The sequence below is a fragment of the Bufo gargarizans genome, chromosome 2, assembly GCF_014858855.1.
Source record: "Bufo gargarizans isolate SCDJY-AF-19 chromosome 2, ASM1485885v1, whole genome shotgun sequence".
NCBI classification, from domain to species: domain Eukaryota; kingdom Metazoa; phylum Chordata; class Amphibia; order Anura; family Bufonidae; genus Bufo; species Bufo gargarizans.
In genome coordinates this window covers 249,883,509-250,027,687 of record NC_058081.1, presented here as the reverse complement: position 1 = coordinate 250,027,687, position 144,179 = coordinate 249,883,509, and the positions used below count along the sequence as shown (strand labels likewise).

Genomic DNA, 144,179 nt, shown 5'->3' with positions numbered 1-144,179 from the left:
CCCACAAGTTTGCTATGGGAATGAGGTCTGGGGATAGGGCTGACCACTCCATTACCTCAATCCTGTTTTCTGTAACCAAGAAGTTCCCTTACTGGTGTGTTTTATGTCATTGTCATCTTGAAACTGTTGAAACTGATTTAAACTGATGATAAATAGGCCCAACACCGTGGTAGGAGAAACATCCCCATAACATGATTTTTGGTGTACTGCGGCTTGAATTCAGTGCTTGTGGGGGGTGGGGGTCATCTGACATACTATACTATTTGCAGCCACTAGAACAAAAAAATAACAATTTTGCTTTCCTCTGTCCACAAAATGTTTTTAAACTATTCAGGACATGTCTTTTTTCAGCAACGGAACTTCTTGTTAGGAACTTCATTCACTTAATCATCCTCTGATTGTAGCAGTACTCACTGGTAACTTCAGATCTTTGATCTTTCTGGAGGTGATGATTGGCTGAGCCTTTGCCATTTTGGCAATTTGGCATTCAAACAGTAGTTCCCAGCTTCCTTCCGCATCTTTCAGATTTTGGTTGCAACTTCGAGGTATTTAAGATCATTTTAGCTGAGGAGCTTATAATTTGCTGCACTTCTCTGGATGTTTTCCATCGCTAATCAACTTTGTAATCAAAGTGCATTCTTCATCAGAACAATGTCTAGAACATCCTATTTTTCCCAGTATTTCAGAAGGAAATGCACTATAACCAACATGTGCAATATTTCCCACCTCCTACCTTAAATTAAGGCCAAAATAACGCCTGTTATTCTGCAGAATAAATGACTTTAATTTACCTTCTCACAGCATGTCCTAATTGTTGGGTCTGTTTTTTTCTATTACTCTACTACATTTACAAGTAATTTATTTTCTATGTAGAAATATCACTTCTGCCAAAAACGGTGATTTATTAGGTTAATGATCTTGGACTGCTATTTTTTGAACATTACCATTGATAGATTTATAGAGAGATTAGATAGATAGATAGATATGAGATAGATAGATATTATAGAGATAGATGACTGATGATAGACAGACATAGATAGAATTCCAGAGAGTGGGGGTTACGTGGGAGAAATCCAGGAGAGCTTAAGACTTCATTCCCACACCGCAGTTTATCAGATACTAATTAGAAAACTTGCATTAGCATAAGTGCACGACTGCAGAATCTGCAAGAAAACTGAGTGAACATCTACATCCTTACAATTATTCTACGCCACCATGTCAAATGTAAAATTGATATAGTCAAAATGTACATGTAATACAATGGAAATGAAAGAGTTTTCCAACCTGGGAATATTGATGATCTGTTCTCAGGATAAGTCATCTTTATCAGATCGGCACCTGGTACCCCAACCGATCAGCTGTTTTTGGCTGAGGATAGGTCATCAATATCTCCAGGTTGGAAAACCCCTTAAAAAGGAGCAGAACTGTAGGGAAGACATTAGTGTTTTATCAAGAACATTTGAGGCACACAGAAGAAATATAATACTGTAAGGTCCAATCTGTCACTATGGAGTGATGTTACCAGTTTCTTGGATTAATGCGTTCTGAACTGCTGCCACCAAAATACAGCACCCCCGTGACATGTAGCAGTACCCTTAGGCTGCTTGTACATGGTCAGGTTTTGATCTGGTTTTCAGGTGCATTTTTGAAACTAAAACTAGGTGAGGATTCACAGAAGAGAAGAAGTAGAATCTGCCTTGTATACATACTATCCTTTTATAAACCACACCTGGTTTTGGCTTAAAAACGACATCAGAAAACATGACCAAAAACCTGAAAGTGCACAGGCAGCCTAAAAGCATTCATACAATCATAGATATTTGGTAATGAAACAGAATCTTTTAATCAGCAATAAAAAAAAAGGTTGTTTGTTCCTTTCCTTAGAATACACTCCCTCCGGGCTCACAGACAAAGGATTCCTTATGTGGACACCTGGCAGAATCAGTCCTGCAGCTGCACAGATCACTGGTGCATCGATGAACTAGCCACATATCTATTAATTATCATGATAATTATAATTGCACTATTGGGAGCTTGGGCAAGAAAGGATGTGTATGTGTAGAAGTCCCGGGCATGACACTGAACACCTTCATCCTACAAGGAGCGTTTCTGAAATCATCAGACTGCTTGACTTTTCTTGGGAGAAGAAGAAATCATCTTAACTTCAAAGTTTTATTTGAAAGATATTTATTACGCGGAGACAATTTTGCTGGATACAGATGAATGAATGTTTACAATGTTTTCTTTGCTTTTGTACAATGACTTGTGTGGTAAGGAATACCTGAAAATAGGATTAGCAATGAGCACATAGCAAAATAGCGAGTACTTATTTCTTGTGCTTGTGTGACATTTTCATTCCATGCTCAGTCATGAAAAGTTAGTTACAGTATTTTTTTTTCACATAGGCCAGGTTCACATGTGCATAATAGGGGCCATTTATTTGATTATACTTTGGCCGCAAGTTCCGACCTGACCAGGGGTGCACATGTGTGCCCATATTACACTTGTGTGAAGGTGTTTTATTGCTCTTTCATCAATATTAGCAATTTCTCTTATACCGACTGTCCACTCCCCAGTTCCAGTAATTCCAAGCCATTGTCTCATTTAGCCAACATGCTGATAAAAAAGGAAATCACTGCTCGTGTACCACCAGTAAGGTGTCTGGGATTTTGGCATCAGCTCATTGGTGGCAATGAAAGGCTGGGTGTTGATGAGATATTGGTTTATTTATGGCTGCCCATAATTACTCTAACAGCGTTTTCTTATTGTTAACAGGAAGAAGGCATATTATACTAGTATATCTGTATTTGAAAATCGTTGGATTGAAATGCATCAAATTTATTAAGAGTTGTGCGTATTGGACTGTCTTAGAACCAGAAAATGAAATCTATTCTGGTTATGAGAAGATGTAGATTTGTGCCGCTTTTGTGCCATTTTCTGGCTTTAAAAGTAATAAATATGTCAGACTATCTTTGGTCATGCCCTTGATAATCCCCACCTAAAGGAGTGAAAAGTTGCAAACTATAGTACAAATATAGTATGTGCCATAATTTGCACCTTTTTTTTAAATCACAAAACTGGAATAAGTCAATGCACTAAATGCAGCATTTTAAGGGGAAAGCTCAATCCAAATGGACATCTGATGGAGCATGCTGTCTTTTTTTTTTTTTTTTTTTGGTTCCAGATTTTTTATGCTCGGTCCTATGAAAATGCACTGTACCACCTTACTCAGGATCTGTTTCATATGAATCCCAAATACAGTCATGAGCATGAAGTCTAAGCCTGCACTCATGAGAAGATGTTCTTAAGACTGGAAGTCACATGATAGGAGGTTTATGTGCAAATGAGTTGAGCTGGATAGAAATATGACAATTATCACTTCCACAATTGCAGTTCCAGTGATTCAATGTAAATTATAGTTGCTAGGTTATAGTACTTATGTATAATGATCAGTTCTACAGGGCAGGTGAAATGCTCCCTCATGAATACAATGCACTTATAATAGGGCAGCATATTCATATGAAAGCAGCTGTTAAGGGGTTGTCTGATGGCTATTTTCTTAATAAGATGGCTTAAAATAGAAATAGCCATACTTACATCACTGACAGCCTGCTGCTCCCACTCTTCCTGGGTCAATGCTGGGCTTGACTCCCTCATCCCCCTCTACATATCAAATGTGACCGTTCAGCCAGTTGCTGGCCACATTGGTAACCTGCTGCAGACATGTCCATTTTAGGAGGGACCAGTAGAGACCAGCAAAAACAGAGGAATTGTTGGAATGAGAGGGGGGGTTTGGCGGCATCAGTGAAGAGGATGACTTCTTTTAACTTTTAAGCCATTCTGACCTTAATTTTAATTTTACTGGCTAAATAACTCCTTTAAGGGTTTGTTCACACAAGATTTGTTTCAGAACCTTCTGTGACTGTCCATCTGAATGGAGCTTGCAGAAATCCACCTACTTGCTGCAGAAACAACCAAATTCAGATGAATGGAACTGATTTTATTAATCTGCCTTGTGTGAACATTTCTTTATAAAGATGGGGATACATGAAGTGGAGAATTTTTCATGCCCTGCCCTGCAGAATTCTGCCTTCAAGACGTTGCAAAATAGGGCTTTGAAGTTTTTTGGGCCAAAAAATCTACATTTTTGCTCCACTCACTCCAGTGTTAAAAAGTGGGTGCATCTAGCTATGTAAATTAGCCGCACTCCAGATTTATCACTGAGACTTTTTTTTTTAAGTTGCAAAAAAAGTTACAAACACACTCTAGTAGATGGGTAGTGTAAAATAAACAGCATTTCTAAGCAAAAGTGTAAGGTTTAAAGATGAGACAAATTTCACAAACAACGTGTGCCGTTTCTGATAAATCTGGAGCAAAGTACTCCAACACAGACTCAAGCAAAACTGACTTCAAATATTGCCCACATGGTAAATTCCCCCAAGACTTTTTGTAGCACTACTAATTTATTTTAAGTATTGCGCTAGAGCTGAACCAAAGCAGTAATTTGCCCAGGATGCAGTCTTGTGCGCTCACTCAACAGTTCAAATCAAAGATGCTACAAAAAGTCTAAGTGCAACCCCAGCCTAAACCATAATGTATAGTCAAAAAAGCTTTAAAGAGGACCTTTCACCACTCCTGACATGCCTGTTTTAATAGCTACCTGCATTCTCCATGTAATTACAATTATGGAACATCTATTCTTATGTCTGTATGTTGTGCCGTTCCTTTATTATTTCTACTAGAAGTTATGAATGAATTGCTAGCAGTCTGCAGTAAGGACACAGAGGGGAGGTAACCAGTTGGGAGGTGTACCTGCACAGTATCACTCTATCCCATCACTGCTGCCATTTTCAGACTGTGCAGTTCCACCCCCCCAACTGGTTACCTCATTCATAACTTATAGTAGAAATAATATAAGAATGGCACAACATAGAGCCATAAGAATAGAGGCTCCAGAATTTTTATTGTAACAGCAGCTGCTGTGTGCCGCTGTTCCCCTGCTTACCGCCACGGTCCAGCGCGCCGTGTTCAACGGTGATCTACTTCCAGTGTTTCCTTTCAGCTCTGGCCACAGCATGCTCGCTGCTTGTTTCTTGCAGCATTTCCTTAAGGGCCAGCGCGCGTCACTTAGTAACATAGTTTATAAGGCCGAAAAAAGACATCTGTCCATCCAGTTTGGCCTGTTATCCTGCAAGCTGATCCAGAGGAAGGCAAAAAAAAAAACTGTCAGGTAGAGCCAATTTTCCCCGACTCCAATCAAGCAATCAGAATAACTCCCTGGATCAACAACCCCTCTCTAGTAGCTATAGCCTGTAATATTATTACACTCCAGAAATACATCCAGATCCCTCTTGAACTCTTTAAGTGAACTTACCATCACCACCTCCTCAGGCAGAGAGTTCCATAGTCTCACTGCTCTTACCGTAAAGAATCCTTTTCTATGTTTGTGTACAAACCTTCTTTCCTCCAGACGCAGAGGATGTCCCCTCGTCACAGTCCTGGGGATAAATAGATGGTGGGAGAGATCTTTGTACTGACCCCTGATATATTTATACATAGTAATTAGATCTCCTCTCAGTCGTCTTTTTTCTAAAGTGAATAACCCTAATTTTGATAATCTTTCAGGGTACTGTAGTCCATCCATTCCAGTTATTACTTTAGTTGCCCTCCTCTGAACCCTCTCCAGGTCTGCCATGTCTGCCTTGTTCACTGGAGCCCAGAACTGTACACAGTACTCCATGTGTGGTCTGACTAGTGATTTGTAAAGTGGTAGCACTATCTTCTCATCGCGGGCATCTATGCCCCTTTTGATGCAACCCATTATCTTATTGGCCTTGACAGCAGCTGCCTGACACTGGTTTCTACAGCTTAGCTTGCTGTTCACCAAAACTCCTAGGTCCTTTTCCATGTCAGTATTACCCAGTGTTTTACCATTTAGTATGTAGGGGTGACTTGCATTATTCCTTCCCATGTGCATAACATTTGTCAGTGTTAAACCTCATCTGCCACTTATCTGCCCAAGCCCGCCCACTTCCCACATCGCCAACCAATCCTAGCCCTCCTGCACATATATAAGTGGCTCAGCCCCCTTCCCAAATGCATCAGTGTCAAGGTCCTTGTGTCCTGCTAAGGTTCCTGATATCCGCTTGTGTTCCAGGGTTCCTGACTCTGCTACCTGTTTGATCCCTGCCTGCTTGCCTTGACTCTCCTGTTGCCGAACCGGATCGCCTGACCTGTACCTGTGCCACCTGCGCTGACCTATTACCTGTTTGACTTCGCCTCCGCCTCATCCTTCAGTCCTGCACTGTTGTTCCTGGTTACGACACAGCCTGCTGACAACGCCTGTACCTCTGGTACCTTTCTCAGGTACCTCCTGGTCCACCTGGACCAGTTGCCTTGTGTGCCTATCCTCCTCAAGAGATAGCGACCTGGTGTTCCCCTCGGGAAAGTATATCCCCAACATAAGGGGTACTGTGAAGATCGAGGGGCTCACTTAGACAACGCCCTTAGAGGAGGTAGGACACTTGGCACAGTGGTTCACACCCGCTGGTTCGTGACAGTTATTACATGGGGAATGCATGAAGCTATTAAAACAGGCATGTCAGGAGTGGTGACAGGTCCTCTTTAAGGGGTTTTTCCAGGATTTTAATTGTAATGACGTATCCTCAGAATATGCCATCAAAATCTAATCAGCGGGTGTCCAGCACGCCAGCTGTTTAGCTGTTTCAGAGTAGCTCTGTGCATTGTGCAGTAGGCAGAGCTGGTAACGGCAGTGCTGCTCCTATTGAAGTGAATAAGAGCAGTGCTGCCTTTACCATCTCTGTTTACTACACAATGGACAGAGCTGTGTAGTTCTGGCACCAACTTCCAGCATCAATGCTACTGCAGAACAGCTGATCATTGGGGGGTTGTGGGTGTTGGACCCTGCCATTAAGATATTGATGGCCTTTCCTAATGTAACAGATACATCCTGAATTGTAAAATCAAAATGGATCCATTTAATTCCGGTATTTAGATCCTCTGCTGGATCTCAATACCAGAAATAACAACGCAAGTGTGAAAGTAACCTGATCAACAAAAAATGCGGATCGGAAGCAGAGGAAAAATACGGTCATATGAATGGGGTCTTAGTCGAATAACAATAAAATAGAAAACACACTTTTCTTACACTGCTTTGAAAAAATTAACTGTGACAAAAGCGTGGATAATACAGATGTACTGTATTACAATTCTACATTTTCATTCGCTGACTATTGTATAGAGCCAGTGTTTTTAGCGGAGAAGCTTCCCTTTCAAAAATGTTACCTAATTATTCAATTACTACTTCATCTGTTTTGGATGGCTGTTAATTTTGACAATATTTGCTGAAATATGGTTTGCTGCACTGACCAGTTTATAATAAATACTTTGACCACCTAGTTTTTTGTTTGTCATCTTGTTATTCGGATGTTTTTGCTCAATGAATGCTGGGTCTGTAAGTTCTGGTGCACTTTCTTGCCATGGATTTCTGAAACTGTGGCAAAAGTTGCCACAGTTGAGAAAAAACTACATTGCTACCACAAACGAGGTGAGTAGAGCATAACTTTTTTTCACATGGGACATCATCTTTAGAAAAGTACCGTATTTTCTTATTAAGCCCAGCTAGCACAGTTCATGATACAACAATCCAACATCCACAATTGAGGTGTGTTTACATGAGACTTTTGTGACCATGCGGTTGTCACCCAAATTGCCACTGTATTGCAATGCAGTTTGCGGCCATGTGGCTTTTACAGATGGAACATGTAGAATAAAATACATTTTACCTGTAAAAACTGCATGACTAAACCATCATTTGCAGTAAAAACATATGTTTTTTTAATGTGTTTTTGACCTGGCTTATAAATTAGGGTTGTGCAAATCAAGCTTCGGATCATAGATAAAAAACGTTGTTTGTAATGCGGTGTCCATGTACAGCATTAAAATGTATGTGTTCCATGTGGGAAAAGTTGCACGAGACTTCAGTAACTGACTTCGGTATTCCTAGCTGCACATTCGAATTCCTATTTTAAAATGTTTTTGAAGTCAGCTTTGGTACTGGCTGGTACCTTGGTACCGGAGCCGACTTTGGATTCCTATTTTAAATTGTTTTTAAATACGCAGATAGGAATACCGAGGTAACGGTATTCTGTGCGGAAACAGCATTACAAAGTTTTTTAACGAATCAACCTCGGATCAGAAGGTCGGTTTACTCAACCCAACTATAAATATACTCTGAAAAAAATAATGCACCCAGATAGAAATGTCAGATTGCTGCAAAACTCGGCATGCAGTTATGTATTAGACAGATATGCAAATGATTGCAGGTGTGGTCTTACAAAACAGTGGGTCTTGCCACAAAAAGGCATACAAATGCTTCCCCAGATGCCTTATAAAAAATCTTCCAAAGGCTATTTTTAGGTAGTGTGTCTCTTGGTGAAAGATCGGTGACTGTTAGACAAGTCACTACAACACATTGAAAGGCGTTTTGCCTAGTTGACAGACTTTTAGAGGGGGAGCATCAGTGGACTGACAGAAGCTGTTCTGAGGTGTTGGGAGCAGTGGTTAGGTCCACACAGACCACTAGTAGAGAGGATCGTTTGATCTGCCAGCAAGCACAAGAGGCTCCCACTGTTTCTTTGTCCTCTATCCAGACATATGTCTCCACCCTGGACCATTTCCAGTTGCTTAGCAGAAGGAAATTTGGTGTCATCAAGCCCATCATATGTCCTGCCATTAACAGCAAGCCGACTATTGCCTTTATTTGCAGTGTTGTTGTGAATGAGAAACCTGGACTGCTAATGACTGTAACCGTATCGTCTTTAGCAATGAATCCAGGTTCTGTTTGGTATCCGACAATGGTCGGGTTCAAGTATAGAAACCTTGTGGTGAGCACTTCAATCCTGCCTTCGTTGTGGAGTGACACAACTGCAAGTGTGATGATCTGGGGAGCCATTGCATACAACAGTCGGTCACTCCTAGTAGTGATACAAAGGACACTTAAAGAGGACCTTTCATCAGAAAAAAAGTGTGTGCAATTCTTATACTACCTTATCGAGCGCGGTTATCCTCTCCTTGGCAGCGAGGGCATCCAATCGCAGCGCCCCACTCTTAGCCAGGGAGAAGGAGCTCAAGTTCTCGCGCTCGGTCCGGATGTCTACAAGCTCAAGTTCTCGCGATTCTCGCAAGAACTTGAGCTCCTTCTCCCTTGCTAAGAGCGGGGCGCTACGATTGGATGCGCTCGCTGCCAGGGAGAAGATAACCACGCCCAGCAGAACTAAAATGTCAACGCCTACTATAACCAAGTCGCCTCATTTGCATATGAGACGACTAAACAAACGGGGAGCACAGCGGGCAAATGGGGGGTCATTTTGAAAAAAAAAAACAAGTGTCCGGACATCAGTGGCAGCAGCCCGATAAGGTAGTATAAGAATTCCACACATTTTTTTTCTGATGAAAGGTCCTCTTTAATAGCTCAGTTATGTGTGCAGGACATTCTGCAGCCAAATATGTTGCCTCTCATGGTGGGCTTCCAACTGGCATTTTTCGACAGGATAAGGCTTGCCCACACACAGAAAAGGTTTCCCAGGAATGTCTCTGTTGGATTGTAACACTTTCTTGGCCTGACTTGTCACTAGACTTTTTTTGATAAACAAGCATTTATGGGACCAGCTGGGACACCAGCTTTGGCAACCTATGAGGATCTGTAGGCCCGGCTGCAATATCTGTAGGAAAATGTGACACAGGAACCATACGGAACCTGTATGTCTCCATTTCCAATTGTATCTCATCTTACATCCAGGCTAGAGGCGGCCCAACAGTTTTACAGTTTTCCCCAAGAAATGTATCTTTTCATTCTAATATCGTAATCACTTACATACAGTTCTTGTGTCGTAAGGGTATTTTACATAATTATGGACCGATTTGTTAATTCCCCTTTAATTATTATATCACCTTCCTATATATCACACACCTTAGGCATAGTTAGATAACATGTACAAACCACCGCCACCACCATTGTGCTGAGAAGGCTGCATTCCCAAGTGATCTCAGAGACATGCGTACTGCACACTGGCCATCTTTAGGTGAAGGGGCTAAAACGTATAAACCTTTGTGCACAGAGAAAAAGATCGGCTCTCCGCAAATAACTTCATCCAGGTAGGATGTTGTAGGTCACTATCTCTTTCTTCTATCACAATGGGCATCAGCCATTTGCTACAATATGGCGACGGGAGTTCCACCCATTGTGTTGCTGGTCAGTGATTGTCATTTACCTTTACTACTCTGTATGTGATTTGTTTGTTTTATATCTTTTATCACATTTAGTAAATATATTTATTCACTTAGCCTGTGTAAGGGTACTTTCACACTTGCGTTTTTCTTTTCTGGCGTAGAGTTCCGTCACAGAGGCTCTATACCAGAAAATAACTGATCAGTTATATCCCCATGCATTCTGAATGGAGAGTAATCCGTTCAGTTTGCATCAGGATGTCTTCAGTTTAGTCGTTTTGACCGATCAGGCAAAAGAGAAAACCGCAGCATGCTACGGTTTTATCTCCGGCGAAAAAAACTGAAGACTTGCCTGAATGCCGGATCCGGCATTTTTTCCCATAGGAATGTATTAGTGCCGTTTCCGGCATTCAGAATATCGGAATGCTGGATCCGTCCTTCCGTTCTGCGCAGACTGAAAAAAAGGTGAAAAAAATAAATGCCGGATCCGTTTTGCCGGATGACACCGGAAAGATAGATCCGGCATTTCAATGCATTTTTGAGACTGATCAGGCATTTTTGAGACTGATCAGGATCCTGATCAGTCTTACTAATGCTATCAGTTAGCATACATTTTGCCTGATCCGGCAGGCAGTTCCGGCGACGGAACTGCTTGCCGGATCTCTCTGCCACAAGTGTGAAAGTACCCTAAGCTTATTTATTCTCAAATATTTTTATTTAAAACAGTCCTCAACATTGAAAATGCAACACCAAGCAGAACAAGCCATAAGGTTATGCAAAATATGGAAGTAGCAGGAGTCGCTAAGATCTGTTTATCAAATTTCAAGCACCTAACTCCAGTTTGTAGAATTTAGGAGGGGTATAAAAGCCAGATTGAAAGCAAAGTTTTTTTTAGTTATATGAAACCTCAAAAATCAAGTCATGTAGGATGATTGTACAATGCCTCCTATTCATTGATGTACTACTTATCGCCACTTGTCACAGAGGGACAGAATGCTTGAACTTGGTTTATCACTTTGGCAGAATGCCACATGACTAGGCCGAGATGTCCACACTGTTCAAAATTGAATGTCCCGGTGGTCGGGAGAACAAACTGGAATGACAGCAAGTATTAGAAGAATGTCGCATAGTGATCCATTCTGTACTGCAATTTAAACTGGACGAATAAATTGACATTTTGAATATTTTGTTTCCATTTTTTTTCATTTGCATATAATTAACATGTCTATTGATCCTGTGGTTTCCATAATACCATGCCTTTTCCTTCAATCTTGAGGAACATACCATTTTTACATTCACATACATAAAGTTTTAAGTCCAAAAACTTCTTCTTGAGTGTATAAAGAAAATTACACAGCCATGAAGACAGTGATAATTCTACCTACTGAACAATAAAATGTCGGGTATTATAACCTTGAATCATCATTCACATGACACTGGTGCATATAATGTATTATAATGAAATGACCCCAGCTCACTGTACTTACAGGTGTATTATTGCACATACAAAGCTTTGCAATAATCAATGCTCTTTTGGAACCCCACGGTTGATGGAAGTGAAGTGAATAAAGAAACCATAGTGTACTGCTGAGATGTGAGACACAAGGACCGCTGGACCTGCTAATCGCATCACTCAGCTGAAGCAATGAAAAGAATTATATAGAAATCAATCACTTGTCACCCCGTCACTTTTCTTATAAGATAAATGTAGTATTAGTTCTCCTAGTTTACTAGTGAAATCACTGAATACAACATTACACACTGCAGTAAAGTTCAGGAGAGGGAGCCAATGCTATGCATTCACACATAGGGCGTCACTTTTTAAGCATTACATTTTCCTGACTAATACGAATTGTTTATATAAAAGAAAGAGACAATTTGTTAGTATGTTCAAAAAAGGATGTGTATAAAACATACCTGCTGAAGCACGTTACTGCAGGCTACCAAAATAGTGTCAAGCACCGTGCCAATACATTTCATGAAATGTTCCATGCTCTGTTGTGTTGTCAGCAAACCTAAACATACCTTTCATTTTCCATGATGCTGAGCCAGTACTACAGCAACGAATGGTTAGTCTCACACACAGATCCACTGTCCAGAAGTTCACTGTTCAAGACAGCGTGTTTTTGCAGTCAGTTTTAAAGCGTCCTTAAAATAGATTGAAGACTAGCTGGCTGATTACTGAAGTATTGAACAAGAAAGTGTTTTTATTACACGTAGCATTGATCTGAAATGATAAATTCATTTTGTAAACGATCCTTAGGTCAGTATTTATATTACTCACTTATATAGCACTGACATATTCTGAGGCACTTTACAGACAGCATCACACTGTCCCCAATGGAGCACACAATCTAAGTTCCCTATCAGTATGTATTTTGGAGTGTAGGAGGAAACTGGAGTACCTGAAGAAAATCCACGCAAACACGGGGAGAACATACAAACTCCATACAGATGCTGCCACAAGGTGTATTAGAGATAGCTGTAATGGCAGTACTTCTGCAGTGCCCCAGAGTAACACCAAAGATTTTAAGAGGTTGTCTTAGCCCAAAATCAAAATTTTGTTATGTGCTCCTAAGACCACTCATAAGCCCCTCACAATGCATGTATATGCCCCTAATACCTCTTTTTCATGTCTGTGATTTCCTTCACCGATTTAGGGCATCAGAGTATCTTGGCAGGAATGTGTCCATCCAGCATTTCCTGTTTGCCTGACTATCTTGCTTTATTTCTAAACAAGCCTAACCTGCTCTGCAGTGTAATGAACCTGTCACGACCTGGGGTCCACGTAACAGACCTCCGGATTGCCTGGCATAAAACTAAGGATAAAAACATATGAGAATATCGGAAGTATATTACAAAGTAAACAGAGCAAGGCAAATAAACAAGCTCTATGTACTGTACCAGCTCAGTGGGTGAAAACCCACTGCACCACTGACTAGCAATACTCTGGAGGGGCAACACCCAGATTTCAGTAGGGCAGCTGATGGTGGGGATAGACTTTGCCAGACGGTAGTTGCCAGGGGCGACTCTAGGGCGTAAACTAGCCAGTGACAGTAGGGACCGACGGACAAGGTACCAGCAAGGCACTGACAGTACATAGAGCTAAGCATAACAAGAACAAGGAGAAAAAGCATGGAATCACAAATAAGCAAAACATACACTAGCAACAGGAACATTTAGCCTCCGAGGAATGACAGACCCCCTTCCGGAAGAGCAAGGACATAGCAAAGCATACAGAGGTAATAGTCTAACATAGCAAAGCTAAGCATAGACATAACAAGACATACAGGGTATAGCTAGGAACAAGGAAAGGCCGGAAAACGATAATGAACAACTAGGCAGAACCAAGAACGGAGATAGACAAAGTCCCCAAGGGTCAGCAGTATGGGGAAAAGCAAGACACAGAAAACAGAGCAGGACTGAAAGGACAGACCAAACACAAGGAAAGAAGGAAAGCTGACCCAGAACTGCGGAAAACACAGGCCGAAATACTAATCCCATGAGTGCAGCAAGGAGGCCACACCCACGGAGCCAGACAGGGAAGATCAACCCCACATGAACAGACAGGGGAGTTAACCCTAACAGCACAAGAATAAAACTGCAACGAGGGAGCTGCAGTACGGGCGTTGCCAATGGCAACCAAACAAACATGGACTAAACCGAACATGAATATGAATACAAATACGAAATAAGTCAAAGGGGTACAGAGGTACACGGGCAGGTTCAAACGTGAAGCTGCAGCCAGCACGCTGCCGCTAGAACCAGCCTGCACGGAGAGGTCCGCAGCCAGTACGCCAGGGGGTGAGCAGCCAGTCTACATGACCATACGTCACAGTGAACCGCATCATGACAGAATCACGACTACACCTCCTGTAGCCATGTTAGTACTCCCAAACTTAAATCCTCATAGTCTATTTCTTATTGAGTTTATAAATCACATAACTAACAGTCCAGAGGTGTTTCCCTCGCTATCTCCAGAGTGCACTAAACAACTTGAATCGGCAGCACATCAAAACACATCTGTAAGGGTTGTTTCACACTAATGATAAAACAGATCTGGCAGTCTGTTCCGCAGTAGTTATCGTCCGGCCGCTCCTCAGCATATTTTCCATTTTACTGTTAGTGTGAAACAGGTCTAGTTCTATCATGTGCAATACAGTTTTCTGATCTTGTAACATTGCCTGATGTGTGTGATACTGCCTGCTGAGCTGTGTCTCTAATCCTATCTTATATGGTACTGTCTTGTGTGGTTTGTTTCTAAGCTGGTCATGTCGGACACTGTGTGCTGTGCCTCTGTATCTGAGTCTAACGTGTGTGATTGTCACAGTAGGTGAGGGAAGGGAAGCAAACCAAATACAACACAAGCAACAAAACACCAGGCTAGGCCCCAACAGGCATAGGTCACCACCTGACAATCCCCGAGCCTTTTCCTGACTGCTGACAACATGAGAAAATCCTTAAGGTGGAAGTGCTCATGCGCTGGAACCTAAGCCTAGCTGAAACTGAAACTGAAAAAATCCTCAGCTAGGGAGCTGGAGATAAGACAACTGTTTCCTAGCGGAAGGTGCAGGAACCAGTGTCTTCCTGAGGCCTAACCAGAATACACAACAAAAGGGAAGGAGTAGGACTTAGCTTAAGATGGATGGGGAGCAAGAGATCCACCAAACACCAGCTGAGAACTCCAGAAGCAAACATAAACCGCAAGGGCTATAGTGAGAGGAGGGTATAAATAGCACCACTAAATAGCTAATGAGCAGAACCTCTGTGGAGGTGGGATCCTGCCCAAAACCACAACAAAGAGAAACAGAACAATCTGTCAGATAGACTCACATGTAGCAAGTCTGCCAGATATTCTCAGGTCTCTCACAGGGCAGGGCATAACAGTGATACAATCTTCTGTTCCTTTATAAAAGATTCTTATGTTTAATACTGCCTGCTGAGCTGTGTATCTATCTTGTTTGATACTGTCTGCAGAGGCACAATATCTCACAAAAGTTGCAGAAAGCTGTGGAAAGAATCTGAAGTGGAAATTGACATGGGGCAAAATGTACATTTAAAATTCCATTGTGTGGCCTTACCCTAGTAGCAAAGCAGAAAATGATTTTAATAGTAACAAACATATTCCGATTGGTTTGCACTGAGATGTACAAACCGGATTCCCAAAAAGTTGGGACACTAAACAAATTGTGAATAAAAACTGAATGCAATGATGTGGAGATGGCAAATGTCAATATTTTATTTGTAATACAACGTAGATGACAGATCAAACGTTTAATCCGAGTAAATGTATCATTTTAAAGGAAAAATACGTTGATTCAAATTTTCACAGTGTCAACAAATCCCAAAAAAGTTGGGACAAGTAGCAATAAGAGGCTGGAAAAAGTAAATTTGAGCATAACGAAGAGCTGGAAGACCAATTAACACTAATTAGGTCAATTGGCAACATGATTGGGTATAAAAAGAGCTTCTCAGAGTGGCAGTGTCTCTCAGAAGCCAAAATGGGTAGAGGATCACCAATTCCCACAATGTTGCGCAGAAAGATAGTGGAGCAATATCAGAAAGGTGTTACCCAGCGAAAAATTGCAAAGACTTTGCATCTATCATCATCAACTGTGCATAACATCATCCAAAGTTTCAGAGAATCTGGAACAATCTCTGTACGTAAGGGTCAAGGCCGTAAAACCATACTGGATGCCCGTGATCTCCGGGCCCTTAAACGACACTGCACCACAAACAGGAATGCTACTGTAAAGGAATACTTCCAGAAACCATTGTCAGTGAACACAATCCACCATGCCATCCGCCGTTGCCAGCTGAAACTCTACAGTGCAAAGAAGAAGCCATTTCTAAGCAAGATCCACAAGCTCAGGCGTTTTCACTGGGCCAGGGATCATTTAAAATGGAGTGTGGCAAAATGGAAGACTGTTCTGTGGTCAGATGAGTCACGATTCAAAGTTCTTTTTGGAAATCTGGGACGCCATGTCATCCGGACCAAAGAGGACAAGGACAACCCAAGTTGTTATCAACGCTCAGTTCAGAAGCCTGCATCTCTGATGGTATGGGGTTGCATGAGTGCGTGTGGCATGGGCAGCTTGCATGTCTGGAAAGGCATTATCAATGCAGAAAAATATATTCAGGTTCTAGAACAACATATGCTCCCATCCAGACGTCATCTCTTTCAGGGAAGACCCTGCATTTTTCAACAAGATAATGCCAGACCACATTCTGCATCAATCACAACATCATGGCTGCGTAGGAGAAGGATCCGGGTACTGAAATGGCCAGTCTGCAGTCCAGATCTTTCACCTATAGAGAACATTTGGCGCATCATAAAGAGGAAGGTGCAACAAAGAAGGCCCAAGACGATTGAACAGTTAGAGGCCTGTATTAGACAAGAATGGGAGAGCATTCCTATTTCTAAACTTGAGAAACTGGTCTCCTCGGTCCCCAGACGTCTGTTGAGTGTTGTAAGAAGAAGGGGAGATGCCACACAGTGGGGAAAATGGCCTTGTCCCAACTTTCTGGGGATTTGTTGACACCATGAAATTCTGATTCAACATATTTTTCCCTTAAAATGGTACATTTTCTCAGTTTAAACTTTTGTTCCGTGATTTATGTTCTATTCTGAATAAAATATTAGAAGTTGGCACCTCCACATCATTGCATTCAGTTTTTATTCACGATTTGTATAGTGTCCCAACTTTTTTGGAATCCGGTTTGTAGAAATATTTTGCAATTTTCTCTTTCACAGTAGCTCAATATATAAAAATGGTGTTTAATTAATGTTGATAACTTAAACATACAAACCTAAAAGATATTTCATGCTGACAGTGCTTACAACATTCTCCATATGTAAAATAAACTTTGCATTTTGATGAACAAGTAATACATCTTCAAAATAACCCTTTCAGAACATCTAAACTCGGCCCGGCGGCCTGAGTTTTTACCAAAAATGTAGTTTTCAATTACATCCTAGCCAGAAGCACATAAAAGAAGTATTTCTGCTCCTATGTACTGGTAGGACTAATGGAATTTTTAATTAATCAACTAATAAATAGAGAACCAAGCCTATAGAAGGATATCTAGCCCATCCTACCTTGTGTTTTTTCAGTCCTGTGTGGACTTGGGCAGATGGTTTGCTTTGCTTATTGGTTTCTTGTTATGTTTTTTTATTTCATTATGCTGGACTTCCTAGATTGTTCTGTGGGGTGTAAAAGGGTTTGCATTAACCCTATACTGGTTTCAGAATCCGTGATGCTGCTGAAGCAGGGGCTTGCTATTGTGTGTTTGGTTTGTTTGCACTATTACATATTGCTCTACCCTCCCTTCCCTCTAGGCAGTCTGATTTAGTGTCCTTTACACATGTTGGGCAGAGGTGCCCTTCATTTTCCGTGTTTCTTAGTATTTTCCTGAGAAGATCAATATTGTAAGAAGAGGGAGTCTCTTCTGTGTATGTCTGCATTCTTATTCTTAAAAATGCCTTTCAATCTGGGAGCTTGGTTCCTTTAAGTGTGCAAGTTACAGGTGAAGCTTCAGTTCTGTGGCTCCAGTTAAAATGGTCAAAGTGCAGCTTGCTTTCTAATTTCAGGAAAGATAAAGGTAACTTCCAAATGAGGGCACTTTAACTGCAAGGGTTATCATCCCTTGCGGGATAGGTATTGTTGCAAATAATTTCATATTAAAGGCTATGTACACCTTTGATGGCATTTTTTTTATTGCATTATACTCATTTTGAGCTAAAAATAAAATAACATTTTCCCTGAGTTCTACTAGCAGGATCTGTATTTTCTTTCTGCTACTTCATTCAGGCAGGGAGCTGACTGGCTCCTTATCTCTGACCTTATAGACACTCATTATAGCTCAATTCTTATGTAACTGATAAGAATGTCCTTAAATAAGTGTTTATGACCTCTTGCTAATTTAGAGATAAGGGTTATTAGATGACCTGCACAAAGGGAAAGGGAAAGTACCAGCCACACAGCTAGAAAAACAGTTAATCCTTTGTGACAGAACGGCTCAATATATTTTTTTAATAAAGACCAATTGAAAAAATATTTTCGCCCAAAATTAGTAAAATGCAATCTTAAAAAAAATTGGCCCCAAAGGTGTACATAGCCTTTAATTGGGGTCCAACTCTTCTTCCCTCCCTAGTGAGTCCTGAGTATATATTTGTGTGCAGAGCTGTGTCTAGTCATCTAGAGCATTCTAAGTTGTCTTATAGATAGTCACACCTCAGCAACCCCAGATAACACAGGGCTGGCATCATATAACTCAATAATCTAGCTATACTCAGATGCTTCACAGTGACATCAGAGGATGGGAGAATGGATATACAAAGAGAAAGTTCATAAGGTATGAAAAACCAGGGCTGGGTGTTATTTCTTGGGGGCTCACCAAAGTGGTAAAGATTTGTCCTGGTTTTCTGTCTGCCCCGGTGCCGGAGCCTATGCCATTTAATTGAGTGTTAGATTTCTGGTTTATTTCCTTTTGTTTTAAGAAACTGTTGTACATTATATTTCTAAAAACAGGTATATAGCAGCTCTCACCTGTGTTTATTTGCAATGAGCACGGACACAGCCCCTGGATAGTGCTGGCGATAATGGAATCCAACAAACTTGAAAAAAGTCCAGCTCCAATTAGCAAAAAGTTGTATCTTTATTTCAGTGGCTTTGTTAAAATATCCAACACACAAGAAAAATTGTTACGCGTTTTGGACCATATTTGTGGGGGTCCTTCTTCATGACAATACCAAACTTAACTGACTATATATACCATCCCCCCACATACATTATATTTCTGTATGTGTTTTGTTACACCTTTTTTTTTGCATATATAAGCATTATGACTCTGTTCGTCATATTAACCTCTATTTAATAAGTTCTGTCTTGCATTCTTGAACGAATCCATGTGCTAAGTTCAAAGCACATAAGGCTACCTGTTTGGATAACACTTTGGGAGAAAATTGTTGTATTTAAGTAACAAACTTGCATTCCTCTAAGAGTATGAGCTCTTGAAACAAACCTTAGTGGTGGCAGTGTTGAGGTATTACTTGGGAATATTAATAATTTAGATAGATTACTTGTTTTTGTATTTGCTGCCCAGTCACACCCACACATCACGTGAACTCCAGTGAAGGTGATCATGACAGATATGAATTGCTAAGTGCCAGATTGAAACCCTCATGACATTTTTGGTGAACCATCTCTGCAATGTTGTTTGATTTAATTTGAGTATTATTAGCCTATCCCTGTCTAATATGGAAAGATAATCAAAGCAGAGCTGGGTTCTGGCCTGGATGGAGTTTCATGCCTGCACTCAGAAGATGCTGTCCTTGAGATAAAAAAATCTTCTTGCAGTCATTGTTCTTTCAGCTGCGACAACCACAGTCAGTATATCATTCTGATGAAGTCAGAAAAAAAACTAGAATTGTTGATGTCCATCCGGTCAGAGGACCAGGATGCTGACCAGGCGGAAGCTTAGGGAGCCTAGGGCCTTCAAATTGGTTGAAGCTTTGGAAAAAGCTATAATGGCAGAATGGAAAAATCCTGGAGAGGCTCCACTCTGTACTAAATGATTTAGTCCAGATTCCCTATGGATAAAGTAAATCATATATTAATGTGAAGATGTCCTTGTTGGAGTGCAAAAGTACTCCACTTGGGCCCAGAAAGCACAACTTAGTGGGGTGACGGTCCTCCTCCAAAGTCTATAGGGCTATGGATGGTGGTGTCAGTACAAAGACGGGAGCCTCTCTGGACCCTGTTGACGACCATGCATCCCTCCTGGAGTAGTCCTTGTAGGATTATATCAGTGCTCTATATCAATAAGCATGGTGGCACCAGATAAAAACCTGTTCTTAAGGAAGTGGGAAGGAGCATGGTATAGACAGAAGTGGACCTGCTCCCTCTATTTGTGAGTCAAAGTCTAGCAACCCCAGAAGTATGGTCTCTGAATCCAGAGATCTTCAAGCAGATCGCCAAGATGTGGGAAGTGCCAGATATTGATCTCATGGCAATCGGGTTCAATGCCAAGATGGAAACATTCCATTTCCTTTATTAACCACTTTAACAGGGTTGCCCAGGATTTCCCTCTATACCAAATCCCCCTCTCCCTGCCAGACCTGTTAGGCTACATTCGCACGACCGTATGTGTTTTGTGGTCCATATGGCATCCTTTTTTTTTTGCAGATCAATTGTTATAATGCCTATGCTTAGGACATGTTCAATTCTTTTTTTTCGGGGCTACGGAACGGACATTCGGATTCGGATAGCACACGGTGTGCTGTCCACATTTTTTGCGGACCCATTGAAATTAATAGGTCCTCATCCAATCCGCAAAAAATACGTAAAGGACGCGGAAACAAAATACGTACATGTGAATGTAGCCTAAAGGGAATGCTTTCATGCTTACCTGCTCCCTGCTGCTTGGTTCTGGGTCCACCACTGTTTTCAGTCCAGGACTGAAATCTTCCGGCATGGACAGGGTTGAGTGTGGTGCTGCAGTTGATTACTGACCACAGTGGTGATGTGTCCCCCTGGCAGCACGTGAGTGCAGTGATATGCCGCTTGGGACACTTCACTACTAGTTAGTCATTGGTTATAGAGGGGCAAGTGACCTTGTCCATGCCAGAAGTGTACAGGCAGAGATTTTAGTGCAGTGAAGACAGTGGTGAGCCCAGGAAGCTTGAACCAAGCGGTGCAGAGCAGGTAAGTATGTTTCCCTTCACAGGTCCGGAATTTAAAATAGAAGGCAACCTATCAATGTTAGAAATATACAGTACACACATGATGACTATAAAGTTGCTGAACAGAAAGAATTTGAGTAACTTCTTCAAGGGGTTATGATTTTCGAATACTGCTCAATAGCATTGTACTTCTGCAAGTCTTAATACAGATCTCCACATAGAAATACGATGAAGGTCAATTACCCACTAAACAGAAGACACTGGATGTATTCCAGTACTGATGTAGAACACTCAGGCCAGCTGTCGTGTGAATGCCCAGATGTGAATCATTGTGACACCTGTTTAGCTTTCGCAGCAGATGAATTATGAATGCATACACAAAGCGATCTCAGCCAGACACACAAAAGACTACTGCTGTTTACAAAGATGGTACGTTGTGTTTGCTGAAAGGGCATATGGGAATATGCCAGTCTCAGAAGTAGATGACATTCTGTTGTAGCTGCGATGACTATTAACATGTGAATCACAGTGAATCCAAAGTTTCTACAGTCCAAATGAACTTCCTAATTGATTATCCTAACTTATTAGTTTCTTTCAGGTATTGTGAAATTTCACATTGTATTATAGTTCTATAGTTTCCATTTTCAATTTTAACCCCTTAGTCACCCCTATATGCCTTTTTATAGCGGTCATCAGCCTTAGGGCTCATGGACACGGCTGTTGCCCGGCCATGCCCGTATTGCGGCCCACATCAAGTGAATGGGTCCGCAATCCGGATGCATGCACTACTTTTTTGCGGTGCTGACGGGCCACAGACCCATTCAAGTTGAATGGGTCTGAATCTGTCTGCGGAATCCGCGGGGATGTTGCACGTGCATTGTGGACCGCAAATGGCGGTCCCTAATGCACAGAATGGCTGATCAACGGCCGTGTACTTGAACCCTGAGGCTAGGCTGCTGCTTTTTTACTCCTACTTTAACGGTCATTTAATTTAACTCCTTAGATGCCACAGTCAATAGTGATCGTGTCATCTAAGTGGTTTAGAGGAAGGGAGCTCCCTCTGTCTCTCGTCGCACCCAGATGATGTATTCACATGGCAGCCTGGGGTCTAATTAATGCCCCAGGTCTGCCTGGAGTATATCTGTATTAAGCTGCTCCTCTCTGTCGCAGCCTGCTGGTGACTGTCAGTGTAAACTTGACAGTATTATACTCTGTACTGCATAAGCAGTGCATAGTATTATAGAAGTTATCAAAAGATTGCCTGTTAAAGTCCCCTTATGGGACTAGTAAGTAGTAGAGTAAAAGTTAAAGTTTTAGAAAATAAAATAAATCTCCAAGTTAAAAGATACATCCTTTTCCTTTGAAAAAAAGCATGGTGAACGCTGTAAAAAAATGTTTGTTCTTGACTCAACAGTTGTGGCACTAGCAGCTTCATATAAATGTATTGATCATGTAGCGTCCTGTAAGGGGTTGTCTAATTTATAACAAAGCTACCCCAGTTCCCACACATATGATAACATATTAAAAGGGGGAGCTAGGGTTCTTATAATTCACTCCTTTAAAATCCAAGGTATGCAAATTGTTCAATCTAGCAACTGCGATTGATGATAACGCTGATGGCAGACATTTAACCCCTCAGATGCTCTGGTCAATCGTGACCATGGCAGCTGTGGTGACTTACTGAGTTGAGATCAGAGAAGCCGTTTGTTGGTGGTGCTGGTCTGGTGCCTGATAGAGGCTATCAGGTATTTTTCTAGAGGCCTGCGAGTAGCTAATATTCTTAAATAAATGCAGTTTTTGGGGGAAGTGATCTAATGATCATGTTAATGTCCTCTAAGGGGACTTAAAGGGAACCTGTCACAATGAAAATGCAATGTAAGCTACAGGAACTATGTTTTAGAGCAGAAGGAGCTGAGCAGACTGAAATATACAGTATGTTTCAATTTATAAGACACAAATTTAGATAAAAGAAAGTTAGAAAAAATTTTTTTTTCAAGTAAGGCTACTTTCACACTGGCGTTTTGATTTCCGTTTGTGAGATTCATTTCAGGGCTCTCACAAGCGGTCCAAAACGGATCAGTTTTGCCCTAATGCATTCTGAATGCATAAGGATCAGTTCAGAATGCATCAGTTTGCCTCCGTTCCGCCTTTATTTCGCTCTGGAGACGGACACCAAAACGCAGTGTGTGTCCTGACACACAATGTAAGTCAATGGGGACGGATCCGTTTTCACTGACACAATATGGCAGAATAGAAAACGGATCTGTCCCCCATTGACTTTCAATGGTGTTCAAGAAGGATCAGTTTTGTCTATGTTATAGATAATACAAACAGATCCGTTCTGAACGGATGCATGCGGTTGTATTTTTATTTTTATATATAATAAACATATACAAAATCAGAAAAATCCAAAGATCGATATTACATAGATCAATAATACAATAACATTTTACCCCTATACCCACCCACCACTCCTTTGGAGAAGGAGAGAGAGAAGAAACAAACAAAAAAAAGAAACAAACAAAAAAAAAAAAACACCACATCCGGCCCTAGTTCACCCATTTTTTCCATATTTTATAATTTTTTTCTGCTCTCTCACTGTGTCTTTAGGACACCCCTTCCAATGTAATCAAATTAGCAACTGCTTCTCGCCACTGTCCCACTGTAGGAGGATCTACATTTACCCATTTCCGAAGTATGAGAAGTCTAGCTTGGAATAGTACTTTACCTAAAACCAATCGTATCTCTTTATTTAGTTTGAAATGTTCTGTAGCTCCTAATATACAAACTACTGGATCTTCAAAGACTTGAACACCCAGGAATTCTAATACAATTTATTTCCAATACCTAAAAAGTTTAGGACATCTCTAAAAACAATGTATAAGATCCGCCTTCTCTCCTTTACATTTTGGGCACTTATCAGAAGTTCTCAAGCTCATTCTCTTTAAAGGGTTTCTACCACCTCATTTTGACCTAATTATCTCTCAGACACTAGCGATCTGCTAGTGTCTGATCTACCTAACAATGCTATTTTCAGCCATCCTCCATCTCAGCCAGCGGACGAATTCTCAGGCCTGCGCCGTGTGCGTCTGTATTTGGCGCAGGCGCAGTGACTGTCTGAACACTCCCTGCGCTGGTATCTCCACTGCGCCTGCGCTATCTGTTCCTCAGAGCACTCTGATGTAATCGGCACAGGCGCAGTGGAGATGTCTGTGCAGGGAGCGGTCAGACATTCACTGCGCCTGCGCCGAATACAGGCACGAGAATTCGTCCGCTGGCTGAGATGGAGGATGGCATTCTAGAGGAGATGGGCGGGCTTGACGGATGAGCGGTGCGGCATACAGTGTGAGTAGACCGAGCCACTAGGTGCTGAAAAGACGCCCCCATAGCATCTAGAGGCTCATTAGCATATCAATTTAGTGAAACGGATCCACACAAAGGTCTGAAAATAGCATTGTTAGGTAGATCAGACACTAGCAGATCGCTAGTGTCTGAGAGCTAATTAGGTCAAAATGAGGTGGTAGAAACCCTTTAATGCCCAGGGAGATCGGTGTAGCCTATGGACTATAAAAAACTGAGACATCTTATGTGAGGCCCTTTCCGACACCATAATATAACTTCTGAGAGCATCATTCCATTTTTCTTCCGTAAGAGATGGGAGCTCTTTTTCCCATTTTCCTCCGGCAAGTATTGTAATCCGTTTTTTTTTTCTTCCATCAAGATCCCATATCTTTTTGCCGTTATTCCTCTTTTTTCTCTTCCATTAGTGAATTTATCTATTCTATCTTATTGTTCCTTTCTATATTTATCTAAATTCATCGATGTCCTCACTGCATTTTTGAGCTGAAAATATTTATAAATATCCTTTTGGGGGATCCCAAACTCCCTTACCAAGGTACCAAAATCCTTCAGTTTATCTTCCTCAAATACTTGACCTAGATATTTCACCCCCTTTTTATCCCAGTCTATGTAAGACCTAATAATTAGCAATTCCTTTAAATTAATATTTTTCCAAATAGGTGTATACTGCAAATAACCTTTAATATCTAATATTTTTTTAACTTCCACCCATATATATTCCATTGAATTCAATATTCTATTTTCTGTGATATTTTTCCCCAACATTCCTGACTCCAAAACCTCTAGGTGATTCATTTCCCCAGTCCAACCCATTTTCATTAATTCCTCCCTACCCGCTAAACCATTTAAACTTCCCTTTATCTGACTATATTGTGTTATTAAATAATACAAAAAACAATTAGGAACTGCTAATCCACCCTCTCTTACTGGGAGCTGAAAAACTTCTCTCCTTAACCTAGGAATGACACCTTTCCAAATAAAATCCCCCATTAAACTATCTAATAGCCTAAATATTTTCTTCGGCAACCTCATTGGGGCGTTTTGTAAATAATACAGTATTTTTGGAAGAAAAAATGTTTTTGTTAAATTCACCCGACCCTGAATTGACAACAGTAATCTTTTCCAAATATGTATTTTAGTTCTAAGTTCTTTTATTAAGGGGAGTACGTTTAACTTTTTATATTCTTCTATATTTCTGGGAATTTGGATACCTAAATATTTGAAACGCTCGTGTTTCTCAAGCACGTGCACCCTTAAACCATTCTGTAATTGACCCTTCCCTAATAACATCATATGGGATTTCCCCCAATTAATGTTTAAGCCTTAAAAATAAATAAATTATCTATTACTCTATTAAACTCGTCCCCAGTGTTGTGCATAAATAATAAAATATCATCAGCATACATTGATAAATTTTAATTTCCTTCCCCATATTGAAATCCCTTAATAAATTGAGTACAGTACTCCTCTACTGGTTGGTTGCCCTGCACCAAAGCCTTTAACTGCGTCTCTGCTATGGAGGCTCTGTCTGGTTCATCATACAGAGCACCTAGGGCCTGAAAGAAAGCATCAACTGACCCAAGACACGAGTCGGGGATAATGAAAACACCCACTCTTGGGGGTCACCTTGTAACAGAGAAATTATAATTCCCACTCGCTGTGGCCCTAGGCCAGAAGAAAGAGGTCGTAGCCTGAAATATAATTTGCAGCTTTCTTTAAAGGTCTGGAAGCTCTTGCGGTCTCCTGAAAACCGCTCGGGAAGTTTAACAAAAGGTTCCGTCTTCATGACGGACGGATGGGGGGAACCGTAAGGTTACAGCCCGCTTCTTGGACTTGTAACCTTTCCCCTAATTCCTGAACTATCTGGGCCAAGTTCTGGACATGATCCTTCAGGCGTTGTAGCGGATCCATAGTGGTAGTATGGGCCTGTTAATCTGTCGCAAAGAGGGGTAGAGGGTAGTGACCACTGGCTCCACCCACACCCCTGTCCCTGCCTACTTGCACCACTCGTCCTAGGCAACGAGGTACAACTGGACGACATTCCCTAGCCTGGGTAAGTGCGATGGGACATACAAGACAAACAGATATGTCAGCAAGCCGAGTCAGAACCAGGATGTTGCTAAAGTACAAAAGGATAATCAAAGAGAAGTCAAGTCCACGCCAAAGGTCAAACCTGGAGAAGCCAATAAATACAGGGAGCAAACGGGGATGAAGTCGGGAACGGAGCCGGGAATCTAGCCGCATGTCACACAGAACAAGTTCAGGAAGAGACTGAATTCACAGGCAACCTGTGGCCAGCGGGCTGCCTGTTAAATAGTGGAGAAGAGGACTCATTCTCCTGAATGCAGCCGAGTACCGAGTGATCAGCTCGGTGCTCAGGCTTACCGCAGTTGCCATGGGCGCGAAGGACGCTAACCAGCTCGGCGCTCAGGCTTACCACAGTTGCCATGGACGCGAAGGACGCTAACAGTGCCAAGGGAATATGCGCGGCAAGATCCTCCCAGTCCCTCGTTGCTGTGGAGACGAGGGCGTAGCACACGTCCTTGCTCCGTATGAACTGCAGAGCGCTGACGGCGATGAATAGGGGGAACCTGCCGTCGGTGCCCCGTGACATAGTCACTGCTAACTGCAAGTAGAACGATCAGTTAGACCTCAGATATACCTTTCAGAGAGATCATAAAGTGCTTAAATAACTTAAAGTGAGAGCACAGATACTGAAGAGAGAAATAAATCCACCATTTTATGTTGAATGACAAGATTGAACAGTTGAACCACCACCTTATGCATACCGCAATTTTGTGATATCTTTTCAAAACCTGTTTTGTACATGGATTATCTGCTGCGGAGGCAGCAGTGTTATATATGAAGAAAAGTTGAAGTTAATAAAGAGGTTATTTGAAGCATTTGGTGTGCGCTTTAACCTCTTGTGGACACAGGGCGTACAGGTACGTCCTGTGTACTTCTGATCACCGCTGCGTGGCGGGCAGTGATCGGAACAGAGTCCCTGCTGAAATCATTCAGCAGGCACTCTGTGACAAAGCTGAGGGGGGTCCTGTGACACCCCCCCGTATCGGCGATTGCTGCAAACCGCAGGTCAATTCAGACCTGCGGTTGGCAGCGCTTTCGGAAGTTTTTGGAAGGCAGATTTTGCTGGACTATTTAGAGTAGAAACTCCTAAAAAAGTGACTCCATCTAAGAAACTACACCCCTCAAGGTAGTCAAAACTGATTTTACAAACTTTGTTAACCATTTAGGTGTTCCACAAGAGTTATTGTCAAATGGAGATGAAATTTCAGAATTTCAATTTTTTGTTACCTTGCCTCAAAAAAGTGTAATATAGAGCAACCAAAAATCATATCAACCCTAAAATAGTACCAACAAAACTGCCACCTTATCCCATAGTTTCCAAAATGGGGTCACTTTTTGGGAGTTTCTAATCAGGGGGGGCTTCAATTAGGACATGGTGTAAATAAACCAGTCCAGCAAAATCTGCCTTCCAAAAACCATATGGCGTTCCCTTCCTTCTGTGCCCTGCCGAGTGCCCGTACAGCAGTTTACAACCACATATGGGTTGTTTCTGCAAACTACAGAATCAGGGCAATAAATATTGAGTTTTGTTTTGATTAAAATGGAAAAATTGCCCAAAAATTTAAATTCTGAAATGTTATCTCCATTTTCCATTAACTCTTGTGGAACACCTAAAGGGTTAACAAAGTTTGTAAAATCAGTTTTTAATACCTTGAGGGGTGTAGCTTCTAGAATGGGGTCATTTTTGGGTGGTTTCTATTATGTAAGCCTCACAAAGTGACTTCAAACCTGAACTGGTCCTTAAAAAGTGGGTTTTGGAAAATTTCAGAAAAATTTCAAGATTTGCTTCTAAAACTTCTAAGCCTTGTAACGTCCCCAAATAAAATGGCATTCACAAAATGATCCAAACATGAAGTAGACATACAGTACAGACCAAAAGTTTGGACACACCTTCTCATTCAAAGAGTTTTCTTTATTTTCATGACTATGAAAATTGTAGATTCACACTGAAGGCATCACAACTATGAATTAACACATGTGGAATTATATACATAACAAAAAAGTGTGAAACAACTGAAAATATGTCATATTCTAGGTTCTTCAAAGTAGCCACCTTTTGCTTTCATTACTGCTTTGCACACTATTGGCATTCTCTTGATGAGCTTCAAGAGGTAGTCACCTGAAATGTTCTTCCAACAGTCTTGAAGGAGTTGCCAGAGATGCTTAGCACTTGTTGGCCCTTTTGCCTTCACTCTGTGGTCCAGCTCATCCCAAACCATCTCGATTGGGTTCAGGTCCGGTGACTGTGGAGGCCAGGTCATCTGGCGCAGCACCCCATCACTCTCCTTCATGGTCAAATAGCCCTTACACAGCCTGGAGGTGTGTTTGGGGTCATTGTCCTGTTGAAAAATAAATGATGGTCCAACTAAACGCAAACCGGGTGGAATAGCATGCCGCTGCAAGATGCTGTGGTAGCCATGCTGGTTCAGTATGCCTTCAATTTTTAATAAATCCCCAACAGTGTCACCAGCAAAGCACCCCCACATGATCACACCTCCTCCTCCATGCTTCACGGTGGAAACCAGGCATGTAGAGTCCAACCGTTCACCTTTTCTGCGTCGCACAAAGACACAAATTTGGACTCATCAGACCAAAGCACAGATTTCCACTGGTCTAATGTCCATTCCTTGTGTTCTTTAGCCCTCTTCTGCTTGTTGCCTGTCCTTAGCAGTGGTTTCCTAGCAGATATTCTACCATGAAGGCCTGATTCACACAGTCTCCTCTTAACAGTTTTTCTAGAGATGTGTCTGCTGCTAGAACTCTGTGTGGCATTGACCTGGTCTCTAATCTGAGCTGCAGTTAACCTGCGATTTCTGAGGCTGGTGACTCGGATGAACTTATCCTCCGCAGCAGAGGTGACTCTTGGTCTTCCTTTCCTGGGGCGGTCCGCATGTGAGCCAGTTTCTTTGTAGCACTTGATGGTTTTTGTGACTGCACTTGGGGACACTTTCTTAAAGTAATGATGGCCACTAGTTTTTCTTTACTTAGCTGCTTTTTTCTTGCCATAATACAAATTCTAACAATCTATTCAGTAGGATTATCAGCTGTGTATCCACCTGACTTCTCCACAACGCAACTGATGGTCCCATTTATAAGGCAAGAAATCCCACTTATTAAACCTGACAGGGCACACCTGTGAAGTGAAAACCATTTCAGGTGACTACCTCTTGAAGCTCATCAAGAGAATGCCAAGAGTGTGCAAAGCAGTAATCAAAGCAAAAGGTGGCTACTTTGAAGAACCTAGAATATGACATATTTTCAGTTGTGTCACACTTTTTTGTTATGTATATAATTCCACATGTGTTAATTCATAGTTTTGATGCCTTCAGTGTGAATCTACAATGTTCATAGTCATGAAAATAAAGAAAACTCTTTGAATGAAAAGGTGTGTCCAAACTTTTGGTCTGTACTGTATGGGGAATTTAATTTAATACTATTTTTGGAGGTATTACTATGTATTATAGAAGTAGAGAAATTGAAACTTGGAAATTTTTCAAAATTTTTGGTAAATTTAGTATTTTTTTTAATAAATAAAAATGCTTTTTTTGACTCCATTTTACCAGTGTCATGAAGTACAATATGTGACAAAAAAAAAAAAAAACTATCTCAGAATGGCTTGGATAAGTAAAAGCGTTTTAAAGTTATTCACACATAGTGTGACACTGGTCAGATTTGCTAACAATTGCCTGGTCCTTAAGGTGAAAATGAGCCCGGTCCTTAAGGGGTTAAACTACTGTTTCCATAGAACGGTGCTAGAGGAATTACAGAGTAATAGACAGTCTGATTAGACTAGAGGTTAGAGATACCAAAATTCTTCTAATGCCACAGCGCAAAAGACACTTCATAGTGCTGCGTCTGCCACATGCAGGACCTGCACTGACGTCATCACGCTCAACGCGTGGTGAGCCCGGTGACGTCAGCGCAGGTCCTTTTGCAGGTCCTGAAAGAAGAAAAAAGAAGACGATAACGGCTGTGCAATCAAGTGGATGAGGTGAGTAATTTTTTAAATTATTTTTTAACACTCAAGGGACATTTTACTTTGCATTCTGTATTAAAGAATGTTATTATTTTCCATTATAACCATGTTTTAATAGAAAAAAATAAAATCTACAGAACACCGGACCCAAACTTCAGTGAAGAAGTCCAGGTTCGGGTCTGGGTACCACGTTCAGTTTTTTATCACGTGGGTGCAAAACGCATTAAAACACTTTGCACTCTCGTGGAAAAAAACTGAACAACGCAATGCAATCACAGACAAAACTAACTGAAATTGCGTGCACACTCAAGCAGGTTTCCGCAATGCACCTGCAAACGCATCCAGACAAAATCTGACGCCCGTGTGAAAGGGGACTTACTGTGTCATCTGCTGACCATTGTAACAACCAGCAATGGTGCATGTGGTCACCTCATTAAAAGTACCTATCCAAATAAGGGTCCATTCACACATCTGTGTGTTTTGCGGACAGCATTTTGCGGACCGCACATTGCTGTCACTAAAAGAATATGCCTATTCTTGTCTGCTATAGCGGACAAGAATAGGACATGTTCTATTTTTTTCAGGATCGGAATTGCGGACTCGGAAGTGCGGGTCTGGCCAATCGCAGCGCAGAGCTCACAGCCTGGGAGTTTTTTTCTCCCAGGCTGTGAGCTCTGCGATGCGATTGGCCAGCGCTACAGCCTAGGAGAAGGAGACGGCCAGCAGAACAAGGGCAGACTCCGCCTACTATAACCAAGTCCCCTAAGTGTTCGCCTACTTTAACCAAGTCCCTGAACATACCGGAAGGCCTAGCGGTAGAACGGAGCGGCGCCCAGGGATAATGGTAAGTGCAGTGAGATCCCTGGGCGCCGCTGTATATGTCATGATACTTAGTTCACAATGTTTGGACCGATGAAAGGTCCTCTTTAAGCTGTACTTACAGTTTTAATTTCCATGGAAATGAAAACGTTGGGGTCTCTAGGAGGTGCCACTACCCAGGTCTGTATTGTGAATTATGGTTTTTTATCTAGGTGGGGGAGCCACATGGTGTGATTTTGTATTTATTTATACTTGTTTTTTCATCTCACCTTTTCCACTAATTGCAATGCTATAACTTCACGTCCAGACATGTTTTGTGCACTCTCCATGTGGTTATGTTTGTCTTTGCCAATTTATGCATCTATTTATTTGTTTTATTGATTTCAATAAAGACATATTTTTTTGTATTATATTTGTGTGTATGCTGAGTGCCTGGGTTTGTCCCATCTAGGAGCTATTCACTTTTGGCACTTGCGTTCTATTTCGTGCTGTACAACCATATTCCGGTTTTGTTGGTCATTGGTATCTTTCAGCGCAGCTATAGTACCTTCCTCCCCATGTGCTCTCCTGCCTGCTGCTGATCACACAGTCGGTGTCAGCAGGGAGAGGTGTGTGCAGATGCATATCTTGCTCACTGATCGGGTAAAGAGCTGTATTTTAAGACAGCAGCCAGGGAGTCTGACCATGCTGGATCTCCCCGATTATAAGACGCAGACACTATTTAGCAAGATTTTTTTTTCTTGCTAAAAAGTGTCTTATAAAGCGAAAAATATTGTAGTTGTATGGGACAAGATTCAGTACATTTTGTAATTTAAACATCAAAATTCCTGTTCATTCTGGGCTTTGATGTCAAGGAGGCGGTCCTATCAGTGATTGACAGACTTCCCTCTATGACTGTGTATACAGAGATAGATGTCAATCACCGACAGGACCGCCTCCTTGACTTCAAAGCCCAGAATTATCAGGAACTTAAATTAATAAATTTGATTGAGATATATATATATATATATATATATCTCAATCTGCCCCTGCTCTACTATAACATGCTGCTTTCAGCTCAGACATCAAAGTGAAAAAAGTTTTAAAAAGACAAGAGGATTCTTTACGGTAAGAGCAGCGAGACTATGGAACTCTCTGCCTGAGGAGGTGGTGATGGTGAGTACAATAAAGGAATTCAAAAGGGGCCTGGATGTATTTCTGGAGCGTAATAATATTACAGGCTATAGCTACTAGAGAGGGGTCGTTGATCCAGGGATTTATTCTGATTGCCTGATTGGAGTCGGGAAGGAATTTTTATTCCCCTAAAGTGAGGAAAATTGGCTTCTACCTCACAGGGGTTTTTTGCCTTCCTCTGGATCAACTTGCAGGATGACAGGCCGAACTGGATGGACAAATGTCTTTTTTCGGCCTTATGTACTATGTTACATATAAGAAAAATTCTAATTACCTCCTTTCCCCATATTAAAAATAAACCTAGATCCAAAGTCGCTTCTCTCAAAACTTTGGATTAATGCTGTACGTAGATCTGTCTCCGTACAGCCTTCTGTGAGACGAAGTTAGTCTCAGGCGGCTTTGCGAATAACTAACTTCGCCTAATCGGAAGCCGTACATTTTAATGCTGTACGAACACGGATCTCCGTACAGCATTAATCCGAAGTTTTGAGTGGAACAACTTCGGATCTAGGATCTCTTACTCATCAATAGTCAGTACTATTAAAATATAAATGCATTTATCCTATATGGTGAAAGCCCTAATAGAAAAAAAAATATCAAAATGGTAATTTGAAATTAGGGGGTCAGAATAGGCAATGCAAAGAAATATACATTTTTTACAAGTTTTTATTTTTATCAGTATTAAAACACAAGAAAAACTATAAAAATATAGTATCACAGTAATCGTACTGACCTGTAGAATGAAGTTGACAAGTGAGTTTTAGCACAAAGGGAATGCCGTAACCCCCCCCCCCCCCAAAAAAAAATAATCATAAAACTGTGGTGCAATTGCGTATCTTTTTCCCAATTCCATCTCATTTGAATTTTTTTCCAGCTTCCCATCATATCGTATGTAATAGGAAATGGTGCCATTAGAAAGTAAAAAACTTATTTTGCAAAAAACAAGCCCTCATTCGAGGGCATATGTGAATAGAAAAAAAAAATACAAAAACAAACAAACTTATGGCTCTGGGAAGGATGGGAGTGAAAAACAAAAACATAAAAATGGAACATCGTTGTGGCTGAAGGGGTTTAAACAGGCTACATTCAAGATCAAAATAATAAAACAAGCGATACTCATCTTGCAGATCCCCTATTGCAAGGATGGCCAACCTGAGGCTCTCCAGCTGTTGCAAAACTACAACTCCCAGCATGCCCAGATTGACTATAGCTATCGGCCTACAGCAGGGCATGGTGGGAGTTGTAGTTTTAGAACAGCTGGAGAGCCGCAGGTTGGCCATCCCTGCCCTATTGCTCCAAGACTTCCCAGCTACTTCACCACTTTCTGCCTTAGGATCACTCAGCCAGTCACTGGTCACAGTGGTGTCCTGCTTTGGCCAGCGATTTGCCAAGTGGTTGTTTCCTGTGTGTTCTGACTGACCAGGATGCAGAGACCGGTGAGGAAGTGTTGCAATAGGAATGGTGAGGGGATCAGTATAATTTATTTTATAGTGATCTGAGCCTGTTTACAAAAAATTTCAACCCTCCCCTTTAAGCTCACATACTGTCTAATAAGCATAATTATTACAATAAAGGCTCTTTATTTGACAGACATTCTACAAATGATGGCATCCAAAACAGAACCAATTTTTTCTTCTTCTGTTGTAATTTTATACACCTGAAAATGAAAAGAAAAATGACAATGAAAAATCTGCAAAATATTAACATTTTTTAATGCCTCATACCAGGTAACAATGAACTTGTTATAGGTGGCTAAACTTTGTCCTTGTGCTTTACCATTTTTGCTGACTTGTCCTCGATTTTCCTGGAACATTATTGTATCTGGCAAGCTACAACAAGAACAAGGCTCTCTTCACATTGGCATTTTTTAATATAATTAACATGGTAAAGAAAAACTGCTAATTCCTTGGAAAAATTGTAATGACTGATTTGGCAAAGATGGAACTGTGATGCAAATGGGAACAGTGCCTTAAAGGGAACCTGTCACCAGTTTTAGGGTGTCCTAACTAAGGGCAACATAAATAAGTGACTGATTCTCTTAGCAAAATGCTGGGTCATTTTCTTTAATTGACCCAGTCAATCTGCCAACATCTTGTATTGAAAAGCTCCAGCTGATAATGATGAGTCATGAATATTCATGAGCTCCTGACTCTCCCCGCCCACCTGCTGCTGATTGACAGTTTTTCCATATGAATCAGCAGCAGGTGGGCAGGGGAGTGGCTATAGCTCAGAATTAAATATATGCTGGACTCAGTGACATCACGCCGGAATCAGCTCATTAGCATGCGGCATCTTTGTGTGTATATTATGAGGTAACCATCTGTCACACCAGTAAGTGAATACATCTAAGGCACTTTTTAGTAGTTAATGATTGTATATAATTAGTTAGATTATAATCAAATATCCACATGACAGGTTCCCTTTAAACATACTTTATATAATTAAACAGTGTTAAAGCAGTTGTGTTATAAAAGACAACCAATTTATATGAACAACTAGCAGAAGGACCCGGCTTCACACGGGTATATTTAATCTACTTCATTTAATGTTTGTGTGTGTTGTTAAAAGATATCAACAGTATCCACTATAACAGTGACATCTACAGTTATCCGCCCCTTTTAGTGACCTCCACAGCGTCCGCCCTTTTATTAGTGACCTCCACAGTACCCCGTCTCGTTAACAGTGATTTCCACAATAACCCGCCCCCTTAACAGTGATGTCCAGAGAGCTCCGTTCTCTTAAAATGTGACCTCTACAACACCCCGCCCCCTTAACAGTGACCTCTACAGCACACTGCCCCTTAACACTGACCATCCCCTTAACTGTGACCGCCACCATTCCCTGCCCCCTTAACAGAGACCTCCACAGTGACCGTCCCTTTAATAGTGACCTCCACAGCATGCCACCCCCTTAAGAGTGACCTCCACAGCAGCCCGCCCCTTTAACAGTGACCTCCACAGCAGCTACCCCTTTATGAGTGACCTCTACAGTACCCCATCTCCTTGACAGTGACCTCCACAACACCCCGTCCCCTTAACTGTGACCTCCACAGCAACCTGCCCATAGGGTGGCCAGAGGTCCGGTTTTAGGCCGGACAGTCCGGCTTGCAGACTCCCTGTCCTCCGTCTAGCACAGGGCCTGGACGGACACAGGGATATCCTTTTGAACAGCTCACTCTCAGACAGGCCAGCCCCCCTTAACAGTGACCTCTACAGCACCCACCTCTTAACACTGACCATAGGTTACAGTCCCCTTAACTGATCTCCACCATTCCTGCCCCCCCTTAACAAAGACCTCCCCAGCAACTGCCCCTTTAACAGTGACTGCCACAGTACCCAGCTCCCTTAACAGTGACCTCCACTGTACACCGCTCCTCTAACATTGACCTAATTTAGTAATTCATGGGCTGGATTTTATTGGACTGGGAAAGGTAGGTTTGGTAGTGGGACCTCCCCAGTCCACCCCATTCCAGGGCGTATTTTCCCCTAGCCTGAGGGATCTCCAGTTGTAGTCATCTGGAATCGTTAAGGGGAAATAAAACATGTCCCAGGCTGTCAGTCTGGGGAGTGATGTCTGGAGACAAGTCCAGGAGGCTGGCTGCCGTCCTGACTAAGAAAAGCCTGATTCTCAGTTTGACCTGTGTTTAATAGTCTGCACAAGAATCTGTAATCGCCACCTTGCTTGAAAGAGCAACCCCTGACAATATATTCAGCAGTATACAGGATAGTGATTTATGATGCTGCCAGTTGCAGTCCATCTGCAAGTCTACTGTCCCACACTCACAGCAGTGGCTTATTTACCTTGAGAGCAAACAGATGAGGCTAGATTCACACTAGCAGCAGGGGACTCCAGCAGGCTGTTCCGGCGGTTGCATGCAGTACTTTTAGTCTGGCTCCCTCTCGCTGTGTGCTGCCGGAACTCCACCCCCGCCCCCCATCATAGTCAATGGGGATGGAGCGGAAGTCCGGGGACACACGTGAAGTAGCAGCAGGACGGATGCGACAGGCTTTTCACCCGCCGGAACAGCCTGCCACTAATGTGAAAGTACCATTAGGCGAGTTAAATTCCAACATGTCTGATCCTGCCTCCCCCCCAGCATCAGGGGCCAGGCAGGGCACCTCAATGCACATGAGATGATCAGCTATTCCAGGCAAAAATCGGTGGGTACAGCCAACATTCATATGTGTATGGTCATCTGTCTAATAGAAGTGTCACCATTTATTGTAAGCCTGCCTGTGATGACAATGAGGCAAATAATAAAAAGTGATCTGTACACAGCAGGTAACGTCAGTCTACTAGGAGTCCTTGGTCAGAGTGAAAAATGCAAGACCAAGTTTTTTCTTAATATAGTGACAAGATATTGATAGAGAGAAATCACCAATAAATACTTTAAAAATGTGTAACATAAAAACTTGAAATATATAATAGATCATTTTCTGACGACAGTTTCTTTAAACCTTTTTATATCATACATCCTTGCAGAGCGGCACTTCAGTAGCCAAGGATGTATCTCATACATCTTCTATATTGATGGCTGGATCTCAGGCTGTGTAGCAGCTAGAGATACCAGTCAGGGCTGGTTTTAAATCTTAAAATCTAAGCAGTGCTATGCCTGATACATCGGGAGTTACAGCTCTATGCAGCTCTGACTCCCAACCCAATTTCTAAAGGCTTCCTGATGTAGAGCATCTGGCACTGCGATCTTGGTCTTGAATGTCTGGAGCTGCTGCACAGCCTGGGTTATTTCCTGATAGCTGGCTAAAGGGGGAAGTCTGCTCTGAGGTGTCAGCCAGCGTGGGGCAGTGGGTGATGTGATGAAAGGCTGCAGGAGGGAAGAAGAGAAACACAGCCTCCTCTCTCCTTGTCTAGCTGTACATGTCCCCAGGGGGAAGAGAACATGGATTTCTGTGCGTGATATCAATCTCCCCTCACCCATTACTCAGAGAGCGTTCAAGTGCTTTTTAGTTGCATGTGATACAGGGGCTTTTTATTGCACATATTATGAATGCAACACCCAGACCTCTTGTGGTTTATCAGAACCAGAGGTATGGCGCGCTCATTTTCTGTTGAACTACAGGAGGTTCAGTTGTTAAAGCCCCCTTATTATACCCCTCTGTATAAGTCCCAATACTGGCATGCAAAAGCTGGTTGGCGCATTACTGCGGTTTTTGCATTTATTTAAGACATGCTGCATTAAATGTAGACATGTGTGGTATGTATGACCTCCTGACATCTTACAGTTTTTTTTGCAGACTATATATTATTTACCATAAACACTCTGCTAGAGTACGCATTTTAGTAGCAAATTTGAAATTTCTTCCAATTTTTTAATATAACCACTACGTGCTGCAAAGTTGCATGGAGGTGGTTGTATTATTAGGTTAGGATTTTATACATGGTATGTGCACACTCAGAAAATAGATTGGGGTAACATGCCAGCTGTTTGCAGTGTATTATATATATTTTAATGCATTTGTAGAGGACTTCAAAATATCATGTGTCCTCTGTTTTGGTGTTTTTAAGAGCACAAGCCCTTGCTGATGTATACACTTGTGGAATATATGAGATCTGCACACCTAAATACATTATTTTAAAGTTTTTGTTTTTATTTGCGTAAACCTCTGCTTGGATGTGACTTTTTTTTCTTATAATTCATGTTTGTCAAAGTTACCTGAAGTTGGACATGGTTGTGAACAGTCCATCAGGACTGCTGCAATCAAGTTGCCCGTTTCCAGGAAATATACAGGTTTTGGTGGTTCACTTACTTTAAAGAGGACCTTTCACTAGAATAAAAAATCTAAACTAACTATACAGACATGTAGAGCGGCACCCAGGGATCTCCCTGCACTTACTGTTATACCTGGGCGCCGCTCCGTTCTCCCGTAATTGCCTCCGGTATCTTTACAGTTAGGCTCCACCCAGTTGAACCTGCCGGCGTCTCATTCTGCCATGCTGTAGCGCTGGCCAATTGCAGCGCTCAGCTCATAGCCTGAGAGAAAAAAAAGCCTCTCAGGCTATGAGCTGAGCGATGCGATTGGCCAGCGCTACAGCCTTGGAGAAGGAGAAGCCGACAGGTTCCACTGGGTGGAGCCTAACATATGAAGATACTGGAGGCTATACCGGGAGAACGGAGCGGCGCCCAGGTATAACAGTAAGTGCAGGGAGATCCCTGGGTGCCGCTCTACATGTCTGTATAGTTAGTTTAGATTTTTTATTCTAGTCAAAGGTCCTCTTTAAGAACTGTAATCACTGTATTTTATAGGCTGTTACTTTTTAAAAGTCTCTAGCTTAAAACCATATTTTTTGGTCCTTCCAGTTCTGGTGATTTTAGAAAGATATGTACAGTACATGTAAGTCTATTTTCACACTCGCGTTTTTGGCGGATCCATCATGGATCTGCAAAAACTGATCCGTTACAATAATACAACAGCATGCATCAGTCATAAACGGATCCGTTTGTATTATCTGTAACATTGCCAAGACGGATCCGTCATGAACGCCATTGAAAAAGTCAATAAAAGACGGATCCGTTTTCTATTATGCCAGATTGTGTCAGAGAAGACGGATCCATCCCCATTGACTTATATTGTGTGCCAGGACGGATCCGTTTGGCCCAGTTTCCTAAAGCGGACAGCAAAATGCTGCAGACAGCGTTTTGTCGCCCGCCTACAGAGCAGAATAGAGACTGATCGGAGGCAAACTGATGCATTCTGAGCGGATCCTTTTCCATTCAGAATGCATTAGGGCAAAACTGATCTGTTTTGGACCGAGAGCCCATGACGGATCTCACAAACAGAAAGCCAAAACACGAGTGCGAAAGTAGCCTAAGTTGCATGTATAACATTTTTGTTTTAGGTGATGTGGTGCATATAACTTTTACACAATTTTTTATGATTCAATTTTGACACAAAATTGCATGAAGGTGTCAATGTGCTGGGTCTGTGTCTAATTTCAGAAAATATATGGGCATAAGAGTTAGTATGCTTTTTTTATATCATAATTTAGGTTTTATTTGTGCATGTCAAAACCTCTGGCAGAGAAAGGGTATATATACACGTTTGATTTCTTTTGAGCTACACTGGCATTTTCCGGCAAGGCAACTTGCTATAATCTATGATAAGGGGTAGGATCAGTGGCGTAGCTAGAAATGACTGGTCCCAACAGGAAATTTTTGAATGCCCCCCAGTCATTTTTTCGCAACCCCTTCCTTTCATGCCGCCCCTATTCCTGTGGCTAGTAAAGATCGCTCTCTCAGACCAGGCCCGGCAGTTGTTCCATCCATTTTCTACATTGTATATACTGTCACTATATATAATTTCATTGTGTAATACTGTTGAGGGGGCACTGACAAAATCTTTTAGTCCTCCTCCTCCTGGATGGGCAGCTTCTGGGTCAGGGCCCCAAAGCAGCCGCTTCCCCTGCTTCCCGTATAGCTACGCCCCTGGGTAGGATGCAATAAGGCAATTATTTGAAGAAAAGATTGGCATGCAGTATTGATTTCATGGCTTTGGGTACCTTTTTCACTTTTGTGAAGTCTGTCAACTGTGACAGATCTGCTAGTGGGACCTGCTGGCCTTCAACGTGAGATATTATTTCTTGAGAATTCAAAGCTCTAGTCCCATCGTCAGTCAAAACAACAAGAACTCCAGAAGCACTGTCTGACAGGCCAAATGTTTTAAAAGCTTCCGAAATCTAAACGGAAAAGAAATTCATTTTGTTAGGCTTCTTTTTTTAGACATTTCTTGTTTATACACATTCATTTCCTCAAGCAGAGTGGACAAATTGTCTCTCATCCAGAAGGCAGAAAACTGTTTCCCTAGCGCCACCTATAGGTAGCTGCCCTGGAAGTCAATGGAAACATTGACTAGTAATGAAATCATAACTAGAAATAACAGCCAAACCAAGGACATGCCTAGTCACGTTTCACAGCTCTTCAAAGAGAGTCAGACAACGATTTACAGGGTAGCTACATATAGTGGGCACTAGAGAGTTTGCATTTTTCTGGAGAAAAGTTCATTTGCATACATTTCCCAGGAAGCATTGCCTGTAACTCTCTATACCAACTGGATCTCCACAAGGAAAACAAGAATATTGGGAGTCTGAGCTGAGGTCTGAATGGGATCGTATTAACATTCTGGGTCTGATCTGAGTTCTGATTAACATTGGGGGTTTGATTGGTGGAATAATGAAAAAAAAATATTTTTTAGTTTCCTCCTCTAAATCCTAGGTGTGCCTTATGGGTGGGTGCGTCTTATAGGGTGAAAAAGACTATTTATTGTGCGGTTTACTTTTTCTTGGTCAGTGGGGCGCTATGTCTCCATTTGCTATATAAGCAAAATGTTTCAACAGCATCATGTGATCACAACCCAACATTTCTTACTCTGAAACTAATGTTACTGAAATCTAATTAAAGGAATTTTACAGTATCTTATTGGTGTGGATCCAACATCCGGGACCCCTGCCGATCAGCTGTTTTGAGAAGGCAGCGGTGCTCCTGTGAGTGCAGCAGCCATCTCACAGCTTACCAAGCACAGTGTCGTACATTGTGTAGCAGCTGTGCTTGGTATCGTGCTCAGCCCCCTAGAAGTGAAGCCGGTGCCTTCTCAAACAGCTGAAAAACATGAATTCCCCTAAGCGAGCAAAAATATAACTTTTACTGATAATTATTAAAACCTAGCACCACAGTCAAAGGATAATATATATGGCTTAGAAATTTAGAACAGTCTTACCATTCCGACGTAACCCCGATAGGGACAGGCCAAGCGTGGTAAAGGAGATGCACCACGTCTAGGCGAGTAACTTGGTATGGTCGTTGGTAGATTCAGAGTGTAGACAACGCAGGGAACTGATATCCCTAGTTATCCCTGAATGGGGACATTGCTGGTACAGCCCTGCCTGTCTATACAGAGTACCTGCCCCACAAGGGGAGACCCCGCCCGGATACCTGACCCTGGAATCGGGCGGTATCCCTAATGTGCCCTATAGGATAGTTCCCGATGTGTCACGCTTTAGTGCAGCTGTTGGAACAAACTCAGCTGTTCCCTTGGTGCTCCCCCAGCCACTTGTGGGGTATACAATCTTTAAGGGACCATTGATGTCCCGGTTTTGTATCCTTGTGGGGCAGGTACTCTGTATAGACATGCAGGGCTCTACCAGCAATGTCCTCATTCCCCATTCAGGGATAACTAGGGATATCAGTTCCCTGCGTTGTCTACACTCTGAATCTACCAACGACCATACCAAGTTACTCGCCTAGACGTGGTGCATCTCCTTTACTGCACTTGGCCTGTCCCTATCGGGGTTACTTCGGAATGGTAAGACTGTTCCATATTTCTAAGCCATATCCTTTGACTGTGGTGCTAGGTTTTAAAAGTTATATTTTAGCTCCCTTTTTGCTCCCTTAGGGGAATTCATGTTTTCTAATTGACCTTGGCAGCGCCACTTTCCATCATTATCTGTTGCAATCATTGATTTCTTTATTACTTCTCAAACAGCTGACAGACAGGGTCCTGGGTGTCAGACCCCACGATCAAATACGGAATGTAAAATCACGTACACAACCGTATTTTTCATCTAAGTCTGATCCGCATTTTTTTGCGGTTTGGATGAGAATCTATTCATTTCTATGAGAATGCAAAAGTTGTGGACAGCAGACAGATGTCATCCGTGTGCTGTCTGCATCCATGTTTCTGTCCCGCAAATTACAGAACCTGCCTTATTCTTGTCTGTTTTGCAGACCGTTTGCAGCCAGTATCTACAATTTACGGATCCAAATTTTGCAGACCACAAAATACATACTGTTGTGTGCATGAGGCCTAAGAGACAAAAGAGATTATTACCCATGACAGCATGTAAAATGTTAGATTGGCATTGTACTGAAGAGTAAATGGGAAAACTGCAGGCAACCTTGTAATGTCACATCTTATTGTTTATTAATCCGATTGTTATAAAAATGAATTAAAGTGAGGAACCTGTTAATGTTGTTTGTTTAAATTCAGATCAAATGAGTAACCTCGTAATTCAAAATTATTGACGCTACTATACAGTATAATACTCTGGGGCAGATTGTTTTTTCAGCCTTTGGATAAAAAAAGTGTTTTCATACACTGACAACTTTATTCCTACAATACACATTCATGGCATATCTCGGGTATTTATGCAAAATACTATGGATCATAGAAAACAAAAGGAATTCTTTATAGTGTTATGTATATCTTACTAGAGAATGCTCCTGTTAGGGAGGAGCAGTTTGGGAATTTCTTGCCCTTTGGTTAAATGTAGACTTACATTGTTGGTTGGGGACAAATTGAATATAAACTCTGTGTTAAGATTTCTAGTTTTCATTTTTCCCAGTAACTGTAGATGGATTGCTTTATTTACTGCCACGAGAACCTGAAGAGGATCGATAATCTAGAGTGGTAGACAAAACACAAGAAGACATATTGCATTAATACATCCTGGAGACACCATGACCAGTCAATTGGTGTAGACTTTTGCTGGAATATATATATACATACACACACACATATACATGCACATATACACACATATGTAACCCCATACAACATGTGCAACAGAAAGAGGCAAATTTGCACAAGGGATTTGTGATGGAGGCAATTTCAGATACCCAACCTATATATACTTAGATATATACACATGCTTTAGCTGCCATATGAGATTCCCCAGGTGGGGACTTACAATTGTGGCACAGGAGCATCGAGCTCTTTAGGTTTCTGCATTCCAGGGCCGACATGGCACTCACCAGACCTCAGATCAGAAGCTCCGTCGCCTTCTCGCGGTTTCCTTTTAAAACATGTCGGCCCTCTATTCAGCAACACTTCCGGGTACGCGCGCGCCATCCCGGACCCGGAAGTGACTTCAGACATCCGCAATTACCATGCAGAGCTTGCTTCCTCACGCCAGCTTGTCCCACCAGGTAAAGGAGGCTGCGGCAGCACATGGGCAGGCATCCAAACAACGGAATGCAAGACCAATCCGTCTCCCTGCCCAGCATTGGCAAGAAACCGCCGGCAAGCAGGGGACCCTCAGGGACATTTTATAAACATACAAGGGAGGTCCCAAAGCCCCGATGCACTATCCTGGGATAATAAAATAAGAAAGGAAAAATTTAATCTTCACCTCCCTGACAGGCAGAGAGGCCTTTCTCTGTCCAGGCCACTGTAGGGGCAGGAAAACACTGGTGTATGGCGGTGGGAGGGGGCAATTTTCACCTTTCTTTGTTTCCTGGCCCTACAGAGGTCAATCTCCAGTTGTATGCCGTCATGTATTTTATTTTAGTTTTATTAATAAAAAATATCTGTCTGTAGAAGAGAAATAGTGGGGGAGATTTACCAGAATTCAGGCGCAATTTGTGTAAAAAAAAGTGGAATACATGCCTAGCACCAATTTTTTTAATATGTTTTAGACACTTTTTGAACCTGATTAGACAGGGTTAGAAAATGGAGCAAGACTTACAGGAAAAAAACGGTGTGATTTACAGTAAAGAGGGTGGCTTAGAAAGGGGCAACATGAGCCAAAATAGTACCAGCAAGAGCAAAGTGGCCAATGCGTCTAGCAAGATGTGCCGACCTCATTATACAGTATGGGCCCCAGTGATAAACATGGCACATCTTCTGCCTGGTCTAGTTTTATGCAGCTGCAATGAACAAGAATTAAAGGGGTTGTCTGAGTGTTTAATGCTGATGGCCTGTTCTTAGGATAAGTTGTCAGTATCTGATCGGTGGGGGTCTGACACCCTTGCCCTCTATCTAGGCCAGTGACGTTACATTCATCGGTCACATGGCCTAGGTGTAGATCAGTCCCATTCAAGAGAAAGGGGTTGAGCTGCAATGCTAAGCATATCCGCTATACTATGTACAGCACTGTTTTTGGTAAGCTGCTAGGAGGCCATGGTGGTTAGCAGAGTGCCAGAGCCTCTTCAAACAGCTGATTGGTGGGGATACTGTGTTTCTGACACCTCCGATCACATACTGATGACCTATCCTGAGGACAGATCATCAGTATTAAACAGGCAACAAAAAATGTCTTAAGACTATTACAGTCTCTAGGAGCTGAGGGAATACAGCAACTCCCATCCTTCCTCAGAGACCAGGGAGTGGAAGGCGATATAGATACAGAGCCTTAGGGTGTATTCACACTACATTTTCATGACTGGTGTACTTCGGTAAATCATTTTTTCAACTGTACGGAATAGTAGAGTCCACACACAGGCACACGGTATACCGGGCAGTATAAAAAAAAATTAAAAAAAAAAAAAAAAAAATATATATATATATATATATATATATATATATATATACACACACATACATATACACACACACACACACACATACATACGCAGTATGACTGGACCCTTATCTGCATGTACAGTGGTACTATTTTGCCTTTTGCCTCTAAGGATAATGCGATGAATCATTCTGCTCCAATCTATACAGTAAAGCTAATCAGCAAGCACTAGACTTTATGCACGAATCTTTGTCCATCACCGCCAAAGAATGAAATGCATAAAGAAAGCTCCTGTGGGTGCTGAAGTGTTATGTAGGGGCACAAGATACAGGGAGATCTATTGTGTCTACTTGTAGAAGACTTTTGAAATGAAAAAAATTACGTTGATATCTACAAACAAAGAAAAGAAATACATAAGACATTGGAAAAGATGCTTACCACTGCAGGGTTCAGCAATGCCCCCTCTATGGATCCATCCATTGCCTTTTTTCTTAGCGCAGATGCATTCTTCACATTTTTAAACAGAAGCATTGTCACTTTACATTGAGGAAATAGTTCAAGCGTATATGTTCCATCCATTTCTGCCTGGTCAGTCCCCTGCGGATACATATTAAAAGGACATTTAAAGTATGCCTTATGAAACGCACATAGTACCTACAGATCAAACCTCTCAATCTCAACACGCAGTGATAAATTTATTCTTAGAACAGGACTACTGTGAGGCCCTTTAATAAAATGGTGAGTTGGAGCGGCCCAGCTGAATTTTTGCACCAGGGCCCATGCCATGAACCTTTAGCTACTCCCCTGAACATCATAAAAGGGGTTGTCCAAGCCCTTTATAAAAGGCAGTAAAGGTATTAGAATTAGGCAGAGGTATTATAAAAAACTTAAAAATCATTCCCCGTTCCAGGGCTATGGAGGTGGAAGAAATGTACCGATTCCAACTCTAGCCTCAAAATAAAATAAAAAATGACATACAATATTCATAATATCACTGATTTATTAAATGCTGAATTTGTTGCATATTTACTTTCAAGGATACTTAGAAAAGTTTAGAAATTAGAAAGCCAGTCATTGGCGCATGTGGCCATGTCCAATCCCTTTAATTATATAAATGTATCATCCATGATTGAGGACGGGACTGAGGCAGCACTATTCTAAGGACAAATTCATAAACATTTAAAAATATTAAAGGTATTTCCGCCCAATACAAAACAGACGAATGGCCTGCAAATGGCCTGCAGCAGTCTGGTGCAACATACGTCCAGTCACCACTGGTGACCACTCTCCCTGTTCAAGCGGCACGGACGGACCTCAAGCGAGCGCACACACCACGTGGGACGCCGACTGCCGAGTGAGAAGGATACACGCTGCCTGCAACCTCAGAAGATCGCCCGGACAGGTAACTCCAGCGGGCCGCTTACATACCCCAGGAGGTCCACCCGACAGGTAATTCCAGCGGGGCACATCCCAGCCATAGTGGGACGCCACTGCTGGTGGATGTATGGCCCGCTGACTTTTACTTGTATTTACTTGGATATAAATATACATGGGATCTCACAATAATATTATCTACTTAAGCCACTGTTACTGGCTACAGGCTGCGGATTCACATCTATATGATATTTAAATGAACTGCATACATCCTGTTTGGAGACATATTGTATGACAATATATGACTATCTACATCCTGACTGGAGTCATATTTACTTAATTTTCTCCACACTTGATGAACTTGCACCTATCGCCTATATGAAGCAAGAGTACACCGGACCATCTTCACCTCATTATCTGCGATCAATTGACATTTGACTTTTTACATTTTTTTATACACATTTTCTTTTCCCCTGATCAACATTAAAGAGCCTTTTACTACCCCCCTTTTTTATATATATTTTTATGATACTCTCTTATCACCATTTTTTACCTATACGTACCAATTAAATCATACTTCTTCTACTTCCAGATACTAGTATGCCAATCTTATTTCTTATATTCAGTATATTTTAATACCTTTACAGAGTTAAAGAAATAACTAAACAACCCTGTTATTGTCTATTACAGATACGGAAATGGCCATTTCCATAAATTTTATATATATTTTTTCCTTGGCCAGATGGATGGAAAGGTCCTTCCAATCTAGTATGACTGAAGTCCTGTGGTATTCCTGTGCAGAACAAGGGAGTAAAGGAAGAAGCAATGGATTCCCACTTCATAAACTCTACTGGGGCCACATACTGGAACCTCAGCACTAACATGGCCACTGGGCTTTATGCACAAATACTACTGCAAACAACAGGTGGGGAAAAGTTACCAGAACAACCAATCAGAACAATTCTTACACTTTAGAACCTGCCCCAGAAAAATAACAGCTGGAATCTGATTGGTTGTCATCGGCAATCGCAGCCAGAAGCGCTCAGGGATTTCCATGACTGAGAATCTGACGCCACATGACAGTCTGACTGGTGCCATGCTGAGGGGACAACGACATATGACAGCGTGACGGAGAGGTAATAAAACTAGAAGGCAGCGGCCCTGTCACCTTTCATCCACGCTCTCAGTGCTCCGGAACTGTGCAGGAGGGGTAGACCGTTAGCAGGGGCACTTTTTATCGCGGGTTCAGGTTTCCGCCCGGTGCTGTGTGACTGGTGCACACTTCCGGTGACGGCTTTGTGTGGGTGAGTTGTGTCTCCTATAGTTCCGCCGCAGCACACAGCGCCTCTATACATGAAGGGGTGCACGGGCCGCGGCTCCGGTAGTCACGTGACTGCCCACTGCCTGGTCTGACGCATCTCCCGCCTGATCAATGCCTGGCTGGAAGTGAGGTGTAATGGGCAGAAAATCCCTTGGGTGGACCTATGCCATTGACCATGGCGTCGGATGGGTTAAACGGCTGTGACCGGAGTTCTCGCCGATCCTGACGACGCAGGCTGCTGTCTGTATGGCAGGAGAATGATTAGTGCGACATATTTGGGCTGCTTTTCTCACAATGCACTTTGTGTGCTGGGGCGAACCATGCGGAACACCAGCATCACAACAATGTGATTAGTCTAAATGTATACTGCCCCCTAGTGTCAGTGAAGTGAGTGTACTCAGCATCCATGGGCTGCAAGATGGTGGCGACCGCTTCCTCAGGCTGCTCCTGGGGACCCTCTGTGCTGTGCAGTCGCTAAATGGTAAAAGGACACATCTGGCGCCAGTGGCGGATCCAGAGCCTGGTCTCGGAGCGGCACTTCCAGATTATTTTCTGCCCGCCGCCACAAAACAATGGTGGTTATAGAACAGACTACACAGTGTAGAGGTATACTGTATATTGTGTGGCACAGTGTAGTGGTATACTGTATATTGTGTGGCACAGTGTAGAGGTATACTGTATATTGTGTGGCACAGTGTAGAGGTATACTGTATATTGTGTGGCACAGTGTAGAGGTATACTGTATATTGTGGGGCACAGTGTAGAGGTATACTGTATATTGTGGGGCACAGTGTAGAGGTATACTGTATATTGTGGGGCACAGTGTAGAGGTATACTGTATATTGTGGGGCACAGTGTAGAGGTATACTGTATATTGTGTGGCACAGTGTAGAGGTATACTGTATATTGTGTGGCACAGTGTAGCGGTATACTGTATATTGTGTGGCACAGTGTAGCGGTATACTGTATATTGTGTGGCACAGTGTAGAGGTATACTGTATATTGTGTGGCACAGTGTAGAGGTATACTGTATATTGTGTGGCACAGTGTAGAGGTATACTGTATATTGTGTGGCACAGTGTAGAGGTATACTGTATATTGTGTGGCACAGTGTAGCGGTATACTGTATATTGTGTGGCACAGTGTAGAGGTATACTGTATATTGTGTGGCACAGTGTAGAGGTATACTGTATATTGTGTGGCACAGTGTAGCGGTATACTGTATATTGTGTGGCACAGTGTAGTGGTATACTGTATATTGTGTGGCACAGTGTAGAGGTATACTGTATATTGTGTGGCACAGTGTAGAGGTATACTGTATATTGTGGGGCACAGTGTAGCGGTATACTGTATATTGTGTGGCACAGTGTAGAGGTATACTGTATATTGTGTGGCACAGTGTAGAGGTATACTGTATATTGTGTGGCACAGTGTAGCGGTATACTGTATATTGTGTGGCACAGTGTAGTGGTATACTGTATATTGTGTGGCACAGTGTAGAGGTATACTGTATATTGTGTGGCACAGTGTAGAGGTATACTGTATATTGTGTGGCACAGTGTAGTGGTATACTGTATATTGTGTGGCACAGTGTAGAGGTATACTGTATATTGTGTGGCACAGTGTAGAGGTATACTGTATATTGTGTGGCACAGTGTAGAGGTATACTGTATATTGTGTGGCACAGTGTAGAGGTATACTGTATATTGTGTGGCACAGTGTAGAGGTATACTGTATATTGTGTGGCACAGTGTAGCGGTATACTGTATATTGTGTGGCACAGTGTAGCGGTATACTGTATATTGTGTGGCACAGTGTAGCGGTATACTGTATATTGTGTGGCACAGTGTAGCGGTATACTGTATATTGTGTGGCACAGTGTAGAGGTATACTGTATATTGTGTGGCACAGTGTAGCGGTATACTGTATATTGTGTGGCACAGTGTAGCGGTATACTGTATATTGTGTGGCACAGTGTAGCGGTATACTGTATATTGTGTGGCACAGTGTAGCGGTATACTGTATATTGTGTGGCACAGTGTAGAGGTATACTGTATATTGTGTGGCACAGTGTAGAGGTATACTGTATATTGTGTGGCACAGTGTAGCGGTATACTGTATATTGTGTGGCACAGTGTAGCGGTATACTGTATATTGTGTGGCACAGTGTAGGCTATATGTGTATAACAAACATATTTCACATGAAAACTTACAATTACTTGGTTTGGCCCTTGGGGATCTCGGACGCCACTTCCACACTTTGGCTGGGGGCCTCGGTGGAGCTGATGTGTTTTATCCTAATGAGAAAGATTTCATAATAAGGATTTGGAGAAGGGGCAGAGCAGGGAGAGGCTGGTGCTGCTACTAGTGGGCTCATACCATGGGGGAGTAATAAAGCCCACCATAATGCACCTCCCAGTAGAAATAATTCTCCTTATAATGTGACAGTGCAAAAAATACCCCCTTTTAATGCTACCAATTGAGCTAATGTCCCCATAATGTGCCAGCATAAAATGCCCCTATAGTGCTCCTCTTCCCCCTTAATCCTAGTGCCCTCATAATGTGCCAGTATAAAATACCCCTATATAGTGCCCCCTGTAAATGCCTCCATAGTGCTCTTCTCCCCCTTCCTCCTAGTGCCCCCATAATGTACCAGTATAAGATGCCCCAGTAGATGCCCTCAGTGTCCCCCATAATTTGCAAGTATAAAATACCCCTTCTTAGTGCCCCCCGTAGATGACCCCATAGTACTCCTCTCCCCCTTCCCCATAGTACGCACCATAATGTGTCCCAGTATAAAATTCTACTGTACAGAGCCTCCCATATAAAATACCCCTTCTTTGTGGCCTCAGTAGATGCCCCTATAGTGCCCACCAATAACGTGCCAGTAACAAGTGCCCCCCACGATGTGCCGGTAATAAGAGCCCCCCCACTATGTGCCGGTAATAAGAGCCCCCCCACCATGTGCCGGTAATGACTGCGCCCCCCCCCCCCCATCATGTGTCGGTAACGGCAGCGCCCCCTCCCCCCCCCCCCCCCCCATCATGTGCCAGTAGCCACCAGTATTGTACACAAAAAAAAATAAACTTATACTTACCTCCTTGGCAGCGATGCGATGCAGGCCTCTTCCAGCCTGTGTCCTGCATTGTATGGCTCAGGCGGCGCGATGACGTCATCTCGCCGCCTGCGCCGGCCTCTGATAGGCTGCTGGCACTAGGCCATCAGAGGAAGGGAAAGGGACATGCCTCTTCCTCCCCTGAATGGAAGCGTTCATCTCCCTGTGCCCCGTCGGGAAATTGTCCCGTTGCCTCCCCCCCCGGATCCGCCAGTGTCTGGCGCATGCACAGACGCAGGCAGCAGAATCCTCTGTATCTGCACATGCATCAGATGCATCCATTCGACCTCCTTTATGTACATAAGGGGCTGTTTTCTGGAGAATTCATTCCACCGTGCTGTACCTGAGAACTTTGCCAACCCTTCTAGGAGTCCACGATGGCTCTCCTTTTTTCAGGAGCCGCCCGGATGTTTCTGGAGAGTTGGCAAGTATGTGTATAACACAGCCGGCTCCCTTGTTAATCATGGTCATTAAGAGGTTAACCAAATGACACAGTGGGGGAATTTATCATAGGTGTTTTCTGCCAGTCTACCAGGGGATGTGCCCAATTTATTATGAGGCTTCAGCATCCCTAGACTGAAATCTATGGCAGCTCTGAGCAGCCATAGGTTATATAGGTGCATGGATGGAAGTCACACGCACAGGGTTTGCCCGAAAACTGGCATGCCGGGGGGGGGGGGGGGGGGGCGCCCCCGCCATGATAAATAGTTTATTAGTCCAGTGGACCTGTCGTTTGGTTTATTAGTCCAGTGGACCTGTCATTATAAAAAGAGGTTGGGCAAGGCAGCATTCGTCAGGAGACACTACTACTCCTCGTTCATGCCCCGCCACTCCCAGCTTGGGTTGTGATGAAGCTCATGTAAAAGATTGAATAACTTAACGTGGTTGGCAACTGCTAACTGTGGGCCAATGTATTTGTGACATGATTAGACGATAATATAGTCTTTGTTGAAATTCTGCACCTTTTTCTATATTTCATAAGGCATGCCCCCTTGTTTGCCAGGTCTTTGGTGCTGTCCACACAGAGGTCCTGTCCATAAGATGGCCGCTGATGGAGGGTCATGTGACCAGGCAAATCACCTCCATGTCATGTCTCCTCCATTCAAACACCCTGCACTAGGTTTCCAACGGAACAAAAACGTGCAGATGGCAAGTGCATTGTGTTTGAATAGAGGAGACATCACTTGAAGGTGATGTGCCTGGTCACATGACCCTCCATTAGCGGCCATCTTGTGGACAGCACAAAGGACTTTGTAAACAAGGGGGCACCACCAGGCTCCCTGTGGTGACGTTTCGTGTACAGGCTTTATCCCTGCCTTAGGGAGTTGCCCCGCTCTGTACACGAAACGTCAGAGCCTGTGTGCCCGCCCCTCTCTCTGTGTCTCTCTCTCTCTCTCTCTCTCTCTCTCTCTCTCTCTCTCTCTCTCTCTCTCTCTCTCTCTCTCTCTCTCTCTCTCTCTCTCTCTCTCTCTCTCTCTCTCATCTGGCTGCCTGCCGGCTCCTGTGAGGGATCGCGCATGGGCAATCCTTACCAGTGCTGGCAGACCTGTGAAAACAGCAGCACCTTGACCCACTGGCGATCGGACCACAAAGCCACCCCCCACGACCACAAACAAGTAAATCCATGCCCAGTGGCGTAGCTATCGGGGAAGCAGCTGCTTCGGGGCCAAGCTCAGAAGGGGCCCGGGAGCAGTCATTGTACTTCATCCCGGGCCCCTGTCAGAGCAGCTGACTTCTCCTGCACTAAGTCCAGAGTCCTGCACTTGCACCTCTGTCACTGACCTTACATCAGTGACATTGTTCCACCTCTCCCCCTCCTCAGTTCTGATGATGGACAGTGACCAGCCCCCTTTCCCCGCCCCCTTTTCTATCCGCGATTCTTGCAGCCTGAACCTTCCATGCCCAGCATGCTGAACATCATTTGTATTGCCACAACTGCACCAGTAATGTGAGTGGTAGGGGAACTAGGGTCACCCAGCTTACCTACTGTACTGCATGTCACATCATGAGATGTTAACCAGCTTCCCTGCTATCCTGCATGGCACAAGTGCAAAGGCATTAGAGTATGGGAGAGAGGCACAGCAGGAAAGCTAGGTGTCTATATATGTGTGCGTCCATGTACTAGGGATCGACCGACTATCGGTTTTACCGATATTATCGGACGATATTGAGGAGTTTAACTGTTATCGGTATCGGCATTTATTTTGCCGATATTCCGATAACAAATCGGGAACACAGATCGCGCTGCTGACAGCGCTCTCCGTGTTCCCTCTGCAGCACAGGGGAGAAGGAAGCAGTGTCTCCCTCCCCCTGTGCTGGTGCTGCCGCTGCAGCCAATGGGAGAACAGGGAACAAGAGGAGGGGAGGAGCTATGGCCACTGCGCCACCAATGATGTTAACTTACTCATTTATTCAAATTGAACAGGAGGCGGGAGCTGCAGAATCACATAGCCGGCTCCCGACCTCTGAGCTGTAGCTGCGATCTACGGTAGTTAACCCCTCAGGTGCCGCGGATCGCAGCTACTGCTCATAGAGGTCGGGAGCCGGCTGTGTGATTCTGCAGCCAGCTCCCGCCTCCTGTATATGAATGAATGAGATTTATTTTCATTGGTGGCGCAGTGCGCCCGCGGCCCCCACCCCAGTATTAACAACATTGGTGGCGCAGTGCGCCCGCAGCCCCCACCCCAGTATTAACAACATTGGTGGCGCAGTGCGCCCGTGGCCCCCCAACCCCTGTATTAACTAACATTGGTGGTGCAGTGCGCCCGCGGCCCCCACCCCAGTATTAACCACATTGGTGGCGCAGTGCGCCCGCGGCCCCACCACCCCAGTATTAACTAACATTGGTGGCGCAGTGCGCCCCTCCCCCCCCCCCTATTGATCGTTGGTGGCAGTGGCCACAGGATCCCCTCCTCCTCCGATCGGAGTCCCAGCAGTGTAATGCTGGGGCTCCGATCGGTTACCATGGCAGCCAGGACGCTATTGAAGCCCTGGCTGCCATGGTAAGCTCCATGCTGCTGTGTGCACAAAGCACAGAGCAGCAGGGACAGTGTGAGCTCCTATTCACCCTGATAGATCTCTATCAGGGTGAATAGGACAAGGGTTCTAGTCCCTAAGGGGGCTAAAAGTTAGTAAAAAAAAAAAAACAACAAAAAAACCACCAAAATATTAAGTATAAATGAAAAAGAAAGATTTACAAAAAAAAAATACACATTAACAATAAACATTCATTTTCAGCAGGAATTTTTTATTTTTTTTTCAAAAAAGAAAATTCACATAATATCGGTATAAATTATCGGCTATCGGCCTAAAAGTTCACAAATTATCGGTATCGGACCTAAAAAATCAATATCGGTCGATCCCTACCATGTACAGCCAGGTCCATAAATATTGGGACGTTGACACAATTCTAACATATAATATTTCTATACACCACCACAATGGATTTGAAATGAAACGAACAAGATGTGCTTTAACTGCAGACTGTCAGCTTTAATGTGAGGGTATTTACATCCAAATCATGTGAACGGTGTAGGAATTACAACAGTTTGCATATGTGCCTCCCACTTGTTAAGGGACCAAAAGTAATGGGACAATTGGCTTCTCAGCTGTTCCATAGCCAGGTGTGTGTTATTCCCTCATTATCTCAATTACAATGAGCAGATAAAAGGTCCAGAGTTCATTTCAAGTCTGCTATTTGCATTTGGAATCTGTTGCTGTCAACTCTCAAGATGAGATCCAAAGAGCTGTCACTATCAGTGAAGCAAGCCATCATTAGGCTGAAAAAACAAAACAAACCCATCAGAGAGATAGCAAAAACATTAGGCGTGGTCAAAACAACTGTTTGGAACATCCTTTAAAAAGAAGGAACGCACCAGTGAGCTCAGCAACACAAAACGACCCTGAAAACAACTGTGGTGGATGACCAAAGAATTATTTCCCTGGTGAAGACCACACTTTTCACAACAGTTGGCCAGATCAAGAACACTCTCCAGGAGGTAGGTGTATGTGTGTCAAAGTCAACAATCAAGAGAAGACTTCACCAGAGTGAATACAGAGGGTTCACCACAAGATCTAAACCATTGGTGAGCCTCAAAAACAGGAAGGCCAGATTACAGTTTAGCAAACAACATCTAAAAAAAGCCTTCACAGTTCTGGAACATCATCCTATGAACAGATGAGACCAAGATCAACTTGTACCAGAGTGATGAGAAGAGTATGGCGAAAGGAAGGAACTGCTCATGATGCTAAGCATACCACCTCATCAGTGAAGCGTGGTGGTAGTGTCATGGCGTGGGCATGTATGGCTGCCAATTGAACTGGTTCTCTTGTATTTATTGATGATGTGACTGCTGACAAAAGCAGCAGGATGAATTCTAAAGTGTTTCGGGCAATATTATCTGCTCATATTCAGCCAAATGCGCTCAGAATTCGTTGGACGGCGCTTCACAGTGCAGCTGGACAATGACCCAAAGCATACTGCAAAAGCAACCAAAGAGTTTTTTAAGGGAAAGAAGTGGAATGTTATGCAATGGCCAAGTCAATCACCTGACCTGAATCCGATTGAGCATGCATTTCACTTGCTGAAGACAACACTGAAGGGAATATGTCCTAAGAACAAGCGGGAACTGAAGACAGTTGCAGTAGAGGCCTGGCAGAGCATCACCAGGGATGAAATCCAGCGTCTGGTGAGGTCTATGCATTCCAGACTTCAGGCTATAATTGACTGCAAAGGATTTGCAACCAAGTATTAAAAAGTGAAAGTTTGATTTATGATTATTATTCTGTCCCATTACTTTTGGCCCCTTAACAAGTGGGAGGCACATATGCAAACTGTTGTAATTCCTACACCGTTCACCTGATTTGGATGTAAATACCCTCAAATAAAGCTGACGGTCTGCAGGTAAAGCACATCTTGTTAGTTTCTTTTCAAATCCATTGTGGTGGTGCATAGAGCCAAAAATGTTAGAATTGTGTCGCCGTCCCAATGTTTATGGACCTGACTGTGTGTAAGAGTGCGTCCATGTTTGTGGTGACTGTTGTGAGTGCGACCATGTATGTGGAGAGTGTGTGTATGAGTATGTCCATTTAGTTGGAGAGTGCATGTATGACTGCGTCCATGTAGGTGGAGAGTGCGTCCATGACTGCAGTATGAAAGGTACAGGGGCTAAAATACTTGTGGATATGTAGAGGTAAATCGGACATGTTTATTACAATTGCAGGGTTGAGTTGAATATAAACTCTGTCAGCAACTGTAAATGTTAAAAAATAGTCGTGCTAAAATTGAAAGGCAAATAAATACAGTAAATAAAAAGTCACAATAGCCGTATGAGAGGGGTTTGCACAGGAGGAGGGTGTTTGTGAAGGTGTGTGTGTGGGCGTTCAAAAATTTGCTGTGGGGCCCAGTCAGTACTAGCTACGCCTCCTTCCATGCCCATGATTAAAGATATATAGATATATATATATATATATATATAGGACCCCTCACCGTTAATATGTGTCCTCCGGATCGTCCCTTTGCTCCTCCCTCGGTATGTTTTTATGTTTATTGGACGCATCCATCGATTGTTTACTTTTCCAATGTACCTGATCGATGGGTCCGCCTTTCCACTCATGTATGCAAATGCTAAATATGTATGCCTGATTGATGTTCTTACAGTGTGTACAAGGTAGGGTGTGGCCTCTTGGCTCCTATTGTTCTGAGTTGAGCCTGAGGTCAGATTGTCTTCAGTGTTCTGAGGCGCTGGTGCTTTTCCCATCTGCCCAGTCTTTGAGGGCTTATGGGACATCGATGTCACCCCTTGTGTCTGTTGATGTTACCCTACCCCACTTGTTGTATGTTTGGTGTGGGTTTATATTTGGGCTTTGTTATGTCTGGTTTGGTGTTTCATGTCTGGCCTGTTTGGTGTTTCAGGTCAGCATGGATGCCAGATATATCCTTTTGTATGTCCTAACCTCCGGGAGAGGGTCCCTGGAGTTCCCCGGAGGAGGAACTACAAGCAGCTCGACCTGGTGCCGCCATGGTTCTTGCTCCATGATGGTCCAGGTTGTTTCTACTAGATTCTGTGTTTGGTGTTCGTGCTGGGTGCTGCCTGGTGTGTGTGTGTGTGTGTGTGTGTGTGTATTTGGGCCTATGCGCATTACCAGGATCCTGTGGTAGCGGCGTGGACGGCTCGAGTTCCTGTTGCAGCTGTGTCCGGTAGGTGTCCATGTTGGTCCTGTTGGCAGTGGGGTTTTCTGCCACTGGACACTTGCCTGTCGTGTTGTCCACTGCTGGCTGCTTTCTTCCCCTTTGTTGCTAGGCCTTCAGGAGACTCTGGTTCCGTGTCTTGGAGGAATCGGTTGTCTCCACCTTCTAACGCCATATTGCAGGGACCTTTTAGGGTCAGTAGGGACCAGGTTTGAGAGTATGAGCCCCCCCTACCATTGAGGGCGGCTCATACAGTCAGGAGATCAGGGATAGGATTCAGAGATGCTTAGTTGGTTTCCAGCTCCCTTTTCCCCGTTTCTGTTTCCAGGTCTGGCTGCTACCTTATTTTCCCCACAATGTACTATAAATATATAATATGAGTCTACACACCCCTGTTAAAATGTTGGGTTTCTATGATGTAAAAAAATGAGACAAAGATAAATCATTTCAGAACTTTTTCAACCTTTAATGTGACCTATAAACTGTACTACTCAATTGAAAAACAAACTGAAATCTTTTAGGTAGGGGGAAGAAAAAATATAAAAATAAAATATGGTTGCATAAGTGTGCACACCCTTAAACTAATACTCTGTTGAAGCACCTTTTGATCTTATTACAGCACTCAGTCTTTTTGGGTAGGAGTCTATCAGCATGGCACATTTTGACTTGACATGATTTTCCCACTCGTCTTTGCAAAAACACTCCAAATCTGTCAGATTGCGAGGGCATCTCCTGTGCACAGCCCTCTTCAGATCACCCCACAGATTTTCAATCGGATTCAGGTCTGGGCTCTGGCTGGGCCATTCCAAAACTTTAATCTTCTTCTGGTGAAGCCATTCCTTTGTTGATTTTGATGTATGCTTTGGGCCGTTGTCATGCTGAAAGATGAAGTTCCTCTTCATGTTCAGCTTTCTAGCAGAAGCCTGAAGGTTTTGTGCCAATATTGACTGGTATTTGGAACTGTTCATAATTCCCTCGAGCTTAACTAAGGCCCCAGTTCCAGCTGAAGAAAAACAGCCCCTTGGCATGATGCTGCCACCTCCATGCTTTACTGTGGGTATGGTGTTCTTTTGGGGATGTGCAGTGTTGTTTTTGCACCAAACATATTTTTTGGAATTATTGCCAAAAAGTTCAACCTTAGTTTCATCAGACCAGAACACCTTTTCCCCTCACCCATGACGGCACCCCATGCGACCAGGGACCTCCCATCCGGGACAGGAAACCTGACAAGATAAAAGGTTCACACCCCCACCAAGCACCAGTTCAGGTTTCCTATCCTCCGGATAGGAAGTTCCTGGGAAGTTCTGAAGATGGTTCTCACCTGCAGCTGGGGGGAGGCCCGAGTTCTGATCCGGTAGGAGGCCTTCCCCAGGCAGCTGAAGGCTCTCCAGAGCTGCTGCCTAAAGTCTGCCTTTCCCCTGCATTCCGGCGCCGATCCCGAGGGAGCCACTGTGGCCGTGTTCAAGCGGCTTCCCTCATGCTGTTCGGCGTGTTGCCCGGTTTCCTGTTGGTGTCGGGGAGGCGTCTGCGCGCGCCTCCGGCAGGACTTAACCCGGAAGTAGGGGAAAAAGCGCCGGAATAGCCTAGGCGCATCCTTTAAAATGTAAATGGGGCTGCGGGGGAATCCAGCCAGCTGATGTAGCACATGGTGCTGTGCTGAAGAGGCTCCTTCCTGCAAAGATGTCAGAGCCAGCAGATGGACGCGCTGAACTCCTGGAACCCTTGAGGCCCGCTAGTCCGGTACCGGTCCCGAGGAGTGGGGACAAAGATCAGTGGTGAGGTGTATCTTTTTATTAATGCGGTGGTGTTTTTTACTTGTTTTAGGTTGCAAAGACCCCCAAAAAAGCGGCTTCAAAAACAAAGCATAAGGAGTGTGAGGGATGCAGAGTGGCCCTAGCATCCTCTTATTCTAAACCATTATGCACGCCGTGTATCGATAAGTTGGTGGCGGAGGAGTCTGAGCCTCTCCAAAAACATGAGGTCCTTAATACGATCCTAGGTCAGGACCTCCTTAAAGTCATTGAAGAAGGGCTGCCATAGGTCACCAGACAAGTCCCCGGATGTTAGGGATTCTGATATAGACCTCTCGGACGTGGAAGAAAGGGAAGCGGGTCAGTTATTTTCTAATGACGCTACATCGTCAGAAGAGGAGGAAGCAGGGAGTTGCCTGTTTTCACCTGAGGACACCCAAAACCTACTAAAAGCTGTCAGAGCGACAATGCAACTTAAGGATGTGAAACAGCCTAAGTCAACAGCAGATCTAGCTTTTCAGGGATTAGGCCCCAGAAAACATAGGGTCTTCACCATTCATGAAAACGTCCAAGCATTAATTAAAAAGGAAAGGAAAAATCCTGACAGGAAGTTTTTTATCCCAAACTCAGTTAAAAGGAAATATCCCTTTTATGAGAAAGTAGCAGCTATTTGGGACAAGGCCCCTACAGTAGACACCCCGGTAGCAAAGATCGCCAAAAAATCTTCTTTACCGTTTGATGATTTGGGTAGCCTGTCTGACCCATTAGACAAAAAGGCGGATATTTATTTAAGGCTACTTTCACACTTGCGCTTGATCGGATCCGTTCTGAACGGATCCGATCATATTAATGCAGACGGAGGCTCCGTTCAGTACGGATCCGTCTGCATTAATAACTTAGAAAAATTTCTAAGTGCGAAAGTAGCCTGAGCGGATCCGTTCAGACTTTCAATGTAAAGTCAATGGGGGACGGATCCGCTTGAAGATTGAGCCATATGGTGTCATCTTCAAGCGGATCCGTTCCCATTTACTTACATTGTAAGTCTGGACGGATCCGCACGGCCAGGCGGACAGCTGAACGCTGCAAGCAGCGTTCAGCTGTCCGCCTGGCTGTGCGGAGGCCAGCGGAGCGGAGGCTGAACGCCGCCAGACTGATGCAGTCTGAGCGGATCCGCATCCATTCAGACTGCATCAGGGCTGGACGGAAGCGTTCTGCTCCGCTCGTGAGCTCCTTCAAAGAGAGCTCACGAGCGGACAGCAGAACGCTAGTGTGAAAGTAGCCTTAGAAAGGCGTGGGAATCAACCTCTGCTTGCCTGAGACCTGCTGTCGCAGCCTCATGGGTTTCAAGATCACTGCATATCTGGTTGGAACAGTTAGAACAGCATCTCAGTGAAAAGAAGCCAAGAGAGGAAGTTTTGGCCTCCCTTCCTACCTTTTTTTAAAGCCGTTGACTTTCTAGCGGATGCCAACACGGATATGGTTAGGTTTTTGGCCAGATCATCCGCCTTGTCTAATGCGGCTAGGAGAGCTATCTGGCTGAAATCCTGGAAAGCAGATCAGGGCTCGAAGGCCAGACTGTGCTCCATCCCTTGTGAAGGTGACAGACTTTTTGGATCGTCTCTTGACGACATACTGGAAAAAACCTTATACAAAAAGGGTATTCCGGTTCCTCAACGCCCCCCCCCCCCATTCTCGTAAATACCAGAATAAAAAACAAAGGGGTAGACAGTACGACAGAAGGGAAAAGGATAGATTTCCTAAGAAATCAGGAGGTTTCCTTTTTAAGCCCCAGGACCCAAGACTTAAGGATAAGCAATGACGCTGAATCCCAGGTGGGGGGAAGATTATCTCTTTTTCTCCCAGCCTGGAAAACGGTAACCAAAAACGGTTGGATCCTGGGAGGGATTGGAGAAGGGTTCCGGTTGGAATTTCTGACCCCCGGGATTTATTCGTTCAGACAGACTGCCCCAAGGACCAGATAAAAAAACAGGCCTTCGAGTCAGAGGTGTTGCTTCTTCTACGCAAGGGGGTAGTAGTCCCGGTTCCACAGGCAGAGAGGGGCAAGGGATTTTACTCTCCTCATTTTTTAGTGAGAAAACCCAATGGCTCCTTCCGAGTAATCCTAAACTTAAAGAAACTAAACAGGTTTCTCAAATACAAGAAGTTTTGCATGGAGACCATAAGATCAACCATAGATCTCCTATCAAGAGATTGCTGGATGGCGACACTGGACTTAGAAGACGCATATTACCATGTGCCAATTCATGCGTCCTCCCCAAAAATTTTAAGGATGGCGGTCTGGGTTCAGGGAGAGTGTCTACACCTTGCAGTACAAAACCCTACCTTTTCGGGTTTCACAAGCCCCCAGAATCTTTACGAAAGTGATTGCAGAGGTGGCTTCCTTTCTAAGATTGTCAGGGGTTCCGTTGCTGCCATATCTAGACGACTTCCTGTTTATTTCCCAGACAAAAGAAAAATTAGTTTCCTGCTCCCTATTAAAAAACCTGGGCTGGAAAATAAATTGGAAAAAGTCTTGCCTGTCACCATCTCAGACCTGTGTGTTTTTAGGCATCCTGTTAGATTCCCGGGTAGAAAAAAACGTTCCTTCCGTCCACCAAGATATCTCCATCAGGGAACATGTTTGGGATCTTTTCAGGTCTTACCTCTGCTTGTTCAGAAAGGAGATGGCAGTTCTGGGCCACCTGACAGCAACAATTCCTGCAGTCCCATATGCGCAGGCCCATACGAGGAAGCTACAGTTGTGCATCCTGCACCAATGGGATGGTTGCAAACAGTCGTTAGATCGGACTTTCCATTTATACGCGATGATGTCTCTCTTTTGGTGGACAGTGCCAGAGAATCTTTCAGCAGGGGTATCCTGGTCTTTTCAGGATCCGATACTAATAACTACGGATGCCAGCCCATGGGGGTGGGGGGCTCACTCGAAGAACAAAGGCTGCAAGGGAGGTGGGATTTGAACACCAGGAAAGCCACCTCAAACTTCAAAGAGCTAAAGGCAGTGGAAATGGCGTTAAAATCAATAGTTCCGGGCATATCCCACATGAAAATAATTCTATACTCAGACAACTCAACAACAGTCACATACGTCAACCATCAAGGTGGAACGAGGGTACCTTCTCTGGCAAAACTTTGTCACCAGATTTTCCAGCTGGCAGAGCAGAAGCATCTGTCCCTGTCGGCAGTCCACATAAAAGGGAAGGAGAACATAGTGGCCAATTTTTCTGAGCCGCGTCCAGCTAAAACAGGGAGATTGGTGTCTAAACCCAAAGGTATTCTCCCAGTTAACGCAAAAATTTGGTCTCCCCACGGTAGACCTTTTTGCCTCCAGGAAGAATGAAAAAGTAGAGAGATTCTTCTCCCTGAATCGTTTGGACAATCCAACAGCCCTAGACTGATTGGCACAGGACTGGTCTCAGGAGGAGGGTTATGCCTTCCCTCCTTTTTCCCTAATACCGCAGGTCCTAAAGAAAGTCCAGAGGGAGAGAGCGATAATTACCCTGATTGCCCCAGTATGGCCGAAAAGATCCTGGTACTCCAACCTCCTAATCTTAGTGATAGCCCCCCCCCTGGATTCTGCCTCCTCGGGAGGATCTATTGTATCAAGGCCCAATCCTGCATCCCAACCCCAAAATCTTGCACCTGGCAGTGTGGAGACTGAAAGGGGGATTTGGTTAGGTCTGGGCCTTTCCCAATCAGTAGTTACCACCATTCTGGGAAGTAGTAAATCTACTACAGCTAGGAAATATAATAAGATCTGGGAGGTCTTCTCCTCCTTCTTAGGGATCAGTCCTGACCCTTTCTCTCCTCCAAATGTCTCAAGAGTCCTAGACTTTCTACAAGCTGGTCCGGACAAGGGGCTTAGGGCTTCCACCCTGAGAGTGTATGTGGCGGCTTTAAGTTACTTTTTCTATGTACAGTTGGCCCTTCATCCTTGGGTAAAGAGGTTTATTTCAGCGGCCTCCAGGATCCGCCCTTCGATAAGACCTTTGTCCCCTCCTTGGGACTTAAACACTGTTTTGACTGCCCTGTCACAGAAACCTTTTGAACCCCTGTCAGAGATCCCCATAGACATGCTCTCTTTTAAAATATCCTTTTTACTGGCCATTACATCAGCTAGAAGGATTTCAGAGATTCAAGCCTTCTCAGCATTTCCACCGTATACCCAGATCTTAGATGACAAAGTTATTATTAGGCCACTCCCGTCCTTTCAGCCAAAAGTAGTCACGGACTTCCACAGAAGTCAAGATTTTATCCTTCCATCCTTTTGCACAAATCCTTGCAATGATTTAGAAAGGGAGTATCATTGCCTGGACGTTAAAAGATGTCTGTTAACTTATTTGGAGTCTACCTCTGCCTGGAGGTTGAAAGAAAACCTCCTTATTCAGTTTTGGGGTAAAAATAAGGGGCGAAAAGTGTCAATGGCAGTCATTGCCAGATGGGTCAAAAGGGCCATTTCCGCAGCCTACCTAGCACAGGGCCTCTCTCCCCCTTCAGGGTTTGGAGGTCACTCCACCCGAGCGGTGGCTATGTCCTGGGCCGAAAAGGCAGATGCCTCTCTGGCTCAAATTTGTAGAGCAGCAATGTGGAATTCTCCACATACGTTCTTAAATCATTACAGGCTCCAACTTCACGCGGATTCCGCCTTTGGTAGGAAGGTGCTTCAGGCGGTGGTCCCACCCTAATTTCCTCATTAATAGTCTATCTCGCATGGGGTGCCGTCATGGGTGAGGGGAAAACAACATTGCTTACCGGTAATTGGTTTTCTCGATACCCATGACGGCACCCCCAAAAAAAAATAATAAAAATATATATATATTTTTTAGATATTCTAGTTACCTTAATAGGTTTAGTATGGAGTAGCCTTCTACTCCTCGGTAAAATTATTAGGGAAATTCCCTAATGAACAGTCTAATTCAGAAGAGAGATAATGTACCGTATTGGATCTCTCTTTCTTTTCTTAACCACTTAAGGACCACAGGTTTATACCCCCCTAGTGACCAGGCCCTTTTTTACAAATCGGCACTCCACAACTTTAGCAGTTTATCGCTCGGTCATGCAACTTACCACCCAAATGAATTTTACCTCCTTTTCTTCTCACTAATAGAGCTTTCATTTGGTGGTATTTCATTGCTGCTGACATTTTTACTTTTTTTGTTATTAATTGAAATTTAACGATTTTTTTGCAAAAAAATGACATTTTTCACTTTCAGTTGTAAAATTTTGCAAAAAAAACCACATCCATATATAAATTTTTCGCTAAATTTATTGTTCTACATGTCTTTGATAAAAAAAAAAATGTTTGGGTAAAAAAAAAAATGGTTTGGGTAAAAGTTATAGCGTTTACAAACTATGGTACAAAAATGTGAATTTCCGCTTTTTGAAACGGCTCTGATTTTCTGAGCACCTGTCATGTTTCCTGAGGTTCTACAATGCCCAAACAGTAGAAAAACCCCACAAATGACCCCATTTCGGAAAGTAGACACCCTAAGGTATTCGCTGATGGGCATAGTGAGCTCATAGAAGTTTTTATTTTTTGTCACAAGTTAGCGGAAAATGATGATTTATTTTTTATTTTATTTTTTTCTTACAAAGTCTCATATTCCACTAACTTGCGACAGAAAATAAAAAATTCTAGGAACTCGCCATGCCCCTCATGGAATACCTTGGGGTGTCTTCTTTCCAAAATGGGGTCACTTGTGGGGTAGTTATACTGCCCTGGCAATTTAGGGGCCCAAATGCGTGAGAAGTAGTGTGAAATCAAAATGTGTAAAAAATGGCCTGCGAAATCCGAAAGGTGCACTTTGGAATATATGCCCTTTTGCCCACCTTGGCTGCAAAAAAGTGTGACACATCTGGTATCGCCGTACTCAGGAGAAGTTGGGGAATGTGTTTTGGGGTGTCATTTTACATATACCCATGCTGGGTGAGAAAAATATCTTGGTCAAATGCCAACTTTGTATAAAAAAATGGGAAATGTTGTCTTTTGCCAAGATATTTCTCTCACCCAGCATGGGTATATGTAAAATGACACCCCAAAACACATTCCCCAACTTCTCCTGAGTACGGCGATACCACATGTGTGACACTTTTTTGCTGCCAAGGTGGGCAAAGGGGCACACATTCCAAAGTGCACCTTTCGGATTTCACCAGCCATTTTTTACAGATTTTGATTTCAAACTACTTCTCACACATTTGGGCCCCTAAATTGCCAGGGCAGTATAACTACCCCACAAGTGACCCCATTTTGGAAAGAAGACACCCCAAGGTATTCCATGAGGGGCATGGCGAGTTCCTCGAATTTTTTATTTTTTGTCGCAAGTTAGTGGAATATGAGACTTTGTAAGGAAAAAAATAAAAATAAAAAAAATCATCATTTTCCGCTAACTTGTGACAAAAAATAAAAAATTCTAGGAACTCGCAGTGCCCCTCACGGAATACCTTGGGGTGTCTTCTTTCCAAAATGGGGTCACTTGTGGGGTAGTTATACTGCCCTGGCAATTTAGGGGACCATATGCGTGAGAAGTACCTTGCAATCAAAATGTGTAAAAAATGGCCTGCGAAATCCTAAAGGTGCTCTTTGGAATGTGTGCCCCTTTGCCCACCTTGGCTGCAAAAAAGTGTCACACATCTGGTATCGCCGTACTCAGGAGAAGTTGGGGAATGTGTTTTGGGGTGTCATTTTACATATACCCATGCTGGGTGAGAGAAATATCTTGGCAAAAGACAACATTTCCCATTTTTTTATACAAAGTTGGCATTTGACCAAGATATTTATCCCACCCAGCATGGGTATATGTAAAATGACACCCCAAAACACATTCCCCAACTTCTCCTGAGTACGGCGATACCACATGTGTGACACTTTTTTGCAGCCTAGATGCGCAAAGGTGCCCAAATTCCTTTTAGGAGGGCATTTTTAGACATTTCGGTCCCAGACTTCTTCTCACGCTTTAGGGCCCCTAAAAAGCCAGGGCAGTATAAATACCCCACATGTGACCCCATTTTGGAAAGAAGACACCCCAAGGTATTCAATGAGGGGCATGGCGAGTTCATAGAAAAAAACATTTTTGGCATAAGTTAGCGGAAATTGATTATTATTTTTTTTTTTTCTCACAAAGTCTCAATTTCCGCTAACTTGGGTCAAAAATTTAAAACTTTCATGGACTCAATATGCCCCTCACGGAATACCTTGGGGTGTCTTCTTTCCAAAATGGGGTCAGTTGTGGGGTGTTTGTACTGCCCTGGCATTTGAGGGTCTCCGCAATCATTACATGTATGGCCAGCATTAGGAGTTTCTGCTATTCTCCTTATATTGAGCATACAGGTAATGAGATTTTTTTTTCCCGTTCAGCCTCTGGGCTGAAAGAAAAAAATGAACGGCACAGATTTCTTCATTCGCATCGATCAATGTGGATGAAAAAATCTCTGCCCAAAAAAAAAAGGAGGGGAAAGGCGTCTGCCAGGACATAGGAGCTCCGCCCAACATCCATACCCACTTAGCTCGTATGCCCTGGCAAACCCGATTTCTCCATTCACATCAATCGATGTGGATGAATAAATCATTGCCGGGATTTTTTATATTTTTTTTTATATATACAAAGTGTTTGCCAAAGCATAGGAACGCCGCCTCCTCCTCAGCTCGTATGCCTCGGCAAACATATCTGTTACTGCAGAGGAGAAATCTCGTCTTGCAGCGCCGCATACACCGACTTTTGTGTAATCTGACAGCAGCGCAATGCTTCTGTCAGAATGCACATCAGTGCTGCAGCTGCTTGATCGCTTGGTCCACCTAGAAGGTAAAAAAAAAAAAAAAAAAAACAGGCCGCAACGCAATAAATTTATTAACATTAACTTTTATAAACTTTTGAAACAGAACAATAACTTTTTTGCTTACCGGTGATTTTTTTTTTTTTTTTTTTTTTTTTTACCTTTATTGAACAAACCTCTCCTTCCCCATGGGACAATGTGCAAAGCGCAAATCGCCCAGAGATGCGGCGAAGTACATTATGCACTTTGTCCCAGGTGAAAGGAGAGGTTTGTGGCAGCTCTGTGTGAAAGGGCCCTAAGACCCCTGTGTGCCTGTCCTGTGTACGCAATCCCTATGCTAATAGTGTACCTGAGTGTGGAACTTGCGGAAACACTCCCCTATGCATAGGGCAGGCTGGTCAGGACAGTCAGGACAAAAAAAGGTGGGGTCACGCCTTATTCCACCCCTGCTACAGACACGACATCTTTTTCTTGTGGAACGTTGAGTTGGGGTACCAGGATAGACAGACGGGAAATGTCTGCCATGTAGCCGGCTCACTACATCAGGGCCTTGGGGCACGGACCCTCCTGGATACAGGATTTCCGAAATGATCTCTTCCTGGAATTTTAGGAAGGATCCTGTTCTCCCAGCCTTACTGTAGAGAACAAAACTATTGTACATCGCCAATTGGATCAAATAAACAGACACCTTCTTATACCAGCGTCTGGTTCTGCGGGAAACTAAATAGGGAGCCAACATCTGGTCATTGAAGTCCACCCCTCCCATGTGAAGGTTATAGTCGTGGACAGAGAGGGGTTTCACAATGACTCCAGTTGCCCGTTCAATTTGGACAGTCGTGTCTGCGTGAATGGTGGACAGAAGGTAAACGTCCCTCTTGTCCCTCCACTTCACCGCGAGCAGTTCTTGGTCACACAAGGCAGCCCTCTCCCCCCGTGCAAGTCGGGTACTAACGAGCCGTTGGGGGAAGCCCCGGCGACTAGGTCGCGCGGTGCCACAGCATTGAATTCCGACTAGATGTAAGTGCCGAAAGAGGGCCACGCTTGAGTAAAAATTGTCCACGTATAAGTGGTACCCCTTGTGGAGTAAGGGTGACACCAAGTCCCAGACAATCTTGCCACTGCTCCCCAGGTAGTCAGGACATCCGACCGGCTCCAGTTTTGAGTCTTTTCCCTCATAGACCCTAAAACGATATGTATAGCCTGTGGCCCTTTCACAGAGCTTATACAGTTTGACCCCATACCGGGCGCGCTTGCTGGGGATGTACTGTTTTATGCCAAGGCGCCCGGTAAAATGTACTAGGGACTCGTCTATGCAGATGTTTTGATTAGGGGTATACGCATCTGCAAATCTGGATGACAAATGGTCTATGAGGGGCCGAATTTTATGGAGCCGGTCATAAGCAGGGTGGCCTCTTGGATGACAGGTGCTATTGTCCGTAAAATGCATAAAGCACATGATGGCCTCAAAACGTGCCCTAGACATTGCAGCAGAGAACATGGGCATGAAATGTATTGGGTCTTTAGACCAATATGACCGCAATACATTTTTTTTAGTTAGACCCATGCTGAGGAGAAGGCCCAAAAAAAATTTAAACTCGGAAACAGTGACTGGTTTCCACCGGAAAGGCTGGGCATAGAAGCTTTCCGGATTGGCGGTAATAAACTGTGTGGCGTAGCGGTTGGTTTCTGCCACAACTAGGTCATAGAGATCCGCGGTGAAGAACAGCTCAAAAAACTGAAGGGCCGATCCTAAATGAGCCGTCTCCACGCGAACTCCAGACTGGGCGGTGAAAGGGGGCAATACGGGTGCGGCGGAATCAGGGGATTGCCAATTAGGATTTGCCAGCACCTCTGGGAGACTAAGGGTTCTACGGGCCTGTGAACGCGGTGGCTGCGACGGGGGAGTTATTGCACGTGCCACCGTACCAGCTGGAACTGCCCTTCTGGTGCTCGCCACTTCACCAGGGAATACGGCAGTGCTGGTAGAAGGTCCAGGGTGTGCTGCGCTGCTGGTGTATGCCGCACCATAAACAAGATCAGCGCTAGCACCACTCTGCTGCAAATGAGGATCATCATGCAGGGTAGGCACAACTCTTACATGGGATCGGGTACGTCTGGCCGTAGCAGGGACCTCTACCTCGTCATCCTCACTAGCCGTTAGAGTGCCACTGCTGTCTACAGGTTCATATTCTGAACCACTGGATTCAGCGGATGAGGCGTCCCCATCGCTTTCATCCATCACGGCCAGAATCCTGTAGGCCTCTTCAGCGGAATACCCCTTGTTTGACATTTTGGGTTCACTAAATTTAGGGGGTATTCCTCTGAGACTACCCAGGAAAAAGAGCAAACCTGCCTAGTAAAAGGGAGTGCTTGCGAAGTAAAGCTGCGATCGCTAATAAAGATCCAAAAAGCTCAAAAGTGATCTTTTATAGCGCCGCAGCGATTTTACGGTGTTTTTGCAGTGATCAGAAAAAAAAAATTCTGTCACTGCGGTGGGGCGGACTGAACGCAAGTGTGCGCACAAGATCAGGCCTGATTGGGCGAACACTGCGTTTTTTGTAGAACCTAAGGTGACCCTAATGTACTTATATAGATCTGATTGCGATCAGTATTGATCACTTACAGATACTATATAGTACTAGTGCTGATTAGCGACAGCGATGACGCTAATCAGCGACTAATCGGTGACTGAGGTGCGGTGGGCGCTAAACTACCTAGCAAGTAGCTAACTACCTGGCAGGGGTGAGGGACCCTTACAGGGGGGGTGATCAATGACAGGGGGGTGGACAAGGGGGTGATCAGGGTGATCAGGGAGTCTAATATGGGTGATCAGGTGCTAAATAAGGGGTTAATAAATGACAGGGTAATATCTAATGTGTAGTGTGGTGTTTGGTGCTACTTACTGAGCTGCCTGTGTCCTCTGGTGGTCGATCCAAGCGAAAGGGACCACCAGAGGACCAGGCAGCAGTTATATCAGACGCTATTTTCAAAATAGCGTCTGACATAACCATTTCATTGGACGATTCAAAAATCTACAGCCTGCCAGCCAATGATCGCGGCCGGCAGGCTGCAGATGAACTTGTGCACTATGCGTTCCTGTGTGCGCGCGTTCACAGGAAATCTCGGCTCACGCGAGATGACGCCAATCGGCGTTAGCGTAGCCTGGGAGCGCCGCAGAGATGACGCCTTTCGGCGTTAGAGTAGCGGTAAGTGGTTAAGTGTGTTCACCTCCGGAGTACTGTTTATTACTATCACTGGTGCTTGGTGGGGGTGTGAACCTTTTATCTTCTCAGGTTTCCTGTCCCGGATGGGAGGTCCCTGGTCGCATGGGGTGCCTTCATGGGTATCGAGAAAACCAATTACCGGTAAGCAATGTTGTTTTCCCACATGCTTTTGGGAGACTTCAGATGTGTTTTTGCAAAATGTAGCCTGACTTGGACGTTTTTCTTCATAAGAAAAGGCTTTCGTCTTGCCACTCTACCCCATAACCCAAACATATGAAGAATACGGGAGATTGTTGTGACATGTACCACACAGCCAGTACTTGCCAGATATTCCTGCAGCTCGTTTAATGTTGCTGTAGGCCTCTTGGTAGCCTCGCAGACCAGTTTTCTTCAAGTCTTTTCATCAATTTTGGAGGGACGTCCAGTTCTTGGTAATGTCACTGTTGTGCCATATTTTCTCCACTTGATGATGACTGTCTTTACTGTGTTCCATGGTATATCTAATGTCTTAGAAATTCTTTTGTACCCTTCTTCTGACTGATACCTTTTAACAATGAGATCCCTCTGATGCTTTGGAAGCTCTCTGTGGACCATGGCTTTTGCTGTGTGATGCGACTAAGAAAATTTCAGGAAAGACCAACTAGAGCAGCTGAACTTTATTTGGGGTTAATCAGAGGCACTTTAAATGATGGCAGGTGTATGCTGACTCCTTTTTAACATCATTTTGAATGTGATTGCTTAATTCTGACCATAGCTACATCCCCAGTTATAAGAGGGTGTGCACACGTATGCAACCACACTATTATTTTATTTTATTTTTTCTCCCCCCCCCCCCCCCCCCCAAAGATTTCAGTTTGTTTTTCAATTGAGTGGTATCGTTAATAGGTTGCATTAAGGCCGAATGCACACGGCTGAGAGCGGTCCGTGGTATGCCGGGCTGGATTCCTGTTCAGAGCAGAAGCGCACGGCGTCATTGGTTGCTATGACGCCGTGCGCTTCATGCCGCCGCTGCTGTACAGTAATTTTATTTTTTTATATATACAATTGAGCTCCATGGTGTATGTTGATCGTATGAGAAAAACCCACCCTTACATACCCGATCTAGCACTTACATTATTTTTGTTGTTCTTCTCCATTAGAAGAGAACAACAGAAATAAATAGCGGTGATGTGAACGGGTGGTGGGGATTTATGCAGGGGACCATTACTGGTCTAAATAACATCAGGCTATTATAGTGAAGTTATAAAGTCCAGTCCAGTATGGCGGATCTTCCCTGTACTTTACCACTTGGCTATAATAGCCTGTCTGAATTCACTACATACTGCACCACATACGTGTGTGTGATGTATGTAGTACAGCGTGTGATGTATCTGCAATGTGACAGTAAGATCTGCCTGTGTGAGCTAGGAGATGACCATGTGACAGTGTTTATATGCAAGGTTAGGTTGTGTAGAGCAAGCACTGCAGTGCAGGGGCCGGGGAAGGGCAGATTATTCACACCCACAAATATTCATGAGGGACAGCTCAGTCATTGTTGTTACACGCCCCCACAGCTTTGCTGCAGCATGTAAACAAAGGAAGAATAACAGAACTATGTAAAGGTGTAAGTACAGGGCTCCAGATGGCGACCAAAATGGCGACAAGACTTTGTAGTCTTGTCGCCATTTGCGCCTAGACCCTCTGCTGCTCTGCCTCTTTCACACGCAAGTTGAATTGACATGGCACGTGCTGCTCTAAGTTAAAAAAAAAACAAAAAAACACCAAAATACTAAAAGTATAAATCCTCCTCTTACCAAATTTTACATATGTTTATTTTTTTATTGTTTATATATTTTATATTTCATTTCGCCACCCCTGAAAATGCGAACTATTGAATATTAAAAATCTTATGCGGTGAACGCCATAACAGGAAAAAGAATAAAAAACGTGCAATTTACCTTTTTTTTTTTTTTTTTCGGGTCACCTTCTCCCGACAAAAATTAGGATCGGACTGTTCTATTATGGTCCAGACGTTCCATAAAATGCAGAATGCAGGCGTCTGTTTTAGTGTTTTATTTTTTTGCGTGGTATCGCAATCGAATCAAAATTTTTGGTATCGTGGCAACCCTAGGTAAGACATTTTTATTTTTTTTCCCATTACTCGGATAACCCCTTTTTAATATGTAGGCCCTGGCGACATGATTTCATTGTATAATGCTGTCACATGAAGCAGGCAAAGGATTGCATTACAAAGTGTGAAATCCGCAGTAAATATCTCCAGAAACAACTGCTGTGCTGCAGATTTCAGGATCCACACGGCAGGTTAATTTCTGCACAGAAAATATGTGGACAAAGCGTACAGGAGATTTATGAAATCTCCTTCACTTTGCTGGTACTTTTATTACTGAGTTTTTTTCCACATGCTGATTCATGTGGGAGAAAACCTAGATAATCCGCAGCATGTGCAGGTAGCCTAAACAAATGGGTAGTGCATCTGTGTCACAAACATAAAACTGAATAGCACATGTACATTTAGAGTCCCTGTATGTTAAATAAAATCAGAAGGACTGGGGACAGACTCATAAAGGGAATTTATCAACCTGTTTACGTCACTATGGACATTAAAGAGGACCTTTCACCGATTATGACACTGTGAACTAAATATACAGGAATATAGAGCGGCGCCCGGGGATCTCACTGCACTTACTATTATTCCTGGGCGCCGCTCCGTTCTCCTGCTATGCCCTCCGGTATCTCCGGTCACTAAGTTTTGGTAGGCGGAGTCTGCCCTTGTTCTGCTGTAGCGCTGGCCAATTGCATTGCAGAGCTCACAGCCTGGGAGAAAATAACCTCCCAGGCTGTAAGCTCTGCGCTGCGATTGGCCAGCGCTAGAGCAGAACAAGGGCAGACTCCGCCTACCATAACTTAGTGACTGAAATCTACGCCTACTATAACTTAGTGGCCGGAGATACCGGAGGGCATAGCGGGAGAACGGAGCGCTGCCCGGGGATAATAGTAAGTGCAGTGAGATCCCCGGGCGCCGCTCTATATTCCTGTATATTTAGTTCAGTGTCATAATCGGTGAAAGGTCCTCTTTAAAGGGGCTGTCCCACGAAAAATATTCTACAGTTTTCAATCCAGCATCTGGATCTGAATACTTCTGTAATTGTATGTAATAAAAAAAAATTGTATAGCCACTGAGTTCAATAAAATTATTCTGTATAGTGTCACTTAATTTCTTATTTCTTTGTCCTACTCGCTGAGAACGCCGCACATGCTCAGTTTCATCCTTCAGCTGCCTCCTGAGCTGTGATAGGGAGAGCTGAGACACGCCCCCCTTAGCTGCAGCAGAAGACACTCCCCTGAGCTGTGATAGGGAGAGCTGAGACACGCCCCCTGAGCTGCAGCAGAAAATACACTCCCCTGAGCTGTGATAGGGAGAGCTGAGACACGCCCCCTTAGCTGCAGCAGAAGACACTCCCCTGAGCTGTCAGCTTGATATAAATCTGGCAGAGCAATGAATGGGGAGATCTCTGGATCCATGTGAGGTACAGGGCTGGTTCTAGCTTTGTTAGAAAGAGATTGTCATGTATTATATGATGTCTGATTTTCATTTTTTACATTTATCATGGGATAACCCCTTTCAGTTACCTAATAACTACCCTGTAGAAAAACACTAGCAATTACAAATAATTATTTAGGGATAATCCCTTAAAAAGTCACAAATTATGGACTGGTGTATGCGAATCAACAAATCAACCCCCTGGGCTTTCTATTGATAAAACTTAAAGGGGTATCCTCAACACGCCGTTTAATACTTACCTGCTCCCGGCACGCTGTCCACTTCCTGGTTTCGGCAGGGGGCGGGCTCCATCTTGATTGATGTCTTCTCCCGGCCGGCCGTGCACTGTACTGAATGCGCACGCCGAGTCCGCTCATGCGCCCTGGTGACTTCTTCCTGGCAAGTATACTATACTGGCCAGGAAGAAATCACCATAGCGCATGCGTGGCCTCGGCGTGCGCGTTCAGTTTGTAATTGTCCTAAAAAGAGTGCTTACAGGAGATTTGGTCCTTGCACTAGAATTAATGGCTTCCTGCCTGGCTATTAAAGTGGTATTCTAGTTTTAACAAGTTATCCTTTTCCACAACTTGGCCTCCCACCGATCATGGGAATGTGGGCCCGCACCCTGAAATGAATGGATTGGCTGGTTGTGCATTGACTGTGCTGTCCATTCATTCTGTATGGGACTGCTGGAAGTAGCTGAGCGCTGTGGAGTGGCACTGTGCATGCTCCAATAGCCATTCCATTTATTTTGGGAAATTGGGGCTCCAGCAATCAGACCCCACCAGTCTAATAGTTATCCCTTATTTTTTTTCTTTTGCAGGATATTTGGCACTGAAGGAAACATGGACAAGTTGGAAGGTTACTACTTCTCTGCTCTGTTCAGTGGATGTTTTCTGCTGTCCAGCTTCCTATTTTCTAAAGTGACCCGAGAGCAGCGGGACCCGTATATGGATGAAATCTTCCACATCCCGCAGGCTCAGCAGTATTGTCAAGGACACTTCAAGCAGGTAAGCATGACATGCAGCTCCTTCCTGTGGTTGTTTGTTTTTATTTCAGCATATTAATTTTTCTTTTCAGTAGAATACAGTAACTAGGAAAAAAAACATTTTAAAGGGCTTCTGTCACCCCACTAAAGTGATTTTTTTTTTTTTGGGCTGGTGAAATTAGTTATATTGCGATATATCACAATATAATTGTGTCACTTACTTTGATCCAGCAGTTTCTTCAAAAAACGAAGTTTTATCATATGTAAATTCGGTCTCTTACAGCAAGTAGGGCGGCTACTTGCTGCTAGCTGCTGCAGAAATCCGCCCTCTCGTCGTGTTGATTGACAGGGCCAGCCGGGATCTCCTCCTCCGGCCAGCCCTGTCGGCATTTCAAAAATCGCGCGCCTCTGTGGATTCGGCGCAGGCTCTCTGAGATGAGGAGGCTCGTCTCCTCAGCACTCCCTCAGTGCGCCTGCGCCGATGACGTCTTCTATTTCGGTGATGTCATCGGCGCAGGCGCACTGAGGGAGTTCTGAGGAGACGAGCCTCCTCATCTCAGAGCGCCTGCGCCGAATCCACAGAGGCGAGCGATTTTTGAAATGCCGACAGGGCTGGCCGGAGGAGGAGATCCCGGCTGGCCCTGTCAATCAACACGACGAGAGGGCGGATTTCTGCAGCAGCTAGCAGCAAGTAGCCGCCCTACTTGCTGTTAGAGACCGAATTTACATATGATAAAACTTCGTTTTTTGAAGAAACTGCTGGATCAAAGTAAGTGACACAATTATATTGTGATATATCGCAATATAACTAATTTCACCAGCCCAAAAAAAAAAAATCACTTTAGTGGGGTGACAGAAGCCCTTTAAGGCTTCTTTCACACTACCGTATGGCTATTTCAGTGTTTTGCTGTCCGTTTTTCACGGATCCGCTGTTCCGTTTTTTTTTTTTCCCGTTCCATTTTCCGTTTGGCATATACAGTAATTACATAGAAAAAATTGGGCTGGCCATAACATTTTCAATAGATGGTTCCGCAAAAACGGGCAATAATAGGACATTATTTGCGGGCAATAATAGGACATGTTCTATCTTTCAACGGAACGGAAATGCGGAAACGGAATGCATATTTTTTCCGGAACAATTGAAATGAATGGTTCCGTAAATGATGGGTCTGTTGGGTCTAGTTGGAGTGGTAGTGCGCATGTCCACCACTTCATTCATTTCTATGGGACTAATGGAGTGCTGTCTACATGAGTCCCATAGAAGTGAATGGAGTGCATGACCAACCTGCTGACTGCCGCTCTTATTTAGAGAATGGACTTGGGGATGCCTTAAAGGGGTTCTACAGTTTGTTTTAACTGATGATCTATCCTCTGGATAGATCATCAGCATCTGATCGGCAGGGGTCCAACACCCGGGAACCCCCCCGATCAGCTGTTTGAGAAGGCAGCGCCGCGGCCTTCTCACTGTTTACCGCTGGCCCTGTGATGTCACGACTAGTATCAACTGGCCTTGGCGCGGCTAAGCTTCGTTCACTTGAATGGAGCTTAGCCCCGTCCAGGCCAGTTGATACTAGTCATAACGTCACTGGGCCAGCAGTAAACAGTGAGAAGTCTGCTGGAGCGCCGCTGCCTTTTCAAACAGCTGATTGGCGGGGGTCCCGGGTGTCAGACCCCCGCCGATCAGATGCTAAAATGACCAGTCGTCATTTAACCCCTCAGATGCCACATTCCAAAGCCAGTGAACTTTTTGATCACTGTTCAATTTTTTTTTGGGGGGGGGGGGGGAAGAATGGTGACCAAAAAGATGTTTTATTTATTTTTTCAGTTATGGCATACACCACGCAGGATAAAAATATTTTATAGTGCAGACATTTTCGGACGCAGTGAAAGGAGGTTGATTTAAGCTTTTAATTTTTACTTGTTTAAACAATAACTTTTAGCCCCCTAAGGAGGCTAGAACCTGGCATCTTTTGACCTCTTGTCCCGATTACCATAATAGAAATCTATTATGGTGAATGGGATTCTGCCTCTCTACCTACCAAGCTGTGCCTCATGCACAGTTTAGCAGGCAGATTACCATGGCAGGCCCGGCAATCTTCAGAAGTGTCCAGGCTGTCATAGTAACCAATCTGAGCCCCGCGATTCCACTGCAATGTTCTTCTCGACGGAAGTCACGCAAGACTTTGTTGAATTCCTAATGTAAGAATATCTGCATATTTAAAATGACAATCAAAACTGGGCTTTTTGGTACCAGCCAATACCAAAGCCCTGTTCAGATTGCTATTTTAAATAGTTTTTCAATGCAACCCTTACAGATGCCGCAATCCATTTGGAATGTGGCATCTGAGGGGTTAAATGACAACTGGTCATTTTAGCCGGATGCCTGCTGTATGATACACCAAAAAAAAAAAAAGCGGGGCTCTTGAAATGCTTGGTCATTGCAGCTATATATATATTTTTTTTTCCAGAGGTCAGCGATTTGTCCACCTCTCTTGTTCCAACAGTGCCCTGGTCTCTGGTTCCTCTTTCCATTTTTGGTCCCTCTCAACACATAGGAAATGGCTTCCCAGCCAATCACTTGAGCAACGGTGACCTGCCTCAGCCAGTGATTGGCTGAGAGGTAATTTGTAAAAAGTGACCAAGTACACAAGGCAGTCGGGGGATTTTTGAAAGTGTTGGAGCAGGAGCAGTGATGTAAGATTTGGCTAATTTATTAACCCGTTCTGATTCTATTGAAATAATTTTTACCCACTTTGCAATCCCTTTAATGTTCTGAATAATAAATATTGTTGGCCAACTGCAGGGACTTTGGTACAAAAATGGCAAACTCAAACCTCACCTCTCCAGCCCAGTGCTGCCACTATGTCCTTCCCACTCAGCAGCAGCAGTGACCTATCATATACTGCTGCAGCCAATCACTGGCCTCAGCAGTGCACATTATGAGACCACTGAGGCCAGTGATTGCCTGCAGTGGTTATGTGCAGTATACAGGACATCACTGCTGCATCCTGGTGGAGGGAACTGATCATTGGCACTGGACTGAACGGGGCATAGGCAGGTGAGATTAAGTTTTTTTTTACCATAATAAATTCAACTCGGTCAACCTCTTTAAGGGATTGTCTGGTTTCTACAACTCATTTCAAACATACTAGTAGGTGTTAGGTTTGGGTCCCTAACTCTGAGCCAGAACAACGAGCAGCTAAAAGCTGTTCTTGCTGTGGAGGCTCCAGTGCGTCCATGCATTACATGGGGTACATGCATCACTCAGGGTTTCTGCAGCGGGGACGGCCTACGACAAAAGCTTGTTCTTTTGCAACTGACCCAATGAGATAGAACATGTATGGAATTAGAGGCATTTAGGGGGAGAGGCCCCGTACAAAATGGAGCTGCAGTGTGCTGTGTGCTTTAAGAGCAAAGCAGCCTCCTGTACAATTCATAAGTATGTATAAATAATAAATGGATGTCAATTAATATGAAAGGAGCAATTGTGACAAGAGGACGGATGCTTCAATGGCGAGTGTGCTGATGGCATAGACAGTAGAGTGAAGATGTAATACACCGTTATGACAAAAACCATACACTCAGGCCTGCAGCACCCGGCACCCCCACAGATGCTGTTTTATACACTGACTGCTAAGTACGTGACTGTGATTTAATCGCTTCAGACACATTAATGTAGACCGTTTCTGTTTGTAGATTTTTGTAAAGCTTTCCTCTGTAAAATGAATATTTATGAATGTAGAGGGGTTTTATTCTGCCCAAACATTGGTTCTTCCAGGTTTGTGCTGTTTATATTGTTTAGATCTCCCAACTGGTATGTGTTATTTTATAGCTTAGGATATCTCTCTAGAGACCTACCAGGAAGGAAAGGCTGTCTAAAGGAAAGAAATAGGATGCGCGCTGTGAGACGCAGGAGCACTTTAGGTGTCATTGCTACTGCTGGAAACAAAAGCTTGCTTCGCTTGTCCTTCCACCCCTAAAGGATCAGTTTAAATTTGCTTTTGCATTCATCTATACACTACACTGCGATCAGTACAGACCGCTGCAATCCTCAGCACTCCAGCTGTTGTAAAACTACAATTCCCACAATGCACACTTTCTTGGAAATTCCCATATAAATGAATGGAGCTTGGTGGGAGTTGGAGTGCCGAAGGTTCCTGACTCCTGATCTAGAGAATCCTGACAACCCAGCACATTTGGGTTGGTAAATTCAGAATTACTTAAAGGGGTTTTCCAAGACTTTAGAACTGATGACCCATCTTCTGGATAGGTCATCATTATCTAATCGTTGCCAATAAACAGTTTTAAAAGGCATCAGCCATATGGCCTAGGCACGGCTCAGTCCTATAGAAGTGAATGGGGCTGAGCTGTGATACCAAGCATAGCCGCTATACAATGTACAGCACTGTGCTTGGTAAGCACGGAGAAGACCGTGCCGCTCACAGGAGCCACTGCTTTCTCAAACAGGTGATCGGTAGGGGTCCCAGGTATCAGCCACCAACAGATCAGATACTGATGATCTATCCAGAGGATAGGTCTTCAGTTCTTAAGTCTTGGAAAACCCTTTTGACCTCTTAGTGACCAAACATTTTTTTCATTGTGGCATTCCAAGAGCTATATAACATTTTTATTTTTCCACCAATGTAGCCAGATGAGGGCTTGTCTTTTGTGGGATAAGTTTCAGTTTTTAACAGAACCATTTTGGGGTGCACATGACTCAATGATTATCTTCTATTAACTCTTTCTGGGTTGGGCGAGATGAAAAAGTAACAGCACTTACCCCATTGACTACTACATTTAACATTTTGGAAGTTTCATTTTGCTGCATAACTGCATTCTCTAGGTCAGTACAGTTTTTTTTATATATATTTTTTTAAGCGGTTATCTGACAATTTCTAACTGATGACCTACCCAGAGGATAGGTCATCAGCATCTGGTTGGTGGGGGGTCTGACACTTGGGAACCCGCTGATCAGCCGTTCGAGAAGGCCTGGCACTCCTCACAAGTAGATGGACCACCAGTTGACAGAATAGTCTGATACATGGACAAGCAGCTCCCAGAGTTTTCGTTGTCCACCATCGAGACATAGGTGGCATCTCCATTACACACCCCTGTCTTTGCCTGGACCATTTCCAGACTCTTGGTAAAAGTAAATTTTGTGTCATGGTGCCCAGTGCGTGTCCTGCCCTTGACAGCCATCCACCGTTGCCTTCGTTTGCAGTGTTGTCATGAACGAAAAACCTGGACTGCTACAGAGTGGAACTGTATTTTCTTTAGCAACGAATCCAGGTACTGTTTTGGATGCCACCACAGGTTCCAATATGAAAACCTTGTGGTGAGGGCTACAATCCTGCGTTTGATGTGGGGCGGCACTCTGCTCAAACTGCTGGTGTGATGATCTGGGAAGTCATTGCATACGACAGTCGGTCACCACTAGTAGTGCTATGAGGGACACTTTTTTTTATAGCTCAGCGACATGTGCAGGACATCCTCCGGCTGCATATATTATAGCTAATGGCAGGGCTTCCAGATGTCATTTTTCTGCAGGAGAATGGTCACCCACACATCATTATCACATTCACGCATAAAAAGTTTCATTCCATTCCAACAACTCCTTCTTTAGTCAAATCTGTTTTTATTGTTTCCAGGAAATATAGCTTACACATAATATATGCATATCACTTACATCATGTATAAACAACACAGAGCAGATGACAGATTACAAATAGCCACATAATCACATTCCTAGACATTTTGGCTTCCAGGGAATCAACCCGACAATACAGGTAGGTGGTCCATTGAAATCACGCAAAACAAATCAGCTGTTCCTTAAGTGCATATTTAAGTACTGAATAAACACACATAAACAAAAACAAATGTGGGTCCTGTCTACCCCGACCTCCCCCGAATCACCTCTTTTCAACACCCTAAGGTGTGCTTCAAGACGGCTAGTTCACTCAGGGTTTTCTAGGTACATCAAAGTTATCTCCATCCCTCCTCATCACATATTTCAGCCATGGTTCCCAAACCCGTAGATATCTTCCCCTAGTATGATATGTCCATCCCACCAATTCTTCCATTCTACATATATCTGCCATTTTGTCATGCCACATCTCTAAGGACGGTGGCTCTTCATCTCTCCATTTTACAGGTACCAATAATTTGGCTGCCGTTATCATGCATGTGGGTAGACACGCTTTGCCCGGTCTGAAGTCCTTCGTGGGTAACCATAGTAAGACCAGTTTCGGTGAGAGCCTCAGGTTGATACAACAGACCTGATTAATCACTTTTTCGATACCCTCCCAAAATTTCTTCAGCTTCGGGCAAAACCACCAAATATGTGATAGCGTTCCTCTGCCTTCCCCACACCTCCAACACAGATCATCTTGTCCCAATCCTACTTGAAATAACCACTCAGGTGTTCTGTACCATCTAGTGAGTATTTTGAGGGAATTCTCCTGGATTAAAATGCACTTAGAGAAACCATGTGAGTGTGCTAGGAGATATCTCTTTTCCGAGTACTCTAGCACACAACCCAGTTCTTTCTCCCAAGCTTCCACATAAGAAGGAGAGCTATCACACCTTTCCCTCATCAGCTGTTTATAAATAAGTGAAATGCATTTCGGGGGAAATTTGGGAAGCAGCGTGTACGTTTCTAGCCAGGTAGGTTCCTCCAGAGGTACAAACTTAGACTTTTTAAATTTGGCACATGTGTTCTCAAAGTCCTGTCCCTGAAGGAAATCCCACTTTAAACTATTATTTTCACTAAGGGAGGCATAATATCCCTGCTGGGCAGTAGATTTCACTAAATCTCCTACTACTACTCCCGGCAACGATTTCCAAATGGGGCTGATCTCAACATGAGATGAGCTCAATATCTGAGGCAACATTCTAAGTGGCGTTAGAGGAGATAGCTTCCCCTTCCCCATATTAAGTGCTTTTGTCTTATTACAGGCTATGACAGTCCCCTGTGTGAGGACACTAAGTATTGCGTTTTTATCTGGCTTTTTAAAGGGGAACCACAGCATATAATCTGCTGAATAATCTAAGAGAGTGAGTTCCATGTCTATATGCATAGACAAGGGCCCCGGTCTCGCCAGTGCTACCCACCTCTCCAAGTGAATGGCCTGAATATACTGTTCTATCCCCGGGAGCGAGACACCACCCTGTTTCTTCCTTCTAGTTAGCAGTTCGAAGGGGAGTCTAGCCTTTTTGTTTGCCCAGATGTATCTCCCAATCGCCAATCTAAGCTTGGCGATATAATTGGCTGGTAAGTGCAGAGGCAGAGATCTAAGGGTATATAATAGTTGGGGAAGTACATATGCCGTAACTACATTCTTCCTACCTAACCAGGACAAATATGGCAATGAGTTTTTGGATAAGAAGGCTTCAATTTTTTTCAGCAGAGGAGGAAAGTTTAATCTGAACAGTAGTCTCGGGTCTTTAGATACATGGACACCTAAATATTTAATAGAAGTCGGGGGCCACTTAAAGGGTGTCATACTTTTCAGTCTATCTTGTTGTGTGTTTGATAGAGATACCCCTAGTGCTTCCGATTTTATCTAGATTAATCTTAAAATTTGATAACGTCCCAAACTGTTGAAAGATATTCAGGACTTCAGGCATAGCATTCAGGGGGTCAGTAAGTATGAGAAGTAAATCATCAGCAAAAGCTGCCATTCTATGAGTAAGTGTTCCTAACTGCAATCCCCGGACAGCCGAGCTTTGCCTAAATTTAAGGACTAAAGTCTCCAGGGTAAGAATAAAAAGTGTAGGGGATAATGGGCAACCCTGACGCGTGCCATTGCATATCGAGAAGGCGTCCGACAAAGTTCCATTTACCATAATTCGCGCCGATGGGGACGAGTAAAGTGAAAATATGGCATTGATGAACTGTTCCGGAAAATGGAATGCTTCCAATGCGTTACGCATATATAGCCAGCTGACTCTGTCGAACGCCTTCTCCGCATCGGTTCCCAGCAGTACCAGTGGGGTCCCATTCCTCTTAGCATAACAGACACTGTGAACCACCCTACTTACATTGTGCCTCCCCTCCCTTCCCGGCACAAACCCTACCTGTTCCTCCCCCACAAGCCCAGGCAACAACTTAGATAACCTCGCACTCAGCAATTTGGCCCACCACTTTAAATCAGTGTTGAGCAGGGATATTGGTCTGTAACTGCCACAGGCTTCTTGATCTTTCCCATCCTTATGGATCACTGTTATATGTGCTGCCTGAGCCTGGGGGGGGGGGAAGAGTCCCTCCCTGAAGTAGAGAGTTACATAGGCCAACAAAGTGGGGAACGAGTATATCTCTGAACTTTTTGTAGTACGCAATGGGAAACCCATCGGGGCCAGGGCTTTTCCCTATTGGTATGGTATCCAAGACTCGCTCCACCTCCTCTGCTGAAAAGGGTTTAAGCAAATCCAAGCCATCCGCCTCTGATACGGTTGGGATCTTAATGGATTTAAGGAATTCTTTAATCTGTGAGGCTACCTCAAGACCTGCTCCTCCATCTCCTAAGTTATACAGGGATTCATAGAACTTACGAAACTCCTCGGCAATGGCGTGCGTAGTTGTAAATCTACTCCCATTCGAAGATTTAATCGCTTGTATAAAAGACTTATCTCTCTGGTGTTTTAGAAGAGCAGACATCAATTTAGTGCTTTTATTACCTTGTAGGTAATGTTTAAAACGGAGGGCTTGTAGGTTTTTGGCTGATCTAACATTAAGAAGATCTTTCACTTTCAACAACTCCTTCTTGATATGGTATTTTTTTTGTCATTGAAAGTATATGTAAGTGATAAAAATATTAGAGCGAAAGGATACGTTTATTGTGGAAAACTTTTTACCGTTTTACAGACATAATACACACACAAAGTTTTGCTGTCTATAGCGCTCTGGAATCCATACACCACTGACATACATGTGGTGTATGGATTTTAGCAGAGTGGGAACAGACAGGAGCAGCCACATGCTGTGCAGGACTCCTGGTTGTTTCCGCTGTGCTAAAAGCTCTGCAGACAATGTTTTTATTTTAATTCTTATTCTTACCAGAAGGTGTTGCTCAGCTTTTATGGCCTATGCTCAGAAGTGATGGCTCATCCTCTGATACCTTGCACATCAGCGGTTTGGCAATAGCTCTGGCACCAGAAGCAAAAATCTGTCAACTTTTTTCTGCAATAACCCCTGTGCTTTTGCTGAACAGCTAATCTGCGGGGTGTGGGACCCCTGCTGATCAGCTGGTGCTGACTTTTCCTGAGGAGGCCTATGTGTTTTAAGACCGTAGAGACATGAGGACCCTTATATATTGGAATGTGCTCTGCACAACACTACTAATAAGGGCGGTAAGGTTGAGGGTCCTAAAGTTACAATTTAAAGAGGACCTTTCACCACTCCTGACATTTCTGTTTTAATAGCTACATGCATTCTCCATGTAATAACAATTCTGGAACATTTATTCTTATGTCTCTATGTTTTGCCGTTCCTCTATTATTTCTACTAGAAGTTATGAATGAATTGCTATTAGCCTGCAGTAAGGGTACAGAGAGGTGGTAACCAGTTGGGGGTGTACCTGCACAGACTATCCAATCAGTGCTACCATTTTCAGACTGTGCAGGTACACCCCCCCACTGGTTAACGCCTCTCTGTACCCTTACTGCAGACTGCTAGCAGTTTATTCATAACTTCTAGTAGAAATAACAGAGGAATGGTACAACATAGAGCCATAAGAATTGATCCAGAATTGTTATTACATGGGGAATGCATGGAGCTATTAAAACCGATATGTCAGGAGCGGTGACAGGTCCTCTTTAATCTTCAGATGTTCCCTGGAAGTATCTGGGCAGTTAGTTTACAGCTGGATGAATCTGTCTGACATGGCCCTTTAGAGATTTTTATTTGCTTCCTAATTAAAGTTCTTGTTGTTTTTCTCATTCCCAGTGGGATCCGATGATCACGACCCCGCCTGGCCTATATCTGACATCTGTCGGCATGGTGAAGCCTGCTGCCTGGCTCTTTGGATGGAGTGAGAATGTGGTTTGCTCTTCTGGAATGCTGAGATTCGTTAACCTCCTTTTTAGCCTTGGCAACCTGTATATGTTCTATTTAATTATTTGCAGAATCCACACTAAGGTACCTAGCAGATGTTATGCTCCTATTCTGAAATGTTAATTTTATTTTTCAAGCCGGATTTCATTTTATGCATGCATATGCAAACCACTCTGGTGTTTTGTAATGTTGTTATTCCTAGCAATCAGATTGAAGCTTTAGTCAGTATCGTCTTATGTGCAGAGGTTGCCTTTCCAAGGTCCAGTTCATCCCCCCCCAATGACACTAGTTATCATTAAATTTTCAACTACAGTCAATACAGCATATGTTCTTACTTCCCGCATGTGAGCTCTCCTAGCAGAGGGTTTATAGCAATATGTTTACCAGCTGAAATGCTTCGCCTCTTTCATCAGGTGATCAGCGGCAACTTTAAATGGGACAATTATCGACAACAAGCTTTCATACGAGTGTTTCTTCCTGATATTAGTCCTGTCACATTAAATATGGAATCTGAGCTGTGGGCAGCATGATATAGAGCAGGAGGAGCAGAGCAGATTGATATATAGTTTTATGGGAAAAGATTCATTACAACTTATGTTTTTATGCATTTAAATTCCTGCTCATTTTGGGCTGTGAAGTCCAGAAGGCAGTCCCATCAGTGATTGACAGCTCTCTCTGTATACAGTCATAGAGGGAAGGCTGTCAGTCACTGATAGGACTGCCTCCTCGACTTCAAAGTCCAGAATGAGCAGGAATAAAAATAAATTACATATTTTACTGAATCTTTCCCCATAAAACTATATATCAATCTGCTCAGCTCCTCCTGCTCTATAACCTGCAGATTGCATCACATTTTCGTGGTGACAGGTTCCCTTTTAAGTTCATACTGTCTACTGTTAGACAGTATTAATAAGTCTTCCCCATTGTGTACATTCATATTGGTTATAGTTTTCTTTCGGTGAATGTAAAATGTTCCGCCCTGCCCCACTGTGAATTGTCCTTTCTGTACCCTGTGAATCTATCATTTGCTTTTACCTTGACATGGGCCTTAACACACACCCCAATCTAGAGAACAAATGAGAATAATTATTCTTAAAGGGAACCTGAGTTTTAGGCCTCATGCACACGACCGTTGTTTGGGTCCGCAAAACGGCGGCTCAGATGCAGACCCATTCAGATCAATGGGGCCGCAAAAGATGCGGACAGCACTCCGTGTGCTGTCCGCATCCGTGACTCCGTTCCGCGGCCCCGCTAAAAAAAATATAACATGTCCTATTCTTGTCCGCGCTTTCCGGACAAGAATAGGCATTTATATTGCCGACTTCCTTTCCGCAAATTGCGGAAGGCAACACGGGCGGGTTCCGTTTTTTGCGGTTCCGCGGTTTGTGGACGGCAAAAAATGGCACGGACGTGTGCATGAGGCCTTAGGAGTATAAACTAGTCTGGTGAGACAGCAGTGCTAACTCCTGTTCTTGTCTCCCCTAGGTTTCAGCGTTGAGGAGAATCTTGTGCACCCTCACTTTGTATTTATTCCCCACTCTCTATTTCTTTACATTTCTCTACTACACCGACCCTGGCTCAACGTTTTTTGTCCTGTTCACTTATTTCATGTGCTTGTATGGAAATCACAAAAGCTCGGCTCTTCTTGGCTTTTGTGCCTTGTGCTTTCGTCAAACAAACATTATATGGATAGTCTTTTGTGCTGGAAACATTATTGCGGAAAAGGTGATGGAAGCATGGACGACGCAGTTGAAGAAGAACGATCAGAAGCCTTCCGCTAAGAAAGCCTCTTTAGAGACCGTAGAGGCTGTAAAATTTCTCATCCACTATTTGCTGAGCCCTCGGAACGTGCTGACCTTGACCCTATTAACATGGCCGTACCTCGTCTTAGTGCTGTGTTTTCTTGGTTTTATAATAATTAATAGTGGCATTGTAGTAGGAGACAGAAGTAATCATGAAGTATGTCTCCATTTCCCCCAGTTGTTTTACTTCTTTGCTTTCACTCTAGTCTTTTCATCTCCTATTGTCACCTCCATTCAGAAAATAAAGGACTTCATTCGATCAGTATGGAGACGTCCGCTCCTGTATGGAAGCTTGGCTTGCTTATCTCTGTTCCTCATCTGGAAGTTCACATATGTTCACCAGTATCTGCTTGCCGATAACCGCCACTACCCTTTCTATGTCTGGAAAAAAATATTCCAGAAACATGAGTTGGTCAAATACGCACTTGTTCCTGGATATGTTTTTGCAGCTTGGAGCTTTGTGGATGCTCTGAAGACCAAGTCTGCATTGTGGCTCCTAATGTTTTTTGTTTGCATATTATTTGCGACGGTTCCTCAGAAATTAATGGAATTCCGATACTTTATCCTGCCATATCTCATCTTCAGGCTAAATACGTCTATTCCCTCTACAAATAAGCTTCTTCTAGAGCTGGCACTCTATGTCTCTGTCAACGTATTAACATTTTATCTGTTTTTGAATAAAACTTTTCATTGGCCAGATAGCGAAGAAACACAGAGGTTTATGTGGTGAGGAGAAGAGTGCTGGCCAATCAGATATCTTGGTTATGTATAAACCAGTTAATCAGATGATAAAACTGTCAATTTTTGCAGGGAACCTCAGCATTCTTTTAGTAAATTAAAAATAATAATAACTATGTATTAACTTGGTCTACACAATGACATGGGTCTCATACCAGGCAGTAGTAGTTGCACAGTACAATATTCTGCTGGGTTAATGATTTAGCTTTGTGTAGTGCCCATCTGTGAATCGGTCTGATGCAAAAGATTACAATATATTGAGCCCGGAAGTGGCCTGTGTTCTCTACGGACTGCCAATTCGATAGTGTAGGCAAAAGAGATCTGATGAAAGTCAGGGTTAGGGCTTGTTCACAAGAATGTTTTTTTTTGTGTTCCGTATACGGGCCGTTTTTTTAGTTCTATATATAGAAACATTCATTTCAATGGTTCCGCAAAAAAAATAGAATGTATTCCGTTTCCGTTCCAAGATAAAACATGTCCTATTATTGCCCGCAAATCACGTTCAGTGGCTCCATTCAAGTCAATGGGTCTGCAAAAAAAAACGGAACACATACGGAATGTACTCCATATGTCTTCCGTGTCCGTTCTGTGTTTGCGGAACCTTTTATTGAAAATGTTATGCCCAGCCCAATTTTTTTTTTACTGTATATGCCATAAGGAAAAAACGGAATGGAACCAGAAACCCTACTGAAACAAAAAAACTGAAAAATAGATCAGTTAAAAATGGCCCGCAAAACACCGAAAAAGCCATACGGTCGTGTGAACGAGCCCTTAGACTGTTTAAATGGAACCTGTCAGCGGGAAAATGGTGCTGAGCCTAGGTTGTTGCTTAATAGCTCTAGAGATGTTCATTGTAGTCTTTCCTGTGTCAGAACAAGGTTTCTTTATTCTGTACTATGTGCTGGCAATCATCACTAGAGTCCAGTGTACCCAGGAGATGTATCGGATACTCACACCACTTCTGCCTGTGATTGACACTATAGAGAGGGAAGTTACAGGCAGGGGTTAGCGTGAGAGAGGAGTAACCATTGCATCTCATGGATGCCAAAAATATGTATTAACATCTATTTTCCAGAAGCACAGAAAGATCTAGAGAACCTGTAGTTCTCCTGACAGGTCTAGATAATGCTCATATGCCACATGAAATAACAATTTTGCAGCATTTTTATTTATATCCTAAAGTTCTGCATTGTGCCACCCTTGTTGTTTCAGTTGGGGGGTGGTCCCTACACACTGTGCTATTGTCCAGTCAGTCCTGATAGTACCAGACTGTGTAGAGACACACCCCTTGGTAACACCCAGTTTTCAGTTTATTCATACATTTCAAGGAGGAATAACAAGGACACAGTTCAAAGATTTAAAAGGGTTCTCCGGGAAATAAATAAAAATAGGGCAAAAATATCATTAAAAAAACACTTGAAATATATTCCTGAATAGTTCTTTGTAATTGCTTGTGTTCTCTAGAGGGTAGTTTTTAGGTAACTGAAAGTGGTTATCCCATAATAAATGTAAACAATGAAAATCACACATCATATAGTACATGACCAGCTCTTTCTAACAAAGCTAGAACCAGCCCTGAACCTCACATGGATCCAGAGATCTGCCCATTCATTGCTCCAATTGGTCTGCTAGAATTATATCAAGCTGGCAGCTCAAGGGGAGTGTTAATGCTGCTGCAGCTAAGGGGGCGTGTCTCAGCTCTCCCTATCACAGCTCAAGGGGAGTGTCTTTCCTGCTGCAGCTAAGGGGGCGTGTCTCAGCTCTCCCTATCACAGCTCAGGAGGCAGTTTAAGGATGAAACTGAGCATGTGCGGCCATCTCAGTGAGCAGGTCAAAGAAATAAGAAAAGTGGCGCTATACAGATACAATTTATTGAATAACTCGGTGGCTTAATGCTTAATTTTTAATCGCATGCAATTTCGAAAGTATTCCGATCCAGGTACTAGTTTTGAAAACAAATACTTTTCATGGGACAACCCCTTTTAAAATGACTGCTTCTCCTTAGAAAACTTACCCCACAGAGATTATGCCAGGGATATGTGAGCTTGGACAGCTTTTGATCCCTAGAAGGAAGTGACCCATGGTCACAATTCAATAGGAAAACCTTTTAAGAGTGTTACTGTCCTCTTCATTCTAGTGACCTCTTAGGGCCGCTTCACACGAGCGGATGCCGTGCGTGGCATCCGCTCCGTGAAAGAGTGCCAAGACCCGCTGCAGACTGCAGAGGCACGGAGCGGTAACATGACTGTTAATGCTCCGTGCCTCTCTGTGATCTCTTTACTACGAAATCACAGTGACAACTGTGATTTCGTAGTAAAGAGATCACAGAGAGGCACGGAGCATTAACAGTCATGTTACCGCTCCGTGCCTCTGCAGTCTGCAGCGGGTCTTGGCACTCTTTCACGGAGCGGATGCCACGCACGGCATCCGCTCGTGTGAAGCGGCCCTTAGGCTACTTTCACACTGGCGTTTCTGGGTCCGCTTGTGAAATCAGTTTCAGGGCTCTCACAAGCGGCCCAAAACGGATCAGTTCACCCCAATGCATTCTGAATGGATAAGGATCCGTTCAGAATGCATCAGTTTGCCTCCGTTCAGCCTCTATTCTGCTCTGGAGGCGGACACCAAAACGCTACCTGCAGGGTTTTGGTGTCCGTCTGACAAAACTGAGCCAAACTGATCTGTCCTGACCTGGGACGGATCCGTTTTCACTGACACAATATGGTGCAATTGAAAATGGATCCGCCTCCCATTGACTTTCAGTGTAAGTCAAAACGGATCAGTTTGCATTATCATGAACAAAAAAAAAAAATATATATATATATATATATATATATTTTTGTTCATGGTAATGCAAACGGATCCGTTCTGAACGGATACAAGCGTTTGCATTATAGGTGCGGATCTGTCTGTGCAGATACCAGACGGATCCGCACCTAACGCAGGTGTGAAAGTAGCCTTAGGAGAGCCCACCTCGTTTTGCATCTCAATGATGTGAGCTGTTTTTTCTAGAAATGGCAGACATTTTCAGCCATTCACTGTGTACTCTCCATATGTTTTTTATTATCTGAATGCAGGCCATTTTGAAGTATACTTGTAACTTTGAGAGTAAGGGTTCATTCACATGTCCGTAGTGTATTGCGGATCCGCAATACACTGGGCCGGCACACCTATAGAAACGCCTATTCTTGTCCGCTATTGCGGACAAGAATCGGACATGTTCTATTTTTTTCGGGAGCCGCGGACCGGAAATGCAGATGCCGACAGCTGTTTGCATCCTTTCCGTCCCCATTGAGAATGAATGGGTCTGCACCCGTTCTGCAGAATGTCCATACCATGGGCTATCTGAATGATCCGTGTTCTTTCTACTGCCTTTAATATTCTTCCCAGCCACCATGATGAGATGTACAGCTCACCTAGTGCTGCAGTTATTTTCTTGGTAGATCGGTAAAATCCTTTAATTGTACATGAGGGTTCAGGAGATGTGATTGCCCAGGCATAGAAATTGTTTAAAAAAAATTTAGAAGCTTCATTTGACTTTTTTTTTTTTTTTTCTTTGCATATCCTATTTTTGGTGGAACACTAGGTGGCAGGCTTTCCTTGTGGATATGTAGTTTTATTAGGCAGCAAGCATTCCTCAACCTCTGGTGTAAAGAAAAGCAGTGCATTTTCTTATTGGTTTGTGTACTGTTATGTAAATATATATTTTTATATCAATAAAATGTTTACAACTTGATTTATTCTTTTAAATCTTCTTTTTAATCCCTTTTTTAATTTAAGGTAACAGTCGACATCTGTGTTTCCTATTACCTTCTCTTTGTCCGTACAGTTGTGTTGTCTGTTGGAAGAATGGTGTGAAATCCCTGTGCGCTTACATTCCTCTGCTTGTTTGTTTGTCTGTTTCAGATCTGCAATGATGTATAAATAGCATTTGATGGAAACGTTTAATTTTGCAAAACACATAGGCAAAGGCGCCGTAGATGTCAGGTTGCCATCCTGGTGACAGAAATCAGACAGCTTGGACGCGGGAAGGAAGTAATTGCATCTGTAATAGCCTGGATGTAGCTGAGCACAACCTTCACTGACATCTCTGATGCTGTGTTCGGAACAAGCACTCGTCAAACTGCGAGATTGAATCCTCCTATTCTAAAGGGCAGTGAGATGTAAAGCAGTCTGGAGTGAGTGAAATGTTGTCTAGGAGTGGGAGATGAGCTGACAAGTGTACTGGGAGAAATGTCAGAGATGTTGTGTCACTTAACACTTTATTGAGGAAGGGGGCTGCTATAACGTGTCTAATCCTGCTAATCGACCTTACATGACCACGGTAAAGTTTTGTGCCATGTAGCACTCTGCAAATTTCTCTGTAGCAACATCCTATACTTCACAAGCTTTATGTTCTCTAGCAGAAAAATTGAATATTTTGCTTCACCCGAAAAATCTACTTTCAGTTCAGCATGGATTTCTATACCCAAATGGCACCGAAAAACCGCATGTATTGCAGTTTTTGGTGTGCATTTTCCACAGATCTCACCCTTTCAATACAAAGGGTAAAATTTGCACCAAAAATTGCAAACCTTATTGACATGCTGTAGAATTCTAAATCCGCACAGAAGAAAGAGGCAAAATGTACATGAGATTTGTCTAATCTCATATTCTTTGCTGGTACTGCATTATGCGGCCGTTTTTCCGCATGGGAATCCGCAGCTAGCCTTACTATGTCTCCTGTTTGTTTATGGCTAATATACTCATCCTGCACTGCAGTGCCATGCAGGCATGCAATACATTACAACATCTCTTAAACCCTGTGTAGCAATAACATAGAGTTTTTTTTCTGTGTACTTTTATTAGAGGAAAAAAATTCAAAGTACGGTTAAAAAAAAAAAGGTAAAAAATAGGAATGGAATCAGGTCAAGAGGTGCTAACAGCTTTCGTTTAACATCCTGCAAACTGAATTGCCATAAAGTACAATAGAGCTGCAGAAAGCTTTAGTCTTTTGGGTGTTTACTGAGGCATGTACTAACAGGCTAAAATAGTCAGGTCAGTATATCGCAAAAGAAGCATAAAGATGAGGTAGACAAGGAGAAATGAATCTGATGACAGGGTTACCAAAGTCAGATACGCCGGCATTGAGGTGGCTAGTAGTAGAGTGTACAGAAGGCCAGGAAGTTAGGAGGTCTATTATACAGTATCTGCTCTATGGAATAGTTGAGCTGGAAACCACAGTCTGTCATATTTTAGATTAACGTGTCTGGGATGCAAGCTGTGAAAATGAAAGAGGTTATGCGGAGCAATGCAGAGGGCCATTTATTGGAAAACAATATTTTTTGCCGTAGATGTACAGATTATCTAAATGGACAGTAAGTTATCCCAATGATCCGCACATTTATGGCCTAGAGCTCGTACGTGTTTATACAGTATTATTTAGTGTGTGGTGTTCCCATGAGCTTCTCTCATAAGATTGGGGGTCTAGAACCTATTCATAAAAACCCTGGTGTACAGCACCCAGTCCTGGTCGAGAGAAGGAAGAAATGCTGAGGAACAGAGAAGCATCTCTCCTGCAATCAGTCTGGTTGAAAATTGTTCCTGTGTGGTGGCAGATGCAAACTGTAGACATAGCTAGTTTCTGCTGAAGGAAGTTGCGGAAATTTCCTTCACTAAAGCGACTGATGCCATTAAAGTGACATCCAGACACCCATTAATACTGTAAGCTTATCAGTATGTGTGTGGCAATTACCAGACAATTATCAGCTTTTCCCCACTGGTGGTTTGGTAATCTGTACTTCATAATTATTCTGCTCTTGTCATAATAGAAATCCGTTCTCAATACAGTGACTTCCTGGTGAGCTGGCGCTAAACTACTGTTTATACACACCAGCCAATCCGAGAAGGCACAGCTGCAGCCTGAACCAATGATCAGGCAGGAGGTGTGTCGCAGACTACTTCAGACTCCCTGTAGGCACTGTATCATAGCTGTAGTCATGGATCACTCTGCTCTAATGAAGCCAAGCTAAAGTCAGCAAAGCAGTAGGATCAGAGGAAAGTAAATAGTAGCTGATCCTCACCTATAGATGCTGAATTACATATAATTTGTGTATGAGTGCATGAGTGCATGACTGGATAGTGATTTCAATAGGGTTCATATTTCAGATGTACACTGCACATTAAATGAGTTGTCAGCTTAGGAAACCCTTTTTCCTAAGTATGTCCTATTAGGCAATTCTAATGCAAAGTGAGTTTCCAGACAAATGTGTAAATATGACTATTAGAGATGAGCGAATCTAGGCACAGATTTTCGGAGATTCGTTCCAAAATTCCTTTTTTTTTAATTTTTTTTTTGGGCATCAAATCCAAATCTTTTCCGCTACTCCGTGCATAAGCAATTAATAGTGTTCTGTCACCACCAGTCAGGAGGTAATTTCAGATAATTGTGGCCAAGCAATAACTGCAGTTTGCGGCGGCAACAGCGACAAAAGTAGATAGTTACACATGACATTGTATCAGACCGAGGGGACAGGTGAGGGAGAATGAAATAATTCATAAAAAATTAAGGAAAAAAAAATCTGTGTTTTAGTGGGAGTTATATACCAATTTCCAGACTGACTATACATAGCAGATGTATAGATCACATACCTAGTGCCCTCCTCGTGAACAATCCTGTTGCCATTAAGGTGTAACATTCTCCTTCCCACACTGCCTGCACTGTGGTGATTAGAGGGCTGTGGATGAGGGGGTATATCTCAGGCTTCTTAAGAACATTCTGAAGATCCAAGACTGTGTCAACCATTTTCTGATGATGCAAACAGGAACCACAATGGACAAACAATGGTAGGAGTGTTCATGAGATGGGCATCAAGTATGTTGACTATGCATTTGCTAAATGCAAATTTCCACTTTTAAGTAGAGGGTCCGCCTTAAGGCACAGTGTACTTTATGTGGATTTTCTTGCTGATTTAGCTAGGCTTCAGCACCAAATCCACACCAAGATCTGCACGTGTTACTTGTATTATTATTATTTTTTCAGATTTGCCCTGACATCTCACCCTCTGCATTGCTAAGGGTTTAATCTGCCTGAAATTCCACACAAACAATTCACATGCTGAAGATTTGAAAATCCAAACCACAGATGAAATTCTGTGTGCAAAAAAGAAGCACAAACAACATGAGATTTGGAAAATCTCATAAATTTTGGTGGTACTGCATTACTCTGGAAATTTTCTACATGAAAATCTATATATAACCTCCTTTGGCCAGGGCGGAGAGCCATTGCAAAGGGAATCTCATAAACTAGAAGACCTGTCCTGCATTGGTCTTTATTGAGCCATTCTGTCACAAAGGTTTAACTGTTTTTCTAGCTGTGTGACTGGTACTTTCACTTTGTGCCGGTCATCTAATAAACCTTATCTCTAATTACTAAGAGGTTACTTATCAGTAAGATAAGAACTGATCTACAATGAGTGTTTGTTTATAAGGTCAGAGAGCAGAGATAAGAAGCCTGTCAGCTCCTCAACTGACGGAGTAGAGAAAAAAATTAAGATCCTGCTTATAGAGCATCTCAGCCCCGTACAGAAAAAAGGATTCCATATTTGTAATAAAAAGGCTATTTAAAAATTATTTTAGCTCCAAATGGGTACAATGCAAAAAAATAAAAATAAAAAAATGCCCCCAAAGGTGTACATAACCTTAATTTCCCATGTGTTGGTGTTGCAGGGAAATTAAACATTTACTGCCAGGTTTCCACACTCATAACATGAGATTGCCAGGGGCACATTGTGATCAGTGTATTCTCTAAAGTGGAGAAGCCCATTATTTAAAGACTAAGAGCAGTATGCTGGCTCAATGCTTAACTCCATTTCTTTGTAGCTATGGAGTTCCGGTTTTGAATCTGACCAAGGTCAACATCCGCATGGAGTTTGTATATTCTTCACATGTTTGTGTGGATTTTCTCCAGGTACTCCAGTTTTCTCCGAAATATACTCATGGGTTAATTCACTTCTTATACTATTGGCCCTATTGTGGGTGTGATAGGGAAATTAAATAGTAAGCCCCACTGGTGTCAGTGGATGATGGTACCCTCTGTGCACACTATGGAAAATGCCCTACACAAGCAACAAGAAATAAAGTATTGAAATAAAGTCTTTCCTGTTGTGTCCGAAGTCATGAGAACATTTTGGTCGTACACTGCACTGTAATAAGCAATGTAATTAAGGCTAGGAAGTAATTTACTGCTTTCACAATTGATAAACTACCATGCAAGTCGAAAGAAGAAATCTAGCTAGAATACAATCCAAGCTCTGCTGTCATAGGAAATGGATATCTAGTGCAGTAATTTGATATAGAATTATATTAATGAGGAAATACACCATATGGACAAGCAAATGTTTTGTTTGCTCTGGAAATTAAAGGAGGAGTGCACATTGGTGCGACATCAGTGAAGGAAGAGGTAACTAGCTTGTTCCCCTACTCAAGAATTCAATAGAACCGTACCCTGAGGCATTAAAGGGAACATGTCACCAAACCGGGTCACATTGCTAAGGTTCAGAAACTGGTTTTCTTGAATTACCTAATGTGTTTTTGTGCTAAAAAAATAAACTTTGAAAAAGTACCTTACACCTGGCCATGCTAAATCTTGAGTGGGCGCAGAAGCACTCCTTCACACGGCCAGGTGCTGATGTGCAGGATAGAAGGGGCATCTGTAACAACGAGGCGGGTGGGATTGCCAGCCTGACTTATGTCACTCGGCTAAGGCAGCGACATGCCCCAGTGACTACAGTAACACCATGTTCATGGCGTAATGTATTTTTTAAAGTTTTTTTTTTTAACATAAACACATATTAGGTAGTTCAAGAAAATCAATATCTCAACCTTGGCAGCGTGACAATGTGAATATAGATCAATATGCCCATTCTGGTGACAGGTTCCCTTTAAGGGCTCATGCACATGACCATGTGCTGGCCGGGCCTGTGCTGCAGTCCGCAATGCAGGGGCACCGACTGTGGGGCAGCTGCATGCGGATTTCGGACCCATTCACTTGAATGGGGTCCACGATCTGCATCCGACGGTCCACACCGCAAAAAAACAGTGCAGAGGCACGAATAGAAAACCCACAGAAGCACTCTGTAGTTCCGCACTGCATCTCCTGGATTGCCAACCCATTCAAGAGAATAGGTCAGTATCAGTGATGCGGGGTGCACACGGCTGGTGACCGTGTATTGCGGACCACTGTATGTGGGCCGCAATACAGCCACGGCTGGGCAACGGCCGTGTGCATGAACCCTAACTCACAAAAACAGATTTGACTAGATGGTGTCATTTCTGAAGAAACCACAAGATGTTGGCTTGAAATCTGATTGGCTCTTTGTGGCTCCACCCACTTTTTAAAATTTGAACCCAAGTCACCGAATGACTGACCTTGCCAAATTTGAGGACCCTGCCATTAACAGTTGAAGAGCGGCAGTCATTTAAATTTTCCCATAGGAAACGAATGGCTGAAATGTGATTGGCTGTTAAAGGCTCCACCCACTTTTCCTAAATTATAACCACACTCTCAGCCAGTGACCAATGGTGCCAGTTTGGGGACTCTGGCTTTCATATTGTAAGAATAACAGCTTTAAAAAATAATAATAATTGAAGTCATTAGGGAAAATCTGATTGGTTGTTTGTGGCTCCACCCACTTTTTAAATTTGAATTCCCGTCACCCAGTAACCGAATGTACCAAGTTTGAAGACCCTGCCATTAACAGTGTAAGAATGGCAGCAATTTAAATATTCCTATTGAATAGCACTAGATATTTGATTGGCTGTTTTAAGCTCCACCCAGTTTTCAGAATTTTAAGCCCAGTCACCCAGCCATGGTCTGTGCCAAGATTGGGGCCTCTGGCTTCAAAACTGTGAGAATGGCAGTATTTGAAAGTTTTACATTGACGTCAGTAGGTGAAATCTGATTGGCTGTTTTAGGTTCCACCCACTTTTCCTAAATTTTGACCGCAGTCACCCAGTGAGTAATTGTGCTAAGTTTGGGACACTTGGCATTAAACTGTGATAATAGCAGCAGTTTATCTGCTTTTCATTAAGGTCAAAGGCTGAAATCTGATTGGCTGTTGTTGCCCCGCCCCTTTTTCCCCTAATTGTGAACCACAGTCACTCAGTGACTAACACTTTAAGGTTTGGGAATTATGGCATTTAACGTGTAAAAATGGCAGCAGTTTTATTGTTTTCTATTGAAAATCAATGAGTGAAATGTGGTTGTTGGTGGCTCTGCCCAGTTTTTCTAACTTTGAAGTGGAAACACCCAATGACCACATTTGTGATATTTGAGGTCCATGACATCAATAATGTGAGAGTGGCAGCATTTTTTGTTTTTCCCTTTTTAAATCAATCAAATAAATCTGATTGGTTGTTTTTGGCCCCACCCAATTTTCAGAATTTTAATCCCAATCCTCCAGTGACCAACTGTGCCAAGTTTGAGGATCCTGCCATTAACAGTCTAAGAACAGCGGCAGTTTAAAATCTTCCCATTTAAACGAATGGCTAAAATTTGATTGGTCGTTTCAGACTCCACCCACTTTTTATACATTTTAACCCCAGTCACCCAGTGACCCACGGTGCCAAGTTTGGGTATTCTGGCTAAAATACTGTGAGAATGACAGCAATTAAAATTTTCTCATTGAAGTCGATAGGGAAAATCTGATTGGTTGTTTGTGGCTCCGCCTATTTTTTAGAGTCCCCGAAATGTGACCGAAATTTTTAGGTTGACCCCATGACTAAGTGACCCAAGCTTGGTGCATTTAACTTCAAAGCTGTACGAATGGCAAAAGTTTACTATTTTTCAGTGAAAGTCTATGACAAAAAGTGGGGTATTCTGGGGGCACAGAGGGTGGGATCGGTTAACAAAGCACAAGCAACCTATTCGGGTATGTGCCGAACAAGTGTGCAAAATTTGGTAATTGTACTCCTAAAACTGTGGGAGGAGTAGTGTATAGAAAATAGCTAAATTTTCATTAGCCGTTGATAGCTCCGCCCTCTTTGGGGTGTCCCCTCAAAATGTACCCTTTTATTCGGGTTGACACCAACAATATGTGATTTTTGGATATGGGGAAAGTTTGGCGTTTGTAACCCCAAAACTGTAGAAGGAGTAGCGTATAGAAAAGGGGGGGGGGGCGGAGAAGAATAATAAAACTGAACTAGAATGTGTCGTTTCTGAAGAAACCACAAGATGTTGGCTTGTCGTCTGATTGGCTGCTGGTGGCTCCACCCACTTTTTTGAATTTTAAACCCAGTCCTCCAGTGACCAACTGCGCCAAGTTTGAAGACTGTGCCAATCAAAGTCTAAGAGCGGTGGCGGTTTGAATTTTTCCCATTCAAACACATGGCTGAAATTTGATTGGCCGATGTAGACTCCGCCCACTTTTATCAATTTTGACCTTTGCCTCACACTGACCCACCCTGCCGAGTTTGGGTGCTGTGGCTTAAAAACTGTGAGAATGACAGCTGTTTAAAGGTTTCTTATTGAAGTCAATAGGGGAAATCTGATTGGTTGTTTGTGGCCCCGCCCACTTTTTAGCGTCCCCAAAATGAGATATACATTGTCACAGTCCGCCAGTGACCAACTGTGCCGAGTTTTATTATACTGCCATTAACAGTATAAGAGCAGCGGCAGTTTGAATTTTTCCCATTTAAACAAATGGCTGAAATTTGATTGGCCGTTGTAGACCCCGCCCACTTTTTTAAAAATTTTGACCCCAGTCACCCAATGACCTACGGTGCCAAGTTTGGGTATTCTGGCTTAAATACTGTGAGAATGACAGCAATTTAAAGGTTTCTCATTGAAGTCAATGGGGAAAATCTGATTTGTTGTTGTTGGCTCCGCCCACTTTTTAAATTTTTGATTCCAAAGTAATCTATCACCTGATTTCAGCGATCTGAAGCCCCTGACATCAATCATGGCAGCATTTTTCAATTTTCTGGAAATTTTTTTCTCCATTCTGACATCAATGAAAGAAATCTGATTGGTTGTTTTTGGCCCCGCCCACTTTCCAAAATTTTAATCCTAATCCTAAATTGCCCAACTGTACCAAGTTTGGGGAGCCTGCCATTAACAGTCTAAGAGCAGCGGCAGTTTGAATTTTTCCCATTTAAACAAATGGCTGAAATTTGATTGGCCGTTGTAGACTCCGCCCACTTTTTCATAATTTTTGGAATCCAGTCACCCAATGACCTACGGTGCCAAGTTTGGGTATTCTGGCTTCAATACTGTGAGAATGACAGCAATTTAAAGGTTTCTCATTGAAGTCAATGGGGAAAATCTGATTTGTTGTTGTTGGCTCCGCCCACTTTTTAAATTTTTGATTCCAATGTAATCTATCACCTGATTTCAGAGATCTGAAGCCCCCGACATCAATCATGGCAGCATTTTTCAATTTTCTGGAATTTTTTTTCTCCATATTGACATCAATGAAAGAAATCTGATTGGTTGTTTTTGGCCCCGCCCACTTTTCAAAATTTGAATCCTAATCCTAAATTGCCCAACTGTACCAAGTTTGGGGAGCCTGCCATTAACAGTCTAAGAGCAGCGGCAGTTTGAATTTTTCCCATTTAAACAAATGGCTGAAATTTGATTGGCCGTTGTAGACTCCGCCCACTTTTTCATAATTTTTGGAATCCAGTCACCCAATGACCTATGGTGCCAAGTTTGGGTATTCTGGCTTCAATACTGTGAGAATGACAGCAATTTAAAGGTTTCTCATTGAAGTCAATAGGGAAAATCTGATTGGTTGTTTGTAGCTCCGCCCACTTTTTAATGTCCCCAAAATGTGACAGAAATTTTCAGGTTGACCCCATGACTGAGTGACCCAAGTTTGGTGAGTTTCACTCCGAAGCTGTATGAGTGACAAATGTTTGCATTTTTCCAATAATACTCTATGGGAGAAAAAAAGAGGTTTTCGGGGGCCCGCCCCAGGGGCCCGGAGGGTGGGATCGGTTAACAAAGCACAAGCAATATAGTCGGGTATGTGCCGACCAAGGGTGCAAAGTTCGGTATTTATACTCCTATATCTGTGGGAGGAGTAGCGATTTGAACGTCCCATTGTAGTCAATGGGGAGAATTTGATTGGTTCTGTGTGGCCCCGCCCACTTTTTTGGGGCCCCGAAATGTGCTAACAAATTGCGCGTTGACCCCATGACTAAGTGACCCAAGTTTGGTGACTTTAGTTTAAAATCTGTGCGACTGGGAGCGATTTGAAAATTTTCCCTGTCAAAGTCAATGGGAAAAACTTGGATTTTGGGGGCCCGTCCCAGGGGCCCGGAGGGTGGGATCGGGTAACAAAGCACAAGCAAGGTACTCGGGTGGGTGCCGACCAAGTCTGCAAAGTTTGGAATTTGTACTCCTAAAAATGTCGGAGGAGTAGCAATTTGAAGGTCTCATTACAGTCAATGGGGAGATTTTGATTGGTTCTGTGTGGCCCCGCCCACTTTTTTGGGGCCCCGAAATGTGCCCAAAATTTTCGGGTTGACCCCATGACTAAGTGACTTAAGTTTGGCGACTTTAGCTTCAAAGGCTGGCGAGTGGGAGCGATTTGAAAATGTACCCTGTCAAAGTCTATGGGAAAAAAGGGGGCTTCCGGGGCCCGCCACGGGGGCCCCGGGGGTGGGATCGCTTATAAAAGCACAAGCAACTCGAGTCGCTATAGGTCGAAGAAGTGTAGAAAGTTTGGGGTATGTAGCCCCAAAACTGTAGGAGGAGTAGCGTATAGAAAACGCGGCTAAGAATAATAATAATAAAAATAACTAGAATGTGTCGTTTCTGAAGAAACCACAAGATGTTGGCTTGTCGTCTGATTGGCTGTTGGTGGCTCCACCCACTTTTTTGAATTTTAATCCCAGTCCTCCAGTGACCAACTGCGCCAAGTTTGAAGACTGTGCCAATCAAAGTCTAAGAGCGGCGGCGGTTTGAATTTTTCCCATTCAAACACATGGCTGAAATTTGATTGGCCGATGTAGACTCCGCCCACTTTTATCAATTTTGACCTTTGCCTCACACTGACCCACCCTGCCGAGTTTGGGTGCTGTGGCTTAAAAACTGTGAGAATGACAGCTGTTTAAAGGTTTCTTATTGAAGTCAATAGGGAAAATCTGATTGGTTGTTTGTGGCTCCGCCCACTTTTTAGCGTCCCCAAAATGAGATATACATTGTCACAGTCCGCCAGTGACCAACTGTGCCAAGTTTTATTACCCTGCCATTAACAGTCTAAGAGCAGCGGCAGTTTGAATTTTTCCCATTTAAACAAATGGCTGAAATTTGATTGGCCGTTGTAGACTCCGCCCACTTTTTCATAATTTTTTGAATCCAGTCACCCAATGACGAACGGTGCCAAGTTTGGGTATTCTGGCTTAAATACTGTGAGAATGACAGCAATGTAAAGGTTTCTCATTGAAGTCAATAGGGAAACTCTGATTGGTTGTTTGTAGCTCCGCCCACTTTTTAATGTCCCCAAAATGTGACAGAAATTTTCAGGTTGACCCCATGGCTAAGTGACCCAAGTTTGGTGAGTTTCACTCCGAAGCTGTATGAGTGACAAACGTTTGCATTTTTCCAATAAAACTCTATGGGAGAAAAAAAGAGGTTTTCGGGGGCCCGCCTCAGGGGCCCGGAAGGTGGGATCGGTTAACAAATCACAAGTGTCGACCAAGGGTGCAAAGTTCGGTATTGATACTCCTAAATCTGTGGGAGGAGTAGCGATTTGAACGTCCCATTGTAGACAATGGGGAGAATTTGATTGGTTCTGTGTGGCCCTGCCCACATTTTCGGGTCTCCGAAATGTGCTAACAAATTGCGCGTTGACCCCATGACTAAGTGACCCAAGTTTGGTGACTTTAGTTTAAAATCTGTGCGACTGGGAGCGATTTGAAAATTTTCCCTGTCAAAGTCAATGGAAAAAACGTGGATTTTGGGGGCCCTTTCCCAGGGGCCCGGAGGGTGGGATCGGTTAACAAAGCACAAGCAAGGTACTCGGGTGGGTGCCGACCAAGTCTGCAGAGTTTGGAATTTGTACTCCTAAAAATGTCGGAGGAGTAGCAATTTGAAGGTCTCATTACAGTCAATGGGGAGATTTTGATTGGTTCTGTGTGGCCCCGCCCACTTTTTGGGGGCCCCGAAATGTGCCCTAAATTTTCGGGTTGACCCCATGACTGAGTGACCCAAGTTTGGTGACTTTAGTTTAAAATCTGTGCGACTGGGAGCGATTTGAAAATTTTCCCTGTCAAAGTCAATGGGAAAAACGTGGATTTTGGGGGCCCGTCCCAGGGGCCCGGAGGGTGGGATCGGGTAACAAAGCACAAGCAAGGTACTACGGTGGGTGCCGACCAAGTGAGCAAAGTTTGGAATTTGTACTCCCAAAAATGTCGGAGGAGTAGCAATTTGTAGGTCTCATTACAGTCAATGGGGAGATTTTGATTGGTTCTGTGTGGCCCCGCCCACTTTTTGGGGGCCCCAAAATGTGCCCAAAATTTTCGGGTTGACCCCATGACTAAGTGACTTAAGTTTGGCGACTTTAGCTTCAAAGGCTGACGAGTGGGAGCGATTTGAAAATGTACCCTGTCAAAGTCTATGGGAAAAAAGGGGTCTTCCGGGGCCCGCCCCGGGGGCCCCGGGGGTGGGATCGCTTATAAAAGCACAAGCAACTCGAGTCGCTATAGGTCGAAGAAGTGTAGAAAGTTTGGGGTATGTAGCCCCAAAACTGTAGGAGGAGTAGCGTATAGAAAACGCGGCTAAGAATAATAATAATAAAAAGAAGAAGAAGAAGAAGAAGAAGAATAAGCTGAAACGCTTTTTGGCTGTCGAATAACAGGATGTTGGCTCTACAAGCCAACATAATAATAATAATAATAATAAGAATAAGCTGAAACGCTTTTTGACAATCGAATAACAAGATGTTGGCTTTTACAAGCCAACATAATAAGCTGAAACGCTTTTTGACAATCGAATAACAGTATGTTGGCTCTACAAGCCAACATAATAATAAGCTGAAACAATCGAATAGTATGTTACAGAAGAACAGGATGTTACAGAAGTACAGGATGTTACTGGAGAACAGGATGTTACGGGAGAACAGGATGTTACAGAACTACAGGATGTTACAGAACTACAGGATGTTACGGGAGAACAGGATGTTACAGAACTACAGGATGTTACAGGAGAACAGAAACTTTAACTTAAAGGCGTATTCCAGCACAATACAAAAGTTCTCCTACAGCCTGCACATGGCAAGAAACAAAATAAAGTAGCTTATAGTCACTAACCCCAAAACTGTAGGAGGAGTAGCGTATAGAAAAGGGGGGGGGGGGGGCGGAGAAGAATAATAAAACTGAATAATAAGCTGAAACAATCGAATAGTATGTTACAGAAGAACAGGATGTTACAGAAGTACAGGATGTTACTGGAGAACAGGATGTTACAGAAGTACAGGATGTTACAGAACTACAGGATGTTACAGGAGAACAGAAACTTTAACTTAAAGGCGTATTCCAGCACAATACAAAAGTTCTCCTACAGCCTGCACATGGCAAGAAACAAAATAAAGTAGCTTATAGTCACTAACCCCAAAACTGTAGGAGGAGTAGCGTATAGAAAAGGGGGGGGGGGGGGCGGAGAAGAATAATAAAACTGAATAATAAGCTGAAACAATCGAATAGTATGTTACAGAAGAACAGGATGTTACAGAAGTACAGGATGTTACTGGAGAACAGGATGTTACAGAAGTACAGGATGTTACAGAACTACAGGATGTTACAGGAGAACAGAAACTTTAACTTAAAGGCGTATTCCAGCACAATACAAAAGTTCTCCTACAGCCTGCACATGGCAAGAAACAAAATAAAGTAGCTTATAGTCACTAACCCCAAAACTGTAGGAGGAGTAGCGTACAGAAAAGGGGGGATGCAGCAGTATGTTACCGAAGAATAGTATGTTACAGAATAACAGGATGTTACAGGAGAACAGGATGTTACAGAATAACAGGATGTTACAGGAGAACAGGATGTTACAGAATAACAGTATGTTACACAATAACAGTATGTTACAGAAGAACATGATGTTACACAATAACAGTATGTTACAGAAGAACAGGATGTTACACAATATTAGGATGTTACAGAAGAACAGGATGTTACACAATAACAGGATGTTACAGAAAAACAACATGTTACAGAAGAACAGGTTGTTACACAATAACAGTATGTTACAGAAGAACAGGATGTTACAGAACAGGTTGTTACACAATAACAGTATGTTACAGAAGAACAGGGTGTTACAGAAGAACAGGATGTTACACAATAACAGGATGTTACAGAAGAACAGGGTGTTACACAATAACAGGATGTTACAGAAGAACAGCATGTTACATGCTTTTTCAAGCCAACATAATAATACAAATCTCTGGAAATACACTGAAGAAATATTACCTCTATTACAACGTGTACAAAACTGCTAGGTGGGTGATAGATACTAGTTCTTCATATATCACCTTTGTTGACTTAGGGCTGTCATAATAACACTTATTCACTTGATCTTATTGGAAAATAAACTTTACCTTAAAGGTGTATTCCAGCACAATACAAAAGTTCTCCTACAGCCTGCACATGGCAAAAAACATGGGTCATGGCTCCAACTATTCATTGGCTGAGCCTCATTCCCAGCCACTTCCTCCTGTGTCAAAAAAGGAGAAGGAAGTAGAGCACAGAGGGGATCAGTGAGTATAAGCTGCTTTATTTCTTTCACCATTTGCAAGCCATGGCTATGTTTTTGTTTTGTGGTGGAATATCCCTTTAAATGGTGCACTCCCCACCAATCCTGAGAATGGAGAGGATGCAGCACTGCCATGGTTAGGGATAGATTGCTCGAATACCCTAGCTAAAACCAATATGAGATAAGGGACTTTACAAGTCACCTGTGGCTTCCTAGCTGTGAGCATCTGCAGATTATGCTAAGTAAAGTTACAAGCAGGCACTGAACAAATGTGACTTTTATGTCAATTGCTGTGCGACAACTACTCCCTCCAGTAACCACGCTTCCCCCTCACCTACTGGGGGCTTTTTCTTGCTCCCTCACCTCCTGTTTGCTTGTTGTAGACAGGTTCTCTTTTCTCCATGTATTTTTGTGTCATTTATATTTATGTCTGTATATATTGTGCCTGTATTTGTTTTTTCTACTGCTATGTAATGTCGAGCAATGTACATATATATATTTATTTATTGGGGGTAATATCAGTAAACTTAATAGTTTAGAATATTTAGTATAGTACCTCCTTTCTAGATGGTATTGTATGCCTTTTAGTTAAATGTTTTGAGCATAAGAAAGAGGGATGCATCATGCTGTGCCTTCTCTGACAACTCAGCTGACTCCACTGTAAACCCATATTTGTGACTGCCACAGGCCTCCCATTAACACATTGCATGCTTTCTTTTTCATGTAACCACTGGCTTTAATGGACGAGTCTAGCACAAAAAAAAAAAAGGCCTAAAATAATGCATGCTGTGATTTTCTCTTCTGAATGACCCCTAAAACAAGTGCATTACCCACCCCATAACAGAGCAGCATGCTGCTTATTTTAGCTGTCTGACGTCTTGCTGTGCATCAGTGGTGTTAATAAATCAAATATTTAACCCATTGTTGTGCTATGTATTTTGAAAATAGTTGTTGAGTGGCATACGATAATGGATTTAGCTTTTATTTTTATAAATCTCTATTAACATATGAAAGCACAGGCTTAGAAGTACATTCAGGGTCAGTCAATGTATAATGCACTAGCCTGTGGAAGGATGAACTTTCCATTTACAGAGTTATTATAATCCTTTACAATAAGATGAATACTTTTTTCCAGACAGCCTTTGTATGAACTTTCTACAATCATTCTTTGAACTAATGTATTTCTCCTTTATATTGTGTTTTTTTACTTGTACTGCAGAACCAATATACAGTGTATCTACAAAGTGGATTTCATTACTCAGGTAGAACTGTGTTCTTGGCATTTAAGGGGTATTCTGGTATAAAAGATTGACTCCTATTGAGAGTCTGCAGTATGAAGTAAAAATCCTCAATATATAGTGATTAAGGTTATCCAGGACTACATTTTTATTTTTTATTTTTTTTATCAGGCCTCTCCAGACTTGCTGGACCTGGTCCTCACTGATGGATTTTGGCTGCATCGTTCCACAGAAGTCAATCACTGGCTGCAGCAGTGACCTGTTACCCCTGTGGCACATGACCCAGTGACGTCACACATGGGTGACGAGTCTCCCAATCACTGGTGGCAGTGGCTGCATGATGCCTGGCAAGATCATATTAATTCCAGAAAGTCCCCAGGACCTGCAGAGATGACGTGGAGCGATGAAGCCAGAATCCAGCAGCAGGAACCAGGTATGAACCCCCGACTCAGAAGAGGTCTGTTAAAAAAAAAAAGTTTTGTCTTGGATAACCCTTTTAAGTCCTACACAACACAAATTACTGGCCCAGAATGTAATGTTTATAGCTCGTTTTTCTAGGGTTAGGACCTGTAGTTCGGTTGCTGTTCAAGCCTACTCAGTTCCAGCATTAGAGGTTGTAGGAAGCTTTAACTGGGAACTAATGTGAGGGGTTCAGCAGTGAGGAGCACAATATGAAATGTGCAAGAGGGGGAGACTTGCCGTTCAGCAACCAGGGGAATAAGAACATCCTGGAATAGATGACAGGTGATGGATGACATGATGGAAACTGTAGCCTGCTACCCACATGGGCAACTGCTGAAGGAGAAGCAGACAGAAGGCAACAGTGTGACAAGTAAAGGTAAAAACACAAATGCAATCGCACTCTGCAAACCAGCACTCTGCCCTGCCTTTATGCTGGATGTTGAACAAGGCATTGGTGTACATTTTGGCCAAAGCGTAATAAGCCACTCGCCACGTCAAGGTCGCCTTCATGAGTGGTCCCTAACACTAGTTCCTACCTGTTATGGGCCATGACAGCCACACAAAGTCCAGGGAGTGTAGGTACAGCATGCACGCCAGGCACACTCTGCTTTTAACCCCGTCCGGTGCCATTACAGCTTTCATTGGATCCAGGGATGCAAGTACCAACATGCATGCTGAGCCCACTATATACTTCTCCTGGAGCCAAATGGCTACTGGTAGGTGCTATATAAGCAGACTCAGTTTTATACTGACTTTAAAACCAGCCTCCAGGGCAGACCAACTGGTCAGGTGTGCATGACTGCATGGAGATTGCCACGCCTCCAATATATACTACAAAGAAACAAATATGGGGGGTACAGCCCGCACAACACTGTATGCAGGTGCACATTGCTATGGCGAAATACACATACAAACGCAAAAACACAAATGCAATCGCACTCTGCAACCAGCACTCTGCCCTGCCTTTATGCTGGATGTTGAATAAGGCATTGGTGTACATTTTGAGGTGAGACACAGCACTTGCTTGGGACACCGCTCATGTCAAGGCTCGGATGCTATACACCATAGATCCGGATTGAAAGTAGGAGGCTAAAAACGATCTTCTTTCATTACCCCTGAATACGTCTATGAAACCCCTGAGGAGGTCTGGAGTCTAGGACCGAAACATGTCATGTAGGGTTTTGTATTAGGGAAAAAATAGCACAATGCCCATACTGAGGGACAGGATCGGTATGGGGTCGCCCCTGTCGGGGCGGGTGCTCCATGTGTGCTAGGCAGCTGCTCAAGTAGCCCCCCACCTATATGTAGGTAGGAAAGACATACCAGGGCTATATAGGAGTGCAATATTGCCTATAGACATCAGCACCTTGATCACACAGGTTCCGGTGGTCCACCTACTACCTGAACCGTCCTCCACAGGCTGTGGAATCCATTAAACGGGGTAAGATCCACCCTTTATTTGTTTATGCTATAGTGGAGGTGTTTGTCCTTAATGTTTCTCACCAAGTGGCATTTATTTTAAATGATTTAGTAAATGTTATGTTTTAAATTTCCTATTCACAATACAATTCAGTTATATTTGGGTGTGAACATATACCGCAAACGCATCTTCACTGTGTGTTGGTATAATTAATACCGTGTCAATTGTACATTTTGGCCAAAGCGTAATAAGCCACTCCCCACGTCAAGGTCGCCTCCATGAGTGGTCCCTAACACTAGTTCCTACCTGTTATGGGCAATGACAGCCACACAAAGTCCAGGGAGTGTAGTTACAGCATGCACGCCAAGCAAAGGTAATTCTGCAGGTTTAGGATATAGCTTTAGTGTTGTACTGTTACAGTGTGGAATGATCCTGCAACCTTCTTTCAGGTTTCTTGTCCAAATGATGGAATACCCCTGCTAAATATTGCACATTGCACGGTACTTTAGAGCATAGAGGCTCCTGTCTAGGGTAGCTGTCTGAAAGATTAGGATAGTGGTAATATCTTATTAACAAAACAAATGTGACAATGCCATCTTCATAAAACATTTTCTTGTACCACTCTACCTACCTATCAAAAACTGAGGATCAGGTACTGGAGAATTTTTGGATATAATTGCTAAACGTCCTAATGTGCACAAGAAGTAAGACTTTCCTTTTCTTCAGTGATCAAACATAACAATAGCTGATCTTGGGGAGGACAGCTACAGAAAACACTGTGGAGCCTCAGTTAAGAGTCTCAACACAACAATCCAAAGTGCAAAGCTCCCTGGGAAATAGTAATATGCAAAATAACTGCGGAGCCCCAGTTATGGGTCTTCAACACAGTGAAAGCCAGATATCCCTCCAGGGAAGGAAAACTAAGCAAAGGGGCGTCCCCATTACAGAGATCACCAGATCTTCAGTGATGCCAGGGCAGGCTGTCCAATGCCAAGACCCGTGATTGTAATACCTGAAAGCAGGGGATTGCCACACCTTTGAATATGCAACAGTCAGCATCGTCCCATAGAGTACCTATGCTGCTCTGTATTGATGAGGGCAGCTCTGCCCATCCATCTCACCAGTGACTTCATGTACACAAGGCGGCCGCCAGTCACCAGACAGGCATGGAGAGTGCTCCCCTCATGAATGCAGTGGCCACGTTTTTATGCCATGTGGGCCAATCATCATCATACAGTCGATTGTCGGGGGTGCCGGGTGTCGGACCACCGCCAATCTGATATTGATGACCTATCCTGAGGATAGGTCATCAATTTTAAAAGCCTGGAAAACCCCTTTAATGTATACATGGCAGCCATCATTAATAGGAGAGGCATGGAGACCATGTCCCTCACGAATACAATAGACCATTTGGTCTAGTAGTAGCACATACAGTATCGATCCCTATTCCAAGCTCCCGTTTTACAGCGCAGTATAGTACAGCGACAGATCTGCTATATGTTGAACAGCTGCCTGTTCGTGGCAGTGCAGCTGATTCACCCAGACATTTTTATTTATTTGTGTAGGGTCCATATATTTCTTCAGAAGATTTGGTATGTTGGTTATCCAGCGATCAGGGAGAAAAGGCCTCCACTTGTTTCCATTCTCCATGTCATGGTTAACTTCAGTACATTTTGCTACTGAACACAGAAAAATTGTGCCTTCAAGAACGCTGTCTAGCGTCTTATTATATTGTCTTTTCAATTCTAGCTAGAAATAATTTCATTGCACTTAAAAGATATGATGACCGGACATGTCTTACAAGAAGGAACAGCACAGCTAATGGCTCATTATGGGTAGAAAGTGTCTGTAAAATGTAAAGCCTTGACCGAGCAAAGGAAGAATTGCATGTGATGAAGCTCTGCCTTCAAGTTGCAAAATAATTTTTAGATTTTGGAATAGCGTCTGAGAGCTATATATAAGAAAATTGTTCAAGGAAATTCTTAAAACACCTTTTCCAGACAATGCAGCCGATCAGAGTGTATGCTTTATAGACTCTGTAATTGGAGCTATAAATCTACCATCTTTGAGAAAATATTCTCTCTGGTATTGTGCTGATGCATTGGTACAATGCGAATGTCAACCTTTTAAGATAAAGAAGTAGAGCAATGTTCTCTCAGTCACACTTTACCGTCATTATATGATGTTCATGTTAAAAATCCTAAAGGTTGACTCCAGATCAATGAGCTTTAGAGCAAATCAAGGTGGGTCCAGGAGGCCCAGCCACTAGTAGGCACTACATGTCATTTAGGCTCTCACCACTGATAATCTGCTATAACTCTTTCGGAATAAATGTATAAGCCAGCGGACTGGCCCTGGAAAAGAAGAAAAACAAAAGTGGCCCCAGCAGAGCCAACTACACAGTGCAGCACAAAATACTGCCCCAGCAGAGCCAACTACACAGTGCAGCACAAAAGACTGCCCCAGCAGAGCCAACTACACAGTGCGGCACAAAAGACTGCCCCAGCAGAGCCAAATACACAGTGCAGCACAAAATACTGCCCCAGCAGAGCCAACTACACAGTGCAGCACAAAATACTGCCCCAGCAGAGCCAACTACACAGTGCAGCACAAAATACTGCCCCAGCAGAGCCAACTACACAGTGCAGCACAAAATACTGCCCCAGCAGAGCCAACTACACAGTGCAGCACAAAATACTGCCCCAGCAGAGCCAACTACACAGTGCAGCACAAAATACTGCCCCAGCAGAGCCAACTACACAGTGCAGCACAAAATACTGCCCCAGCAGAGCCAACTACACAGTGCAGCACAAAATACTGCCCCAGCAGAGCTAACTACACAGTGCAGCACAAAATACTGCCCCAGCAGAGCCAAATACACAGTGCAGCACAAAATACTGCCACAGCAGAGCCAAATACACAGTGCAGCACAAAATACTGCCCCAGCAGAGCCAACTACACAGTGCAGCACAAAATACTGCCCCAGCAGAGCCAACTACACAGTGCAGCACAAAATACTGCCCCAGCAGAGTCAAATACACAGTGCAGCACAAAATACTGCCCTAGCAGAGCCAAATATACAGTGCAGCACAAAATACTGCCCCAGCAGAGCCAAATACACAGTGCAGCACAAAATACTGCCCTAGCAGAGCCAAATATACAGTGCAGCACAAAAAACTGCCCTTGCAGAGCCAAATATACAGCGCAGCACAAAATACTGCCCCAGCAGAGCCAAATACACAGTGCAGCACAAAATACTGCCCTAGCAGAGCCAAATATACAGTGCAGCACAAAATACTGCCCCAGCAGAGCCAAATACACAGTGCAGCACAAAATACTGCCCTAGCAGAGCCAAATATATAGTGCAGCACAAAATACTGCCCCAGCAGAGCCAAATACACAGTGCAGCACAAAATACTGCCAGCCCCACAGCAGCATTCATCACCGTTCTAAAGGATGGTAATAAAGTTGAATGCAGGAGGGCACTTTCTGCTGTCAGCCAGATGGATAAGTACCAGATGCTCCTACCATTAATTGATACTGAGAGCATCAGATCGCTATGCACCTGACTGGCGGCCCCCTGGGCATTGGCCCACCTGGAAATTTCCCTGTAGGATCTATGGCCGGTCCACCACTGATAAGAAATCAGTCTGTGCATGCTCACTGGACATATGATAAATGTATGGAAATTCAGCATCAAAAGTTCTGTGAGATATTAGACAATTTAATATCACTTACCGCATACAATGATATTAAATCACTTGGCTATAATACTTCTACAGCTGCTAGAGTCTGTTTTTGAGCAATGAACCATTAGAGCCAATTGAGAACTAATAGGAAATATTTGATCAGCCTGCAAGCTCTCACTGATCACAGCAAGAACAACCACTTGCTTATTAGCACAATACGCAGTAAATATCTTGAGAATCAAATCTGCTTCTAAATAAACAGAATTCATGACCTTGCCGTTAATTTGCAGGAGATTTGGCAGAATCCTCGGTGAACGCTGATTCCTCTACTATTTACTAGCTGAGAATCTTACATTACCTCTAAGGGCTTGTTCAAACGTTTTTGGGTTCCGTATACGGAACTATTCATTTCAATGGTTCCGCAAAAAAAACTGAATGTACTCCGTATGCATTCCGTTTCCGTATTTTTCCATTCCATTGAAAGATAGAACATGTCCTATTATTGCCCACAAATCACGTTCCGTGGCTTCATTCAAGTCAATGGGTCCGCAAAAAAAAAACGGAACACATATGGAATGTACTCCGTATGTCTTCCGTATCCATTCCGTTTTTGCAGAACCATCTATGGAAAATATTATGCCCAGCCCAATTTTTTCTGTGTAATTACTGTATACTGTATGTGCCATATGGAAAATTGAACGGAAAAATGGAATGGAGCGAGAAACACTACTGAAAAAAAAAAAACGGATACGGGAATACGGCCCACAAAACACTGAAAAAGACATACAGTTGTGTGACCGAGCCCCAAGGATGATGAATCCATAGCACGCTGCCTCATATGATGATGCTCAACTGTAATATTTGGGAGAAGCAGGCACCAATTTCCATGTTTTATTTGCATGTTTGTAATGATACATGACGAATATAAAATAAGTAAACCTATATATTTAAAGGATCAGTTCATCTCTTTCATTTTAAGGTGGAAAAGATACTGAATGCTCTGGGCTAATTGCTGAAGTGCTGAGTCTGTTCATCCCAGGAGTAATCAACACTACAGATCTTTATAATAGGCTGATATGGCTCTGGAAGATTAAACAATATTTTACCCTCTCAGCAGAGGTTATCGAGTTGTTGAGTAACATATATACAGTATCTATATATCCTAAATAGAGTCTTAAAAGTAGATAACCAAATCAAACAAATGAGTCAAAAATATTAGACTTGGCCATTTATTTATTGAGGAAAATTATCCAATATCACATGTGAGTAGCAAAAGCATGTGAACCTTTATTTTTAGTATCTGGTGTGCCCCCCCCCCCCCCCCCCCCCCCCCTTGTGCAGGAATAACTGCAACTAAACGTTTCCGGTAATTGTTGATTAGTCCTGCACATCAGCTTGGAGGAATTTTGGCCCATTACTCTGTATAAAACAGCTTCAACTCTGCTAAGTTGTGGGTTTTTCTCGAATGAACTGCTCACTTTAAGTCCTTCTACAACATTTCTTTTGGATTTCGATCAGGACTTTGACCTGGCCATTCCAAAATGTTAATGTTACTTTTCTTTAACCATTGTTTGGTACAACGACTTGGGTGCTGGGGGCCGTTGTTTTACTGTGTGACCCATGTTCTCTTGAGATTCAGCCCATGGACAAACTTCCTGACATTTGTCTTTATAATTTGCTGGTATAATTCCGAATTCATTGTGGGTGTTCGGCTCATTAGTAATAAGGGAGAGCTGCACTTAGGAAGGGATAGATAGTGTAGGGAGTGTGATCGCAATCTATTTAGTTGAAAAACATTTCAAAGACCCACACCTATTGTGTGTGGTGGCAGCAATAAAATATATAGCGGGATCTTAACATAGGGGCCACTTAATGTGGTGGATTTGGTGATTTCTGTAATGGGGACACCCCTTTGCTCGGTTTTCCTTCCCTGGAGGGATATCTGGCTTTCACTGTGTTGAAGACCCATAACTGGGGCTCTGAAGTTATTTTGCATATTACTGTTTCCCAGGGAGCTTTAAACTTTGGTTTGCTGTGTCGAGACTCTTAAATGAGGCTCCACAGTGTTTTCTGTAGCTGGTCTCCCTAAGATTAGCTATTAATTTGTTTGAGTAGTCTCCAAGGCATTGCTCCCGGTTAGCCAGAATCCTACTCCACACTGATGAGGGGCAACAACCTGAAACAGCTGTCTGTGGATGGATAACTGGCTTAGGTCTCCCCTGTCACATCCTTAAAGCTTGTAAAAGAGCGGGATCTTGACATAGGGGCCACTTAATATGGTAGATTTGGTGATCTCTGTAATGGGGACACCCCTTTGCTTGGTTTTCCTTCCTTTGAGGGATATCTGGCTTTCACTGTGTTGAAGACCCATAACTGGGGCTCCGCAGTTATTTTGCATATTACTGTTTCCCAGGGAGCTTTAAACTTTGGATTGCTGTGTCGAGACTCTTAAATGAGGCTCCACAGTGTTTTCTGTAGCTGGTCTCTCTAAGATTAGCTATTGTTTTGTTTGAGTAGTCTCCAAGGCATTGCTCCCGGTTAGCCAGAATCCTACTCCACACTGATGAGTGGCAACACCCCGAAACAGCTGTCTGTGGATGGATAACTGGCTTAGATCTTCCCCATCACATCCTTAAAGCTTGTAAAAGAGCGGGATCTTGACATAGGGGCCACTTAATATGGTGGATTTGGTGATCTCTGTAATGGGGACACCCCTTTGCTCGGTTTTCCTTTCTTTGAGGGATATCTGGCTTTCACTGTGTTGAAGACCCATAACTGGGGCTCCACAGTTATTTTGCAGCAATATAATATAGCCATCAAAAAAATGTTTTCCATACTTTTTCTATAGAGGGTGTCTGCAGTGACTTGTGACATCTGTGCAATACCTTCTTTGTAACTCACAATAAACAACCGTGACCCTATCTGGGAAGGGTTTCTATAAATCACCAAAATAAAGCCAGTTTAAGCGAATAACCTCTCTTGTCCCAAACTTAACTTTTACTAGCATAAGTTTAAAAAGTTTTTCTGATTATAAATGAATGTGAGCAAAAGACTAGGTTAAAAATATCTCATGCCCTGTCAGTTCTTAAGCATATTTGCTGCATCTGCAATATCAGTCGGGGGTGCACTCCCCAAGCCTACACATGCTTGAACTTTACTTTAGCAAACCAGTGCAGCATTGTCCTATATATGTTTTGTTTTGAAAAGGATAATGCTGTATGGCAAACAATGTTTGCTCTAGGATAGCTTCACTAGTAATTTGCTGCACTAGTTTCCAGAACTAACTCGGACATAGGAAGCTAAAAACACTGATTACTGTCCCCCAACATGTTTCGCCAGCTAGCCTGGCTTCATCAGGGGTAGCGGACAGAATTGAATAAAGACCCCATCCTTAAACCTTATAAAGGCTGTCTCCACCCTAGCATCAGGCTGGAGAGCCAATAAACACATCGAGTAAGGGAGGGAGGGTCATTCCCTAAATTGTCCTGCCAATAGAGAGGCCAAAGGTCACAGTGACTCGCACCCCCGTCACCTAGATGGGCGTGACTTTATGATAAGGCTGCGTCTCCGATACCTGCGTTGAGACTTTCCTACCGCCCGCATCGCTGTACTAACCTGTGGCTGCGCAGGGACTACAAGATGAGCATTTTGTACCAGTGCGCATGTGCCAATATTTGGACTCAGGGTGCACTTCTCCGCCCTAGTGCCGCTGCGCATGGACTTAGTCTTGAACTCAAAGACGAACCGCTCGTACCAGTATGCATGCTCATCCCAGTGCGCATGTGCCAACACTTAGACTCCAAGATGAACCACTCGCCCCAGTGCGCATGCGCCAGCACTTAGACTTAGGGAGCGCTCCTCCGCCCCAGTGCGGCTGCGCATGGACATAGACTAGAATACCGAATACAAACCACTCATCCCAGTGCGCTTGTGCCAATACTTAAATTCAGGGTGCGCTCCTCCGCCCCAGTGCAGCTGCGCACGGACTTGGTCTCTCAGCGTGGGCTATTTGGTGTGTACGCCTGCGTCAACACTTAGACTCTGGGCGCATCCTTCTACCTTCCTCTTGAAGGAGAATTCTATCAAGATCACCCCTACGTGCACCTATTGTCCTTTTGCATAAACCCCAAAATTTCAAACAGTTGGGGTCTCCCCCATGGAAAGTTCTAACGTGCCTGGATATCGTAGTATCTGATTTGATATTGATACTACTTATATGTTGGGAGATTCGCCGTCGGAATTCTTGTGATGTGTTGCCAACATATAATTTTGAACAATGGCACTGAGCCACATACACTATTCCCATAGTTTTGCAATGAATAAATTGCCTGATCTCATATTTCTTATCGTCCACGGGATTGATAAAGTCTTTTATCTTTTTAATGTATGGACAGAAGCTGCATCTCCCACATGGGTGACTGCCCACCACATTAGATCTCAACCACATTGTTTTTGGGGGTCTTTTCTGTAGAGACTCTGCACTAGATGGTCTTTGAGGTTTTTTCCTCTGCGATAGGTTATACAACCAGTCTCCCAAGCTGGTACTTGCCCAGCCTTAAGCTGGTTATCTTCTGCGATCTGATGAGTGCAGGTACATTCAGCTTAAAATAACCATTGACTAGGTCTACTACTACTGGTGAAGGTGCGCCGCGTGTGTGCACATTTCCGCAAGTCATCGACAGCTTCAGCCGGTCTATCAACGCTGCAGCAGTGCTTGAAATTGCCAGCTCACCAGCTGTTGTGCGACGTGAGCATGTGCTGGAACTCCATGTTCCACATGTTGGCCAGGCTTTGTGAACAGCAGAGGGCAGTAGTGGAATACCAGCTGCTACATGGTCTTCGCATTTCCAGTCAGTTTCCGCTATTCACAAGCGAGGAGTGGGCATGGATGTCTGACCTCTGTAAGGTTTTAAGATACTTTGAGGAATCAACACAGATGGTGAGCGGCGATAACGCTATTATCAGTGTAACCATCCCACTTCTGTGTCTACTCAAACTTGCTGCTCACAATTAAGGCCGACGCTTTGCATGTGGAAGAGGTGAAAATGGGGGAAGAAGACATTACACAGGGTGATAGCCAGACCACCCTCAGTCTGTCTTCTCAGCGGGAATTGGACGATGAAGAGGAGGAGGAGGAGGAAGAGGAGGAGCAGGAGATGGTTGCTTCTGCTACAGAGGATAGTACCCATGGAAGTTTAATTCCATCTGTTCAGCGTGGGTGGGCAGAAGAGAAGGAAGAGGATGAGGAGATGGACAGTTATGCTCCTGATGACGACAGCAAAGTCTTGCCTGTTGGTACTCTGGCACACATGGCTGACTTCATGTTAGGCTGCCTTTCCCGCGAGCCGCACGTTATATGCATTTTAGAGAACATGGATTACTGGGTGTTCACCCTTCTCGACCCCCGCTACAAAGAGAACTTGTCATCTCTCATTCCTCAGGTGGAGAGGACAAGCAATACCAGAAGGTCCGTGTTGAAAAATTGCTCCAAACATTTCCATCTGACAACGCTGGCGGCAGAGTCCGTACTTCCTTGGGCAACCAAGGATGGGAGACAAGGGGAACACACAGCAGTTCCAACAGAGGCAGGGCGACACTCTCCAGGGCCTGGGACAGTTTCATGACACTCCGCCAGCACCCTTACCCTGATGCGCGGCCTAGTGTCACAAGGAGGGAAAAGTTTTGGAAGATGGTGAAGGAGTACGTAGCAGACCGTGTCAGGGTCCTCAGTGATCCCTCAGTGCCTTACAACTACTGGGTGTCCAAGCTGAACACGTGGCACAAACTGGTGCTCTACGCCTTGGAGGTGATGACCTGCCCTGCTGCCAGCGTTTTGTCTGAGCGGGTATTTAGTGCTGCTGGTGGCATTATAACAGATAAGCGTATCCGCCTGTCAACTGAAAATGCTGATAGGTTGACTCATAAAAATGAACAAGGTCTGCATTGCCCCTGACTTCTCGGCTCCACCAGAGGAAAGCGGATGAACATAAAGGCACTTTAAATGTGTTGTTTATAATGTATTGAATATTCTGTATTCCCATGCACCCCTTCCACCACAAAAACGGATATATGGTTGAATCTTCCATTTCTCCTCCTCCTCTTCCATCATATTAACATGCTTATTCGTCACATATAATTCCCTCGTATATATGCATATAATTCTTTACAGGGTCATCTCACCCGCAGGCCCTCTCATATAATTTTTTTTACAGGGTCAGCTCACCCACAGGGTCTCTCATTTAATTTTTTACAGGGTCAGCTCACCCACAGGGTCTCTCATTTAATTTTTTACAGGGTCTGCTCACCCGCAGGCCCTCTCATATAATTTTTTACAGGGTCAGATCACCCGCATGCCCTCTCATTTAATTTTTTACAGGGTCAACTCACCCGCAGGTCCTCAGCAAAAATCTTTTAGAGGGTTAGCTCACCAGCATGCCCTCACCCCTAATGTTTTTGAGGGTCACCAGCAGCCCATCAATCATACTTTTTCCATAGACGGTGTCCGCTGCGGACAGTTAAATTATCCACGCCACTCCCAAGATGTGTGTGCTGGGAATTGTAGACGACAAGCAGTGGTCTCATCACCACAGGATATTTTTGGAGGAAACCATATTCCTTGCTAGGACGTCGATAGCGCTTAGATGGATGGCCGATAGGATGCCTACTCTAAACCAATGGAAATAGATAGTAAACCAGATCATCCATACGGAACCTGTCCCTAGTTATGGGCCTATTCCCTATGCTTGGAAAAAGAGGGTTAGTCAGCACATCCCAATGCGCAGGGGCACGTTGCTATGGCTGAAAACAACACTGTAAAACAAAACATTCAATGCAACAGCTCTCTGTAAACCAAGTAAAGTAATATAAATGCATAATGATTGCTAATGCTATACTTATAAATAGAAATGCTTGGCAAATCATTTTGTACAAAATTATTTGAACCCGTCTGCCGCACGTCAAGCCGATCTCTGTAAGACGGGTTCCTAATACTAAATCTTACCTGTAATGTGCCATGACGGCTACCATACAATTCAGGGAGTGTAGGTTCCACATGCATGCTGGGCCTGCTTTAATATCTGTCATCTTTGGTGCCAAAATGGCCTCCATTATATCCAAGGGATGTAGGTACCAACATGCATGCCCAGCCCACTCCACACCACTCCTGGTGCCAAATGGCCACCAAAGAATGCAACGAGAGTCCACACACTACAGGGAGTGCAGAATTATTAGGCAAATGAGTATTTTGACCACATCATCCTCTTTATGCATGTTGTCTTACTCCAAGCTGTATAGGCTCAAAAGCCTACTACCAATTAAGCATATTAGGTGATGTGCATCTCTGTAATGAGAAGGGGTGTGGTCTAATGACATCAACACCCTATATCAGGTGTGCATAATTATTAGGCAACTTCCTTTCCTTTGGCAAAATGGGTCAAAAGAAGGACTTGACAGGCTCAGAAAAGTCAAAAATAGTGAGATATCTTGCAGAGGGATGCAGCACTCTTAAAATTGCAAAGCTTCTGAAGCGTGATCATCGAACAATCAAGCGTTTTATTCAAAATAGTCAACAGGGTCGCAAGAAGCGTGTGGAAAAACCAAGGTGCAAAATAACTGCCCATGAACTGAGAAAAGTCAAGCGTGCAGCAGCCAAGATGCCACTTGCCACCAGTTTGGCCATATTTCAGAGCTGCAACATCACTGGAGTGCCCAAAAGCACAAGGTGTGCAATACTCAGAGACATGGCCAAGGTAAGAAAGGCTGAAAGACGACCACCACTGAACAAGACACACAAGCTGAAACGTCAAGACTGGGCCAAGAAATATCTCAAGACTGATTTTTCTAAGGTTTTATGGACTGATGAAATGAGAGTGAGTCTTGATGGGCCAGATGGATGGGCCCGTGGCTGGATTGGTAAAGGGCAGAGAGCTCCAGTCCGACTCAGACGCCAGCAAGGTGGAGGTGGAGTACTGGTTTGGGCTGGTATCATCAAAGATGAGCTTGTGGGGCCTTTTCGGGTTGAGGATGGAGTCAAGCTCAACTCCCAGTCCTACTGCCAGTTTCTGGAAGACACCTTCTTCAAGCAGTGGTACAGGAAGAAGTCTGCATCCTTCAAGAAAAACATGATTTTCATGCAGGACAATGCTCCATCACACGCGTCCAAGTACTCCACAGCGTGGCTGGCAAGAAAGGGTATAAAAGAAGAAAATCTAATGACATGGCCTCCTTGTTCACCTGATCTGAACCCCATTGAGAACCTGTGGTCCATCATCAAATGTGAGATTTACAAGGAGGGAAAACAGTACACCTCTCTGAACAGTGTCTGGGAGGCTATGGTTGCTGCTGCACGCAATGTTGATGGTGAACAGATCAAAACACTGACAGAATCCATGGATGGCAGGCTTTTGAGTGTCCTTGCAAAGAAAGGTGGCTATATTGGTCACTGATTTGTTTTTGTTTTGTTTTTGAATGTCAGAAATGTATATTTGTGAATGTTGAGATGTTATATTGGTTTCACTGGTAAAAATAAATAATTGAAATGGGTATATATTTGTTTTTTGTTAAGTTGCCTAATAATTATGTACAGTAATAGTCACCTGCACACACAGATATCCCCCTAAAATAGCTAAAACTAAAAACAAACTAAAAACTACTTCCAAAAATTGGATATTAATGAGTTTTTTGGGTTCATTGAGAACATGGTTGTTGTTCAATAATAAAATTAATCCTCAAAAATACAACTTGCCTAATAATTCTGCACTCCCTGTATACCTCTCCTGGTGCTAAATGGCTTCCAGTGAATGAGGGAGAGCAGGCTAAGCTATATACTCACACTAATAAAAATCTGCCTATGGGGCAGACAGGCTGGTCAGGAGTGCACGGCTGAGGTGTCAGCCACACCTCCAGTACAAACTGCAAAGAAAAAGGGGGTCAGTCAGCACATGCCAATGCGCAGGGGCACGTTGCTATGGCTGAAAACAACAGACCTCACCAGATCCCTACATGCCACGTTTCGTCCTCATCACAGGACTCATCAAGGGAATATAATAGTGAAGTTCAACTGAAAAACACAAGAGACAAACAACCATAATAACTACCAGTACTCCATTCTTAACAGGGTTCAGTCAATGAACACCATACACATAGTGCCCATTAAGCAACCTCTTACTTACTAATGAAGTAACACATCAACTCCTAATTCATAGGAGGCACAGTCCTCTGTGTTCAGATGTAGAGAAGTGTCCCATACATCATGCCGCCTCACCGTTGGTGTAGCCGAGTGGGGAAAGCGCAGACCTGCGTCTCATCCCTTTTGTTGAATGTGCCTCGCTCTTCAGCCCATCCCCTGCTTCCTGTAGTGTGTCTGTGGAACGCTCGGCGTGCGTTCCACAGACCGGAAGTCGGGGATCTCGTGATACTAGGGCCACGGGTTATAGAGTAGTCCCCCTCTATAGGTGATGCTTGGATACTCTTTAATCACCTCTCTGATATCTGAATCCATTCTCAAAACATGCCAGAACTTGTGGATCATCTCCCTCACACTTGTGGAGGCCTCATCATATGTGCTGACGAGACGAATCTCCAGTTCCTCCTTCGGGACCCCTACCGTAGTTAAACTTTTAGGGTTAAGTAAAGATGTACAGTCCCAAGCCTTGGCCGCTTGAAACGCTGGTTTAAGTGTATTCAGGGGGTTACCCCGAACCAGGAATCTGGCTCTTAAGTCAGAATGCTGGGAGCAGTTCCGTCGCATTCTTAAGTATTGACCACGTGGGATGCCCTTACGCAGTGGGAAAGGGTGGCTACTCTCCCACCGTAACAGGGAGTTTGTGGATGTTGGTTTACAGAATATTGATGTTTCTAATGTGCCATCCGAATTTTTAATGATGCAGATATCTAAAAAGGGCAATTGTGTGGTACTGCTTTCAGAGGTGAATCTTAGGCCTATGTCATTCCTGTTTAGACTGTGTGCCCATGCACTGAAAGACTCTGGTTCACCTTTCCAAACAGCAAACACATCTATAAACTGCGCCCACATCTGGATCTGGTTTGCTTCCCTTGGGGTATCATCACCAAAGACCAGTGTGTTTTCTCACCAGCCCAGGAACACATTGGCATACAATAGGGCACATGGGCTCCCCATCGCTGTGCCCCTGAGCTGGTGGTAAGTTCTGCCGTTAAATAGGAAATAATTCCTTTTCAATGAAAATTCCAACAGCTGAAGGACAAAGTTGTTGTGGGCATCAAACTGTCGTCCTCGCGAGGAGAGAAAATATGCCACAGCTTGTAAGCCGTACTCGCGTGGAATTGAGGAGTATAGGGCCTCCACATCTATACTCCCCAATATACAGTCCTCCTCAAGGTGAATCCCCTCAATCTGTTTGAGGAGATCACCAGTATCCCTTACATATGATGGAAGCGAGAGTACGAAAGGAGATAAGATCCTATCAATGTAGGTGCCTATGTTCTGACTCAGGCTGTCTATTCCCGAGACGATCGGACGTCCCTTCAAAGGTTTATGGCCTTTATGCACCTTTGGAAGGCAATAAAAGGTGGCAATACGGGGTACTGTGGAAAAATAAAATCATACTCCTCTTGGTTGATAAGCTTATTGTCACCACCAGACATCTGAGAAGCTCTGACAGACGTTCTTCAGAACCTCCTGCTTGAGGTTCTTTTGTTTTGCTTTCGTTTTGTCATCTCGTTAGCCTCTCTCAGCTGTCATGTAGTTGCACTGATTGCATCCCTTTAAATACCTTCCCATACTGCATCACTTTGTGGTTTATACAACTTCCTGGAGTGTGTACATGCTGGATGCTACAACTGATCCTTCTACAGATAAGTCTGTTCATTGATTTGTGTTTTCCTGTTTGCTTGATCCTAGGTGACCCTGACTCCCTCCGTATTAAGTGTAGGGAGCCGGTGGTCGTGTCCCCTCACTATTATAGGGTGTTCAGGTGTCATACAGTCGAGGCACGAGGGCATGCAATTTTCTATTATAGAGATCTTTGCATGGGCTGAGAAGACAGGGAGAGTTTCAGGGCTTAAATAGGGGTCACCCTTTTGTTCCTTAGTTTCAGATCAAGCTAGTCGGATCCTTATTTGTAACTTCTTGTTTTCTGTTACACCATCCGTGACATTATAAACCGCCAAAACCGTCTCAAGCATGGATCCTGTTTCACTTTTGACTGAACACATGCAGGGTCTTTCATTGGAGGTAGCAGATCTCCGTAAAACTGTATCTCAGTTTCAGGTGACTAGTTCAGCTTGCGTTCATGGAGTTTGTTCTGAGCCTAAGATCTCGCTCCTGGATACGTTCTCCGGGGGTAGTGAGAATTTTGTTTGTTTTAGAGAGGCTTGCAAACTCCAGTTTCGCCTACTTCCCCATTCCTCTGGTGATGAGGAGCAGAGGGTGGGCATCATCATCTCGCTGCTCAGGGATAATGCTCAGTCTTGGGCCTTTTCGCTGCCGGTGGGGGCACGGCCCCTCTGTTCAGTGGATGAATTTTTTTTTGCCCTGGGTCAGATATATGATCCGGATCGTATTGCTCTGGCTGAGTCTAGACTACGTCTTTTATGCCAGGGTAAACAGTCCGCAGAGATATACTGTTCAGAATTTCGGAGATGGGCAGCTGATACTGGTTGGAATGATGCTGCACTCCGAAGTCAATTTTGCCATGGGATTGAAAGATGCATTTGCCTTTCATGAGAGACCTACCTCCTTGGACACTGCCATGTCTCGGGCCATTCGTATTGACAGGCGTCTTAGAGAGAGAGGAGAGATCACTCCTTCCTGTCATATTCAGTCCAAGGACAGTGCAGCGGTCTCATTCAGTGCGCAGGGGTCTCAGTCTCTCTCAATCCCCTCTGAGCGGGAGCCGATGCAGCTGGGTTTGCTTGCCTCTGACAATAGAAGATTCAGCTCTCAGAGGAGGGTTTGTTTCTGTTGTGGAGGTATAAATCATTTGGCAAATGTTTGTCCCTCTAGGAGATTCAGGCAGTTTTTTGAGAGTAATAAAGAAACAAAAAGAAAAAAATCCTCTAAAAATGTTCCATCTGTTACTATTGGCAAGGTTGATGCGGAATTTGAAGGTTTTCCGTTTGCTTGTAGTTCCCGTTTTGTTCTACCTGCCAGGGTGGCGCTAGAGAGCAAGAACATTTTTTGTGAGATTTTTGTAGATAGTAGAGAAGCTGTCAATCTCATTGATAATCAATTTGCTATAACACATGGTTTCCAGGTAGGCACTTTGGGAAAAGATATACCTGTCTTTGCTATTGATTCCGTTCCACTTTCTCAGAAATCGTTAAAAGGCATAGTTCACAATATCCGTTTGATTGTGAGTGATACTCATTTTGAGGATATGTCATGTTTCGTCCTAAGCGGGTTGCCTACTACTCTAGTGTTGGGGCTACCCTGGCTCACTAAACATAACCCCACCATTGATTGGCAAGCGAGGCAAATAAATGGTTGGAGTGACTTTTGCAGAGAGAATTGCCTCACGACATCTGTTTCAGAAGTTTCTACTAAGACTGTACCATCTTTTCTCTCTGAATTTTCAGATGTGTTTTCTGAGAGTCGTGTTCAGGAGTTGCCCCCTCACAGGGAGTACGCTTGCCCTATTAATCTTATCCCAGGAGCCAAGCTGCCTAAATCTCATTTATACAATCTCTCCCAACCTGAAAGGGTCGCTATGCGTGCTTATATCTCTGAGAGTCTAAGAAAGGGACACATACGACCCTCGAAGTCACCTGTTGCCGCTGGTTTCTTTGTTAAGAAAAAAGATGGTTCTTTAAGACCATGTCTGGATTTCAGGGAGCTGAACAGTATCACAATTCGTGACCCTTATCCGCTTCCTCTGATCCCGGACCTGTTTAACCAGATTGTTGGGGCTAAAGTTTTTTCCAAGTTTGATCTAAAAGGGCATACAACCTGGTCAGGGTCAGAGAAGGAGACGAATGGAAGACGGCCTTCAATACCCCTGAGGGCCATTTTGAGAATTTGGTTATGCCTTTTGGTTTGATGAATGCTCCAGCCGTCTTTCAGCATTTTGTGAACACCTTTTTATATCATTTAATGGGGAAATTTGTATTAGTGTATCTAGATGACATTTAGATTTTTTCTCCTGATTTCAAAACTCATAAGGACCACCTACGTCAGGTCTTGCTCATCCTGCGGGAGAATAAATTGTACGCTAAACTGGAAAAATGTGTGTTTGCGGTTCCAGAAATTCAATTTCTGGGGTTTCTCCTCTCCGCTTCTGGTTTTCGCATGGACCCCGAGAAGGTCCGCGCTGTGCTTGAGTGGGAGCTTCCTGAGAATCAGAAGGCGCTGATGCGTTTTTTGGGTTTTGACAATTATTACAGGAAGTTTATTTTGAATTATTCCTCTGTTGTTAAACCACTCACTGATATGACTAGAAAGGGGGTAGATTTTTCCTCCTGGTCAGTAGAGGTGCGTAAGGCCTTTTCTAGTATCAAGGAGAGTTTTGCTTCCGCTCCCATCTTGGTACAACCTGATATCTCTCTGCCCTTCATAGTTGAGGTGGACGCTTCTGAGGTGGGTTTGGGTGCGGTCTTGTCTCAGGGTCCCTCTCCTGCCAAATGGCGACCGTCTGCCTTTTTATCAAAGAAACTCTCCTCCGCAGAGAGAAATTACGATGTGGGAGATAGGGAGTTGTTGGCCATCAAGTTAGCTTTTGAGGAATGGCGCCATTGGCTAGAGGGACAGACACCCTATTACCGTGTTTACCGACCATAAGAATCTGGCCTACTTGGAGTCAGCCAAGGGTCTGAACCCGAGACAGGCCAGATGGTCTTTGTTCTTTTCAAGGGTTAATTTTGTTGTCACGTTCCGCCCTGGGGTTAAGAATATGAAGGCGGATGCCCTGTCACGTTGTTTTCCGGGAGGTGGGAATTTTGAAGACCCGGGTCCCATTTTGTCTGAAGGTGTGATGGTCTCTGCTCTTTATCCTGAATTGGAGGCAGAGGTTCAGGCAGCCCAGGCAGAGGCTCCTGATCTTTGTCCTCCTGGGAGGTTGTTTGTGCCTCTCGCTTTAAGACACAAGGTTTTTAAGGAGCACCACGATACTGTCCTTGCTGGGCACCCGGGGGGTAGAGCCACAGTGGATTTCATCGCTTGGAGATTCTGGTGGCCGGCGCTTCTTAAGTCGGTTGAGGGTTTTGTGGCAGCCTGCGAGACCTGCGCTCGTGCCAAAGTCCCTCATTCACGGCCATCAGGTCCTCTCCTTCCGTTACCCATTCCTTCCCGTCCTTGGACACATCTGTCCATGGACTTCATTACGGACCTGCCTCGTTCCTCTGGGAAGACTGTGATTCTGGTGGTGGTGGACAAAATGGTGCATTTCATTCCTTTTCCTGGCTTGCCCAATGCTAAGACACTGGCGCAGGCATTTATTGATCACATTGTCAAATTGCATGGTATTCCTTCAGACATAGTCTCTGATAGGGGCACGCAGTTTGTTTCCAGATTCTGGAAGGCTTTCTGTTCTCGCTTGGGGGTTCGGTTGTCATTCTCTTCTGCTTTCCCTCGCAGTCGAATGGCCAGACGGAGCGCGTCAATCAGAATCTGGAGACATATCTGCGCTGTTTTGTGGCGGAGAATCAGGAGGATTGGTGTTCTTTTTTGTCCCTTGCTGAGTTTGCTTTAAATAACCGTCGTCAGGAGTCCTCTGATAAGTCACCATTTTTTGGTGCATATAGGTTTAATCCGCAGTTTGGGACATTCTCTGGAGAGAGGTCTTCTGGTTTACCTGATGAGGACAGATTCTCCTCGTCTTTGTCATCTATTTGGCAAAAGATTCAGGATAATCTAAAGAGCATGAGTGAAGATATAAGCGTGTGGCGGATAAGAGACGTGTGCCTGGTCCGGACCTGAATGTTGGTGATCTGGTGTGGTTGTCTACTAAGAATATCAAATTGAAGGTTCCCTCCTGGAAGTTGGGTCCTAAGTTTATTGGGCCTTACAAAATCTTGTCCGTCATCAATCCTATTGCCTACCGTCTTGATCTTCCTCAGACTTGGAAGATCCATAATGTTTTTCATAAGTCCCTATTAAAACCTTATGTCCAACCCATTGTACCATTGTCTTTGCCTCCTCCTCCGATTGTGGTTGATGGTAATCTTGAATTTCAGGTCTCTAGGATTGTGGATTCTCATGTTGTCCGCGGTTCTCTCCAGTACCTCGTTCATTGGGAGGGTTATGGTCCTGAGGAGAGGATGTGGGTCCCAGTGATGGACATTAAGGCCACTTGTCTCATCAGGGCTTTCCATAGGTCCCATCCTGAGAAGGTGGGCTCTGAGTGTCCGGAGTCCACTAGTAGAAGGAGGGGTACTGTCACCACCAGAGATCTGAGAAGCTCTGACAGAAGTTCTTCAGAACCTCCTGATTGAGGTTCTTTTGTTTTGCTTTTGTTTTGTCATCTCGTTAGCCTCTCTCAGCTGTCATGTAGTTGCACTGATTGCATCCCTTTAAATCCCTTCCCATACTGCATCACTTTGCGGTTTATACAACTTCCTGGAGTGTGTACATGCTGGATGCTACAACTGATCCTTCTACAGATAAGTCTGTTCATTGATTTGTGTTTTCCTGTTTGCTTGATCCTAGGTGACCCAGACTCCCTCCATATTAAGTGTAGGGAGCCGGTGGTCGTGTCCCCTCACTATTATAGGGTATTCCAGGGTCATACAGTCGAGGCACGAGGGCTTGCATGAGAGATCTTTGCATGGGCTGAGAAGACAGGGAGAGTTTCAGGGCTTAAATAGGGGTCACCCTTTTGTTCCTTAGTTTCGGATCAAGCCAGTCGGATCCTTATTTGTAACTTCTTGTTTTCTGTTACGCCATCCGTGACACTTATTCATTTTAGCTACACCCAAGATGTTTTTAAGTTCCTGTTTAATAATAGTTAATAGAATAATAGAAACCACCCACAATTGTCCCCATTTTAGACAATAAACCCCTCAAATGATTAAAAATTGATGTTACAAATTTTGTTAACCATTTAGATGTTCCACAAGGATTAATGAAAATGGAAGTAAAAGTTCAAAATGTCCCTTTTTGCAGATTTTCTATTTCAACCCATTTGTTACCGTAACACAGCAAGGGTTAACAACAAAACAACCCTCAATATTTATTACCCATGAAGTTTACAGAAACACCCCATTTGTGGTGGCACACTGCTGTATGGGCACATATAAGGGCTCAGAAAAGAAGGAGCACTATATGGATTTAGGAGGGCAGATTTTGCTGGAATGGGTTTTGGTACCTTGAGGTATACCTACAGTGGAAACCACCAAAAATGGACCACATTTTGGAAAGTACACCCCCCAAGGAATTTTTCAAGGGGTATAGTGAGCACTTTGATCCATTTGGTGCTTTTCAGAAATGAATGTTTGGTGGAAGGTGAAAAATGAATGCTATTTTTCCAGGTATGCCATTTCAGTGCCCAATATGTTGCACTCAGTTTGCGCCACTGCGTAAAAGTCAAGTCTCTAATTACTATATCGTGTTTTCTGATTGTATAAATACCCCACATGTGTCTCTAAACTGTTGTCTGGATATACGACGGGGCTCAGGAATAAAAGAACATCATGTACACAAGGTCCAGGGGAGAGATCCGACTTCACTTAGCCACACGGTCTAACAGCCCTCCTGGGAGGCTTGTGTGGTCACAGCCAGGAGGGCTGTTAGACCGTGTGGCTAAACCCTCCTGGCTGTGACCACACAAGCCTCCCAGTCTTCCCTCTTCGTAGGGTCACTTCCTTTCCCCCAGACTCATACACAGAGGGTTGATTTATAACAGCTTGATTAACCCAGCTGGCCTCACCTGGGGCCAAGGAACCTGTAATGGACCAAGGATGTGAATGTGGATGTATGGTGCATGTGAGGAAGGGGTTAAATATATGTGTTTATTCCTACACTATTTATAGCTAACAGAATCCATCCTCTGATGGTATTAGCCCTAGTACATCTTATGGGTTGTCATAATAAAGAGATTTGTTATATTATTTCTTAATGGAGCTGTCATCCAAATATTCCTGAAGAAATGAACGCAAAATGACTGATCATCAGGATCTCTTATTAGGTTGATCTCAACTAGACTGTCATCAATACAGTATGTGATGTTTATGTTCTAACTTAAGAATTAAGTGGAAACCTATTAGTGTTGTAGTTAACTAGGGTTTATCGATATGAATCAGGGTCAACTCCTTAGTTCTTGCAGCCAAGGCTAGTGCTAAAAGACACTGCAAGTTTACCCTTAATTTTTAAAGACAAATCTAGATATGAGAGCTCACTGAGATATATTTCAAAAGGGTTTCCATATACCGTGTCTTGGAATATTTGGGAATACTGAATCTGGAAACAAATGCATCTCTCAAGAGTCTTAAGTAAAACTTTTTAGTTGTAAGTAGGAATGAGCGAATCGACTTCGGATGAAACATCCGAAATCGATTCGAATAAAACTTTGTTCCAATACTGTATGGAGCAGGACCTCCGTACATTATTAGAATGTATTGGCTCCGATGAGCCGAAGTATTGCTTCGCGAAGTCTCGAGACTTCGTGCAATAACTTCATAAATTAATTTGTACTGTAAAAAAACATTTCCCGAACTCGGGTTCAATTCCAGGTCGATTCGCTCATCCCTAGTTGTAAGGTCTGAAATTATAATGTTAACAGCGGAACCCGTCAAAGTATAAGAGGTTAAGCCAAAATGAAACTTCATTGTTAAAAACTTTAAAGCTGCCAAAATATCAGTCAGACCCTAGAAATTACAATCCTCCTCAGAACTCAATGGGCGGAACTACGATATTACTAACATATATCTGTTCCAAGTTTTAGGTTTTAGTGACAAGTTTAATGAATTATTAGTCATATTAGATAATTCTGATAATGTTATAATATATGACTGGTACCTAGGTACCGAAGCTGACTTCGGATTCAAGTTTTAAAATGGTTTTCAAGTTTTAAAATCAAAGTCCAAAGTTATTCACCGAAGTCTCATGAGATTAGTCCGAAATTATTCACCAAAGTCTCACAAGACTTCGGTGGTAACGAATTTCACCTCACCAGAGCCCATACGTTTGAATGCTGTACAGAGATGGATCTTCGTACAGCATTCATTGACCAAATCGACTTCGGATCTATTATTATCACGATTAATTTTTTGCCAAAACCAAAATTGAAACCTACACAGAGATAAGGTATTGAAAGATTTGCACTTGTTCTTTCTTTAGACCTGCACCTAGTTTTGGCTCACAATCTATGTCGGAAATCACTGACTGAACATTGACTTTGCAAATAAGGCCTTATATGAAGAATTGTCTCTAGATCATCCCTAAATTCTTCTCTCCAACTGAGACTCTATCAGAGTAACTTGGCCAACCACATCTGCATCTGTCTGCACAATAGCAGGGCTTGTTCTTGCCCTGGTTGCATTGCAACTATCTTCCCGATAAGTACTGCAAGGCCTCTCATGGAGGTTTGCAAGCATCACAAGATTTATCAGTCCTTTTAGATCCACCATTTTTTTTCCTCTGGATGCCTAAATGAAAAAGATTGAGCCTTGGGAAAACCTAGAAACACCAATGACTTTGTTGGTACAAGCACTGATTTTTCCTTATGGAAAAACCTCTGCTTCTAAGAATGAAAATCATCCTTTACCTCTGGGAGATAAGAGGATCCTCTGACTGACTATTAAAATATTGTCTAGTGTGGTGATGTGTACAGTATAAGTGCTGGGAGGCGTGTATACCCCACCCAGATACATCAGCTGGGTGATATAAATAAAATCCAGAAAGCTGCAGGGGTTTCAGCAAAGGGTAGTTTGCTGAGACAGTTTTGTTTACATTTTGTTCTAGGCTGGATTTCATTTGGATGGATAGGTTTGGTAGTGGGATCTGCCAGTCCACATCCTTCCAGTACAGGTGTTGTCTTTTACCTGAGGTGATCGCAGGTGAGGCCTGCTGTAATCTAGGAGGGATAAAACTAACCCTCTGTGCGTCAGTCTGGGAAGAGAGAAAACTTGGAAACAGAGGCATACAGAGGCTCTGTGTGGTCTCAGCCAGGAGGGCTGAGGGGCCACGAGGCTTTGTAAAGCCTGAACTTTGGGGGGCCCAGCAATGCCTACAGAAAGGGGGTCGCGCGGTCAGAGTTGGGAGGCCTTCTGGACCATCTCCCTCCAAGGGTGCTGGTGTGGTCACAGCCTGGAGGCTGAGGAATCCTGATCCTTTTCCTGTCTGGAGCAGACCTGCTAAGGCTTGGAGCCTGAGGCCCTGTCTATAAGCTGTGATAGAGATGAGTCAGGGAAAAGTACTATGTATTAGTTATAGCCCAGACGGACCGGTGTTTGTTTTGCTGTTTTGGTGCCAAAATAAATGACCATTTTGGACTTTAAATCCGCTGTCTGACGAGACGTCTGTGATTGCGACCCCCTGAGAGAGAGAGAGAGAGATCCCTTACACTAGGTAAACTAGGCATAAAACCTCTTTTGAGCTGATATGAGTGATCAGAGGATTCATTACCCTTGCGACAGTGTTAGGTTTGTTTGAGAGGCCATAAACGACTACGTTCAACTAACCTCTCCAAGAGAATGGAAGCAAGCGCCTGTGGTCTGACACCCGGCACCCCCGCCAATCAGCTGGTTGAAGGGAAGGCCACACTCCGTGTGAATGCAGCCTTTCATTATTTATTTATCTGCTCACCATCAACAGGCTTGTTCCTATACAGTTGAATAGGAAGGAGACATCCCAAAGAAGTGAATTGGACAGCTTGTAGTTACACCTGCTCACTATTGCTCGTGGAAAACCCCTTTAATTCTGAGAAAGACTTCTGTGCCTTATAACTTCCTTTCTCTTCCTGTATAAATTCCGTATAAATTTCTAAATTATGGAATTCATCGCTTTATTTAGAGCCCATTCCTGAAAATGAGGCATTCCTGAAAATGTGAGCTATCTATACTGTAAAGGGGTATTTAATAGGGCATAGTTTGGCCTACTGCCTAATTCAGTTTGAGCTCTAAATAGGACCTTGCCTCAAACCAATTTGTACTTAAAAGGTTGTCCGTTTTTTTATATTGATGCATTATTCTCAGGATAGATAATCTATATCAGTGAATAGGATGGAGCCATCCCATTGAAGTGATTGGGACGGTTGAGCTGTATTTATATCTGTAGTGGCGATGGTGAGCAGGTAAACAATGAAGATAAGGCAGTGCTCCTATGCGTACTGTGTTCTCTTCAAACAGCTGATCAGCGGGGGTGTCGGCAGTTGGGCCCTCGTCGATCTGATATTAATGACCTGTCGTGAGGATAGGTCAACAATATAAAAAAAAAAGAGGACAACCCTTTAACCATAATACAGTTTCCCACTGTGTACTGTAGTGCTGTCACCTGTCACGTTTGGGTGTGGGAGGGAAACACCACACCGAGCATAGGAGGGAAAGGGGTGAGGGAATAAGGCCTGGAATCTAGGGAAAGGAGATGGACACCTCCTAGTAAAACCCTAATCAAAGTCCTGACTAACTACCAGTATGAACAGACCCCAGAGTTAGGCCCTTATGCACACGACCGTTGTGTGCATCCGTGGCCATTGTGCCGTTTTCCGTTTTTTTTCGCGGACCCATTGACTTTCAATGGGTCCGTGGAAAAATCGGAAAATGCACTGTTTTGCAGCCGAGGCCGTGATCCGTGTATCCTGTCCGTCAAAAAAATAGGACCTGTCCTATTTTTTTGACGGACAACGGTTCACGGACCCATTCAAGTCAATGGGTCCGTGAAAGAACACGGATGCACACAAGATTGGCATCCGTGTCCGTGATCCGTGGCCGTAGGTTGCTTTCATACAGACGGATCCGAAGATCGATCTGCATAAAAGCTTTTTCTGATCTAAGTTTTCACTTTGTGAAAACTCATTTCCGACAGTATATTCTAACACAGAAGCGTTCCCATGGTGATGGGGACGCTTCTAGTTAGAATACACTGCAAACTTGGTACAAGACTGCCCCCTGCTGCCTGGCACCACCCGAGTTCTTACAGGGGGATATGATAGCACAATTAACCCCTTCAGGTGCGGCACCTAAAGGGGTTAATTATACTATCAGATTCTCCTGTAAGAGATCAGGGCTGCCAGGCAGCAGGGGGCAGACCCCCCCCTCCCCAGTTTGAATATCGTTGGTGGCACAGTGTGCGCCCACCATCGCCCCCCCCTTCCTCCCTCTATAGTTAAAAATTGTTGGTGGCACAGTGTGCGCCCACCATCGCCCCCCCCCTTCCTCCCTCTATAGTTAAAAATCGTTGGTGGCACAGTGTGTGCCCACCATCGCCCCCCCTTCCTCCCTCTATAGTTAAAAATCGTTGGTGGCACAGTGTGCGCCCACCATCGCCCCCCCCCCTCTCTCTATAGTAGTAACAACCATTGGTGGCAGTGTGCGGCCTCCCATCTCCCCCCCCCCCATCATTGGTGGCAGCGGAGTTCCGATCGGAGTCCCTGTTTAATCGCTGGGGCTCCGATCGGTAACCATGGCAACCAGGAAGCTACTGCAACCCTGGTTGCCATGGTTACTTAGCAATAGTACAATAGTAGAAGATTCATACTTACCTGCTTGCTGCTGCGATGTCTGTGACCGGCCGGGGGGGGAATGGGAGGCCGCACACTGCCACCAATGGTTGTTACTACTATAGAGAGAGGGGGGGCCGATGGTGGGCGCACACTGTGCCACCAACGATTTTTAACTATAGAGGGAGGAAGGGGGGGGCGATGGTGGGCACACACTGTGCCACCAACGATTTTTAACTATAGAGGGAGGAAGGGGGGGCGATGGTGGGCGCACACTGTGCCACCAATGATTTTTAACTATAGAGGGAGGAAGGGGGGGGCGATGGTGGGCGCACACTGTGCCACCAACGATATTCAAACTGGGGAGGGGGGGGGGTCTGCCCCCTGCTGCCTGGCAGCCCTGATCTCTTACAGGAGAATATGATAGTACAATTAACCCCTTTAGGTGCCGCACCTGAAGGGGTTAATTGTGCTATCATATCCCCCTGTAAGAGATCGGGTGGTGCCAGGCAGCAGGGGGCAGTCTTGTACCAAGTTTGCAGTGTATTCTAACCTGAAGCGTCCCCATCACCATGGGAACGCCTCTGTGTTAGAATATACTGTCGGAAATGAGTTTCACGATGTAGATCATATCCGACAGTATATTCTAACGTAGAGGCGTTCCCATGGTGATGGGGACGCTTCAAGTTATGTTCGGGTGTCCGCCTGGCAAGCGGATCCGTCCAGACTTATAATGTAAGTCAATGGGGACGGATCCGTTTGAAGATGACACACTGTGGCTCAATTTTCAAACGGATCCGTCCTCATTGACTTGCATTGTAATTCAGGACGGATCCGTTTGGCTCCGCACGGCCAGGCGGACGCCAAAACGACTTTTTTTTCAATGTCCGTGGATCCTCCAAAAATCAAGGAAGACCCACGGACGAAAAAATGGTCACGGATCACGGACCCACGGACCCCGTTTTTGCGGACCGTGAAAAAAAACTGTCGTGTGCATGAGGCCTTAGGCGAGTTCATACACAGGAATACCTAATGTCCTATCTAACCCTATAGGACCCTGGTACTAATGTCAGGACTGAGACAACCTGTTCCTCCAAAAGGAAAGACGAACAGGAGTCTCCCTCAGGCCCTAATACAAATGACAGGGAAATGCAACACACAGAACCAAAACAAAATACAAAAGAGAAAAAAACACTTTACTTCAAGTGGCTATGGTAGCAGCAGGAACTCAGCCGAGATCCACACACTAGCTATCCGCAACTCAAACTGAAGCTATAAACCGCACAGCACTGTGGGAGAAACAATAAATAGAGAAGGTAAAATGACCATAATAGCCACACCTGGGGAAAGAAGTTGTGGCAAGCACCAGAAACAACACAGACGTCATTTGATCCAAGCAGAAAACAACGTGTTGTCAGATAAAACAACATGTTACCAGTCTCACCGATCTCCTGCCACCTGTTGCGGGAATGTCCGTGACATCACCTCTCTTTAGTCATCTACATGCATACCGAAATAGCAGGGTTGGTGTGATATTTTTTTGCTAATGTGTTTGATCTACTTTTGTTAACAGAACACAGCATCAAAGATTTAACATCATGTAGGAGAAAGAGAAAAATATTAAAGCTACTTGTGAAATTAAACACACGTTCACAATGACCCTCTGTTTATCATCAGAATATCACACTAGGCAATATCTACAGCAGAATAATAATATGGTACATGATAACCGTCATTCACATTGTATTTACTGTGATTCAAGTGCCTTTGTACTAGGCATAATGCAGTTCAAATGTCACTTTAAAAAGGAATTATTGACGACCATGATGAGCGAAGAAATACTCCAAGCTTTCCTGTGTGTTAATCCAGTGTTGCTCTGAGTGACTGTGTAAACAGCTTTTGCAAACATCAATGAACCTTTTTTAAAGATCCATTTCAGCTACATTCTGTACTGTTCAATAGGTGAGTAAACAGCTGAGGCAGAAGAGCAATAATCTCACTAGTTGTTACAATGGTGTCTCAATAGTTCCATATGCAGGTGTTCTGTTCAGTGGCGGTTCATCTTGCCACTCTTTCATGCATTCTGGCTTCAGCTACTTGCAGGTGTGAATTAGGCATTGTACTTTATACCTTTTGTTTGTTTGTTTACCTGTTCCTGGTCTGAATTATGTCTTAGTTGCGGTGGTCTTGTCCTTTAGTCTGTTCCATGGATTTTGCCTGTGTGTGTGTGAATTCTGTTTGCCATGCTCTTGTGTCTGTTCCATGTGTGTCTGAATTCGGTGCTAGTTTTCTTTGCCAATGAATTCCCTAGTTCTTGTTCTGGTCTGATCTGCCTTGCCAAGTTTCTGTATCTGGACTTGCTATGTCTGTACTGTTCCCGAGAATTCTGTGCCTGTTCCGTCTTGCTAAGTTTCTGCTCATGTTTCTGCTATGTCTGAACTGTGTCCCAAGGTCTGTTCCATGGATTTTTCATGTTTTTTACCTGTTTTTCTCAGTCTGGTCATGCCTGGTTCTGTCTATGATCTTGCTTGTGCTTCTGGTGCTTTGTACTGCAATTCTGACCTGTTGCGTCAGCTGCCAGCTACACCAGGACTATTCCAAGAGATAGCAGATTGGTGGTCCTGCAGGGTGAAAACCAGGGGACCCCCATGATAATCCACTCAGGTCTAGCCCAACGTGGAAACTGCTAGTTGGCACAGTGGTTCCACAACCATTATCTGTAACAGTTTGGACATTCAGAGACAGGACAGAAATTCAAAAACAATATAGCGGGAGCAAATGAACACATGAATCAAACAGGTACACACACAAACAAGGAGATTAACCCTCACAGAACCAAAGGTGAGATAGAAAGTACAATAGCCTAATTCACCCACACAAGTAGCTGAAGGCAGAGTGTACAGAGCAGTAGCAACATGAACAACCACTGAACACAACAGCACAAGACGCCAACGCCTGAACAATCGTGACAAGTGAACTGCCATTGTAGCACTAGTACAGGCCAAGTTCATGGTTTGATTTTTGGTTATGGCGCTCTTAAAAGCAATACATTTTAATCTCCATTATGGTGCAATCGTGATTGCATTTTTATTATTAAAGCCACTGGGTCCAGAGCCAGGATAAGGTATTTTGTTATCCTAAGGCAAATTGTGCCCCCATGGGAAATTTAAAACTACCATACTTGCTAATAAAGTGATTTAAACATGTTTTAAAGGATGAAGGTGGAAAAAAATAGCAATATAATCCAGTGATTCACAGGTGAGTTGAGGCGTTCACTTTCCCTTTCTTCTCCATTTATAACACTTCTTCTGAAGACTGCAAAGTTTACTTCCCAGAAACCTCTGTGCAGAGGTAGCAGTTTTGTTACCTCTAATTGGCTTTAGTCCTAGTGCCTGTAGCTTATCAGAAGCTGGTATCATCATCATCATCATCATCACTCTATCTGAGTCGGGCTGCATACAGCTCAGGGCACAGACCAGAAGAGGTCTGTGTCCTGCACCATATTGCTGACAGCAGAATGGAAGTAATTATTTGAGTTTATAATTTTTATTTGGCAGCATGCTGTTGGGCCCCAAATTAGGGGGGGGGGGGGGGGGATGGTCATTATTTTGCGTGCCAATAATTATTGAAGGAAACACTACAGTATCTGTGTGGTACTAGTATTTTCAGGGAACTGTTTCTGCAGTATAGTATTGGGAGCATAGTGGGCACAGTATTGAGAGGTGGCAGAATGGGGTGTTCAGAAGGTGGGAAGGAGGATGGAACAGTAGGAAACTAAGATTTCTGTGTGCCAAACTCTATAGACAAGAGGTGGCAAGAAATCATCATGGCGGTCTGTTCTGAATGGAGATGATAAGGAAAGAGAACATCTACATCACTGGATGTAAGAGGTATGTAGAACTGTATTACCCTGTATGTTTTTAGCACTGTATGTAATGTTTTCCAAATATGCCTCTAACAGGAGGGCTGGAGGAAAGGGGGACGTTTTCACCTCAGGCAGCAAAAAGGCTAGGTGCACCACTGCCCATTACTTTATGTACAGTGCTGCCCAATGTTTCTAAATACTATACTGCTAAGTAAAAGTGCCCAGTTACAGATGAAAGCAGAGGAGTAGCTAGAAAATTTTGTGCCCCAAAGCAAGCTTCATGCATCAAACCACAAAACAGACCCTAAAATGTATCCAGATCAGAATCCAAAAGCCTTGTAAAATTTTCTTGAAAGCTACTTTGAATGTTATAAAATAATAATAAAAGAAGCCATACTCACTTTACTTATCTACTACTGCTCCAGTTCCTAAACTTCCCAATTCATGCCAGTCTCTGTTCTGTCCTGTGATCCGACATAGATATGTGCCTACTGCAGCCAATCACTGGACACAGCAGTCACATGTCTATGTTGAGGGCAACCAGAGAGCAGGGGGCTCTGTAATACAGTAATATATGCTGTGGGGATTTGCTCTGGTAAACAGGATAAGCGGACGCAGTATTGAGGCACCAACCAGTTTGTAAACCAAAAGTTCAGTGTTAGTGCTCAACGTTAGAAAGTTCACAGAACAAAAAAAACACTTTCAAGCAAAGGCACCCCGGCACAAGCCTCAGATCCCAATACAGAGATCCCCTCTGCATGAACCCAGCTGTCTTTTAAAGGCAGCTAGGTGTTAACAAAAACACGGACCGGCACCTGCGATCCAGTCCGGTGTTTGACCCCACCTGACTGCTAATTAGTCCAGCAGCACACACTGGGAGGAAAATACCTGCCTCCGCATACAATTGCCTTTACTGTGTCACAATGCATGAAAATTAAAGGGAACCTGTCACCTGGATTTTGGGTATAGAGCTGAGGACATGGGCTGCTAGATCGCCTCTAGCACATCCGCAATATCCATTCCCCATAGCTGTCTGTGTTTTTATTGTGTCAAAAAAACGATTTTTATATATATGTAAATTAGGCTACTGACATTTCCATAGCCCAGCCATGCCCACTGTGAAGGAGCCCAGCACCGTCCCACATAATCCGAATCTCCTCCTTGCTCTCCGACGTCATTGCTCCCCAATACACATTAAATTGTAATTGTGCTCTTAGCCTACTAGATGTCCTTTATTTACAGCAGGGGCGGATTAAGTGCATGATAGGCCCGGGGCTGTCTAACCAACTTGGGCCCCCCCCTCCATTTTAGTTTAGTTTTTTTTTATATGAAGAGGCTGCGGTGCTTCATCAGCACCACAGTCTCTTCTTAGGCCATATGACATCTTCAGACAAAAAAAATAAAAATAATACCTCAAATTGGGTCCTAAACTGAAAAATTTGGTCGCCAAATTTAAAATACATATAATTATAATAAAAAAGACATGGAGGAGAATACAGCACCACATACCTCTTACATCCAGTGACATCTCCTGTCATGTAGACCTTCTCTTTCCTCTTCTCCTCCGTCTGACACAGATCACCATGGCAAATTCTTTCAGCCGCATCTCGTCTCTACAGTTTGTAACACAGACACGTTAGATTTCTCAATTTTTCCATCAACCTCCTCATCCTGGTGTCCCCACAGTGTCATCCTGCTGCCACTCTCAATACTGTGCCCGTTTTGCTCCCCAATGTCCAAGGTACTATACTGCTTAAAAAATAGTGACCCCAATAGACATAATTGGAGTAATTTATCGAACTGGTATAAAGTAGAACTGGATTTCCAAAAGAGCTGTCAAATATGAAAAGTGGAATCTGATTGGTTTCTATGGGCAACTAAGCCAGTTCTACTTTACACCAGTTTGATAAATTACCCCAAATGTTCCTATAGTGTCCACAGCAGTTATTATGCCTCGAGTAATAATACCACCCTCTATTGTGCTCCAGGCAATAATCCCTGTATAGTGTCCCCAAAAATAATAGAATTGCCCCTACAGTGACTCCCCAATAGCAACACTCCCATATAATAATTTCCACCACACTGCCCCCACATAGTAATCCGCCCATAGTAATTTGCCCCCCCACAGTAATTTCCCCTACATAGTCATTTGCCCCACACTGCCCCTACATACTAATTCCCCCCACATAGCAATTTCCCCACACTGTCCCCACATAGAAATTACCCCACACTGTCCCCACATAGCAATTTCCCCCACATAATAATTTGCCCCCACACTGCCCCCACCTAGTAATTTCCACCACACTGCCCCCACACTGCCCCCACACTGTCCCCACACTGTCCCCACACTGTCCCCACATAGCAATTTCCCCACATAGCAATTATCCCACACTGCCCCCACATAGCAATTTCCCCACACTGCCCCCACACAATAATTTCCCCCACATAGTAATTTGTCCCCACATAGCAATTTCCCCCACACAATAGTTTCCCCGACATAGTAATTTACACCACACTGCCCCCACACTGTCCCCACATAGCAATTTCCCCACACTGTCCCCACATAGAAATAACCCCACACTGCCCCCATATAGTAATTTGCCCCTACACTGCCCCATATAGTAATTTGCCCCCACATAGTAGTCCGGGTCCCTCTCATAATAATTTGCCCCCACATAGTAATTTGCCCCCCACATAGTAGTCCCTCCCAATGCCATGATAATTTAGCCCCACACAGCCCCCACATTCCCCCTCCCATGTACTCGAGGTCTCGACTCTTCCCTAATATGTCCTCCTCTGTGTGTCGCCCCCCACATGTCCCCCAAAGTAGGCACATGAAATAAAAAATAAAAATAAAATGAAAATCTAAATACTCACCGTCCAGGGCCAGGCACTTGCTCGCAGACGAAGGTTCAAGGCGGGATGAGGCAGGTGTGTACACGTCAAATGTGCTGTGTCCCGGCACAGGCGCGTGATGACGTCATCACACACGCCTGCGCCGGGATTTCACTACCGCATAGGCCTCAGGCCTACTAGGCCTGAAGCCTATGGCGGTGATAGGCGACGGGACAGGGAGCTATGCGCTCCCGTGCCACGCCGCAGTATGTGGGCGTTCGGGTCGGTGTTGGGCCCCCCAGCGGTGCTGGGCCCGGGGCTGCCGACCCGAATGTCCCTATTGTAATCCGCCACTGACTTACAGGATGTGGTTGAGCTAATTTTATGTTTTATTATATCTCTCCAGCATAAAGTGTCTATTCATCCTCAGGCTATGTTGTATGAAATATGTAAAACAATCTGTTAGAAAGCCTAATTACTTGTTGCCAGCTTGATCTTGCTCTCTTTCCTTAACAACTTGTCAAAAATACCCTGTAATATCTATTTTCTGAAGAACTTTATTACGGCAGAACATATCAGTATTAAATTAAGTCCTTATGTCACAGCATGCCATCCATTTATGCTGCTTGTAAATTAATCATTATATACTACTTGAATAACCAAAACGTATGTATCTTTGTTTGGCTTTAAAAGATAGGAATGAACGTTTGTTGGTCGCCTCATATAAAAAAAAATATGAAAAATTCTACAAAATTATGACCCAGTTCTATCATGACACTCTACTGGTGTAAGCAATTTTTCTAGACTTTTCAGTGCTGGTCCTCCAGATGGGCATTCTGTTCATGTCACCAACTTTATTAATATAATATTGGAAAATGAAGAAATAGTTTACCTAGTCATGCTTGTATGTAACAAATCACATTTCCACTAAGTTAAAAGGGTTATCCGACACTAACAAATGCTTCCCCATATGCTGGGCCCCTCACACTGATTCTAGTTACCTGGCTCCCCGCTCCCTGCACCACTCCTGGTCCCCGCACCGCTGCCGCTGCTTCTCCCTGTGCACGGCTGAAAACATCTAGTGTCCGGGGAGGGGTGCAGTAAATGGCAGGCTGTGAAAGGGACGAGCCTCCTTAGTATCGCGGGTTATGCTAGAGAGGCTCATCCCTGTCACCACCTGCCATTAGCTGCCCCCCCCCCCCCGAAACCTGATTTTTTCATCCGCGCACGGGGAGAATCAGCGGCGATGGTGGGGGACCAGGAGCGTTGTGGGGAGCCAGGTAAGTAGAATCAGTGTGAGGGACTTGGCATATGGGGAAGCATTTGTTAGTGTTGGATAACCCCTTTAAGGTAACATTTCAACAGGGCCATGCATATGACAATATAAAACTACGGCGTGTAGGGGATCGCTCTCTCTCAGGGGGTCTCAATCACAGACTTCTCCTCTGACAACGGCACTTCAGGACCATCACACTGATAAACATCAAAAATAAACACTTGCCCATCTGGGCTCTACCTAATACAAGTGTTGTCTCTACCTCATCTATAGAGCGCTGTTCACACATGGGATTAGATCCGGCTTCATCAGCCATATACGGTCCAGCAGCCTCCAGGATGTGACCACACCAGCACTCTTGGGGGGAGATGGTCCAGAAGTCCTCCTGACTCTGACCGTGTGACCCTCTTTTCATAGGGGTTGCTGGGCCCCCAAACTTCAGGCTTTACAAAGCCTCGTGGCCCCTCAGCCCTCCTGGCTGAGACCACACAGAGTCTCTCAGGCTCCCCTCTCTCTCAGGCTTCCTCAGCCTTTCTCCCCCCAAGTTATACACAGAGGGTTGTTTTAATCCTTCCTTGATTACAGCAGCAGGCATCACCTGCGATCACCTCTGCCAAAAGACAATACATGTAGTGGAAGGGTATGGACTGGCAGATCCCACTACCAAACCTATCCCCCAGTCCACATGAAATCCAGCCCAGAACAACATCTAGACAAAACTGTCTCAGCAAACTACACTTTGCTGAAACTACTGCAACTTTCAGGATTTCAGTTATCTCACCCAGCTGAGGTATCTGGGTGGGATATACTGTACACGCCTCCCAGCACTTATACTGTACACATCACCACAGTAGATATACTGAGAATACGTGCATTTTATCAGACTGATTTCTCCCAGAGGTTCTGTTTCTTAACTTGCGGTAGGGTACATCTTGCGGAACTACGGGGAGATTTATCAAAACTGGTGTAAAGGAGAACTGGCTTAGTTGCCCATAGTTGCCTGGCTTAGTTGTCCATTTTTGTAATTATAAAACCATATGTCCTGTAAGTGACTTTTTACTAATGTATGTGCTGAATGTACACCCCAGTACATGCAACTCTATGGATTACAGTTATAAGAGATATCTATAGACAACGCATGTATGCCAGGTCCTCTCCCTATGTCTAACCTCTCAGATGCTGCAGTTGCTGTTCTCTTTGGCATTTGAGGGGTTAAATGACAGGGTCTTGTGGTTGGGTGTCGGCTATATTAGTAGAGAGAACGATGAACATGTCTGGCCATCTCTCCATTTATTCTCCTCCTGATGCAGCGGCCTCTTAACCAAGTGACATAAGGTTCGGGTGACCTAACCCCCACTGCCTATTACCAGTACAAACATGGTTCTTTTAATGCTTATCTGATGTCTGCCCACTAAAGGTGGATTTACATGGGCCGGTATTCGGGCAGATTATCGGTAACAAATATTCCTGCCAACACTCGTTCCCGATAAACTGCAGCTATAGGGGCAGCCGATCACCAGATAAAAGAGCGAAAAGCTTGTTCATTGGGTGAAACTGTCCTCATACATACCCTACATATGACGCAGTTCTAAACCTGAGTGTGATGTCAGAGCTAAAGAGGAGCGAATTGATTCTAAACAAATTAAATTTGTCTTGAATTTCCCAAAACTTAAATACTATGGAATAGTCAATTAAAAGTTGCCGATGTTTGCTTAATTTGTAAAGTATCAAGATGAGGATTGTTACATCTTCATATAACCATAGAACTACCGGCTTGGAGATATAGAAGGAAAAAAATATATAATTCAGCTAATATAGGAATGAACCGATTTAGTTGTTATAGTAGTGCAAAGTAAAGAATATGCAGAACAACATACCTATTTCTGAACTCATCTGGAATAGAATATACACTTCTATTATTCTCAGCCAGCACTATGAAATTAATTTCTCTTTTGACAGATGAGGAATTTGATTTCTTTTACGATAATGTGAAAAGCTCAAGTTTAGATTATAAGTGCATCATACCAAAATAATGGGAAATTCTATTTTGGGGGATATATGAATATTAAAAGAACAGATGATCAAAATGATATTTTAGCAGAATACAATGGTAGACGTTTATAACAATGGTAGCCTCTGAAAAGCCTCAAACACATAGAATTGTATGCAGGCATGTATGTAAAAATCCAGGTAAGGAGTAGACATATTTTGAGTGTCTCAAGCAGGTAGTCAGGACTAGAACCCACCAGGCAGCTTTGCTATTCTTTGGGTAATGCTATTCAGCTTTACCTCTTTATTACAGCACGTCATATTTTCAGAATTTTAAAAGCTTGCACATGCCTTACTTTATGATTTCATTTGCACACTTCTGTTATAAATTCCTTTATTATACATGGCATATCGTATATTTCATCTTTCGCACATTTCTACAATCTAGCACATTTTGCATAGGTATCCTGCACATGTTACTGAAACATGGAGTTTATGGAGACTAAATATATCATACCAATTTGTTATGAGTTTAGTGCTCTCATTAAGAGAAACTAAATAAGATATATAATATTGCAGGTTTGATACCTTTTAATGGCTAACACAAATAGAAGTAATGATGTTACATAGCGAGCTTTCGAGACATCACAAGTCCATTCATCAGGCGTACTACAAGAATATATGAATAAACAGCAATATACTGTATATACAATAAGAACAGAGACATGGGGGAATGAATGGACATTTGAAAAATAACAGAACAACATATCAAAGATCTTGAGAATGATTAATTAATTTTCTTACAGATAAGGCTACTTTCACACTTGTGGCAGAGTGATCCGGCAAGCAGTTCTGTCGCCGGAAATGCCTGCCGGATCAGGCAATCGGCATGCAAACCGACAGCATTTGTAGACGGATCCGGATGTGGATCCGTCTTGCAAATGCATTGCAAGAACGGATCCATCTCTCCGGATGTCATCCGGTTGGAGAGGACTAGCACAGGAAAAGGACCTTTGACGACGTCACTGCGCTCCTCACATGGTCCATCACATGATCCATCACCATGGTGATGGCTCATGTGACGGACCATGTGATGAGCTCAGTGACGTCACCACAGGTCCTTTTCCTGTGCACAGCAAAGATGAAGATAGAAGAGAAGCCGGGCTGCGCGAACAAGTGGATTAAGGTGAGTTAAAAATTATTTTCTTTTTTTAACCCCTCTAGCCCTATTGTACTATGCATTCTGTTTTAAGAATGCTACTACTTTTCCTTATAACCATGTTATAAGGGAAATAATAATGATTGGGTCCCCATCCCGATCGTCTCCTAGCAAACGTGCGTGAAAATCGCACCACATCTGCACTTTCTTGCGGATGCTTGCGATTTTCACGCACCCCCATTCACTTCTAAGGGGCATGTGTTGCGTGAAAAACGCACAATATAGAGCATGCTGCGATTTTCACGCAACGCACAAGTGATGCGTGAAAATCACAGCTGATATGCATAGCCCCATAGAAGTGAATGGGTCCGGATTCAGTGCCGGTGCAATGCGTTCACCTCTCGCATTGCACCCGCACGGAAATCTCGCCCGTGTGAAAGGGGCCTAAAACATTAGGGGTGAGGGT

The 144,179-nt window shown here is 43.6% G+C and overlaps 2 protein-coding genes across 4 annotated transcripts; one reads left to right on the top strand and one right to left on the bottom strand.

The window, feature by feature from the left end:
• Nucleotides 1-33,128: 33,128 nt before the first annotated feature.
• On the bottom strand, nt 33,129-47,731 carry TPRKB (TP53RK binding protein). 2 transcript variants are annotated; one of them, XM_044280220.1, is made up of 5 exons: nt 46,940-47,077; nt 45,036-45,194; nt 42,636-42,758; nt 39,864-40,040; nt 33,129-34,005 (listed from the first exon to the last, which is right to left on the bottom strand). In XM_044280220.1, the coding sequence occupies exons 2-5, from the start codon at nt 45,174-45,176 to the stop codon at nt 33,928-33,930; spliced, it is 519 nt and encodes a 172-aa protein (XP_044136155.1). In that variant the 5' UTR covers nt 45,177-45,194; nt 46,940-47,077; the 3' UTR covers nt 33,129-33,927. The 2 variants fall into 2 exon arrangements, with proteins under 2 accessions (XP_044136155.1, XP_044136154.1); XM_044280219.1 differs by lacking the exon at nt 46,940-47,077 and adding an exon at nt 47,140-47,731 and having other exon boundaries at nt 33,130-34,005.
• Nucleotides 47,068-86,939, top strand: LOC122927895 (dol-P-Glc:Glc(2)Man(9)GlcNAc(2)-PP-Dol alpha-1,2-glucosyltransferase-like). 2 transcript variants are annotated; one of them, XM_044280217.1, is made up of 4 exons: nt 47,068-47,107; nt 73,725-73,911; nt 83,833-84,024; nt 85,426-86,939. In XM_044280217.1, the coding sequence occupies exons 2-4, from the start codon at nt 73,747-73,749 to the stop codon at nt 86,470-86,472; spliced, it is 1,404 nt and encodes a 467-aa protein (XP_044136152.1). In that variant the 5' UTR covers nt 47,068-47,107; nt 73,725-73,746; the 3' UTR covers nt 86,473-86,939. The 2 variants fall into 2 exon arrangements, with proteins under 2 accessions (XP_044136152.1, XP_044136153.1); XM_044280218.1 differs by lacking the exon at nt 47,068-47,107 and adding an exon at nt 47,170-47,275.
• The last annotated feature ends 57,240 nt before the right edge of the window (nt 86,940-144,179 follow it).

Bases quoted from the DNA above. Each gene is read 5' to 3' on its own strand.
- TPRKB (XM_044280219.1), bottom strand. From the start codon at position 45,176: ATGGATGGAACATATACGCTTGAACTATTTCCTCAATGTAAAGTGACA. The intron at 40,041-42,635 runs GTAAGTCTACAT...TTTTCCGTTTAG, and splicing joins ATTTGTCCCCAACCAACAAT to ATTTCGGAAGCTTTTAAAAC. The intron at 34,006-39,863 runs GTACCCAAAGCC...TTTCATTTTCAG, and splicing joins ACTTCACAAAAGTGAAAAAG to GTGTATAAAATTACAACAGA.
- LOC122927895 (XM_044280217.1), top strand. From the start codon at position 73,747: ATGGACAAGTTGGAAGGTTACTACTTCTCTGCTCTGTTCAGTGGATGT. The intron at 73,912-83,832 runs GTAAGCATGACA...TCTCATTCCCAG, and splicing joins GTCAAGGACACTTCAAGCAG to TGGGATCCGATGATCACGAC. The intron at 84,025-85,425 runs GTACCTAGCAGA...TGTCTCCCCTAG, and splicing joins TTTGCAGAATCCACACTAAG to GTTTCAGCGTTGAGGAGAAT.